The 144,179-nt window shown below is 41.4% G+C and overlaps 2 protein-coding genes across 2 annotated transcripts; one reads left to right on the forward strand and one right to left on the reverse strand.

The window, feature by feature from the left end:
* Window positions 1–32,866: 32,866 nt before the first annotated feature.
* LOC147610441 (stress response NST1-like protein) lies at window positions 32,867–78,337 on the reverse strand. Its single transcript, XM_086786412.1, has 2 exons — window positions 77,737–78,337; window positions 32,867–33,205 (listed from the first exon to the last, which is right to left on the reverse strand). The coding sequence occupies exons 1-2, from the start codon at window positions 78,292–78,294 to the stop codon at window positions 33,035–33,037; spliced, it is 729 nt and encodes a 242-aa protein (XP_086642538.1). The 5' UTR covers window positions 78,295–78,337; the 3' UTR covers window positions 32,867–33,034.
* Window positions 78,338–129,772: 51,435 nt separating this feature from the next.
* On the forward strand, window positions 129,773–135,256 carry LOC147610442 (pentatricopeptide repeat-containing protein At2g03380, mitochondrial-like). Its single transcript, XM_086786525.1, has one exon. It carries the CDS (start codon window positions 130,458–130,460, stop codon window positions 133,323–133,325), a length of 2,868 nt encoding a protein of 955 aa, XP_086642651.1. The 5' UTR covers window positions 129,773–130,457; the 3' UTR covers window positions 133,326–135,256.
* Window positions 135,257–144,179: the final 8,923 nt, after the last annotated feature.

Genomic DNA, 144,179 nt, shown 5'->3' on the forward strand with positions numbered 1-144,179 from the left:
GAATGAGGAATAAGACCTATTGGTAGTATCTGATGGATTTTGTCCAAGAGCTGGCTGACCAATAGTTGGCCAATTCACTTGGTCTTATCAAGAGCTGGCTGACCAGTATAGTCGGCCAATTCACTTGGTCTTATGAAGGCGTATAGGTAATATCTAATGGATTTTGTCAAGGAGTTGGCCAACCAACAGTCGACCATTTCACTTGGTCATATCAAGGCCTATAAATAGCATTATTTGCTCATTGTTTGACCATTCAGTCTAACTAGGATTGGGTCATAGATTAACGCATAGACTAGGTTACACACCTTTTCATGAAGGCAGCCTATGGCTATAAAGATTGTACACATTTTTGTACTATATGAATATATTGAATACTCAACTATCTCTCTCTATCTTCTTTATCATCTACTTCATTTTGCATCATCATGTTTCCAAAAGGTGTTTAGGGCTGAAAGAAGACTCCCAAAGCTTCTGCATGTAACATGCTATGGATGATTCTGATGCTCTAAATAATTCTCCTAGACTAATGACTGACTTAACTCATAATTAGTAAGGGATTAAGCTTGTTCATGTAGATGATTAGACATGGCATGAGCATTCATGTGACGTGAAAGAAGACTCCTAGATCTTCCACATGTGACATTGGTGTCAGAGCATCAGGCCCAGTAAGGCTAAATATAGGATTTACAAAAATCAATTGTACCCATATTTCCCAATAAAAATAATGATACTCAAAATTTCACTTTTGATAAATACTCAAAATTTGAATTATGCCAAAAATTTCTCTTTTACCATTTAATTTCTTTGATCTCAATTATCATGGGAACTCCTCTTTTTGCATAAAAATAAATTTACCAAAAAATCCTCTTTTACCATTTAATTTATTGGGTTTCAATTATCATGGAAATTCCTCTTTTTGTATAAAAATAAATTTACCAAAAATTTCTCTTTTACCATTTAATTTCTTGGATCTCAATTAATCATGAAAATTCCTCTTTTTACATAAAAATAAATTTACCAAAAATTACTCTTTTCTCATAATGCATAATTATAAAAATTTATTTCTCATGAATATAATGAAAATTATTCTTTTTGCATAGGATGTCCAATACTAGAATATGGTAGGAAGTCCTCTTTTAGCATTATACATAAAAATAAGATATGTATTATTTTTTAAAAATTTTGCCATAGCTTCGCTGCTGCTATTACTGATAATTCTCAATTTTTTTCTAAAGAATAAAAGCTTGTAATAAAAATATAATAGTAGTTCCTCTCTTATACTTAAAATCAAACTATGAATTTAAATCATAATTTTAATCATAGTCATAAACTTAATTATGATTATCTCACTAGATTAAGCTAATTCCATTATTTCTCTTTTCCCAAATTGATAGGATAATCTATTTCTCATTTAGAATCAATCAAAGTAGTTTTTAACTACTTATAAATAATCTAAAAGAAATAACCATTATTTTGTTAACACAAAATCATAAAAATATCATTTTCTTAATCTCTAGCTTATCAAGCCTAGAGTATAGCTTTGAATTAAGAGACTATCATTGAGAAGCATCCTTTTTCAAGGAATTTAGCCATAAGGATGGCTATTCTTTTAGAGAGAGAGAGAGAGATTTACTTAAAGAAAACATTACAAATAAGCATAAAGATTAACTTTCTCTTAATTAAGCATTAAGACTTTAAGGGAAAGCTTGATTTGAATTAAAACAATTATTTAGAAAGCTTCTCAAGCTTGAGAGAGATTGAGAAGAAGAAAGTCATTGAGATAAATTGAAAAAAACCATAAAAATTGATTTTACCTCCAAGTTTGGCTTGATTCTCAATTGGTCCACCAAGAGGAGAAGAGCAACTCCAAGAGTTGTTGTAGAGAGAGAGAGAGAGAGCTCCAAGCTCCCAAGAGAGAAAAATTTAAGGGATAATAAAAAAATATGATTATTTTAATATAATACAGGCATAGTATAGCTCCAATATTCAATTATAAATGACTAAGGGTCTATTTATAGGCAAGGGAGTCCACTAACCAAGTCCAACTGGGTTCCAAAATTTTTCAGGTTCAATTTGACTCAATTTGGACAAGATTTGGACCAGTTTGACTCCCTTTTTTATTTGGTTTGATCCAAGAGAGAGGAGAGATAAAAATATTACAATTTTTTTTAATTAAAAGCCCTTCCACACATGTGAAAGAGGCGCCTACCTCAAGAGTCCCCCTTTCCTTACAAGGTGTCAAAAATGCATTATTATTCTAAAATATCTCATTTTTTAGTAATATCTCATAATTTTTAACTAATAAACCTTGTACTCAATCAACTCTTCATCTTATATGAGCATTTACTTATTTTTGGGTATTTTCTTTTATTCTTTGGATTTATCTCATTCCAGCACTTGGATTAATCCAATTGGTCCATTGGAACCTTAATTGGACCATAGTCCAAAAATTTCTAAAAATGTAGACCCTTAGGCTAAGGTCTCTTATACATATTTTCAATTAATTTCTAATGCACATTGAAAAGTTCATTTTGAACTTCTGTTTCAGGGGAATCCATTTTAGACACTAAGAGGATTTTTATATCCAAAGATATCTCAATTTAAGATTATCTCTCTCTAGATATTTTCTCTCTCTAGGCCATAACAGGGTAAAACAAGATCTTTCTTCTATTTCAGAGAGGGGAATAATTTCAAGAACAAAAGGGGAGGTTCTTATACCTTTACTCCTCAAAAGCTAGAGGGAGGAATCTTACATCTTGTGCCTCATCATGTTCACCTTCAATGTAGTCCCAGTAACCTTTTCCCAATAGGAAATTTGTCAATATAAACCTCCATGCATGGAAGTTGTTCTTGTCAAGATTCTTTGTAACAATCTAATTTATTCCATCATTTGACATCTTGACAACACAAATTTACCAAAAAAACACTCTTGTGTTTGACCTCAAGAAACTGTTGTATTCTTTGTGTAGCGGTACTATACTGCACACAAACTATCACAACCAGTGACCTCAATTTGTATACATACACCCAATGAAAAACTTAAGACCTTTTTTTAGTATGCACAGTGTCTGCACAACCAATCACCCTTCATGTGGTTCCAAACACAGAGTTCTGTAGAGAATCAAAACTTACTCGTAGTACCGGCGGTGAACGCCTTCAAACTGAAAAACAAAGATCCAAATGCGCCTGAAACCCATTTTCAGCCCGAAAATATTTTCCTATAGTTTCCCTATAGCTCTGCTCTCGTGAAGAAAACTCCTCAATCGGAGTTTGTTTGGAGGTGCCTCCCAAAGAGCTCATGAGACAAGGGTGTAGTAGCTAACACAAAAGGGAAAGAGTAGATGAAGCTCTTACCCTTGTACCGCTTCCTGTGCTTCTTTTGCTTGCCACTCAACCCCCTTAGCATGAATGAGGCTCTGATACCATGAAAAGATGCAGTGTAGAAGAGAGCTTGAGCTCTTACAAGCACACACACACTCACACAAACCCTAGAAGAGAACACACAAGATGAGAGGATGAAAATTCTTCTTCATCTTCACACAACAAAAGAGGTCTACAAAGAAGATAAAGTGACTAACACACATAATAGAGTATATACAAGCGGTCCATAATGTGAACATGCTAAGTGGGGTAGGTAGGTGTGGACTAGTCGCTGTAGTCCAGCTGTAGAATCTCTGGCAAAGATATGTTGGTGCTAGCTACCAAACTCGAGCCTAGTGATGTAAATGTCAAACGGTCATGTAGGTGCCTCATGAGTGTCAGCTCATGTTGATCTTGACATCTCAAGACCCCCCAGCATGTCGTCTGACCACCAAGAGAATCCGTTTGCGCATCCTTGCTCCAAAGCCAACATTGGCACCATTTGAAGGGCATAAAAGATTTTCGCAAGTCGTCTAGATAGGGAGGTAGAACATACCAAGGACTACTCGCGTGCAAAGCATTGGCCACATCAGACCTTTCCTCCGTGGTTTCTCGACAACCCGAAAATGGATATAGGCCACTTTTTTCAACTTGTCGCCCAACAGCAATGGATAATGGTCGAGCATCGTAAACGATGTCAGACTACTCCATCCATCCAAAAAGGTAAAGTGCTCAGTTTCTCTCGAGGATTGCATTCGTGCAGTCCCATCTAGCATATGAACATGGCGAGCAACCACCTGGCAAGTCAACATTAACAAAAACATCAAGATCAAATTTGCAGTGTTGTCCTCAAGCGACCCTTCAAGTTACATTTGGCTACATTTGAAAATCATGAATACTTAATTGTGAAACAACTCAGATCGCTCAGCTCCTCCCCGCACATATGACTGTGAGATGAGTGTTCTACCTACTGGGAGTCTTTCATTTCCCTTCAAGTTATGTGGAAACAACTTCATATTTATAGCTTGTCTTGTTTCTCTATTAATCTTTGGAGGGGAACAATATTTCCTATATTAAACACCCCTATGGTCAAGTCATGAACCTACACTCATATGAAAACCATAGATAGAAATACATGGTAAGTGATTGTGAAGCACCATAAAATACTTACTAGAAAAAATCAAATGCCAAGAATGCAAAATAAATTTGCTTACGCATGGAGATACACCAAAGACCAATGCTTCACTAGCCCACATGTCACAAACCATACTTCATCAGCTCTACGAAGGATGATGCAAACTTTGTGGTGTTCCAAGATAGCTCTTGTGTGAACACATTCCACTCAAGGAACTCAATGGAATCCAGTAGCTCTACAGCCAATCCTGTGGGAAAGTCAGCTAAATTTCTCAAACACATCTGAGAGGATCTCAACTCGAATCTCTTTGCCAAGTATCCAAGGATGAGACGATTGTTTTTCCTTCTGTGCTTTCTCTTGTTCATTCTCTTCTTTGTCTTCCTCTTTTTGTGTCACATATTCTTGTGCGACATCTTGTCCTTGGCCTTGGGAGACCCCTGGAACATTCTCTCCTTTTATGTTCTCTCCTTCTTTGGTCACCTCAAGTTGTATTGTAACGCTCATAAATCCTGACGTCTGTGAGAATAACACTAAGTATATATACCACAACAACTCAATGTTGAAATAAATGCTTCAAAAGCTATAAATTCAGGAAGGTACATACCTCTTGGAGTTGATATTTTCTTTCCCTTTGGTGCCATCCCTTGATAAAACCTTGATCAATCTTTATGAAAAGAAACATGTGTCAATAAATTTAGCAAAAATCATATAAATGGACACTTGGATTAAAAGCGTTATGCATGTATGCAAGATAGACATTATGCATGTATGTAAGATGCTAGCTCATGGCCTACAATGATTGCGCAAAAAATGGGGGCCATGGAGGTTATTTGCAAGCAATGTAGATTAAAGAAAGGGGGGGCCCAAACCCACAAAGTCTGTGCTAGAGTATGTGGGGGCTCTTGGCCCCCCTGTCTTTAATCTACAACTGCAAGCTACAAGTGACTAGTGCTTCCTCATCATGCAACCATGGAAAAAAAAAGGGGGCCCACAAACTCTACGCGTAAGAGAAAGTAAGCAATAATATATGCATGAAGGGAAGTGCTACAAATGTGGAAGAAAAGACCACATATCTTCTCAGTTCTTGGATAAAGGTCAAGTGTAAGAAGGATAGATCCCTATGAAGGTGTTTCTCAATGCATTTGTAAATAAGGCATTATAATGCTAGAGTTACCATAAGAGACCATATGCATAATGTAGATGGCGTATTTCATGGCATACTATTCCAGTGTTGTAAGAGTCATTCAAGCCTAATGAAATCATGAATACAGTCTTCCTTCGCGGTGTTATGTACTTGGCTAAGAAGTTTTAAGTTTTGATCAGAACCGTCTGTTCAAAACCATAAAGTCCTTCCTCATCACGTAGCCATGGCAAAAAAAAAGGGGGGGGGGGGGGGGGGGAGAGCCCCCATAGACTCTACACTAGTCTATAGGGGATCTCGGGCCCCCCTTTTTTTTCCATGGCTGCACCACCATAGCCATGGATCATACATTGCAAGGATCATATCCTAGCATGTGTTGCATGAGCTTCATGGCCTTCAAGGTCATGCATGAATCTTACACCAAGTGCTTTCTCTGCGCATGCAGTCATGGAAAAAAAAAAGGGGGGGCTCTGGCCCTCCCCCTTTTTTTTCCCATGGCTGGAAGCGTAGAGAAAAGCCAGAACCTCATTATGCCAATGGTGGCTGCAAGCGCAGAGAGAAGGCAGAAGCTGCATCTGTTCAAAACAAGGCAAAAGGATCATATCCTCATTATGCAACCATAGCAAAAAAAAGGGGGGCCCAAGAGCCCCCATAGACTCTCCGATTGTCCCCCTTTTTTTTCCATGTGGCTGCACCACCATAGCCATGGATTACAAAAAGCTTCACAGATGAGAGATCTACCTTTTTTGGGACTTTGCTACACTCATCTTCACAAAACTTGCCTTCACAAACCTGTCTTCACAGTAGAGAGAGAGAGAGAGAGAGAGAGAGAGAGAGAGAGAGAGGGGAATCTCTTAGAGATTACTAATTTTGATAAAAGGAAATTAAAACAAATAGATAAAATAAAAACAAAGGAAAAAAGGAAGAATAAAGAGACGTAATTTTTTTAAATTTAAATTTAAACTAAGAACAAAAGGAAAGGAAAAGGCAAACAAAAGGGTGAGGAGGAGTGATTTTTATTTAGTATTTTCTCACTTCATTTCACTTTTTAACGTAGCAGAACAAATAATTTTTTTAATTCTAAAACAAAAAAAATGAGATCATTTTTAAAACAAAAAGTTAAAGAAAATAGAGAAAAAATAGAATTTTCCACAATGAAAATATTAAAAGAAGAAAAGGGGGGTCCCTACTAAATAATCTAAGAGAAGGGTAGGCACTCACACACATTATACATTATATACATTAAAAATTATAAACACACACACACACATATATTTTAAATATAAATAAATATGTATCCACTAAGTTCCTACCGTTATTATTAGATATAGCTGGGGTGATAAAGTGATTTTAATGCATAGGATTTGGTAAAATTCCAACAAACAAATTGTCAAGTTGATTATGGATTCATCCTCACATTCTTTATTCTATGTTTCCTCCCCTTCCACGCTCACTGTGCAAAATTCATAGTAAGTCATTCTCTTCTTAGAATGGAAGGAGACTTGATTGAGTGGCAAACTGATAAGCTAATTCTCTCAGGGACAGTTATCTTAGACAATGGCAAACTCATTGTAGGAAAAATATATTTAGCTAATCCTCTTCCAACTAGTGCTCACATGTCAAGTTTCAATGTAGTTTTGGATGGGGAAGATGGAACATCTATGCTTGTTCCCATGCAGAGTCAAACAAACATAGAAAGAAATATTCACTATGTTTTGGATGCAAGCTTATCCAAGACATATATTTTCCAAGAAACTTTCAATAATCCAACACAAATAGGTAGCACCTCGTATGTTGTGGATTTAGAAAGCCCATCAAATCGACCACATTTCTCATTTGTTAGTGATGCTATTATCAATCTTGATAAGGAAAGTGATGACTACATCCTTAAAGATATTAAATCACTCTGCTCTATGGGGAATGACAAAAAGGGCAAGGAGATTCCACGGAATAGGAGTGCAGTGCCCATGACATTGAATAAATACATGGAAGTTCCACAAAATAGAAGTGCAATATCTGAAATATTGAATCACAGTGGAACCAACATTCTTAAAGCACATTTGTCCAACATAGACAAGCACTTCAATGTAACAGAGTTGCCACGATAGTATAATGGGAATCTGGTTTTTGAGTTTCCACCTACTACAGATGGAAATGTTAAATCTACAGATGTTATGGAGCAAAAGTATGATGGGCACCTATGGACTAGGCCTTCAACATCAAACATGGCCATTAGCTGCACAGTGAGAATAAGTTAGTGCATTGGAACTCTTCAATGTCATCGAATAACATGCCCTTATTTTATCAATAACAAACAATACAACACTTGTTTTAGAGGATCAATCCAGAGGAAGCCAACATTGGGACTACAAACTGAGGATAGCAATAATCGCATTGCTTGTCATTGTAAAAAGCCAGCATATTGTGTGGGTACATGCAATTGCTTTGTTTATTATGTTATGCCCCATGATGTATCTTTAATAAGGTTGATGATACACATTAATAATCACAAACATCCACTGCAACCAGGGACTTCAAGGAGAAAGATGGATAAGACAAGAGAGCTGCTTGCAAATGTCTTGAGTGTAGATAAGAGTGCCCATCCAAGGAAGATTCAGATGATTGTAGCCAAGGAGTTAATAATGACTTCTTTGATTAAGGACTTCGAGGAAGACAATACAAAATAATTAGGCCATCTTGGAGATGCAAAACTCATAAATTTTCTAGAGGAATTAATACCATTGAGAGGTATATTTTTTGGATCATGGTTTTATTGTGTTAAGTGTATTTTTGGCTTGAAGTTTGATTGTGTTAAATGCACTTTTGTTAGATTCCGAAGACTAGTTTCACAAGAGAAAGTAGTATGGGGTCATCGCATATACGACAAATATTCCTTTAAAAAAATATTTCTTTTATACAAATATTGCACTGATGATCATACCAGTGTGTTGCTATGTACCCCAATGTAGGATGCACATGACATTCCCTCCTTAGCTTGGCAGAAGTAGCAAGTTCAGAGCTTCCAAGTAGTCCACCAATAACTGGGGGTACTCTTGAAAGAACTCTTGCTTCATGGGTTCCTTGATCCTTAAACTTTCATATAAAATTGTCTTATTCTTTGACAAGAACCATGCTTCCATCTGTGAAGAGAATTTTTTCTAGCTCTATGGCTTCTGCATCATCAATCATATGTGGTTGTAGCTCTTTTGATACATCCTACAATGCTGGACCTACATATTGCTTCAACTAAGAAACATGAAAGAAATTGTGCATAGTCCACTTTCCGACAACTTTAACTTTAAGAGACATGACTTAACTTTTGAATAACGAGAAACAGGTTGAAAGTACAAAATGAAACATTGGGAAAATGCTTGCCCACTTTCTTCAGCCATTGCTTCATAATGTTCATATATACCCAATCCCCTTCCTTAGAGTTGACATCTCACCTGGATTTGTTGGCTTCCATTGTGAATAAGCTTCGAGAGCTTTGACAAGGTGCTCCTTAACTGACTCAGTGATTTCAAGAATGTTTAGTAGTCTTGTTGGCCTCTGGAGATCGTGATACCTATCTCAAAAGAGATGAGAACTGGCAAACAAATGCTACCTCATATGGCATCCTGATACTCGATGAGTGAGTATCATTTAGGATTGTCTATACCAATGGAAGATATTGCTCCTGTTTCCACTCCTGGTCATGGTAGTGTGATTTGAGAACGTCAAAGGTCAATTGATTATATATTTCTATTTGGCCATCTGTTTGAGGATGGAATACATTGGTGGATAGTTGTAACTTAGTCCCAAAGTTGTCAAACAACACTCTTCGAAAATGGGACATGAATTTTGGATCCCTATCCGCCAATGTGATTGTCCATGGCAAACCACCAATGGGGTACCAAGGAAGCTATGTCCTCAGTTGTGGCTATCTGCTTGCATGGAATGAGCATAACTTTACTGAATCTATCCATAATAGTCATACATTGTGTGTTTCTAGATCTATCTGAGGTTGAAAGAGGGCCTATGAAGTCCATACTAATGTCATAAAAAGGTCCCTCTAGAATAGGCAAAGGCTAAAGTAACCATGTCTTTTTTGAATGCAAACCTTAGTCTTTCAGCGGCGGATGGAATGCTATAACTTAGTCTCAAAATTGTCAAACAATGCTCTCCAAAAATGGCACATGAATTTTGGATCTCTATTCGATGTGATTGTCTATTGGCAAACCACCAATGGGGTACCAAAACCGAATGAACAAGTGAGCTATATCCTTAGTTGTGTGGATGTGTGCTTGCATGGAATAAGCATCCAAAACTTAGTGCACTTGTCCACAATAGTCATTTAATATGTGTTTCTAGATCCAAATAAGGTGGAAAAGGGGTCTACGAAGTCCTTACGGATGTTGTGAAAAGGTACCTCTAGAGAATAGGCAAAGTCTAATGTAACCCTATCTTTTTCGTATGTGGAACTCACTTTTTGACATATCTAACATGCTTGGACGTGTTGGTAGACATCCTGTTGCATTTTGGGTCAATAGAATGACCTCTCTAACTTTTCTAGGGTACGGTTGATACCCCTATGACCTTCAACAAGAGAATCATGGGCATCATAGAGGAGAAGGACTTGACGCTTTTCTTTGAGTACATAAAGGCAGTTCTTGAAAAACAACCAACCATCTTGTATACTGTAGTGGCCTGCTTATGAACTGAGCGCCAATCGATACTTTACCCAAATTCTTCTGAATCTAGATATTATGCCTTCATGCTTTCCATGTCTTTGCCTTGAATTTCCAACATAGTGGACACTTGCAATGTTTGAATTGTGCATGTCGTATTCTTGCATTCAACCACACCATTCTATTGAGGAGTGTGAGGAGTGAAAATTTAACGGCTTATACCTTTATGTGAGCAAAAATTATGGAAGGCTTTGGAGATTAATTCTCCTCGTTGACTTGTCAAACCCTTTGTGTGGTCGCAGTCGACCAAAGTCACCCACTCTTGGAAGCAGGAGAAAGCTTGAGATTTTTCTACCAAGAGATAAACCCAAACTTTGTGTGAGTAATCATCAATAATTAGCATAAAGTACTTGACTCTTTCTAGGGTAGTAGTCTGCATGGAGCAGCATAGGTCCATATGAATGAGCTCTAGAACATGAGAAGCCCAATGAGTAGCCTCATGAGAGGAAAGGCATCTTGGTGTTTCTTGCCCATGAAGACAAGCCACACAAGTAGAGTGGTAGGGTTTCAATGGTGACACTCGACCATCTGCTCTAAGAACACTACATATGGTGCAGATATGTATAATTTACCAAAGATAGCAAATGGTTCAGATGGTGCAGATATGTATAATTTAACAAAGATAGCAGATAGTTCAGATGGTGCAAAGAAGTATAATTTAACAAAGATAGCAGATAGTTCAGATGGTGCAAAGAAGTATAATTTACTTGCCCAAAGAGAGGATGCCACAAATCCATATCCACATGAGCTACCAAGGCATGATAGCTATGAAGAAGTTGTTGTAGATGAGATTGGGACTTAGTCAGTAAATAGAGTAAAATTATGCTCAAAATGCATCTTAAAATAACATTTACTCAACTTAAAATAATAATAAAATAATACTACCGAATCTTTGCATGTATCCTAAAAGATAGTGGTAGTTAATGATAGAGAAACTCGAAGTTTTCCCCCAAAACTAGCTCTGATCTTCTTCGTCTCCAACATAGTCGTTCTTTCTTTTTCTAAGTTTTCTCCAAATTAAGCTCTCATCTTCTTCTTTCGTGTGTCTTTTGCTATACAAAATGGCAGCCTGTAGAATGCCTCGTACTAGCATTTCAGCTATTACTGTATTCAATAGTTATAATACGAATGATGGGACATGGATACCGTCTACAATTACAATCGGGAGCTGGGTACTTTTACAAAGAAGGAAGCGGAAGAGGGAGAAATGCTAATAAATTTGTGGAGCCATTCAAGGGACAGGTTAAAGAGTTCAAGGTATGTGAATCGAGCAAGCATGTGACAGAGGTACTAATACAACATGTTTTCCAGCATGTAGAATTGAGGGTGAAAAAATTTCCTCCTGGTCTTCCATGATATCGTCCAATTGTGAGTAGTATCTTAGTCAAAGCTTATTTTGTTTTAAAAGTGTTTAATTGTTGTTATTATGCAATTTTTTATCCATTCAATCATGTCTCCTTATTGTTTTGAAAGTGTCTAATTGTTGTTTTAAAAATGTCTAATCATTTGGTTTTATGCAGATGTTTATCCATCGAATAGGATAGACTAGCAACCAATGGAGAGTATAAGTGGGATTTTTTACGTTTTCCATGCATATGTAGGAGAACAATATTACAAAGGAAGAACTCATAGAGATCTTGCAGACCACATCATATTTTTCTATGATATGTAGTAGTTAGAACCAAACACGTCTTCTGAATGGGGTCGCTTGACTCCATTACCCCTCCCATTATTTGGAAGCAAAGATTGGCCATTGCCAACTTCACAAACTAGTGAAAGTTATAGGATCAGGTTGTATCACAATATACAGAAGTCTCTTAAGGCATCTGTTCAACAAAGAATGTCAAGCTTACTATTTTTATGCCTATCGAAGTGTTTGTTGACTTCTTATTTGTTGATGAAGAAATAAGAAATACTTCAACAATGTTTATTTGCAAGTCAAGTAAGGCACTAGACTTTTTGGACAATGGTTGGGACATGAGAAGAACAGAAGGCATCATTTCTGTTTTGGAGAAGTCAATAGTTTGCAAGTACATTATTGGCTCTCAAAACTTCATTGCAACTTTTCACTACACTAGATATCATTATGTTAATGGCAACCTTGTTCCATTAGATCAAGATTGGGAATCAGATCCTGAGAATATGCCTCTAGTAATGGAGATATATTTGGAAGGGCAATTGCTTACAATGCTAAACATACTATCTAAAACATCTTTTTCTCAAATTAGAGAAGACCTTACCATACGAGGAGATTGAACAATTGCCAAAAGATTATACATTTACAATGGATACTAAAAAGGTAAACCATTTATATTTACATTCACCATTTAGTATGCTGTGCATAACATTATGTAATATAACACTAACAAAACCCCTTTTTTATAGGTGCCAAGGTGAAAAGAGAAAACGACTTTCTACAAAGAATCTATCTCTCATACTATTCACTTGATTAATCGTTGAATGATGACAGTATTGAGACATTGTAACTCCAAAAGCAATTGTATATATGAAAGATTTTTTTCTTACAAAACAATGTCAGGTCTCTTACAAAATTAATGTTAATGTTACAAATGTAAATATAAGTCTAATGATGGTGACATCGATCAGAAGAGTCAGGGGCACGGGAGCGACATCGTGATTGAGAGGTCGACTATGCTTGGGGCTGAGGGGGCAGTCGATTTTTCTCCTCTTGTAGCCTTTCCATTTCTTCCCATAGTGTTTCTTCTCTTTCCCTCTCTGCCTACAACTCGATCTACCTCCTGGAGTCCCCACTCATCCACCTCCGCTTGCAGCCTATCATACTCACTCAGGATAGCCACATGTTCTTCGACTTGTCTTTGTCGCTCCTTGTCTCGCTGACGTATTCTCTCTACAGCTTCCCTTGCAAATTTGTCCACCCTCCTGATCTCTTCTTCTGCGGCACGATCATGGACAGCCAAAATAATTCTTTGTACAGATTTTGTCCTGAATTGTTTTATGTGCAAGGGAGCATATTTGTTTAGACTTATTTCCTGTACATAGAGAAAAGCTTTGTTAGGAACATTATAGCTATGTTTGATTATGCAAGTCTATGTTACAAACATCACTTACATCAGGAATATCAAAAATTTTCTTTGTTAAAAGATAGGCATTTAGGGCCATCCTCCATCCATAGCTGACATCATTTGGCTGGTCTGGCACCCTTATCCTACAATATGTCATGTGTTGAACAAGGTTCGGCTCCATTAGGAGATGTTCCAATGCATATACAAACTTTTGAGCACATCTGAGAGGTCCAAAAACCCGCATCAGCTTATCTTGCTTAAATAAATATACATGCTTGTGGAAGAGGGAAATGTCAATAGGGACTTACTCTCTAACACGGCCATGATATTGCTGAATAGAATTAGCAAAATAGCATGTGTTTTGCTCAATATCGTACAACAACAAACTCCAGTGTCAGCTGAAAAAAACAAAGAGGACATAGGTGTTATTAAAGAAAACACATATAGATTACCAAATATTTGATGTCAATTTTAAACTTAACATGAGACTCACTCATCATGGTAAGCCATGAAAACAAGTCTTGCCAAGTCGAGGTTCACTGGTTGAAACCAAGACATAAGGTTCAAAAATGTTGAGCTTTCATTTTGTAATGCCATGGAAATGAGAGGATCCACAGTATATGTACAATTTTGGACTTCTTCTGGTAGTAGTAATATACAATACCTAAAGGCAACAATTTTGGACCTCTTCTGGTAGTAGTAATATACAATACCTAAAGGCAACAATGAAAAGAACAAAGAATTAGTCCACTAGTACTTACAGCTCAGTCATGCATCATACTATATACATCATGCATTGTATATACTATACATACCATAGTAAAATATTGACAATAATGTTATCTGTGATTTCGAATGTGTCATTCCTCAAAACATTTAAATCGTATGCATCCAAACACCTGACAACTCTTTGGCCCTGAAGTGAAAAATCCGCTCTAACCGGTGCAGCAGCCTCCAAAACTCTCAATTCTCTGATATTTTCTACTTCAATCAAACTTAATTCCCTCTCTATCATGTCTGCATCTTCTTCTTCTACAACCATTTCAACTTCAGTGGAGGGTTGTGGCTGTGCTGCAGTAGCCTCCGGTTGTGGTTGTGCCTCCGGTTCTAGTTCTTGAGGGGCATCATCTCACTGAAGTGTTCAAGTCTCAACCTACTCTGAGAACAGGTGTCCCTGTCGTGAGGAGCACGGGAGCTCTCAGATGGCCTTGTACGAGGATGGAGAGGGGGAACTCTAAGGATACGCTGCATTCGAGGATCGCTTACAAAAATAGGAACAAGCATCTAGTCGTATCTGTGCCCGCAATCGACGAAGGGTATCAAAATCCCTCGGCATTATTGTCAGAGTAGTGTGGGCATGAGCAGTCGCGAGAAAGTAAGCATCTTCAAAAAACTCAATGATCCAGTCCTCAATGATTTCTTGAAGACACAATAATGCAGATGATTTGCCACCGCATGCCAATACTCCATTGCTCACAAATTTTGCTCACAATCCTCTAGAAAGGGAGCCTGGATATTACAGGCTGCATGTGTTGCTCAATGCAACGAAGCTCATGCAAAGCTGCCCTCCTATGAGCTTGATGCCTCCTTGTTCTGCCTTGCGCCTTGCAGGCAGTGACTCAATAGGTCTTTCAAGCCTCCAAGCAAAACAAAGGACTCTAGGATCCTATCTCCTTTATATCGCTTGTTGGTACCGACCCCACTGTGAGTCATGGGGTCAGTACCAAGCAAAACAAAGTCCTCTGGGATTCTATTTGCTTTATATCGCTTAGTACCGACCCCACTGTGAGTCATGGGGTCAGTACCAAGCAAAACAAAAGCCTCCGGGATCCTATCTGCTTTATATCGCTTGGTACCGACCCCACTATGAGTCATGGGGTCAGTACCAAGCAAAACAAAGGCCTCCGAGATCCTGTCTGTGCTTTATATTGCTTGGTACCGACCCCACTGTGAGTCATGAGGTCAATACCAAGTGATTCAAAGGCCTCCGAGATCCTGTTTGCTTTATATTGCTTCGTACCGAGCCCACTATTGATAACGTTCACAGTGGGGTCAGTACCAAGCGATTCAAAGGCCTCCGGAATCCTATCTGCTTTATATCACTTGGTATCGACCACTGTGAGTCATGGGGTCAGTACACCAAGCAATTCCAAGGCCTCTGGAATCATGTCTTCTTTTTTTTGCTTGGTACCGACCCCAATGTGATAACATTGGTCATGGGGTCAGTACCAAGTGATACAAAGGCCTTGGAAATCTTGTCTACTTTATATCACTTGGTACCCGACCCCATTGTGATAACATTGGTCATGGGGTCAGTACCAAGCGCGATACAAAGGCCTTGGGAATCTTGTCTACTTTATATCACTTGGTATCGACCCCATTGTGAGTCATGGGGTCATGGAGTCAGTACCAAGTGATACAATGTACTCTGGAATCCTATTTCTGTTATATCTCTTGGTATTGACTTTTTTAAATGCGTTTCTCTCATAATGCTTTGTTTATTTGTTTAGATGGCTCGTACCAAGATAACTACTCGGTACTGACCCCGTGTCTTACAGTGGGGTCGGTACCAAACAAGCGATATAAAGGAGACAAGATCCCAAAGGCCTTTGCTTCACTTGGTACTGACCCCATGACTCAAAGTGGGGTCCGTACCAAGCGATATGACCTTTGTTTCACTTGGTACTGACCCCATGACTCACAGTGGGGTCGGTATCAAGTGATATAAAGTAGACAGGATCCCAGAGGCCTTTGTATCGCTTGGTACTGACCCCATGTCCAACGTCATTAAAGTGGGGTCGATACCAAGCGATATGAAACAAATAGGAGTCCAGGAGTCCAGAGGTACCAATATTGCTTGGTACTAGACCCGTGGGCAACGTGAGCCAAGGGGGTCAGTATTATGCGATATGGGACCAGAAGGACCCCGATAAAACCTAAGCACTTTGTATAGACACTATTATCAACATTCACAAATCAGACAGCAAAACGTTATCAGAGAGCCTGAAAGAACTCTAAAATACCTCTAATGGATGTAGAGGCCAATGGTGTTTGGCTCAGTTTGGGGGGCGTTGAGGAGGCTGATGCAGTAGTCGGAAACTTGGAGGACGATAGCAGCGATGGCATTTGGCTCTTGCTATTTTGTTGGAGACTCAAGTGAAAAAAATCAACACATGCAAGAAAGTCGATGAGTGAGCACATAATACATACCATATTCACGCGTCGTTAATGCAGACAACCTTTTAAATGTCCACACGAGTCCCAAAACTCCTCGTGTGGTACTAGTTTTTTAAGTCCCAAATCTCCCTTGTTGGGAGCACTGTTCGGGGAGGATATTTTTGAGAAACGTACCCAAATTCCCATTGGACTCCTCTCAAACCAGTAAATCAAGCAATTTGGGACATACATTTTTAGAAATTTTGTACTATTTCATAAAGTTTCTTTGCATGCTAAATTTCCTTCTAGGTTTAAGTCTTATAGGAAATCCTCAAAGCTAACCGCCTCTGTGCTGAGACACCCAATTGCATTGAGTTACCTACGTTTCTGTCCCTCTGCATCGCCGTCGCCATCGCCAACGCTATCCCTTTGCATCGCCAATGCCATCACCCAAAGCTTTCAATATTTTTTGCAGGTATGCCCATCTCTCCCTCCCTCTCTCCCTCCCTAAGGTTTCAATTGAAATCAAATTTTCTAGAGTAGTAGTGGGTTGCAAATGTGTAAACATGAAGGCCAAGTAAGTTTATAGGCCTTTAAGTCAAAGCTTAGGGCAGGCCTTAAATTTTCAGGCCTGGAAGACAGACTACTTCAGCTTACAAAATACAACTAAAATGCAAAATATGCCGCTTGTATGTTTTTTATTTAATATATATAAAGGCTTCATCTAAAAAATAATAATAAAACTTATTGACCCCTTTAAGTCTTTAAATTTAGGGGTCAGTACCAAGCGGTGATGGGCTCGTGAATTTCGCATGAGCCCTCTACCACTTGGTCTTTATTAATCAATTGTATTGCATGTGTCAATGATGAGGACTTGAATGTGTCTTTTTGTTTTGCTTTGTGAATCAATTTCCTGTAAGTTCATTGATGTAACTCTAAAAGACTATTAGCTCGATTCTTGCCTCCACCATGTCTAGTGTGCTTAAAAAACATGTTCTTGCCATGTAATGTGACTTCTCCATGCCTTGAGTTGACCATATTGACAATGAACCGTATGTCTTTGTGAAATATGGTGTATGATTATAGAGTATATGCTGCAATCAATGACAATAGAAAAAAATCAGATGTATGTATTAGTTGGTCTCATAGGATTCAGATTGCAGCAGTTTCAAAAGTTCTTACCATGTAATGAGTTACATGTTGATCACTCCATCCTGCACAATGAATGCCTTGCTCCAAGTCTCTAATATGTTTTCAAATAATTTTATCTCACTATTGCTCTAGCTCTTTTTCTCCATGAATGCAAAGATCTTGTCAAGTGAAATCCACACATCTGCCTTCCGATTTTGGATTGAACCTTCATTTCCAATGTCCTTGACTGATTATGTAGATCTTTCCATCGATTAAACATCTTTTTCTTGTTTTTATCTCGACAGTCTTTGAGGCAGTATGAGAAAAATCTTTTAGCTTTCACACCACCTATTGATGGTTTTCTTGGTACTTTGCTGCCCCCTTGTGAGACTACTTGTCGTCCTCCTCAATTTTAACATGCCCCCATGCAAGCCAATGTCTAATAGCACTTTTTCTATTGCTTTGATTGCTTTTAGAGATTCTTTTTTAGGCTTTAATGTCCATGCAAAGCATATGTACAAATACACTAGCTTCTCTACAATTCTACATAGTGCATGCAATGTGCATATGTGCACTCTGGATAGAGGAATATCAAGCACTGCTTTGAAATCTTTATCTTTTAAATGCCTATCAAGAGCTTTTTTCCATAGTACACGATCTAAATTCTTGGCACTTGACATGCAATATAAACATGGACTCTTTGCATTTATACCTTTGCCTATGTTATACATGCATTTTAGAGTCTTCAAATCACCTGCCATGTGCCATTCCACTTTATAGTCACTGAACTCAGGCACATGAAGGGCCCTTCCATTTCTTTGCTCACTAATCAGTGATGGAATTATAGTTCGATGAAACACCCAATGCAAAATTTCAAAGTCTTCTTTATCCACCTATGTCATAAGGAAGCTCATGTTTAATACAAGTTTCGTGTTTAAATTATTTCAACGTAATACACAGTCATATTCAATGATAAAGAAGATACCTCAAAATATCCAAGCGGCAATATGTTATTCTCCAATTGAACACAAAAATATCTTGCATCATCTTTTGTAATAGATGTGTCTAAGGTCTAAGGCCCTGTTCATTAGAGAGCTCGTAACCCTCTCCATTTTTCTGTTCTTTAAAATCTCACACTCATCCAGTTTCAAAACAAATTTTAGAACTCCTTCACATTCTTCTTGACTAATCTCAAAGAACTGAACTCCGTACCTAAGCAAAGCTTCAAGATCAAAGAAAATATTATTGTGCTGGTTAAAGAGTACCTCTCTGTCTTTAGCAATGAATGTTGCTTCAATATGTACTAGTGAACCAAGCTTCTCAAACACCTCTGAGTTCACATGTTGGCGTGCAGACTTTACTTGCATTGGTTTTGGAAGTAACAAACCTTTATGTTTTGTAAGATTCCTCCCAGCCTCTCAATATGTCCAGTATCTTTCCCTGTAATCAAATCCCTCTTCAGAAATTAAAAAAAAAATTGGTTTCTACCTATTTTGGCTTAGAAAGAGAGAAAATATTCTAGAGAGAGGTTATTCAGATTTTAGATATTTTTGGATGGAAAAATATCTCTTCTTATTAAAATAAATTCCCCCGAAATATAAGTTCAAAAAGATTTTCAGAAGGTGCATTAGAAATCAATTATAATCTGTTCAAAAGGCCTTATCCTAGGGGTCCAGATTTTTTAAAAATTTTAAATTAAGGTTTTGAGGAGCCAATCAGATTCATCCAAATGTATGGAGGAGATAAATAGAAGAAATAAAGAAAATCTCCCCAAAAAAGAGTAAATACTCACATAAGATGAAGAGTGGACTAAGGATCCAAAGGAAATACTTAAAAAATGAATTTTTGACACCTCAGAGTAGGGATTCCCCCTCATGAAGGAGGCGCCTATTTCACATGCATAGTGGAGTTTTAAATTCTCAAATATTGAGATATTTCATCTCTCCTCTCTCCTAATTCAAGTCTAGTTCCAAAAAGTAAGCTAAACTGACCCAAAATTGGTCAGAAATTGACCAAACTGATCTGGAAAATTCTAGAATCAGTTTGCTTGGTTAGAAGCTCACTTTTTCCTATAAATAGAAGCCTCCCCCTTTGTTGAAGCTTAATAGTGTTTTATGCACTGTTACTCTACTCCTCCCCAGAGCCAAAAATTATGAATTTATTAATAATTCATTAGTTTTTGACCATTCCCTCTTCTAAAGAATTGGTGGCCACTCTTGTTGCAAACAAAAGTAGATCCTTCAAACTATCAAGCCAAAGGAAAGCTCCTAGAAATTCATGTAAGTTAGAAATCCTACTTTTTCTTTATTCTTTTAATGGTTTTCTAATTTTTGTTATCTCTAAAATGATAAATTGATGCTATGCCTTGTTGGGAAGGGATTTTCCCCTCTCTTCATTCTTAAAATCAACATTTCTTTATCCTAGTTAAGTAATCAAATTGTTAGAATTAAACTTTTCATATTATTTCTCTTTTAAAAGTGGAATTTGATTAGTTTAGAATGCTTTAAACCATTTGGGGATAATTTTTAAGTAATTTAAGGTTAGGAAAATTTAAAAAATGGTCAGCCATACAAAGGAGGTTATGGCAAAATTTTCTTAAATTTTGTGAAATAAGTTTTATCTTTTATTATTCAAAAAGAGTGATCCCCATCGTTTGTGTATTCTAAAAGTGTTATTTTCATTCTAGGCATAGAAAAATGCATAGTAGAAATATTTTTATTATAAAAGTGTTATTTCCATTAAAATATTTTTTATTATAAAAGTGTTATTTTCATTAAAATTAAATTCTATGCATAGAAAGATGCATATTGATAATTTTTTATATTTATAAAAAATTAAAACTAAATTCTATGCATATTTATAAAAGAGTGATTTTCATTAGATTTAAATTCTATGCATAGAAAGATGCATATTGGTTATTTTTTTATTATAAAAGAGTGATTTTCATTAGATTTAAATTCTATGCATAGAAAGATTGATTATTTTTTTTAGATTTAAATTCTATGCATAGAAAGATTGATTTTTTTTATAAAAGAGTGATTTTAATTAGATTTAAATTCTATACATAGAAAGATGTATATTGGATAATTTTTTTATTATAAAAGTGTTACTTTCATCAAATTGATTTTTTATGCATAAAATGATGCATAAAAGAATTTTCTTATTGCAAAAGTGTTACTTTCACCAAAATTGATTTTTATGCATAAATAGATGCATAAAAGATTTTTTTTATTATAAAAGTGTTACTTTCATCAAAGTTGATTTTTTTGCATAAAAGGATTTTTCTTTTATAAAAAAGTGTTATTTCCATAGAAGTTGGATTTTATGCATAAATAGATGCATACAGAATTTTTTATATCAAAATAAGAGTTCTCTTTAATCCTATGTCTAAATCCCATGAATATTGGAACATGAATGAGTAAATACTCTGTGAAGGAAAATTCTACCGTTTCATATTCTCTAGGATGGTAGTGAGAAAATTCAAAAAAAAACTATCGAAGTCAGAATTTTAGATAAATGATTAATTTATTCCTCATAAGAATTCGTGATTAGTTTTAAATTCAGTTAAGCAAAATACTCAATGAATGAAATTCAGTAAAGTAGTAATTGAAATATTACTCTTCGAGAAAGATAGTTCAGGGAGAGGAGAACCTTTCCAGACTCAAACCCTGAATCAAGACGTAACTCCTTCGTCAGTTTCAAGAAAAGACGATGTGACTAGTTCAGTAATCTACACTCAAATCACCCACCGAATAATCTGAAACTAAGTTGAGACCTTTGATTTTGATCTGAGGATCAAGAATTCAAAATTCGAGGAATTCTGCTTGGGAATCCAGACTTGTGATCTAGAAGTCTTGGGATACGAAATTAAGATATACTCATTGTATTCAAAAGAAAATCAAAACTGAAAACTTGCATAGAAACCCTATTTTCTGAAAGGACTATCTTACGCCAGAATGCTGGAGGGAGCATTTGGTATATGTATTTTCTAGGGAAGTTCGGTTGCAATAGCTGGCATGGGGAGTGTTCAAAGGATGGCTCACGCGGCAAAAACCTACCGAGGTCTTGACCAGCCTGGATATGGTGTAAAATGGTGTGCTTCCGGTACGATGGGCGAGGGGGCCGACAAAGCAGTCCTCCGTGAGTGAAGTGCCACGACACATAAGGAGGATTTTGGAGGGTTCTATGACGACCAGGCAATGCACGGGCTTGCGGTGCTTTTAGGACACCCATGCGTATGTCGTGGAAGATATATATATGTATGATGACGAGAAAATTATTGTAATCTGTTATTGGATCTCGTTGTTGCTGACCTACTGGTCTCAATGGAGAGTCCAAAGTGATACTGTTTTGTGAGAAACAAGGATTGAATGGAAATTTTGAGTTATGACATCCGTAACCAATAATTGTTTGTCTATGGATTGTTTTATAAGTTAAAGTTTAAAGAGGAGTGTGTGCGTATCTGTATTCTAAAGCAAAAGTTAAGAAAGGCATTCAATTATGGGTGGGTGAGTACTTGTCTCGTTCTACCAATTCCAGTGGTTGGGCGGTGGCTAACCCCGGATAGGCTGGAATCTGTAGAGTTTTAATAATAAAATTGATTAATAGGAATACGCTTAGAACTCGAGTAGTTAAATAAAAGCCTGAAGACTTCTCTAATGAATAGATCAACGGTTGTGCCTAATTCAATTAGGAAAAAAGCGTTGATTCCTTCAAGATAAGTCTGTAATAGTTTTCCTTCTATCTGGTTTAATCAGATGAAGGTTAGTTCAGTATCTTGACCTCGCTAGAAAAATTCGTTTAAGAAAATAAAAATGGTGGAATCGTTCCCGTTTTTCGAGCATGGGAAATTTTCCCGGTTTCGGTTTTCGGAATGACCACGAGCTTAGTCTCGTGCCCGGACATTCGAGGGCGAGGCCCCAAATGTCCGGGGCCCTGAGTGAGAAACCCTACCCCGCGCAAGAGGAAGCTACTTCCGCTGCTACCATCCAGGGATCCGGTGCGCAAAGGGGGCAGTGGGATCTCACATGCTTCTTACTTTGACATTTTTCTGCTAGTGTCTTAAACAGTATTCTATATGCTTTCTGAGAGATGCCAGTCTCATCTAGCATTGCTTGCACCTGAGTTGCATCAAGCTGGTTCTTGTTCATAAAAGAAGACACATGCTTCTCATTGATTTTTTGAAACTTCTTTTGATACAGCATCTCTTCCACTATTCCTTTTGGTACCAAATAACTGTAACGCACTCTAGCTTTGGAATGTACCTTGGACTCTGGATGAAGTAAAAATCTAAAAATATAATAACATCAAATCTGATTACTCATGTCTAGTTTCAAACAAAGAACCTAATCTAAAAAGAGAAATATATATGAAACAAGAGTTAACATTACCTTACAGCCTATACTCACTTCTTCATCCCTCCACTTCCAACGTTCATTTTCTCTATGTTGCAAAGTTGCCTTCTTCTTTTACGTGGCCCTAGTGCTGTGTCCTTTCTCCTTAAAGCATCAGTCTTTTTCTCCAAGTCTTGAATTGTTTCTTTGTTTGCCATAAGTTTCTCTGCATACAACCCATTTAGTTTTTTTATTTCAGTATTCTCTATCTGTAGAAAATCCCTCTCTTGTTCTACAACCATCGCTTTTGTTTCCAAGTGTTGGGCATAGCCCAGCAAACCTTGTCTACCATCACCCTTGAAATGTAGTGGGTTTGTAATGTTGTAAAATGGAGGTGGTGCATTTGTAAATGGATCCTTGGGATACATTGACCCATCAGTCCACAAGTCTAAATGACGCTCTCCATTATTCCTCCTTTGCTCTTTTTGCTCATGACATTAAAAAAATCTCTTATTTCGTTTCTTCAAAGGTTGGTACTCAGATTGTATGTTCACATGAAGATGGTATCATATGTTCTTTTACATGCACCATTTCTACTATTGTTATACCAAGAATTTGAGTGTCTCCATGTGTTGTTGAAGGTGGATTAATTGGAATCCCCAAATTTGGATTAATGTTCTCATTTGCAATGCTAGTATTTTCTATCATCATAAAACATATTAAAGAATTGAAATAAGAATTAACCCAATTAGTTAAGGACTTTTTTTTTTAGTTTTAGTAGGAAAATCCCCACGGTCGAGATGATGATTAAAGCTTTCCTTGAATCTATTAAATGCATAACTACCTCAAATCTGTGAAATCTTAGTTCTGGACAAGTTTTACGTGCATCTAACAAAGAATGCCGCCTCATGATGAAACCTCATTAAAAGAATATGTATATTTAAATATATTTGAACCTACTATTATAATAATAAAAAATGAGCCGAATTACAAATTTAGATATGTTTTAAACCTTTTTTATTTTCTCTCTGTAAGCTGAGTTGGCACTTCTTAACAGGGCCCAAAATTGAGTCCACATTTCTCCTAATGCTTCTTATGTAGTGCCCAATCAAGATAATTGGTTTCATCTAAGATGGATTCCTTAGGAATTTGAGGAATGGATGAAGAGATAATATTTGGTGTAGAAGCCATGGAACGCTCCCTTTCAACCGGTAGCAAAAAGCTATAAATAAGAAATCGAAGGTTTCCTACTCTCCCTAAAAGCTAGGCGAGGGATAGGAAAGAGGTATAAGGGTGTAAAAACTAAGAAAGAATGGATGAAATGGGTCTCTTTTGAAGGGGGTAAGGTTTATGGAGAAGAAATTGCTGCACAAAGGGATGATGTATGTTAGCTCAACTAGTGCTATACGGACATTAATGACCCGCCGACTGGGTGTTAGCTTTCGTACTTATGCCACTAGCATGGTTGGTGAGATTATGGCTATGTGATAGCCACTTTGGAGCACTAGAGTTATGGCATAGTTATAGTACCAGCTTATATAGTTGAGTTCACACTATGGACTGACCATTGTATGTTATTGTAGTAGAGTAATTTCCCTTATATATGTACTCTTATCTTTTAGTTATATGGTTATAGAGAAGAGAATAAGAAAGAAGAAAATTCAGCCATCCATCTATCTATTGTGTCTTGCTCTCTTTTATGTGTGAGTGTGTGTTTGCTTACAAGGAACTCAAGCTCTCCCTCTCCCCTACATTCTCTTTGGTATCAAAGCTCCTGTTTATGTGAGAGCTAAGGAGGCAACCAAGAGGAAACAATAACGCAAGGAAGGAAGTGGTACACAAGTAAGATCATTATCATCTCTTCCCCTTCTTTAGGTTACGACACCCTTGGGTAGCTCCAAGAGCTACACATCTCCGATTGAGGGATTTTGGGACTATGTAGAAGGAGACCATGAGGAGCCTCCAGAGTTGTCTAAAGAGAATATCACTCATGTAAATGTAAAGGCATTCAAGGATTGGAACCAAGGTGCAAGAAAAGACATGTATTGGATTTCAATTAGTATCATAGACATAATGATAGGACACATACAAGATGCCAATACTCCATCAGTTACATGGTAGAACTTGGCTCAGATGTTTTGGACCCACATAAAGGTAAGGAAATTGTAGCTAAAACACAAGTTCCATACTGTGGAGAAGAAAATCATGTCTATCAATGAGTATGCTTTAAATATCAAGGGCATTATTAAATCCCTTGGGTCTATCAATTTATCGAAGGAAGATGATGATTTAGTGAGCATTGTTTGAATGCGCTCTGCACAGAGTACAAGCCATTCAAGACCTCCATTGCAACTAGAGAGAATGTTCCCAACTTTGGGACTCAGTGTCTATGCTGATTATAGTAAAAAAGTCTATGGGGTGAGGACTCTTCCTCACAAATCAAGAATATATCAAAACACGACTTCTACTCCAATTCAGGTAGAGGAAGAGGTAGAGGTCATGGTCGAGGCCAAGGTGATGGGGGCAACATAAAAACTAGAATTATGGACAACAGCAATCCAATGATTTGCATCAACAACAGCAATCATATACAGGTGGAAGAGGCAAGTCTAAAGGCAGGCGGAGCCAGACAGGCCGAGGTGGTTGGAAAAGAAATCAGAGTGCAAATAGCATAGAGTGCTAATATTGTAGGAAACCAAGGCACATGGCAAAGGGTTGCTTTAAAAAGCAGAATGACTTTAAAAGTGGAAAGTGCAGAAGCAAGGCAACTATGCATCATCTAGTAAATAGGGTGGGGTGACAATAGAAGTGAGTAGTTGTTTGTGCTTCTGCACACACTCAATTCCACAACAGCAGATGTGTGAGGATCTAAAGATATATGGTATGTGGATTTTGGTGCCTCTAACCACATGACCAGTCATGGTGAGTGGTTTAGAGACGTGTAAAAATTTTAAAAACTAGGTTATGTAGAAACAAGTGATGATACTGCGCATCCCATTGCGCATGTTGGTAAAGTGCCATTGTCTATGCAAGATGACAAAATGAAGTACTTGGTAGATGTACTTCATATTCCAAATATTACAAAGAACCTGGTTTCTATTGGACAGATGGTTGAGCAGGGTCTACAAGTGAGGTATAATCCTCAAGGATGTTTTGTGGAAGACTTCAAAAATCAAGATCATTTGGTTGCAAAGGGTAACAGAAATGGCATGATGTTTTCTTTGGATATGGACGTGCTTGAGGTAAAGGCAGGACATGCTTGAGGTAAAGGCAGCCATGTTTGTGCATAGGAATGGATGTCATTGCAGATACTGACATATAGCACAAGCGCATTGGTCATGTGAATATATAGTGGCTGAAGTCTATGCAGGCCTAAAATATTATTGCAGGTTTGCCAAATTTAAGGTTGATGGTATGTAAAACATGCCAGCTTGGTTAGAAGGCCAAACATACTTTCCCACATGAAAAGCATGTCAGTAAAAGGCCATTAGACGTTACACATTCAAATGTGTGGGGACCGACCAAGACTGCAACAATTGCAGGCTGCTGCTGTAGGTATTATGTTACATTCATTAATCACACTAGGAAAGTGTGGGTTTATTTCATGAAAGAGAAAAGTGAGGTGTTTTCTCACTTTCAAAGATTTAAAGTCTTGGTCAAGAAGGAAAAAATCATACAAATAAAATGCCTAAGATCATATGGTGGGAGAGAGTATTTCTCCAATGAGTTTAGTGATTTCTTGAGAAACAAGGGAATCGAAAGACAGTTTACATGCAGGTACACTCCGCAAATAAAATGCCTAAGATCATATGGTGGGGGAGAGTATTTCTCCAATGAGTTTAGTGATTTATTTAGAAATAAGGGAATCAAGAGACAGTTTACGTGCAGGTACACTCTGCAACAACAGAATGGTGTTGCATAACAGAAAGGAAAAGTAGGCACATTGTAGAAGTGGCATGTGCCTTGATGTCTGAAAATAATATGCCACATTATTTTTGGGGGAAAAAGAAGTAGCAACTGTTGTGTACATTATGAAAAGGACCCCCACTACAGTTCTTCATGGTATGATGCCTGAACAGAAGTTTACAGACATAAAATTGAATGTGTCTTACTTAAAAGTGTTTGGGTACATTGTATATGTGCATGTTCCCGAGATAAAGTAAGAAAAAATTTAGACCCAAAGATAGAGAAATGCATCTTCATTAGTTATGCTTTGGAGCAGAAAGGTTATAAATGTTATAACCCTACCACTCGTGAGATTCAAGTACGCAGCGATATTGCCTTTAATGAGAGAAATAGCTCGTATGCACCAACAATGAATGCAATAGAAGATGTAGATGTAAGGAGTACTGATGTTGCACCACATGTAGAGCAGCAATCACAGGTGCTTAGTGGACCTCGAGAGTCCTCTAGTAGAGGATCCAGTGTTAGTCCAAGCAGGTTGAGGACAGATGTAGGCACACATGTATCATGCAAAGGGAAGAAAAAGGTAAATCGACCTTTTGTGCCTGATTTGTAGTAAGTTATTCATATATGGATGGTGACTCGAGTGGCTCTGAGCAAAGCGGCCTTGATGAGGAGCTTGGCATTTTGTCTATGGGGTTACTCCTGGTGTAAGGAGAAGCAGGGCTACTTTAAGGACACCTGGTAGTGATCCAGGTGTACATAGGTCTACGAGGGTTAGGTACCCTGTTGACAGGTTAAGATATGATGGATATATAGCTCATCATTATGCTTATATGGTTAAAGCAATGTAGGATTTGAAGCCCACTTGTTTTGACTAGACACGTGGAAATAAAAAATAGGAGAATGAGAAGATGGCAACATTAAAAAATGGGAAGATGCCATGAATGAGAAGATGGCAACATTAAATGCAAATACATGGGAGTTAGTGCCTTTACCTAAGAAAAAGAAGGAAATTAGATGTAGGTGGGTGTATAAGGTCAAGCATAACACAAATGGTTCAATGAGCAGGTATAAGGCGAGATTGGTTGCCGATTTCTATGCGCAAAACTATGGCATTGACTATGAGGAGTCATTTAGCCTAGTTGCAAGAATGGCAATCATGAGAGCTATCATTGCTATGGTTGTAGTAGCAAAGGGTTGGTAATTACATCAAATGGATGTAACGAATTCCTTCTTGCAAGAAGAAGTATAATGATGTAGCCATCAGGTTATGAGAGTGATGAACACCCATATTTTTGTGTGCAGGTTACGCAAAGCCTTGTATGGCTTAAAGCAGGTACCCAGAGCATGGTCGAACAAGATTAGGGAGTATCTTGTTACCATTGGATTTCAAATATCGAATTTAGATTTTTCACTTTTATGTTAAAAAGATAGAGGGATCATGCTATTAGTCATTTATGTGGATGACTTGATTATCAGTAGTGATAGTGATGCTGATATACATGATGTCAGGAGGCTTTATAAGCAAAATTTTGAGACCAAGGATTTGGGTGAGCTACGGTATTTCTTAGGCATAGAGGTGGTGAGATTACCTCATGGCATTGGGTTATTATAAAGGCAGTATGGCTTAGACATGCTCTCCAAGTATGGTATAACAAGCTGTAAGCCTATTTCAGAGCCATTGGAGAAGAGCACAAAGCTTTCCACAGATATAGGTGAGCTTTTGGAGGACCCCACTATGTACAGGTGCATAGTGGGTAACTTGATCTACATGACCATCACTAGGCCAGACTTGAGCTATGGTGTTGGACTTGTGAGTCAGTTTATGCAGGCCCCTAGGAAGCCACACTTGGATGTGGCTAGACAGAATTTCAAGTACATAAAGTCCACAATTGATTATGGACTTTTCTATTAGGTTGGTACAAAGATACAGCTACATGGGTACACAGATGCTGATTAGGTTGGTAGTGTCACATACACGAGGTCTACGAGTGGCTTTATGTTTTCATTTAGCAATGTTGTTGTGAGTTGGAGCAGTAAGAAACAACCAACACTTGCTTTGTTGAGTATTGAGGCAGAGTACAGGGGTCCTGCTATGGCAGTTTGTGAGATAGCTTAGTTTTAGAAGCTACTTTTGCTAATATGGGTGAGCTCGTGGGTTGGGCAGTTGTCATTTATTGTGACAACATGAGTAGAATGCAATTGGCCACCAATAATCCAATATACCATGCTAGAATGAAGCACATTGAGGTAAATTATAACTTTTTGAGGGAGAAGGTTCTTAGGTGATGTAGATCTGGTATATGTCAGCAGTTATTTATCTAATGTAATTTGGTATTTTATCCCACATATTTTAGGCTATTTTAGATATTTTTATCAATCGTGGACATTTTTCCTCTAGCCCTATAAGCCGACCTGGTCTTTTGTGATATATATAAGAAATGGGCATGTTTGCCATCTAATTCATTAATCATTTGCTCGAGTGTTTCATAACTCTTGGTTGATTACCTTGTCTTTCTTGTTCTATATTGCTTCTGCTTTCACTTCAACTATTCTCACATCATACATGGTATCAGAGCTTCGGTGCTTTTGCTAATCGACAGGAAGACTTTTCAGCTTGTGTTTGTTTTCTCCTTTGCTCCCTTGGTGGTTGCGTTTTGGAGATCTACATTGAGCACAAATCAACATTTTTTTGGCACTAATTTGAGGCTATTTTTTGCCTCCTACCTAGATCACACTTCTTTGCTGCATTTTTCTCCTATCGCAGTACCTTGTTGTGTTTTTCTTTATATTAAAGATAATGCGAGGGAGAGAGAGAGCTTAAGTTCCTTGCAAGTAAACACACACACACACACACACACACATACTCACACAAGAGAGAGAAAGACACAAGAGAGATGGATAGATGAATTTTCTTCTTTCTTCTTCTCTTTATAGTTACCATATAACTACAAGAAAAGAGTACATACTGTAAGAGAAAGTACTCTCCTACAATAACATAAAATGGTTGGTCCATAGTGTGAGCTCGACTATATGAGCTAGCGCTATAACTATGTCATAACTCTAGTACTCAAAAGTGGTTGTCACATAGCTTGTCATCCATTGGGACATATCAACCATAATCTTACCAAACATGCAAGTGGCATTAGTGCAGAAGCTATCACCCCCAGGTGGGTCATCAATGTCCACAACACTCCAAATACGCCGAAAGAAGCTGTCTGTAATCTTTGCAGTAGTCTTAATCAACCCATTTTGCATCGATAGACAGAACTTCACAAGGTATCTCCTCGAAAGCTTACCGATAGGTAGATTTCTTTCCTTGTGACACACAATCTATTCTAGTTAAAGAACTTCCTTGAGCTCATCAACCTCTCGCGGCTCTTTTGTGAGACAGACTCTTCTGGCTCTGGGCCCCACCTGCTTGCGCAATATACTTACATGAAGGCATTGTGAATCCTTCAATGATCAAGCAATGCAAGCCAGAAAGTAACCTCGTTGATTTGCTTCATCACCTTAAAAGGTCCGTAATACATGGTAGAGAACATAAGGCATGCTCTCTCCTTTCTTGGCCTTTTACAGAGTCTTGCTTTCTCAAATTTCAACAATACCCAATCATTCTCTTTGTTGTCCACCTCTTTTCTATGCTTGTCGACAGCCCTCTTATGCGTATCCTGTGAACGAGCAATGGCCACACTTGTACAAAGGTAACATCAAGATCTCTGACAGACTCTTTAGTTGAAAATATCTCATCCTTAGTGTGTAGGATAGGTGGCAATATCACTTTGCCATAAACAATCTCAAACGGGGCCTTTTCCATGGAGGCATGCACTATTTAACTCTACCAACAGTAGATACTTTTTCCAAGTTGTTTTCTGATCTGCAACATAGCATTTGAGAAGATCCAACACACCTGAATTTGCAGCCTCACTTTGCCCATTCAATTGGGAGTGAAAAGTTGACGAGAAGTCTAGCTTAGTGTCCATATTGTCAAATAGAGCTCTCCAAAAGAGGCTTGTGGTCCTGGGATCTCTATCCCCCCTGAACACTTGTGCCACAAATATCTTGACCATATGCTCAAGCTTAATGGACTTCATGACCGGCAAGAAGTGTGGTTCCTTCCTAAACCTGTCAACAATGTCCTAAATAGCATCATTGCCTTGCTAAGTACAAGGCAAATCCATGATAAAATCCGTTGCAATACTTTTCCATGGCTATGAGGAAATAGGCAAAGGCTGAAGCAAACCAGGAGCCTTTTGCCTATCAAACTTGACTTTCTTGCAAGTGATACATGCACATACATATGCCTCTATATCTTTGTATATTCCTGGCCAAAAGAAGTAACGCTCAATCATATTCATAGTCGGCATTATACCTTTGTATCTTGCATACGAAGGAGCATTGCACTCATCAATGACCTTTTACCTCATGTTTGACACAACGCATAGGAAGCTATCCTTCATGAGATACCCTCTTTGATCACACAAGAGGCATATGCATGTCCAGCCATTCAATCAGTCCATATATGCCCAAAATCAGCATCCGTATGATACAATTCACGCATGGCAAACAAGTCCCCATGTGAGGCAATTGACACTACAGCCACATATGGCTTTCTAGACAATGCGTCTACTACCATATTCTTCTTTCTTGAAAAATGAAAGATATATGCTTCTCCAAAAGCTTTGTTTGCGTCAAGAAGTACCTTAGACTTTGATGATCTGTCTTCACCCATAAAATCAACCCCAAGAAGGTATTGTTTCCAAATAGTCAAGGCATGAATCACAACCAACAACTCGTTCTCATAAATGCCCAAAGAAAGCTCTACGTCATGCAAACCACGGCTTGCATAAGCTGGCATGTCCTTGATTTAGGACAAGCCCAATGCAACTTTCGGATGCATGACACTCCACACAGAAAGGTTTTTGCAAATCAAGAATAACTAACATAGGTCTACTCATAAATGCATCCTTTAGACGAACGAAAGCCTCTTTCTCATCAACTTTCCATTTGAAGACTGCCTTCTTCTTAGTGAGCTCATGCAATGGTGAAGCAATCCATGCAACGTGTCTGATAAAATGCCTATAATATGAGATATGTCGTGTATGAAAGATAGCTCACGCCAATTCCAAATGGCTTTAACCTTTGCAAGATCCATTCTGACACTATCCTGTGCCCCAAATAGTGAACCTCAAAAAGAAAAAATTCAGCCTTTTCACATTAATGAAAAGCTTGTGGTTACAAAACTCTTCAAACACAATGGCCAAATGCTAGCAATGTTCCTACTCATTCTTGAAAAATACCAAGATATCATCAAAAAACACACGTGAATTTCATATGCTCACGGAAAATGCGATCCAACATTCTATTGAACGTGGCCGGTGCATTCGTTATCCATTCGTGGCCGGGCAAGACATTGTCCGTTTAGTGTAATTTGTATTTTTTATCCTCTCATAGATCAATGTAAGATTTTCCTGATAGATAGTTCATGATATTTTTAGTATTTTTCTACATAAGAGAACACCACGTGATGTTTCTTACATGTGCATGGAGTCACAGCTTTTACCACAATAAACCTGCAGTTTGAAAGCCTCATTTGCAGTTTTCTTCCTTCAGCGTATGCATGTATGATTAAGACTGCTGGACTCTACAAAACATGCCTATTTTACCACAAAATGTTGTATTATTAGACACACAAAACAGCCATCCAGAATGTAGTATGCTCTCGATTAGTGTAGACAACCAACAGAATAACACTTCACCTCATTCCAACTGTTTTTTGTGTTAGCATTTCTGTCCCCCAACTGTTTAGCTTAAGAATCCAAAGATCGTACTGTGGGGAGCTTACATGATTCAACAAGAAGCAAAAGAGAGAGAGAGAGAGAGAGAGAGAGAGAGAGAGAGAGAGGCAATGAGCAAAACATTTGAAGTTGATAAATCAAATCGACTTTGCCAATTCTATTTATTTCAAGAACATCCGCATGCTTTTAAAGACTGTATATGCCCCAAAGCTTATGGCCAAAACAAAGTTACTGTATCTATTTGCAGGTATTGCCTGTCTACCCCAAACTTGAAGCCTAACAAAACTTGCTTGAACATGCCATTCATAGGTCAATAGGATTTGCTAAAGCTTCTACTATTTTGAGTTCCAAATCTTTCTCCTTTATCCATGTCCCACTTTGCTGCCTGATGATATCCCTTTCCTTCTGACGCCTGTCTTCCACTTTCAAATCCATTTGCTTTCGATGTGATTGTCTCTCTGCTCTTTCCCTTGCCTGCATCACACAGATTTTCAGTAAAAGCAAATAATGGCATCCACAACTCCCTCCACCTACCTAAGATATTTGTAAAAATATTGACTTCCAATTCATGAAGCAATAAGGACTTTCCAAGTGACTGATTTAGCAGCCTGTGCATTAATGGATTGATAAGGAATACCACAGAAGTCACCACATCCAAAATCAGTCTTCAAATGGATTTGCCAGGACATCCTAATGACATGTACAAGGTAGAATAGGACAATTAGAGTTTAGCAGACCATTAAGAACCCTCACAGAAAGAACATGACTGTGAGGTTAGGTTAGGGTTTGCACAAGGTAGATTTAGGTGCATGCATATGGGGGATCAATCAACGCCCAGAGGCACATGCTTATGAGAACGAGTGTTGAATGCCTTTATTGACAGGATTCCCCGAAGGCGAGGTGCATAATTAGGGAAGCTAAAGGGCCAGCTATACCAATGTTTGAGGTAACGGCCCAGAGAATGCCCTAGCACAACATCAAAACGTGCTAGTCAAGTAATATCAAAGTTGAGCTCCTCAAAGTAGGATTGAATGGTGAGACCAAGGCCTACAACCTATTGATACCAAACCTCTGTTCCTTTGCCATCTGCTAGCTCAATTGTATACTGATATGGCGAGGGTTTAGTTTTCAACTTTAACTTCTTGATAAATTGAGAACTAACCACATTATGACTAGAGCCCGTATCGAAGAGTACCTTCACTAGTTACCCTTCAACCGAGCCCTTCATTACAATAAGTTTTGTAACCGGAAATTGGTAACCGCGACTCGCCTCTGAAGATAAGACTGTAACTATAGCTGTGGGTACCCGTTTCTCAATGGACACTGAAAGTATCCTAGTAGAATGCTGGGGTGTCTGCCCTGGAGTATCATCTAATAAATCCTCCTCAAGATCATCCCCATGATCTGAATCTACAGGCTCAGTGGTCATATTTGCAGCTATGCGCTGCTTCTTTAATGGACAATCACATCTTTGATGCTTGTCCATACAAGCATAGCATAAGCCTTCATTCTTTGCTTTCTCTTTTGCAAGTGAGAGAAGATCCGTGGTCATCTCCCGACTTCAAAAGAAGCTTATGAGATGCCAGATAAGCTCTTTCGAGCACAAGAAAGAACTCTGAAGTCTCTCTACAAAGAGTTCTATGGTCTGATGATTAAGTCATTAGACGCTCATGTGAACAAGATGAAGTCCCTGATGAACCAGCTTGTTGCTCTCAAAGCCAAGGTTGAGGAAGATGTGGCCATAGCCGTGCTAATCAAATCTATGTCAGTTGAGCTTTAGAGGAACCTCATCACCACCTTGAAGAAACTGCCCAATCTTACATTAGAAGGGGTCATAACCTCCTTCAAGGAACAGGAGAAGAAGATGAAAAACAAATAAGCAAGGGAGGACAGCTCCATCACCAAGAAGAGCTACAAAGGTATTAAGCGTTCCCTTAAGAAATCAAAGTGCAAATAGCATAGAGTGCTATTATTGTGGTAAAACCAAGACATAAGACAAAAGGACTGCTTTAAAAAGAAGAATGACATTAAAAGTGAAAAGTTGCAATCAGACAACTATGTATAATCTAGTAAACAGGGTAGTGATAACAGAAGTGAGCAGCAGCTGTTTGTGATGCAGCACATGCTCAGTTCCACAATAGCATATGTGTCAAGATCCAAAGATATATAGTATGTGAATTTTGGCGTCTCTAACCACATGACCAATCATGGTGAGTGGTTTAGAGACATGCAAAAAATGAAAAAACCAAGTTATGTTGAAACAGGTGATGATACTGCGCATGTTGGTAAAGTGTCATTGTCTATGCAAGATGACAAAATGAATTACTTGGCAGATGTACTTCATGTTCCAAATATTACAAAGAACCTGGTTTCTATTGGACATATGGTTGAGTAGGGTCTGCAAGTGAGGTTTAATCCTTAAGGATGTTTTGTGGAAGACTTCAAAAATCAAAAATCAATGTCACTTGGTTGCAAAGAGTAACAGAAATGACAGGATGTTTACTTTGGATGTGAGCATCCCTGAGATAAAGACAGCCATGTTTGTACATGAAACATGTGTCATTACGAATATTGACATATGGCACAAGCGCATTGGTTGTGTGAATATACAGCAACTGAAGTCTATGCAAGCTCAAAATATTGTTGCGGGTTTGCTAAATTTAAGGTTAATGGTATGCATAAAGTATGTGAAGCATGCCAGCTTGGTAAGCAAGCCAAACAGACTTTCCCACGTGAAAAGCATGTCAATTAAAGGCCATTAGATGTTATATATTCCAATATATAAGGACCGACTAAGACTACAACAGGTGCAGGTAACAGATTTTATGTTACACTCATTGATGATCACACTAGGAAAGTGTGGGTTTATTTCATGAAGGAGAGAGTGAGATGTTTGCTCACTTTCAGAGATTTTAAGTCTTGGTCGACAAGAAAAAAGACATATAAATAAAATGTCTAAGATCAGATGGTGGGAGAGTATTTCTTGAGAAACAAGGGAATCAAGAGACAGTTTACATATAGGTATCCTTCACAAGATGAAAAGAAAAAAGAAAAAAGATCAAATGGTAGGAGAAAGCATTTCTTGAGATTTCTTGAGAAACAAGGGAATCAAGAGACAGTTTACATACAAGTATCCTTCGCAAACAGAATGGTGTTGCAGAAGAAAAAGTAGACTCATAGCAGAAGTGGCACGTGCAGAAAATAATATGCCACATTATTTTTGGGCAAAAGCAGTAGCAATTGATGTGTATATTATGAACAGGACCCCCACTGCAGCAACTCTTCATGGTATGACGCCTGAACAGAAGTTTATAGGCATAAACCCGGATGTCTCTCACTTGAAAGTGTTTGGGTGTATTGTAAATGTGCATGTTCCCGATGAAGGAGAACGAAGTTAGATCCAAAGATAGAGAAATGCATCTTCATTGGTTACACTTAGGAGCAGACAGGTTATAGATGTTAAAATCCTGCCACTTGTAACATGCGGAAGCTTCGAGAGAAATCGGTAACTTCAACGCTCAGAAATCAGCACACTTTTCACGACGGAACTAACGCACAAACTGAATGAAGATGTGCAGAAAATACAGAGAGAGAGAGGGAGAGAGGAGAGGACACAGTATTGGGTCCCAAATGCCCTCTGTAGGGCCCCCACCACGAATGGTGTATTTGCTTTATTAGAATGATGTAAATCTGAAAAGAAAATACAAAAATCTTGACCTTTCTTGGCTGAGAAAATATCTACCCTTGACCTGCAGTCCTTCACCCCTTTGCGTTAACAAGCCCTTGGCTATCCTAGCCCTTTGGTTGCTAGAGCACTTGGTGAATTATGAGATAACACAAATGGGATTGTGGCTCTCCTATTTATACCTCTACCATAAAGCAATCGGCCAGCACTATATCTAGGCGGCCAGTATATTTATTGTCCCACGACTGTAAAATCAGCATTAAATGCTGAATAATTCACATAAAAAGCTGCGCTTTTCTTCATGGCTGGCTGGGCATCATGCACCTGATTCTCTAGGGCTGGGCACTGAATTCCCTCTGTTTTGAGGGTTGGGCAGCCTGTGTGGGCTGCCCCACACTTGCCCTACAGCCATCAAACACTAGATGTGCTGTCGGCTGCCCCTGGCATGCCCCTAGGGCTGTCCTACAGCCCTTCCATGGCTGGTGGGTTCAGCCAGGGCCTTCCTGGCCCTCATGGGGGTGTTTTCAAACTATCCCCATGCCCACACAAGACTTGGGGTAGCCCTATGGGCTGCCCCCCTTTTCCTAAAAGCAAACCCTAACTACCTACACAATGATCTGGCATCCAGTACCATACCAGATACACAGAATCACTGACATCATTCCACAAAGAGACTCACAGCACGGACTGGCACTGTTTCATGTGCACGACAGTGCACACCTGACCTTGGACTCATGTGCAGGACAATGCACACCTCACCTCCGACGACTGCGATGGAACCCTGGCTGACTCGTCCCGGACTGAGCTCACATGGGACCAGTTTACCATCCCAGGTCCTGCACCTTCTGTACAGATATGTCTACGCGCCATCCAAGTGCGGGATGCACGTGACATCCCCTTCTGCTTAACTTGACGGAAGCTACATAGCCTCCAAATAATCCGTCAATAACGTCGGATAGTCTTCAAAAAACTCTTTGTCAAGCCATACCGCTTCGTGAATCCCTCGATCCTGAAACTTCCTGAGGAACTGTCTGTGTCTTCGGCTGAGCCATGATTGAAACGGTACAAAAGGATTTGTTCTGGAACCATAACCTCTGCTTCATCAATAATATCTGGTTCCGCCTCGTCTTTAACTTCTGAAGGGATCGGACCTACATATGGCTTTAACCAACTGACGTGAAACACATCGTGCATAGTCCAACTCGCAGGTAGCTTTAACTGCATGGAAACCTCATTGATCTTTTTCTGAATGGGAAAGGGTCTGAAGCTCCTGAAAGACAGCTTTGGGCATCGCTTGCCCACCTGCTTCAACCTTTGCTTCATAATCCAAAGATAAACCCAATCCCCTTCCAAAAACTTCATATCCCTTCTGTCTTTATTGGCCTGTCGAGTGTAGGCCTCTTGCGCTTTAGCCAATCTGTCTTTTACTGACTCTAATATCTCCTGGTAAGACTCCGTCACTCTGTTCGCTTCAGGTACTGAAGACGAAGTCCTGGTCAACAGCGACTGGAAAGGTCTTCCAAATGCTGCCTCCTGCCAATAGTTGAAGAAAAAGAATCATTCAAAACAGCTTGAACTAAAGGCAAATAAGATTCCCACTTACCTTGCTGATCATGGACATAACACTTCAGCACATCCCAAAGTTATCAAACAATGCCCTCCAAAAATGACTGGTAAACTTCGCATTCCGGTCTGACACTATGGTCCTAGGAATCCCGCCAATCGGGTACCAATGCCGAATGAACAACTGGGCAACATCCCGGCGGTCACATTGGCCCTGCAAGGAATAAGCATAACAAATTTGCTAAATCTATCAACAATAGTTAAGCACTGCGTATTACGCTTACTCAACTGGGAGGCACATTCGTGTCAAAGTCCATTGAGATATCTTGGAAAGGTCCCTCGAGAATTGGCAAGGGCTGTAACAACCCTATCTTCTTCCCACGAGGAGCTTTCACCTTTTGACAAATATCACAGCATTGTACATATGTAAACACATCTCGCCTCATCTTTGGCCAATAATATTGCTGTTCCAATTTCTCCAGAGTCGAATTCATGCCCCTATGACCACCAGTAATGGCGTCATGGGCATCATGGAGAAGAGCTGCCCTAAACGACTTCAGGACACACAAGCGGCCTTTGTAGAAAATCCAACCATCGCGTATCAGAAGTGGCATGGACCTGTGGCATCCAACGCCTGTTCCCACTGTGTACCGAATTCCTCGAAATCCACGTACGTATGCTTCATATCATCTAGTCCTGTACCAACAAGATCGAGTCTGGTGGTCTGAATCGAAGTCACTTGTCCCTTCCTGCTCAAAGCATCCACCACTGGATTGGCCTTTCCTGGAAGGTACTCAATCATACCACCGAATTGCTAGAATATATGACTCCAACGGTGTTGTCGATCACTCCACTGTGCACTTGGCATTGTCTGAATCCAGCGTAATGCCTGATGGTCAGTGCGAACCTCAAAGTCACGGCCATACAAAAAATGTTTCCAATGTTTCAAGGCTTGTATAACTGCTAGGAGTTCACGATCGTAGACTGAGTAGTTTTTCTCTGCGGGTAGTAACTTACGAGACATGTAAGCTACTGGATGACCATTCTGTTGTAACACACCGCCAATTGCAATATTACTCGCATCAGTGATCACCTAAAATGGCTCGTCCCACAAGGCAAGTGCTAAACAAGGCGCTTCTAATAAAGCCACCTTGTCCAATGCTCGTGGAGTCATTCGAATCCGTTGCCTTCTTGTCTTCACTCCCTTTAGCAGATCGGTGAGATCTGCCGAGAGGTCTGAAAACTTGTCTTTGTGGGTGGAGTATGCCTGGCATATACCCACAAAGAATCTGATGTCATAGGCTGTCTGAGGTATTTCCCAGTTGACAATCTCGACCACTTTAGCCGGATCAAGTCGAATGCCTTCGGCACTAATTATGTATCCCAAGTAATGCACCTGGAACAGATAAAATTCCGACTTCTTTTCATTGACGTAGAGCTCGGTTCTTTCCAACAACTTAAGGACTTTCTCCACATCAATGTCATGCTGCTCAACCGTAGCTGAAAATACCAATATGTCGTCCAGAAATATAAACACACTTTTCAATCAAATCCCGGAAAACACGCATCATCATGCGGTTAAATGTAGCTGGGGCATTCGTCAAGCCAAATGGCATGACCACAAATTCATAGTGGACCCGTTCCGTACGGAAGGCTGTCTTGGGGATGTCCCCCTCCACAATCCTCACCTAGTGGTACCCACTCTTTAAATCAAGTTTCGAAAACACCTTTGCTCCATTCAGCCTCTCGAGAATATAATCAATTCGAGGCATCGAGAATCGACTCTTGATAGTCAGCTTGTTGAGTGCACGATAATCGACACACAAACGGGAAGACCCATCTTTCTTCTTGACAAATAAGATCGGTGCTGCAAATGGCGACACGCTAGGGCGGATGAAGCCAGATTGCAACAATTCTTGGAGTTGGCGGTCCAACTCCGATTCCATTGCCTTGGAAAGGCGATACGAAAACTTGCTCGGGGGTTCCGAGCCTGGGAGGAGGTTAATCTTGTGGTTCTCCGGTCTGGACGAAGGGAGCTGGGGAGGGAGACTGTCCTGAAGAAAAATCTTCTGGAACTTTTCATGGAGAGCCGAGTACTTCTCGGAAGCACTGGCCACCGTCTGGGCTGTCTAGATGTATATCATCGCACAATGTGCGACTTTCCAGACTGCTTGCTTAGCCTGCAAGTGGCTTATGAGCGAAAACTTTGGAATTCCTGGCTCACACTTAATGGTCACTGGGACGTTCGACACATTCCGATTGATCTGGAACGTGTGCTTGTCCCACTTGACAACAGGAAGGAACTTGTGAAACCACTGAATGCCCAAAATTATGTCTGCTCTTACAAGAGGGGCAACCATAAAATCACGCACAAATTCTATGCCCTGAATAACTAACTTAGCACTTAGAGCTTCATACTTGACGCTCGTTGTCATGCCTGTGCTAAAACCTGTTTGTCCACCGAAGTCAAGACGAGACGGAAAACACCTAGCGGCCTGTTCCATGACCACATCCTCCGTGCTGCCGCTGTCAAACAAGACAACGACTCTCTGGCCACCTATCTAGCCAAAGGACTTGAGCAATTCGTTGCGCTCATACTCCTGGTCATGGGCGCCTTTCTGCTTATCTTCGAGCTCCCGGCTTGCTCTGACTGAAGCACCGGGGTTTGAAGAACTAGGGACAGCCAGTGGGGTCTGTGTGGGAGCTGTGCTCACCACGGACGCTGTGGAGGCAGCGACGGCGGGCTTTGGAGGCTTCTTAGGACACTCCCGATAAGTATGTCCTTTTGTATGACAAAAGAAACAACTACCCTCCTCCTTGTACTGAGAAAGCTCCTCGACACTCAACTTGCCAACTGTCTTGCCTGCCTCTGCTTTTTGGTCTGGAGTAAGCTTAGAGGCATTGTTCGAGTTCTTGGAGCCAGAGGCTTCCGTGCTCTGTCCTCGGGAAGACCCTGTCTGGTTCTGGCCTTTGCCCCCCGAGGCAGTAGCCTTGGAAGAAGTCTTGGGCTTGCCACCATTATGCTTCATTTCTGCACTCTGCACAAGCGAGAGTGCGTCTTCAAAGGTGGCTGGCCTAAACATACGCACCTCCCACTGGATTTGCGTGTCAAGGCCATACAAAAACTGCCCTTTCTTGTCCGCATCAGATAAGCCTAGTTGCAGACATAAAGTCGAAATTCTATTGGCAAACTGAAGGACTGGTTACACGTTTTGACGCGCTCCCCTGAATTCATCTTTGAGTCGCTCAAGGTAGTGGGGCCGTAGAAACCGCTGCTTAAGGTCGCGGACAAACTCGTCCCACACATAAGCTGCCATACCTAATTTGGTGTGGGCATGAGCCCACTGAGTCCACCAAGCAATGGCCTCACCTTCCAAGTACCAACTAGCTAAGATCACTCTGTCAGTATCTGTCTTTCTAACTGCGGCAAAGTAAGCTTCAAACAGATGCAACCATGAATAGAGAGTTGTGGGGTCGAGTTTACCATTATACTTACTGAAGTTCATTTTCTCGAGAAAATGATTCGAGGGCGCCGCCGGTGTCAATCTGGCGTCTAAAGCTGCTAGGTAACGCTCGTGTTCCACGCGTCGCATGGCTTCGTCGTCACGTTGTCGGATCTCCAATGCACGCATCTGCAACTCAAGCAAAGAGCTCGGTTGTGGTCATGACCCCGCGAGAGGGTCCCTGTGTCAAGGATCTGATTCGGGGATACGGAAGGAGAGGGAGGAGGAGATGAAAAATGAGACGCTGGAGAACGGGTGCGTTCTTCCAAAGCCTCAATCTGCGCCTTCTGCTCTTCCAACTTGGTCATCTGGTCTGCGATTGCTCGCATCATCTACTGGAACATCTCTGCAACACTCAAGCTTGGTGTCCTAGCTGGGCTGCCTGGTGCACTCTGGTCCCATGGTTCTTGGTCTGTCTCGTCGTGGAAGCTCGCCATAGCAGGAAAACGCACTTCCTTTCCGGAGCGCAATCTGACCATCCACTGTGTGTGTGGGAGACGTCTGGAGGCTTCCAGAGGCTGAAAACCAACCGTCCTTCGAGGGACAGGAGTCACTCCGAAAGGGGTAGTCCACCGGCGTCTGAAAACCAACCACACGAGCTAGAAAAAATTATCGTTTCTTTGCTGAATCTTTGCACTTGAAGTAGGCTCTGATACCAATGTAACTTGCGGAAGCTTCGGGGGAGATCGGTAACTTCAATGCTCAAAAATCAGCACACTTTTCACGACGGAATTAACGCACAAACTGAATGAAGACGTGCAGAAAATAGAGAGAGAGAGAGAGGGAGAGAGGAGAGGACACAGTATTGGGTCCCAAATGCCCTCTGTAGGACGCTCACCACGAATGGTGTATTTGCTTTATTAGAATGATGTAAATCTGAAAAGAAAATACAAAAATCTTGACCTTTCTTGGCTGAGAAAATCTCTGCTCTTTACCTACAGTCCTTCACCCCTTTGCGTTAGCAAGCCCTTGGCTATCCTGGCCCTTTGGTTGCTGGAGCACTTGGTGAATTATGAGATAACACAAATGGGATTGTGGCTCCCCTATTTATACCTCTACCATAAAGTAGTCGGCCAGCGCTATATCCAGGCAACCAGTATAGTTTTTGTCCCACGACTGTAAAATCAGCATTAAATGCTGAATAATTCACATAAAAAGCTGCGCTTTTCTTCATGGCTGGCTGGGCATCATGCGCCTGATTCTCTAGGGACTGGGCACTGAATTCCCTCTATTTTGAGGGTTGGGCAGCTTGTGTGGGCTGCCCCACACTTGCCCTACAGCCATCAAACACTAGATGTGCTGTCGGCTGCCCCTGGCATGCCCCTAGGGCTGTCCTACAGCCCTTCCATGGCTGGTGGGTTCAGCCAAGGCCTTCCTGGCCCTCATGGGGGTGTTTTCACACTATCCCCATGCCCACACAAGACTTGGGGTAGCCCTATGGGCTGCCCCCCTTTTCCTAAAAGCAAACCCTAACTACCTACACAATGATCTGGCATCCAGTACCATACCAGATACACAGAATCACTGACATCATTCTAGAGGGAGAGTCACAGCGCGGACTGGCACAGTTTCATGTGCACGACAGTGCACACATGACCTTGGACTCATGTGCAGGACAATGCACACTTGACCTCGGACAACTGGGATGGATCCCTGGCTGACTCGTCCCGGACTGGGCTCACATGGGACCAGTTTACCATCCCAGGTCTTGCACCTTCTGTACAGATATGTCTACGTGGCATCCAAGTGCGGGATGCACGTGACACCACTCGTGAGATGCACGGAAGCAGAAATGTTGTCTTTGATGAGATAAGTAGCTGATATGCACCAGCAGTGAAGGCAATAGAAGATGCAAATGTAAGAAGTATTGATGTTGCACCACATGTAGAGCAGCAATCACAGGTGCTTAGTGGGCCTGGAGAGTCCTCTAGTAGAGGATCCAATGTTAGTCCATGGTCAGGCAGGTTGAGGACAGATATAGGCATACATATATCATGCAAAGGGAAAGAAAAGATAGATCAATCTTTTGTACCTGATCTGCAGAGCAGATCACTCATACGTGGATGGTGACTCTAGTGGCTCTGAGCAGACCGCCTTGCTGAGGAGCTTGGCATTCCATCTATGGTTACTCCTGGCTGTTTTAAGAACACCTGGCAGTGATCCAAGTATACACAAGTCTATGAGGGTTAGGTATCCTGTTGACAGGTTGACATATGATACATATACAACTCATCGTTATGCTTACATGGTTAAAGCAATACAAGATTTGGAGCCCACCTGTTTTGAGCAGATACTTGAAAATAAAAAATGGAAAGATACCATGAATGAGGAGATGGCAGTATTGGATGCATACCTTTGCCTAAGGAAAAGACGGCAACTGGATGTAAGTGGATGTATAAGGTCAAGCATAAGACAAATGGTTTAGTGAGCAGGTATAAGACTAAATTAGTTAGCAAGGGCTATGCACAAACCTATGGCATTGACTATGAGGGGACATTCAGTCCAATTGCGAGAATGGCAACCGTGAGAGCTGTCATTGCTATGGCTGAGCAGTAAAGGGTTGGTCTTTACATCAGATGGATGTAAAGAATGCCTTCTTACATGGTGATTTGCGAGAAGAAGTATACATGATGCAGCCACCACGTTATGACAGTAACGCACACTCAGACTTTGTGTGCAAGTTACGCAAAGCCCTGTATGGCTTGAACCAAGCACCCAGAGCATGGTCAAACAAGATCGGGGAGTATCTTGTTACCATTGGATTTCAGATATCCAATGCAGATTTTTCACTTTATGTGAAAAAGATAGATAGAGAGAACATGCTATTAGTCATTTATGTGGATGACTTGATTTTTATTGGTGATCACTGATAGTGATGCTAACATACATAATGTCAGGAAAGTTTGAAATGAAGGATTTGGGTGAGCTGCGGTATTTCTTAGACATAGAGGTGGTGAGATCACCTCATAGCATTTTGTTATTACAAAATAGTATGGTTTGAACATGTTGTCCAAGTATGGTATGACACGCTGTAAGCCTATTTCAATGCCATTGGAACACAACACAAAGCTTTCCACAGATAAAGGTGAGCTTTTGGAGCACCCCACTACATACAAGCACATAGTGGATAGCTTGATCTACATGACCATTACTAGGCCACACTTGAGCTACGTTGTTGGACTTATGAGTCAATTTATGCAGGTCCCTAGGAAGCCACACTTGGATGTGGCTTGATTGGACTGGTAGTATCACGGACAGGAGATCTACCAGTGGCTTTATGTTTTTGTTTGGGAGTGCTCCTGTGAGTTGTAGGAGTAAGAAATAGCCAACAGTTGCTTTGTCGAGTACAAAGACAAAGTACAAGGATACTGCTATGGCAGCTTGTGAGATAGCTTGGTTTCAGAAGCTACTTGGTGATATGGTTGAGCTCGTGGATTGAAAAGTTGTTATTTATTGTGACAACATGAGTAGTATATAGTTGGCCAGTAACCAAGTATACCATGCTAGAACGAAGTACATTGAGGTGCATTATCACTTTGTAAGAGAGAAGGTTCTAGGAGGCGACACAGATCTAGTATGTATCAGCACGGAGGATCAGGTGGTTGGCATCTTCACGAAGGCATTGGGCATAGAGAAGCTCCACAGGTTTGGGAGGTTACTTGGAGTGCAGTGTGTGGAGTTAAGCTCGAGGGGGAGTGTTGAGATATTGAGCTCAACTAGTGCTGCGGACATTGATGACCCCCCTGGGTGATAGCTTCCACACTTATGCTACTAGCATGGTTGGTGACATTATGGTTGATATACCATCAGTGGATGATAGGATGTGTGAAAACCACTTTGGAGTACTAGAGTTAAGGCATAGTTATAGCACTAGCTCATATAGTCGAGTTCACACTATGAACCGACCATTGTATGTTACTGTAGAAGAGTACTTTCCCTTATAGTATGTACTCTTTATCTTTTAGTTATATGGTTAGTACCATATTAGCGAATTTGGAAAAATCCCAATTCCCATTTCGCAAGATTGTAAAAACGGGATCATGGTGAACCTTTTTAAGCTTTTGTCAAAACCCCCTCATGTGAGATATCATTGGAAAAAGCTTGAAGTGTAGGTTCAAAATACACATTCTCCGACAACTTTCGAGTTTATATACTTAAGACGTACCAAAAAGTAGATTGAAAAGAAAATTTCCAGAGTCTTAGGATTTTTCCAAATTCTCCAATGGTCTTGGTTGTAGAGAAGAGAAGAAGAAAGAAGAAAACATCTCTCTTGTTCTTGCGCTCTCTTGTGTGTGTATTTGATTGGAAGAAACTCAAGCTCTCCCTCTGCCCCGCATTCTCTTTAATATAGGAAAAAACGCAGCAAATAAGTGTTGTTCAAGAGGCAGAAAACAACCCCGAATCAGTGCCAGAAAAACGTTGATTTGTGCTCGAAGTAGATCTCCAAAACGCAGCCACCAAGGGACGGAAGAAAAATTCTTCTTGTCGATTAGCAAAAGCATAGAAGCTCTGACACCATGTATGATGTGAGAATAGTTGAAGAGAAAGCGGAAGCAATATAGAACAAGAAAGACAGAGTAATCAGCCAAGAGAGATCAAACACTTGAGCAAATTATTAATGAATTATATGGCAAACATGCCGAGTTCTTATATACATCACAAAAGACCAAGTCGGCATGTAGGGCTAGAGGACAAATGTCCACGACTAATAAAAATGCCTAAAATATGTTGTGATATGCAGCGGAAGTCTTCGTATTGGTTGATCCTGTCACACAATATGCTCACACCGTCTTCTGTATCCTGAGTTTCGTGAGTTTAGCAATCCATTTCATTACTTCAAACTTTAAAGAGATGAGAGAGAGAGATATGAGAACTGTACACCAGATTGGGTCCCGAATTACCCACTGAAGGGCCCCCTATCCCGATAACGAGATAGTATTTGCTTTATTACTTTAGAGAGAATGACTTTGGACTGTAGATAAGCCGAACGCAAGATCTCGGAGGATCGGAGAGCGGCTGATCTGTACACTGCTGTAGAAACACCTCAATGACTTGATCTCGAGCCTATGCACTCTTCCCAAGGGCATGAGGAAGGGCTGCACACCTGAGGCTCAAAGAAGAAGAAGGTGGACTGTTCTACACACTGTTAGAATGCTGAAAACACATATGAATGCTGTGTTACCTTCACCAGATGACTGCTGAATGTGTGGATGATGCACAGAAGGCTGGACACTGATGCAAACAACAGTTTCAGGGCTGGAAACTGCTGTAGACTGAACCTTCAAGGCTGGAATCTGCTGTGGACAGAAACGCTGAGCTGTAGAGAGGCTGTCGACTGAAACGCATGAGAATCAGGGACTGCAGGAGCTGCTGCTCTACGGCTGGATCAGAAACGCAGCCTACTGTACTGCTGGATCAGAAACGCAGCCTGCTGTACTGCTGATTGCTGGCGTAGAACTATGCTAATCTGTGGGCTGAACTGTGGGCTGAACTGATGCTGAATTCAGGGCTGAAAGAGGCTGAAGGCAGGCACCTAGGGCTGAATGAAGCTAGGGTTTCTCAAGGGGCTGGAGAAGAAAGCTTATGGGCACTAGGGCTGGATTAGTCTTGGGCTGAAAGGAGAGCTCTTAGCACAATGAAGACTGAATGACAAAAGAGGCTCTAGGCAAGCCTATTTATACTAACTGGAGGTTGGTCATTTAATAAAGTTAATATTTATAAATGCCCAATAATGCAAATAATGCTAAATAAATACTAATAAATATGGGAAAAATACCAGATAAATCCCAGTAAATTCCCTAAGGCTTTGGGGATGTTCTAAATGATGCACAGGCATATGTATGCATATTATGCAAGATGCAGAGTGCTTTCTGATGCAAACCCTAAGGCTTCTACTGACTCTACATGCATGAATGATTCTCTCCAAGTGGGTTAAGGGACTTGACTGACTGGCTGACCCACTAAGGCTGAGGAATGACCTACGTAGCTCGTGCCTGACTTATCCTGGACTGAGGATGTACAATGGGGTCACGGCGTACGACAAATATCATCCTATTGGGTTCTAAAACTGTACAACTGATGCACTTCTGATGATGAGCCATCTTGTCACCATGCACTGAGTGCAGAGTGCATGTGACATTCCCTCCTGATTAGCTTGGCGGCAGGTTCATGGCTTCCAAGTAGTCCGCCAATAACTGGGGGTACTCCTGGAAGAACTCCTCGTCGAGCCATACGGCTTCGTGGGTGCCTCGATCTCGGAACTTCGTATAGAACTGACGAATCCGTCGACCGGAACCATGCTTCCATCGATGAAGAAGAATCTGCTCAGGCTCAATAACTTCTGCCTCGTCTACCACATCTGGCTGCTATTCATCTGAAACATCAAACACTTCTGGACCAACATATGGTTTTAGCCAAGAAACATGGAAAACATCATGCATTGTCCAACTGGCAGGCAACTTTAACTTCATTGAGACATCACTTATCTTCTTAACTATTGGAAAAGGGCCAAAACTACGGAATGAAAGCTTGGGACAACTTTTGCCCACTTGTTTCAATCTCTGCTTCATGATACGCAAATAGACCCAATCCCCTTCCTTGAAGTGGACATCTCGTCTAGACTTATTTGCCTGTCTGCTATATGCTTCCTGAGCTTTGGTCAAGCGGTCCTTGACTGACTCAATGATCTCGGAAAATGCTTCCGTGGTTTTATTAGCCTCTAAAGATGGAGACACCATTCTCGTCAAAAGAGAAGAAAAACGGCGACCAAAGGCTGCTTCATATGGAGTCCGTCCGACACTGGATGAATGAGTGTCGTTCAAGATAGCTTGGACCAACGGAAGATAGTGCTCCCATTTGGACTGCTGGTCATGACAGTATGACTTGAGGACATCAAAGGCCAACTGATTATAAATTTCTGTCTGGCCATCTGTCTGGGGATGGAATGCACTAGACAACTGCAACTTAGTTCCAAAGTTTTCAAATAATGCCCTCCAGAAATGCGAGGTAAACTTGGAATCTCTATCTGATGTTATGGTGCTAGGCAAACCACAAATTGGATACCAATGCTTGAGAAACAGACGGGCTACGTCCTCGGCTGTGGCCGTATGCTTGCATGGGATGAGCATGCAGAACTTACTAAAGCGATCCACAATGGTAAAACACTGAGTGTTACGGGATCCAGTGGATGCTGGTAGAGGCCCTACAAAGTCCATAGATATGTCGATAAAAGGTCCGTCGGGGATAGGCAAAGGTTGAAGTAAACCTGCCTTCTTTGTATGGGGAACCTTGACTTTTTGACAAATCTTACAGGCTTGTACATGTGCATAGACATCACGCCTCATCTTTGGCCAATAAAAGGACCGTTCTAATTTCTTGAGGGTACTGTTGATACCCTTATGTCCTCCAACTAAGGAGTCATGGGCATCGTGGAGAAGAGCGGAACGCTTTTCCCGAGTAACACAGAGACGGTTCTTGTAGAACAACCAACCGTTCTGTACTGAATAGTGGCCAGGCTCAGAAGTGAGGGCCAAACTATACTGAGTACCAAACTCAGGGGAGTCGACATATTGGTCTTTCATACTATCCAAGTCCTTCTCTGTGATTTCGAGAATGGTAGCTTCTTGGACTGCATGGATGCTGGACTTTCGACTGAGAGCATCTGCTACTGGGTTATGCTTACCAGGGATGTATTCAATCATACCTCCAAACTGTTGGAAGATTTGACTCCACCTGGCCTGTCGATCACTCCACTGGGCACTTGGCATAGTCTGAAGCCACTTAAGTGCTTGGTGGTCTGTTTTCACTGTGAAAGCCTGTCCATAAAGAAAAGGCTTCCAATGTTTGAGCGCTGTGATCACACCCAAAAGCTCTTTGTCATATACCGAATAATTCTTTTCAGCGACATCCAACTTTCTGCTGTAATATGCCACGGGTCTATTGTCCTGCTGAAGGACTGCACCTACGGCTACATTGCTGGCATCGGTGATGACCTCGAAAGGTTCGTCCCATGATGCTAACTTTAATACAGGTGCTTCTGAGGCAGCTTTCTGGAGTGCACGGAATGCATCAAGTGCCTTACCTGTAACTCAGACTTTCTGCTTGCGAGTCTTCACCCCCTTGAGCAAGTCAGTAATAAGAGGTGCTGCAAGGTTGGAAAACTGATGGACATGGGTACTATAGGCCTGACAAAGACCTACAAATGAACGGATTTCTTGGGCGGTCTTAGGAATGTCCCAATCTAAGATCTCCTGAACCTTTGATGGGTCCAGTCTAATCCCATCGGAACCGATGATGTAGCCCAAATACTGAACTTCCTTAACACCAAAGATAGACTTTTTGGCGTTTATGTAGAGCTGATTATCTCGCAAAAGTTGCAAGACTTTCTCCACATCTTTCTCATGTTGCTCTGCAGTGGCTGAGAAGACTAGTATGTCATCAAGGAATATGAAAACACACCTCCCAATATGGACTGCGAAAATCCTAGACATCATCTTATTGAACGTTGCGGGTGCATTTGTAAGCCCAAAAGGCATGACTACGAACTCGTAGTGACCACGCTCTGTCCTGAAAGCTGTTTTTGGAATGTCAGCTTCAAAAATGCGGACCTGATGGTAACCACTCTTGAGGTCGATCTTAGTGAAAAACTTAGCACCGTCTAAACGCTCCAAAATGTACTCTATCCTGGGCATAGGAAACTTATTCTTGATAGTGAGTTTGTTTAATGCCCTGTAGTCTACACAAAGGCATGCAGACTTGTCCTTCTTTTGAACAAATAGGATAGGTGCAGCAAATGGGGAGGAAGAAGGCCGAATGAATCCGGCTCGGAGAAGCTCAGATAACTGCTTTTCCAACTCGCCCTCTAAAGTCTTGGAAAGACGATAGGGAAACCTGCTAGGAGGATCTGATCCAAGGACCAAATCAATGTGATGGTCCTCAAGGCGAGAGGGTGGGAGACTGGGTGGGAGATCGTCCCTAAGCATAATGTCCTAGTGTCTGGATAGGAGGTCTGCTAACCGAGGGACTGAAGATGTAATGGATGCTACTAATGAGGGAGGGTCATACCACGGATGGCATAGGATGCATGGAAGGTAAAAGTTGAACTGCATTTGAGGTAGTAGGCGGGGCTGGAGGAGCTGGGGAGGCTGTGGCAAATGTGGCAGAAGGAGCTTTGGCAGCTTGTGCCGCTTGCCATTTGTGGCAATCCTTCTTACCATGCCCTATAATATGACAGAAAAAACATCTATTTTCTGTCTGGTACTTCTTTTGCTCCTCTGGAGGAAGATAACCTCCAGTAATGCCTGCTTTAGCCTTTTCATCAGGGGTTTTCTTAGGTTCTTTATCCTTCTTACCCCCTGAACTGGAGCTATTACTGCTGTCCTTCTTAGCATCTTTAGAAGATGCGTTACCTTTCCCTGTCTGTGCAGCTGATTGCTGCTACTGGGGTTTGGTACTGGACTGAGATGTCTGCTTGGGCTTGCCCCCGTTGAGCTTCATTTCTTCATTCTGAGCGAGAGTCAGAGCCCGGTCATATGTACTTGGTTCAAAGTTACGAACTGTGAACCGAATGTTGGAGTCCAATCCACGAATGAATTGCTCCATCTTGGCCTGCTCAGATAACCCTAACTGCTGTGCTAAAGTAATAACCTTACCGGAAAACTGAAGCACTAGGGAACCGTTCTGTCTGAGTCCATAGAACTCGTCTTTCAGACCGGTCATGTACTGGGGCGGGAGAAATCTGGTCTTCAGGTCATGGACAAAGATGTCCCAGTCAAAGGCTGTGACACCCGTGGCCTGGTCAGTATGAATACTAGACCAATGCTGCCACCAAGTGACTGCCTCACCAGTGAGATGGGGAGCCGCTAAGTGGACTTTGTCTTGTGGGTCTGTGATCTTAGCTAATGGAAAATGAGCATTAAACTGATGAATAAATTGATTAACTGAAGAATGATCACACTTACCATCATACTTGCTGAAATTCGGTTGACTGCGAATGATGGTGGTTGATGCTGCTGCGGGATGCTGGCTGGTGACACCTATGACTGGGGAGACTGAGGAGAGCTGCTGATACCTCAAGTGTATGGCCTCCTTTTCCCGTCGGTGTTCGAGTAACATACGTTCTCGATCAAGCTCACGTTGGTGTTCCCGAGCGGCGAGTTCAGCCTGACGCCGGTGTTCGTCGATCCTGCGTTGGGCTTCCTCGTAGTCCCGTCTTTCTTCTTTTTCTCTTCTCCTTCGAGCCTCGTCCTCTCTCCTTTGTTGTTCCATCTGAAAGAAGAGGGAGATGTAGTCGGGTGCTGCTGGAGGTGTAGAAGGACGTGCTGCTGCTGCCTCCAAGAGTTGGAGACGCTCCATGAGTAGATGGTTCTGAGCTCTAAGAAGAGCTATGGTGTCTGCTGTAGGCGGAAGAACAAGGTCTCCTTCGGGGGAGACGTCTTCCGGCTGATGAGTACTCTCTCCTGTAGACATGATGCTGAAGTCGGTGGTCGTGCCGGAACGCAATCTAACCATCCGAGGATGCCCCCACGCTAGGATACGGTGTGTGTGGACTATCTGAATCTGATACCAATGTGATATGCAGCGGAAGTCTTTGTATTGGTTGATCCTGTCACACAATATGCTCACACCGTCTTCTGTATCCTGAGTTTCGTGAGTTTAGCAATCCATTTCATTACTTCAAACTTTAAAGAGATGAGAGAGAGAGATATGAGAACTGTACACCAGATTGGGTCCCGAATTACCCACTGAAGGGCCCCCTATCCCGATAACGAGATAGTATTTGCTTTATTACTTTAGAGAGAATGACTTTGGACTGTAGATAAGCCGAACGCAAGATCTCGGAGGATCGGAGAGCGGCTGATCTGTACACTGCTGTAGAAACACCTCAATGACTTGATCTCGAGCCTATGCACTCTTCCCAAGGGCATGAGGAAGGGCTGCACACCTGAGGCTCAAAGAAGAAGAAGGTGGACTGTTCTACACACTGTTAGAATGCTGAAAACACATATGAATGCTGTGTTACCTTCACCAGATGACTGCTGAATGTGTGGATGATGCACAGAAGGCTGGACACTGATGCAAACAACAGTTTCAGGGCTGGAAACTGCTGTAGACTGAACCTTCAAGGCTGGAATCTGCTGTGGACAGAAACGCTGAGCTGTAGAGAGGCTGTCGACTGAAACGCATGAGAATCAGGGACTGCAGGAGCTGCTGCTCTACGGCTGGATCAGAAACGCAGCCTACTGTACTGCTGGATCAGAAACGCAGCCTGCTGTACTGCTGATTGCTGGCGTAGAACTATGCTAATCTGTGGGCTGAACTGTGGGCTGAACTGATGCTGAATTCAGGGCTGAAAGAGGCTGAAGGCAGGCACCTAGGGCTGAATGAAGCTAGGGTTTCTCAAGGGGCTGGAGAAGAAAGCTTATGGGCACTAGGGCTGGATTAGTCTTGGGCTGAAAGGAGAGCTCTTAGCACAATGAAGACTGAATGACAAAAGAGGCTCTAGGCAAGCCTATTTATACTAACTGGAGGTTGGTCATTTAATAAAGTTAATATTTATAAATGCCCAATAATGCAAATAATGCTAAATAAATACTAATAAATATGGGAAAAATACCAGATAAATCCCAGTAAATTCCCTAAGGCTTTGGGGATGTTCTAAATGATGCACAGGCATATGTATGCATATTATGCAAGATGCAGAGTGCTTTCTGATGCAAACCCTAAGGCTTCTACTGACTCTACATGCATGAATGATTCTCTCCAAGTGGGTTAAGGGACTTGACTGACTGGCTGACCCACTAAGGCTGAGGAATGACCTACGTAGCTCGTGCCTGACTTATCCTGGACTGAGGATGTACAATGGGGTCACGGCGTACGACAAATATCATCCTATTGGGTTCTAAAACTGTACAACTGATGCACTTCTGATGATGAGCCATCTTGTCACCATGCACTGAGTGCAGAGTGCATGTGACATATGTGGAATAAAATACCCAATTACATCAGATAAATAACTGCATAAAACAGGGAATAAAATAGGACAAAAAGAAGATTAAATGCTGGAGATGAGCACTGTCCAAACGCCTCCCTCGTGTGAGTACTCAAACAAGTACTTGCACCATAGTTAGTGGGGAACACCGTTCCCCCTCTAGGGACGGGGGAATGCCATTCCCCACTACTGGAAGTTTCGAAACGTCGGGGAACGTTCTGTTAGCAGTCATCTCCTATCTGTACATATTACTCAGTAGGGAGTGAGGGCCCATGTTGTGGGTGTGCCCATCCGGTTTGGATTAGTCTCCACTTTTCCCATTTTTTGTCCTTTCCCAGTTTTGCACTACATGGGGGGTGTCCTTTTCTGCTGTCGGCTGTAGTAGTACTGGCTGACCAGGTGTGGTCCACATTTTTGTGCTGGCCGACCAGGAAATCTCCGTTTTTGCTGGCCAACCAGGTGTGGTGCTGGCCAACTGGATTTTCCCAGTCGTGGACACCTTTTGTGGGCTGTCGGCCTGTTTTCCACTGGCCGACCTGCTGCCCAAGGTGGTATATATAGCACCTTGTCCCCCCACACTTCTTTGTATCATTCTGTACAGGATCTTCAGTGTATATAGCAGAGTTTATACAGCTTCTCTCTCTCTACACTTCTGCGTTTTCTTTCTCATAGCAGTTGTCTCATTTCCACTGTGCATTCCGACATGGTATCAGAGCCCCATGTGGCTTGAAGCTTGGAGACAGTGAGTGCTTGAGGGTTTGCTGTTTTTTGGTGCTGATTGGACAGTTTTTGGGCTGTTCGGGACGTGGAGAAACAGGTAGAAGGCGGCCATCATTGCTGGACAGCCACCTTGCATAGTGTTTGCAGCCTCTTCTTCAATTTTTTTCCCACCCACCCTCCCTTCACAAGACCTTGTGAACCCTTGAGATGGCAGATTTGTTTGAGATGGCTGAGAAGCATGTGAAGATCCCCACCCTCCCAACATTCCCGGTGGACTGGCAGTTGGACGGGACCAATTATGGCATCGGGAAGGTAATGATGGAGTCTGTCCTAGAGTCTTATGATTTGGCTGATTTCATTGTGGTTGGAGTTCCATGGCCAGAGTTGGAGGAGGGTGAGCTTTTACCTTCTACTAGGAAAAAGCAGGAGGCTCAAGCACAGTTGTGGGATCGTGTCAATGCCCGTATGCATTCTTTCATCTTCCTTAATTGCACACCCCAAGTGGTCAAACACATGACGTTGGCCCGAGGGATTTGGCAACATTACGAGTGAATCCTGCAAAGTCTTCAACAATGCGGGAGCACATCAACAAACTCCACGCTCTTCAGCAGGAGGTTCTTCAAGCTGGGAAGGAGATATGCAGTTGGTGATGCCTCATGGTCACTTTTGCTTGTTGACCCTTAAGACGCTTTCTCTTATGTGATGTCTACTGGAGATGCCTTTTATGCCGCTTTCCCTTGCAGCGGGATTGTTTCTACAGTGTTGACATCAAGAGTGAACCCAGCTTACTCAGGAGCACTTTTTCCCTGTGGCTGGACACGAGTTTTTTCCCCGTGTGAACACACTCTTGTGTGTTGGGCACTTAGGCTTTTTAGTACTCATTTGTACTTTCATTTTATTATTATTGAGTACATCTTTTCCAGCACTCTCACGTTTCTCTGTGCTTGAGCTTGTTTGTTGGTCATGCCCACCCGGCCACTCCCGGCTAGTTCAAGTGTGAACCCACCGTACTCATGGGCACTTTTTCCCTGTGGCTGGACACATGTTTTTTCTCCGTGTGAACACACTCTTGTGTGTTGGGCACTTAACCCTAGGCTTTTTAGTACTCATTTGTACTTTCATTTTATTTTTATTGAGTACATCTTTTCCAACACTCACGTTTCTCTGTGCTTGAGCTTGTGTGTGTGTGTGTGTGTGTGTGTGTGTGTGTGTGTGTGTGTGCACGCTGGCTGCCCTCCTACCCAACAGGCCTTGTATGGTCTTAAGCAGGCTCCCAGGACTTGGAATCAGAAGATTGATTCCTTTTTTCTACGGAAGGGATTCCACAGATCAGTTGCAGATCCGAACTTGTATCACTTTCGGGAACACGATATGGTCACCTTGATTATCCTTTATGTGGATATCTTATTCTCACTGGCGGTCATGTGGAGCACATAGCTGTGATGAAGGCTGCATTGTCAAAGGAGTTTGAGATGACAGATTTAGGCTTACTCCATTTCTTTTTGCGATTGCGATTTTGTCAAAGGGGGTTCTTTGTTTCTCAGCAGCGGTATGTTCATGAGTTGCTAGAGGCCTTTGGGATGAAGAACTGCAAGCCTATTTCATCTCTGATGGACCCGAATACCAAACGTACAGTTAATGATCCTTGTGAGCAGGTTGATGCTTCCTTGTATCAGAAGCTTGTTGGTTCATTGATTTGGTTGTTGAACACCAGATTGGACTTGAGTTTTCTAGTGGGGCTGTTGAGCTCATTTATGCAGCCACCTTTGAAGACTCATTGGGACGCAGGATTGCGGATCTTGTCTGCAGGGTACGAAGGATCTTGGACTCTTCTATGTTACTAGAGGGGAAACAAAGGACCAAGTCAGGCTCCGAGTTTGGAGTGACTCAGATCTAGACACAAGGAGATCTACATCAGGCTACGGATTTACCCTTGGCTCAGAAGCTATTTCTTGGAGCAGCAAGAGGCAGCCAACTATTGTCTTGTCTTCTACTGAGGCAGAGTACGGGGCTACTTGTGGTGCTGCTTGCGAGGTGGTGTGGTTGTGGAGGTTACTTGGCGAGATTGGGTTTCCACAAGAGGAACCCATAGTCAACCACAGAGTCACTTTGAGTTTTGTTCGAAGGAGGACAATGCAACGGACCTCTTCACGAAGTCTCTACGTCAAGCGATTCTCCATCAACACTCCAGCTCACTAGGGTTGGTTCCACATCCGGGAGTTGAGAGAGGGTGTTAGCAGTCATCTCCTATCTGTACCATATTACTCAGTAGGAAGTGAGGGCCTCTGTTGTGGATGTGCCCGCCCAGCTAGGAGTCGTCTCCATTTTTTCTGTCCTTTCCCAGTTTTGCACCACGTGGAGGGTGTTCTTTTCTACTGTCGGCTGTAGTAGTACTGGCTAACCAGGTGTGGTCCACATTTTTGTGCTGGCCGACCAAGAGATTTCCGTTTTTGCTGGCCGATCAGGGGTGGTGCTGGCCGACTGGATTTTCCCAGTCGTGGACACCTTTTGTGGGCTGTCAACCTGTTTTCCACTGGCCGACGTGCTGCCCAAGGTGGTATATATAGCACCTTGTCCCCCCACACTTCTTTGTACCATTCTGTACCGGATCTTCAGTGTATATAGCAAAGTTTATACAGCTTCTCTCTCCCTACACTTCTGCGTTTTCTTTCTCACAGCAGTAGTCTCATTTCTGCTGTGCATTCCGACACGTTCCACCACAAGGAACGGCGAGGGGGGAACGTTCCCCCACGTTCCAAAACGTTCCCCCTGGTATCAGGCCCAAAAACCCTTAAAAAAAGGGACAAATTTTTTTTTTTAAGTGTGTTCTCATGTGAAAAAAACCCCTGTCTAGTCAGGGTAAAAAGTGCCCGAGATAGAGAGGGTTCACACCATAAACGGCCAGGCGGACATGGACTAACATGACCAACAAACCCCCTCAACTGAACGGTGTGAACGGGTAGCAAGGTGATAAAGCCGCAAATGCTGCCATGCACTATGCTCCACAATAAGAGTGATCAAGAGAGATCACGATGGCAAAGATGAACTGTAGTGCCAATGGGAAAAGCAAGCACTATATGACGGGGAAGATGAGAAATCCCAATGTCATAGTGCTAGAGCTAGAGCATAGTACATAAATGCATCACCTAAAATGCATGTCAAGGATCATGTGTACATCAACTGCATCAAGTCAAGAGGCATTGCATAAGTTGTATTAGGAGGAGGTGTGTTATAATATCCTCCAGTAAGGGAAGTAAATATAATACCCCCCTCAAGGTAAAGCATCCAAATGCCAAACTGAACTGCATGTAATCCACATCAATGAAAACAAGAGAGCAAAGCATAGCTCTCTAACACCACCAGTGATAAGCATAGGAAGATGGAGCAGATATACGCATGTGTAAAGGCAACAAGATCCAAAAGTCATGCCTCTGAGAAATGCAATGTAAGCTACAAGAGGTAAACTCATCAATGGATGGTCTGATGAGGAAAAATCAGCAATGGTAGGGCTGATAAAAGTAAAAATTCAGCAATGGGGAAAGCGGAAAATCAGGAGAAAATTTGGGGGCTTGGGGCGGGCATCAGCCAATGCTATGAGACAATGGATAAACTCTCAGCAATGCCATGATCAGTGGCATGTATGGTAAGTGTAAAGATGCATAATCCCACAATGAATAATATACATGTGACATGTCAGTACCATGAGGGCAAGCCAACACTGGCCAAGTGTGTAGAACGCACTCCTGGTAAACATCACACGTGAGAAAGTGACAATGTCAACACTGTAGAAACAATTCCGCTACAAGGGAAAGCAGCATAAAAGGCATCGTCAGTAAACATCACATAAGAGAAAGCGTCTAGCATAGACAAGCATAAGGGTTAACAAGCGTAAGTGACCATGAGGCATCACCAACTGCATAAGGGCAAGTAAAATCCCCCCCTTGAAATGCATCTGCCAAACAATGATACCAAAATGTACAGACTATAGAGCATTGTTTGGCATCACATAAGAGAAAGCGTCTAGCATAGACAAGCATAAGGGTTAACAAGCGTAAGTGACCATGAGGCATCACCAACTGCATAAGGGCAAGTAAAATCCCCCCCTTGAAATGCATCTGCCAAACAATGATACCAAAATGTACAGACTATAGAGCATAGTCATCAAAAGCAACGGCATCAAAAGACATCTCTGTAGGTGATGAAGATGTAATGGTCAAGGCTGATACATGGGTAGCCAAATTGGCCTGATCTCCACCTGTTGAAGAAGATGCCAGCTGCTTCTTTTTTTTACTCTCAATACGCTTCCTGCATCCCTCTATGGTGTGCCCTGTTTTCCTGCAATAGTTGCAGCGCTTTTTATTTTCAGACTTGTCCTCTATCTTGGGAGGATCCGATGGGCTAGGTTTAGGCCCAGATCGATTCCCGCAAAAGGGAGCAGTCATTGGTGACTCAGCAGACATCATGTTGTTCTTGTTGAAAAGGGATTGCTCTTCACGAGAGTCACAAGGTTGTCAAAAGTGACCGCATTAGGTGCATTGCCAGCCAACAACCGCAAAGTGGTGCCAAATGTCTGATAAGAGTCAAGCAAATCACACAAGACTATCTGAACAAGATAGCCATCTATCAAGACCTCATCAATCTTAATGAGCTGCTCTTGAAGGTCTTTCACATGCGTAAGTTACTGATCAATAGTCACCTTCAAGCATGCGGTCAGTCTCAAGCTTACCCCGAAGATAAGCTACACGAGCCTCATTGCAACCTGAATACAACTCTGCCAAGGTATCCCAAGCACCCTTTGCAGTGGTGCAGGAACGAATGTGCGGAATGATGTGTCTGCGGCACGAGAGAGCAATCAACGCATGGGCCGGAGCATCCCTAGCATTCCAAGTACATTGTTGCTGGGTAGGAGAAGGACAAGAAGGTTGACTTGCAGGAGGGTGAGCGGGAATCACTTCACCTTCCGCTGGAGTGGGTGCGAGAAGACGCTCCTCAGTGCCATCCACATATAGCCATACATTCTTGGCAACCAAACCCCTAGCTTGCTAGATCATTCATGGTCAGCAGAAAACAGTGTCGTGAGACTCAATGCATCTGATATTGCCATGTTCTCAAAGACACTGTTTTACACTACTTCAATCCTTTCATCCTTGTCTACCATCATCAGTCGTGCATGATATAGCTTGAGACGCAAACCATTCACCCTTGATACATGTGGGGTCCCATCAAGGTCAGCCAATTGATATGTGCCATTAGCAAAGCAATTCATCACTCTGAAGGGCCCCTCCCATTTCACTTGGAACTTCTTTTGAAAGGTTTTATCCAGCTTACTATTATAGCGTAGCACCAAATCACCTTCCTCAATACCCTTCTTCTTAATCTTCTCATTTATCTTTGTCAATGCCTTATTTTGCATCTTCTCATAATGTTCCAAGGCACTCATCCTGTCCAGCTGAACCTCTTGTAACTGTAAGAGTCTCTCTTTAAATGTGTTGCTAGAAGGCCCTAGCAGCTTTTCTAACATTTTTACTGCAGGCAACTCAACTTCCACAGGTAACAAGGCTTCTTTGCCATACACTAAGTGAAAAGGTGTAAAACCTGTGCTTGTCTTTACTGATGTACGATAAGCCCATAAAGCACTGAACAGCTCCAGATCCCAATTCTTGCCCTGATGTTCTGTCACCTTTGCAAGAATGTGTACAAGTTCACCATTGAATCTTTCATTCAAACCGTTGCACTGCGGGTAATAAGGAGTAGTAAAATTATGCTTAATCCGCATTTTGGTACACAAGTATTCTAGCAAGTCAGCTCTAAAACCAGGCCCTTGATCAGAAAGAAGCTCCAAGGGCACCCCAAATTTACAGCAGATGTCTTCATAAACAAACTTTGCAACATCTCTTGCAGTAATTTGCTTCACTGCTCTAGCTTCTGCCCACCTGGAAAGATAATCCACAGCTGTCAAAATATAACTCTTCCCCCTGCTGGTAATGGGTAAGGGTCCTACTGCATCAATTCCCCACTTCTCAAAAATGTCAAAGGCCAAAATTGTCTTGCGCAACTCTGGTTTTAAAACTCGTTTCCCAAATGCCTGGCACCTTTTGCATGAGCTACACCAGTGATGCACATCTTTTTGTATACTTGGCCATATGTAACCTTCCTGTAAGATCTTGTGCAATGTGATTTTAAATGCAAAGTGGCCACCGCATGCTCCTTCATGATTCTCCTCAAGCACTCTGTACAGCTCTTCCTTCCATGGTACACGCCTTAACACCAAGTCAGCCCCTTGCATGTATAAGGTGTCACCAATGAGCTTGTATTTGCAAGCTCTGCGTACAAACCCATATTTCTTTGCCTTCTCAATGTCCTTGGGAATGACTCCTATCAACAAAAACTCTTCTTCCAGTGTCAGACTTTCACGACCCCGATAAAGTGGCAGATCTGCTTTTAACACATATAGCTCGCCAATCATTCCCTGTGCTGCTTCATGTGCTTCTGTATTAAGAGAGCGCTCCACATGCCGAATGCCCCATGCTTCAAACTCCTTCAACAAGCTCTTGATCTTGAAACACTTGTTCCTCAATGCAGGGTTTTTGCTCTTCCATACTCCTAGTATTTGCTTTACCACCAGTAGAGAATCACCTCTTATGCATAGTCTCTTTACACCATGCTTAATGCAAATGTTTAGCCCTGCTTCCAATGTAGAATACTCTGCTTCATTGTTAGTATGAGCATCAACTTTGAATCCCTTTTTACAAATCAGCTTACCTTGCTGGTCATAAAGAGCTATACCACCAGAAGCTGCATCATGGCTCTTCCTGTATGAACCATCAAAGAACAAAACATGAGCATTGCTTACTTCTGCCACATTTTCTACCTTTCTAACACTTTCCTCTTTGACAAGCAGAGGGTTTTCCTTATAAGTTAACAAGTCTGCCAAAGTAGCTCTGTTGCTTTCTTCCACCAAGAAAGAGAACTCGAACTCCTGTAATTCAATCACCCACTTTTTCACTGCCTTAGACATGTTTACACCATTGATGAGCTGAGGCAAGAATGTGTAGCTTGTTAGGAATACAAATGGCTTTGTCAAAAGATATTGGCGAAACCGTCGGCAAGCAAACACCACACTTACCATTACCAATTCTATTTCTGACAGTCCCCTCTCTGCTACTGACTTTACCCTACTAGCACAATAGACGGGGTGCATATATTGGCTCCCCTTCCCTTTTTGCAGCAACATGGCACCAATAGCATCCTCTCCTACTGAAGGATTCACATAAAAAACCTGTTCCCAATTTGGAGCGTGCACCGCTGTCATTTCCCCTAAAACTTCTTTGACTCTCCGAAACTCCTCTTCACACTTGTCATCCCATTGCAAAGGATCATGCTTTGCCACCTGTTGTAATGGATATAAAAGCTGTGAGGACAATGAAATGAATCTTGCCATGTACTTTACCTTCTGAATGAATGTTGCCAACTGTTTTGTAGACTCTGGGAAAGGAAGAAGCATGATTGCCTTGACCTTGTCTGGATCAGCCTCAATGCCATTTTCTGACACCATATGACCCAACAATTTTACCCTTGGTTTTGCAAAGAAACACTTCTTGGGATTGAGTTGGCCACCACAATCATTATATCGTTCCAGCACCATTTCCAGCTTTTCACAGTGATCCATTCGTGTGCTATAGACACAAAAATCATCAATGAAATCCTGTACACATTTTCCAATGAATGGCAGAAGCGCCCAATTTGCTCTCTTTTGATAGTGAGCTGGACCATTTGTTAGCCCAAATGGTAGTACTGTATAGCAAAAGCAGCCCCATGGCGTAATGAAAGTAGTTTTCTTCTGATCCTCTGGAGCAATCTTCAACTGGAAATAGCCTGAAAACCCATCACACACACTGTATCTTTCATGACCCGCCACTGAATCCAGGATTTGATCAATGAAAGGTAGTGGGTATGGATCCTTCTTTGTGGCTGCATTCAAAGGTTTGAAATCCACACAAACCCTCCATTTTCCGTCCTTTTTTGGAGTGACCACGACTGGGCTCACCCACTCTGTTGTCTCCACAGGGCATATAAAACCAGCCTTTAGTAGTTTGTCCACCTCTTCTCGCAAAGCCTTCATCTGTTCTGGACCCATTCTCCTTAATCTTTGACGTACTGGCTTGGCTCCTTCCTTTAGCTCTATGTGCAAATCTTCCCCTTTGAAGCCCCGAACTTCTTCATAAGATGTGATGAATAAATCTGGATATGTTGACAACATCTTTAAATACTTCTCCTTCTCCACGACTGAGAGATCTGTGCTAATCATCCTGGCCATCAATTCGTGTTTCTCGTGCGGCTTCACCTGGGGTTGCATTAGCTCTTCAATCACCTCATATGGGCCCTTAGACTCATCTTCAATCCTCTTCATCGATGCGACTATGCTGGTCTGTTCAAAGACCCTGTCCACCATCAGAAATGCCACATTTACCTCCCTCACTACTAGTGGTGGTGCCACTGTCCCCATCTGACATAGTGGAAGACTCTTCACCACTTGAATTATCCCCTTCTTCATAATCTTCATCTAGTGGCTTCCTGCTACTCATGTCAAATAATCTTTTGCCCCCTGTCTCCCCATATAAGCTGATTGTACCGTGTCTCCAATCTTGAACGGCCCGCACGGCGCATAGCCATGGTCTTCCAAGGATGATAGGATAAGCCCCTAATCCTGCTGGCATTACATGGAAATCTACTACCGTTTTGACTGCATAAGCTTCGATTTCCAAGCTCTTCACTACCCCTAGACACTTGATCTTTTGATGGTTTGCCAGTCGTATGCGGAATCCTGAAACTCCTTCTACTGTCAGGCCCATCTTTTCTACACATGTTTGAGTGATTACACAAATTTGTGCACCACCATCCACGTATCCCTGCCCAAGATTCTTCCTCTTGTGCCAAACATCCACTATGGGACAAATGTCTGAAGACTCATCAATGGCCAACACTCTCACTAACCCTCTGTTGGGTTCCTTCCCCAGCGGGCTGACTAGTTTCTTCCATTGGCGCTTCAGCTTCGGTATCATTTCCACTAGTTGTCCAAAGGTCACGTCTGCCTTCCTACTGATCAGGTCCTGTTTCAAGTCGTAGCTATCCTGCCCTTCCCCTAGTGGAAAATCTGAGACGTGAAATTTTCGGCGGGCTCTCCTTTTCCTTTTAGCTTTCACATCTTCACCCTCATGACTCTTCCCTTTCTTCCTACTGGGACCTGCTTCATTTCTTCCTTCTTTATCCTCTGTGGTTCTCTTCCCAATAGGCATTACTAATGTATCTTCCAACATTGCTGCCTTCTCCAAGGTGACCACACTTAACACTTTTGTCTTTCCCTTGTCCTCCTTGGTCAGTCCACTAGGTCCTGCCTCACCCTTAATCTCAATGCCATAATCATTTGACCGGTTCGGCAACTGTGCGGGCAATGGATACATATCTCCACCCATTCTTGGTGGTTTATCACATTGTGGGCTGATGTGGCCCAGCTCTCCACAGTTATAGCATGTGGGCAACTGCCTCCAACCCCTGTCGTTGTTCTGTCCACCAAAACCATTCTTTGATTGTCCTTCACCTCCTGGCTGATTTGCAAGTCTCACACGACCTCGATTATTTCCCACATTACCTAACATATTTAGGCTGAGATTCTTCATCAAATCAACCACTTGCCTCAAGTCCTGCCTCAGTTCATCATCTTGTGCTGCAGTAGTGACCATTGCTGGCATAACTTGAGTGGCTACTGAAACCGCATCTGCCGGATGAACCTCCTCTGGAACCCGACTTTGCATGGAATCCATTTGCTTCATCTCTGACACCATAGGTAGCGAGCTCACTCCCAATTGAGTTAATCTATTCAACTTCCACTCTTTGTTCCTTGCCACCTCCAATGCATCCTCGTATGTTCTTGGCTTCTTCAGTTCTACCCTCCAACGCAGGTTTTCCTTGAGGCCAACCAAGAACCGATCCTTCTTCATCATATCTGGTGGGGGCACTTGTGGCTGCAAGACTTGACACAAGCTCTCCCATAATATGGAAAACTTTTTGATGTAATCATCAATGGGCTCCGCTTTTCTTTGTCTCAATTCCTGTATTTCATGCCAAACTTTGTCTGGATCTTTCACCTTCACAAACTGTGCTGTTAAAGCCTGTCGGACATTATCCCATGTCAATGGCATAGGTGGATCAGCCCTCTGCAACTCCTCCTCGTAACCCTTACACCAGCTCCGTGCATCACCCTTCAAACAGATTTGCAAAAGGCGTAACATTTGAGCGGGTATCTGGATATGGTTGCTTATGCACGCAACTTCCATGTTTTCTAAGAACTCTTCCACATTCTCATCACTTTTTCCATGAAACTCTGGATAAGGGAAAGCCATTGCTACCCAATCTATGATAAAAAAACCCTTTTGACACAGATGCAAAAACAAAACCCTCTACTAACTCAATTCTCAGAAAAAAACTTCAAAACGCTTCAGGTTTAGAAGAGGATGAACACATGCACATCAAACGAATTTGCATAGTTAATCATCGGGATTACCACAGGCAAAGGAGACTCCAATATTTCCCTCAGTCTTTCTGGCCCAAACATATATGCCATACGCTGTTGAAAGAAAATTTTTCTGTCCACATGAACATTTATCTGGATTCTTTGAGTAAAATGGAAAGGAGTAAATTGAGGTCCATTGTGATTATCCATTGAGAGTGGCCATCCAACTCCCAAGAGGCACGACTGGCTAATTTCCCAGTTCTACCAGAATTTTTAGGCAACACATCAACTGTGAAACGGCACCAATCCCAAGAATTTCAGCCTGTAAACCATACTTCAGTTGGCTGTCAAATCAAGCTAATATAGCACAAATTTAGAAGGCATCTGTCACACAACTGTCCTGGCACAGCAATCATTCACTGAGATTAATCACATGCACATGTTTTCAGTCTTGTAAACTGAAGGTTCTTGGAATGCTCCTCAGTGGGGGCACCAAAAACTGTGAAGGAAGGCGGAGAGACACGGAACACCTCTATAGCAATGCCTTTCCACAGTTCGGATCACACACCAACATCAAGAAAAAGGGGCACCAGTCAACTACTCAGTGAGCTGACACAACATTTAACATCTCAAGCATGAAACTTTGTCTCTACCCTCATTCAATTTTCCAAGCAACTGGGGGAAGCCTACATACATTTGATCAAGACATGCAAGGGGAGATGGGCACATCAACATCTGCCACCCTTTACTCAATTGATTCATATGCATATAGAGGTACACCCTTATTATGAAATAGGCTCACAGCCATAAGCAAAATGATCACCATAGAGAAATGGTGAGGGAACCACTTGACATAAACAAGGTTACATTCCATCAAGTATGAGCTTTCTGCAAAACTTCAATTCTCCCAACCTGGCAAGCAGTGTGAGACTTGGAGACACAATCACTTTATGGTCTTCACTCTGTCTGTTGAAGAAGCGTACCACCATACATACATATTTTCTCAAGCAAAACCAGAGGGCTGTCTTTCTCATACACATGAGCTTTCCACAAAATCAGAGAGTTGGTTATCATATACATGGGTTTTCCAGAGCCACAAATTGGTGATTCCTCATATATATATATGAGTTATTTCACAAAAAAGAGAACAAAAAAAAGCTGGCCAGCCGTCACTTACATTGCATGGGCTGTCATCATGGCACCTTCTCTTCATTCATACAAGTGGCGTTCCAGCTTCTCCTCCCCTCCTACACACAACCATACAAAGTACATGCGCAGCTTCTCTGGTACACATGTCTGCGCTTCTCCCCTTACTCACATTGGCTACGCAGGCTCTCTGAAAGCATTAGAGCTGCGAGCTCTCCCTACCACACTTATACATATGGGCTGCGCACCTTCTCTTAGAGTATTAGAGCAATGAGCTCTACCTATCACACTTGCTGCGCAGCTCTCTGAGAGCCTCAAAATACGCAGCTTTCCCACACCCACTGTATACTACAGCTTCGCAGCTCTCCCACACACTCTCTGAACACTACAGCTATGCTTCCTCCTCATCTACACACATGGGCTGCGCAGCTCATTGAGAGCATTAGAGCTGCGAGTTCTCCTTCTCACACACTGGCTTCGCTCCCCTCCTCTTATACACATGGGCTGCGCTGCCCGTTCAACCCAAAAAAAGAAACATTATACTATTAATAATACTCCAAGGATGTCAGGTCGCCAGAGAGCTCACCCCCACCTCCACGCGGCGCTCCTTTGAAAATTGAGGCAAGTGGAAGAATCTTTTGAAGCAATCCAAGGCCACCTTCTATTTTTAGCAAGCCTTGTATTAAATCCCAAGGTGACTCTTTCTTTCAAGGAAGACTTTGCACCACACATACCTTTGTTTCCCATGAAATGCCAAGGACCGGTACTGTAGCTGACCTCCTCTAACGGGTCCCTGTCCAGCTTTTTTTTTAAAAAAATAGTGCTCTGCATGCTCACATTATTTGTCAACAACCTTGTCCACATATGATAGTGCTAAAACCTACCTTGTGAAACTGATTCTCATCTCACACCCCTTTCATTTCCCATTTATCAAGGTAAACCAACAACTGACTGTACACATTGCATATTTTTGTTAGATCCGTCCACATGTGGCCTTATACCCCTTTTAGCCCTTGGAGATGGACACCCTTTATTTGTAAATGCCATGCATGAGTGTGTACACATGCCAAGAAAATATTACCAAAAAATACCTAACAACGTCTTCCAAAAGACCGAACTCGGCCTATGAGACAAATCAGTGTACCTGTGTGGGATATCCTCTGTCATCCCAACAAAATGAAAAAGTACTAAACTAAAAAAAAGCTGAATCTGGGTGTGCAATAAGTACAATGAGTGGGGGGGAGGGGATGGAGCTCTACTACTAGGAGAATGCAAAGCTATATGCATGGAGTATACAATCATGATATGCAACCTAGCTAAGCGCCATCCTGTACCATACTGGGGGTATAAAATGGTATACATCAATGAAGGGGGTGTCCCATAGTCACAGGGGACGGCGGGGACGGAGCCTAGGAACGCTAGGACGCCGAAACGGGACGGCGCAGGGACGGGGGCGGACGGGGACGGATGGACGTCCCCCGACGGGCGTTTCAAACAGGGGACGGCGCAGGGACGGGGGACGGCTGTCGGGGACGGCTTGTGCGGGGGACGGCAGAGAGCCGTTGCGCCTGCCGTTGCTCCTGCCGTTTTTGGCCGTTGCGCCTGCCTGCCCGCCCGTTTCTAGCCATTTATGGCTGTTACTTCTTGTTGCTATTTTTCTTGAATTATTTTGTGCATAATAGGATGTTTTGCTGCCGACCATTGAAAAAATCATCACGATTTTGAGTTCGTTTCAAGCTTCGGGGGCGCTGCCCCCGAACTCCCCCGCCGGCCCCCCTTGGATCCCCCCGGCGGCAAAAATTTAGAGAGAGTAGTGTAAGAACATGCTATCTATATATGGTGCTGTCTCAAACACATTGCATAGACTGTCTCTCTAGCGGCTAGCCTCTAGTCTTCAGCACTTTTTTTGTCATTGACTCATTTGAGTCCGTCCATGTAAATTTGTGCTCATTTTGATGTACTTCCAAAGTAGAATAAGTGTAGAGTAGAAAAATTAAAAAAAAAGTATTTTTTGAGTGCCGTTCCCTCCCCCGTCCCCGTTCCCTACTTATGGCCGTCCCCCGTCCCGTCCCCGTCCCCGTCCCCCGTCACCGTCCCCTGTCCCTTGTGACTATGGGGTGTCCACAGCTCCCTGAAGAACATGCCTGGGTCTGCTCTGAAGAAGCGAGCCAGTCGCTCCGCACCCTCTCTGTGAAACTCAGCTCTGATCTCTGTCATCTCTCTCTCTGGTATAGGCGTGGTGTCCAAAAGCCAGGTGTCCTCTGTCTCCTGCGGGCTCTGAGTGACTCTGCTCTCTGGAGAGTAATTCCCTGCTGTGTAGGGGCTGGGAGTGGGATGGATCTCTAAAAAAATGTAGTAATCTATGTCTGTCGTCCCCCCTCTGGAGCTGTATGAGCCTGTAATGATGTCTCTTTGTGACGTTGTATGTCTAGAATGAATCTCCCCAGTATGCGCTGGTCTGCTGCCTCAAAGATCTGGCGTAGGGAATGTGGCTCTCTGAATAAAATGGGATATCTCTCTGATGGTTGTATATGCTCTGCATCTGCATACATAATGCTCCTCACTCTCCACCTCCTCTCTGCACAATCTGCATACCCTCTCCTCTCGGGCTCTGCCAGTCTCGATCTCCAATCGATGTGATGAAACTCTAAGCTGACCAATAGCCACTCGGGAGCCGTGTGGTAAAAAGCCCTCCATGTATCTAGGCCTCTCTATAAATCCATCATAAGTGATACTCATGAAGTGATCTCTGTAGTATAGCATCTTCGGTGGAAGAGGCTGTGTAGGCGATATCCATGTCTCTCGTGTATAGAGCTGCCATAGGTCCTGTCTCAATACTCTGTTCCTCTCACTATGAGAGAGACGGATATGTGGTGCATCCCTGTCATACTGGAATGGTGGTAGATGATCCATGTCTAGGCCATGCTGTGAGAACCAATGTGTGACCTGTGCATACCATGATCCTCTGTCTCCTGCCTCAGCCAGCTGTCTAGATGCCTCAAAAGCTCTGTATGACAATCTGTCCTGTGGCATCTCTCTGAATCTGTCTAGCAGGCATATAGTCTGGAATATGGCCTCTACCATCATAGGAGGCGCAGCAAACTCTGAATCTGCCTAGCAGGCATATAGTCTGGAATATGGCCTCTACCATCATAGGAGGCGCAGCAAACTCTGCTCGGATATAATGTCACGAGGTACTGACGATTTGCTGCGTATCATGCGTGCCATCATGAGGGCCTGTGGTCTCTCTATCTGTGTCTACCAATGGGTAGCAAGGCCTGGCGCCCATACCGCTGCTCCATACATCATTGCCGGTGTGACTAATGTGTCAAATAGCCACCCCTTCGTCCGGGGCTCCTGAAAATGCGCCTGATGGCACTGTCTCTCTAGCATAGCCAATGCTGCATTATTAGCATATCCCCGTGTCAATCTAGCTCTGGCTGCTGAACTCATGGTGAAGCGCGTGGCTGCTGCAGAGAAGGTAACCCCTAGGTACACGTATGATGTCACCACCTCCACCTGGCGTCCTGCGAGAGTGAATGTCAGCTAACTCCTGCCCCCTGTCTCGATGTATGAAAGACCATAACCTTGGTTTTCCCAAGGTTCACAATAAGACCCCTCTGTGTGCAGAAATCATCGAGTGCATGTAGATGCTGCTGTAGACCTCTTGGAGACTCAGACACTAATACAATATCATCAGCATACAGCATAATATGTACTGAGGTACCTGCTAGATCAACTCCATCTCCGCCTCCCCGTGTAATGAAGTCAGCCACCTCATCAATGTATAACCCAAATAGCGTGGGGGAAAGTGGGCATCCTTGTTTCACACCAATGGTGCTAGCAATAGTCTCGAACATACCTCCTGGGCATCTCACTCACCCAAAAACCTGCTCATATAATGCATAGATGTCCCATGTCATATCTGCTGGTATGCCAAGAGACTGCGCTGAAAGAGCCTCTCTCGTGGTACTGTGTCAAATGCCTTGCGGAAATCCACAAAGCAGCAATAGAGCTTTCTCTTCCTCACTCTGGCCTGATCAATCATACATCTCAAAGTGAATGCATGGTCAGTGGTAGAGAAAGCTCTCCTGAAGCCTGCCTGCCCTGATGAGCGTAAACCTACTCGCTCAGCATATAAGCTAAGCTCTTGCTCCAACACTGCACCATAGAGTTTGGCCAACACGTGGCCAACCATAACCGTCCTGTAGTTGCTCGGATCGAGCATATCCCCTGTTTTGTGGATCGGCACAATCATGTGCATCGTCCACTCCGCAGGCAAACCCTCTGTTAGTGCCCTGTTAAACAGGTGTGCAAGAAAAGGAGCCAAGGAATCTACTGCATATATGAGATGCTCACCCTATAGGCCCATATGGTCGGCGGCCCGTCCATGCTGTAGGCGGCGGATAGCTTCCTTTACCATCGAGTGGGTAAAGATAGTCCCAGATCTCACAGGCTCTCCTGAGTGGACACGATGTGGGAAGCTCTGTAATAAGCCGTGTGTAGGAGTGATGCCAACTGGGCTGTAATGGTATCCATAGGTGCCAGGGGATCCATGAGTAGGAGCCCATCCTCTACTCTGCCAGTGTATATGTCTGCCATGTCGTGTGTGAAGTAGATGGTAGTGTGTGGCGTCGGTATGTGGGGGGCTGGTGATACCGGTGATCCGGCTAGTGAAAATGCCAAGTATGCTGCCCCAATAGGACGAGGTGGGATGGAGAATGAGGTGACAAGTTGTGATGCCTCCAAAGACCCCATAATGTAGTCTACCACTGTGCCTCCGGTCCGTGTATGACCCCCATGTGGGAAGCATGTCAGCCCTCCTGATCCTGGCCACTGTAGCATCCCGTTATAAATAACGAGACGATGCCTGGCTCCCAACTCTAGTAAGTGGTCCCCATAATGTCCTCTGTCTGGTCCAGTGTCCTCTGATGCCCGACTAGCCCCTACCTCCCGAATACCCTCTGTAGGGCCCCCACCACGAATGGTGTATTTGCTTTATTAGAATGATGCAAATCTGAAAAGAAAATACAGAAAACTTGACCTTTCTTGGCTGAGATAACTCTGCCCTTGACCTGCAGTCCTTCACCCCTTCTGCGTTAGCAAATCCTTGGCTGTCCTGGCCCTTTGATTAGCCTTAGCTCTTGGTGAATTATGAGATGATAGAATGGATTGTGGGCTCAAGTATTTATACTACTCTAGGATACCAGTCGGCTGTCCAATAAATCAGCCCACGACTGTTAATTCAGCATTAAATACTAAATAAAATCTAGAAAATGCTGCGCATCTTTTCCTTGTTGACTGGGCATTAGGCGCATGGAGAACAGGCTGCTGGGCACTGTGCGCATGACATAAGGAATGCTGGGCAGCCTGTATGGGCTGCCCCACACATGCCCTACAGTCCCCTAGGGCTGGATAACCAGTTGGTTACCCTTGCAAGAGCCCTGCGACTGTCCTAAAGCCCTTCTATGGCCCTCCCATGGCTGGTGGGTACAGCCACGGCCTTCCTGGCCCTTATGGGGACTGTCTGGTACTTTCCCCATGCCCACACAAGTACTTGGGGTAACCCTATGGGCTGGCCCCTTTTCCTATAAGCAAACCCTATCTTGTCTACACAATGATCTCGCATCCAGTACCATACCAGATACATAGAATCACTGACATCATTCCAGAGGGAGACTCACAGCGTCGACTAGCACCGTTTCAAGTGCAGGACGATGCACACTTGACCTTGGACTCATGTGCAGGACAATGCACACCTAACCTCGCACGACTGGGATGGAACCCTAGCTGACTTGTCCCGGACTGGGCTCACATGGGACCAGTTTACCATCCCAGGTCCTGCACCTTCTGTACAGATATGTCTATGTGGCATCCAAGTGCGGGATGCACGTGACATTGTTGTCAACAGGGATGTGGTTTTTGATGAGCATGTTCCGGTTTCCATTGTTGATAAGCCGCCACTTCTTGGAGACCCAGAAGATTCTGATGATGATTCCCAGTCGATTGTTCCAATTGGACAACCTCGGTCAGTTGAGGAGGTTGAGCCTGCAGCTGGAGATGAGCCCCCGCAGCAGCAGAAGGCTGCGCGTTCTGTTCGAGTACCCAGGTGGTTGGTGGACACCCTTCAGGAGTCGGGTGTCACGGAGCTTCCCTCCAAATGGACCACAAAGGACGGACCTCGAAGATCGCACAAAGTCTGTGATAAAAGTCATTCAGCTAAGCTTTTACAGGTAAACTATGCTTTTATGTCTCGTATCATGCGGGACAAAGAGCCCACTTCCGTCAAGGAAGCCCTTGCACAGGATACTTGGAGGAAAGCCATGCAGGTGGGACTGGATGCCATTGAGAAGAATAACACTTGGGAGTTGGTACCGAGGCGGTCAAAACGGTCTATCATTGGTGTCAAGTGGGTCTTTAAGACCAAGTATACGTCAAATGGGTCGGTGGACAAACACAAAGCCAAACTTCTGGCTAAGGGTTATGCTCAGCGGCCTGGCATCGACTATGAGGATACCTTTGCACCGACAGCGAGGATGACCACGATTCGGACCGTTCTTGCCCTTGCTTCTTCTCAATGGTGGCCCGTATATCAGATGGATGTTAAATCTACGTTCCTTAATGGTGACCTGCAAGAGGAGGTGTATGTTGAGCAACCTCCAGGCTTTGAGGTTCCAGGATCAAAGGGGATGGTTTACAGGTTACGGAAGGCCTTGTATGATCTTAAACAGGCTCCCAGGGCTTGGAATCATGTCATGTGCATGATTGCCCATGGACATATTCTGAAGCTAATCCAGAAGAGGCTGCCACAAAAAGATAACTAGAACTAGAGAATTGGAGCATGTGCTGTTGTTTTGGGCATGGAATTGACTGATTGGAGGACATGGAGTGCTATTGGCCAACATATGCAGGGATGATATCCAGTCAACTGAAGCAAATAATATATTGTGTCCAAAAAGCTGGCCGACCAACAGTCGGCCAGATCTGGTTGTCATTTTCAGCCTATAAATAGGCAGACTTGCTCATTGTTATGATCATTCACTCCCTTATGGAGTGGGTCCTTAGAGTAGGACTGTATTGGTGTATTCCACCTTTATGAAAGGCAGCCTATGGCTGTAGATGTAGGGTACTTTTTTGTACCATATGAATATACTGAATTTCTAGCTCGCTCGCTCTCTCTCTCTACTCTCCCTTCTGTCTGCGTTTTTGCATCAGCATGTTCTAAGTGGTGTTTAGGGCTGAAAGAAGACTCTCAGAGCTTCCGCGTGTTACATTGGTATCAGAGCATCAGGCTCAGCAAAGCTAAACACTGATTCAGTCCCATATGATGGTGTAAAGGTCCAAGGTACAGGAAAGTGCACAGGTACGAAGCCCAAGGCAAGGAACACAAGATCGGGAAGAGCTCCCAGGAGGTTTGTTGGTGGTGTTCCACAAAGCCAAAGGGGATGACAGTCCTGTGAGCCAGATAGGTTTTCGGGCAACGGTCCCAAGGGAGGATTATCCTCCAAGGGGTGGAGTGAGAGTGCTAGACTCATTTCTCAGGAATGAACATTGAAGACCAAGACAGTGTTCAGAGTCAGGGCAGGAACGGATTGGGGACTGGATGGAACAGATGCATAGATATTATTCAAAGTCAGAGTGGTTTTGGGACCGGGCCGGGTTTTCAGAGAAAAGGGTTGCCAAGAGATGGATGGATGATAGAGGGACTTCGGGAATAGAATGGGATGATGATAGTCATCCAAGAACGAGTTGGAATTCCATCATCAAGTTTAGCAGAGGGGGATGTCATGTGCATGATTGCCCATGGACATATTCTGAAGCTAATCCAAAAGAGGCTGCCACAAAAAGATGACTAGAACCAGGGAATTGGAGCATGTGCTGCTGTTTTGGGCATGGAATTGACTGATTGGAGGACATGGAGTGCTGTCGGCCAGCATATGCAGGGATGATATCCAGTCAGCTGAAGCAAATAATATATTGTGTCCAGAAAGCTGGCCAGCAGTCAGCCAGATCTGGTTGTCATTTTCAGCCTATAAATAGGCAGAGTTGCTCATTGTTATGATCATTCACTCCCTTATGGAGTGGGTCCTTAGAGTAGGACTGTTTTGGTGTATTCCACCTTTTATGAAAGGCAGCCTATGGCTGTAGATGTAGGGTACCTTTTTGTACCATATGAATATACTGAATTTCCAGCTATCTCTCTCTCTCTCTACTCTCCCTTCTGTCTGCGTTTTTGCATCAGCATGTTCTAAGTGGTGTTCAGGGCTGAAAGAAGACTCTCAAAGCTTCCGCGTGATACATCTACAGCCATAGGCTGCCTTTCATAAAAGGTGGAATACACCAAAACAGTCGTACTCTAAGGACCCACTCCATAAGGGAGTGAATGATCATAACAATGAGCAACTCCGCCTATTTATAGGCTGAAAATGACAACCAGATCTGGCCGACTGCTGGTCGGCTAGCTTTCTGGACACAATATATTATTTGCTTCAGCCGACTGGATATCATCCCTGCATATGCTGGCCGACAGCACTCCATGTCCTCCAATCAATCAATTCCATGCCCAAAACAGCAGCACATGCTCCAATTCCCTAGTTCTAGTCATCTTTTTATGGCTGCCTCTTCTGGATTAGCTTCAGAATATGTCCATGGGCAATCATGCACATGACAAATCAGAAGATTGATTCCTTCTTTCTACGGGCTGGATTTCAGAGATCGGTTGCAGATCCCAACCTCTCTCTCTTTCGGAAACGCGGTATGGTCACGTTGATCATCCTTTATGTGGATGACCTCATTCTCATCGACGGTCATATGGAGCACATTGCAGTAACGAAGGCTGCCTTGTCAAAGGAGTTTGAGATGACTAATTTAGGCTTACACCATTTCTTCTTGGGATTGGAGATCTGGTAGACCTCGAGGGGGTTTTTGTCTCTCAGCAACGGTATGTTCATGAGTTGCTTGAGGCCTTTGGGATGGAGAACTGCAAGCCTATCACGTCGCCGATGGACCCGAACACGAAGCTTACAGTGAATGATCCTTGTGAGCCAGTTGATGCCTCTCTGTACCGGAAGCTGGTTGGTTCATTGATCTGGTTGCTGAACACCAGATTGAACTTGAGCTTTCTTGTGGGGCTGTTGAGCTCATTCATGCAGACGTCATTGAAGTCTCATTGGGACGCAAGATTGCGGATCTTACGGTATCTGCAGGCTACGAAGGATCTTGGACTCTACACTGCTGGAGGTGACACGAAGGAACGAGTTCGACTCCAAGGCTAGAGTGACTCAGATTGGGGAGGAGATCCACATCAGACTACATTTTTTCCCTTGGCTCGGGAGCGGTTTCATGGAGCAGCAAGAGGCAACCAACTATTGCCTTGTCGTCGACAAAGGCAGAGTATCGGGCTGCTTGTGGTGCTGCTTGCGAGGTTGTGTGGCTTCGGAGGTTGCTTGGCGAGATTGGGTTTCCAAAGAAGGAACCCACGTGCAATAACCAGAGCTGTATCGCTATTGCTCGGAACCCGGTCTTCCATGCCCAGACCAAGCACATAGAGATACAACAATATCACTTTGTTCGTGAGAAGATCTTGGCTGGTGACATCTTGCTTCTTTATTGTTCGACGGAGGACAATGCGGTGGACCTCTTCATGAAGTCTCTACCTCAGGCTATGCTCCGGCGGCACTCTAGCTCACTGGGGTTGGTTCCACATCCAGGAGCTGAGGGGGTGTTAGCAGTCATCTCTTGTCTGTACACTATGTCAGGGCCTCTGTTGTGGGTGTGCCCGCCCAGTTTTGGTGTGTCCCCATTTTTCCTCACTTCCATGTGTTTTTCCCATTTCTTTCTGGGTGTGGAAGGGCTGTCGGCTACCTCTATTTACTAGCCGACTGATGGTCTATGACCCGACTAGTTGCTCTGCCTTGGCCGACTGAAGACATGCTGGCCGACTGCCCATTTGCTAGCCGACTGGTAGTAGCAAGGCGTGGGCTGCTGTCGGCTATGTTTGTGCTAGCCGACCAGCAGCCTGGGGCCATATATAATGGCCCCTTGCCCCCCACACTGTTCATTGTATATTCCGGGATTTCTTTGGTGTATATAGCAGAGTTATACTAGCTTCTCTCTCTCTTGCATCTGTGTATTGCTCTCTACAGCAGTTGTCTTCATTTCCATTGTGCATTCTGACAAATCCTTCTATTAGTTAATGAAAAAAATAGCCACAAAGGGCTAGATACAACCACAAAGGGCTAAATACAAACTCGCCTCATTAGGGGCAAGAATCAAATGATCAAAAGGGGAAGAGACACTTCTCCTCCGGCTGGCCGCTCTGTGAGGAGAAGGCCATCTCATACAGGGGGAGGGGGTGGGGAACAACCACATAGGTGGTATGTAATGCCAAGTGGGGTTACCACCTCTATCTGTGAGAGATGGGCCAAGTCTCCAAAGCCTCAAGAAAGGTTCACGCTACTTCCGCATGCGGTCAAAACCTCCCTGTAACTTCCCTCACTGACCGCGGAGGGTGTGAATGATATCGAACCATATGCTCCTGATGGACTCAGTCGGCTGAGTGTGTGTACCCTCGATCGCCTCACTGCATCTAGCTCGCCAAATGTGTCAGGCTGCTATGCTACTACAAATCTCCCATCTCTAGCATGAGCATGGCCGAGTGTCGTCAATAGGTAGGGCTATGACAGGAACTGTTAAATACGATAGTGAGAGACCTGAAGGGCTAGCCCTCCCCCATCCTCCTCATACGCCCTGACCAATCCAGCCTCTATGGCCCAAGCAACAGTGCCCCATGTAATGATCCGGGTCAATGCCCTGTCCATAGTGAAGATGCGAAGAATCCGTTGCCAAATCTACCGAGCCTTCAGACAATCCCAAAGGCAAAGTCTCTGAGACTCTTGAGGGTAGCCGCACTGCGGGCAAGCTACTAGCCGACCTCCAACTGCCAGCCAAGTACCGACAACCAAACTCAAGACAATGTGGCGGATCTTTTCAGCAAGGCGCTTCCTCCAGAAAAGGTCGAAGCTTTTCACAAAGCTTTGGGCTTACTACCATTTGGGGATTGATCTAATCTATACATTTGTATACAGAAAGCACTTTATCACTACAAGGGGGGCTTTGTACGAGATTACACACTTTGGGTAGTGAAAAAGTGTATAGGTGTTAGGGGAATAAACTGTCTAGGCCCTAGGGACATTAGACGTTTAGCATTTTATGTTATATGCTTATAACCTTAGTGTGGGCACTTTTAGAAGTTATGATACTTCGCTAAGGTTCGTACACCTACTCTTGCATGGTGTGGTTTATTGTAAGGAACACAAAAAATGACAAGTTGAAGGTTAATATACAGTTTTCGAAAGTTTCTCATCAACCTGCTCATGATTGTGTTCATTTCCATACAGTTCTTGTGTGCTTCACTTGTGTGTATGTCTTTGCTTTAACCATTTCAACCACTACACTTATCACGTGTGATGCAGTACAAAGATCAGATATGGTTAAGATTATACTTGCTAGCTTTGCTAATAAAGGTGACTGTACTTGATGCTTGGCATCGCTAGATTAGTAGGATGTTTTCTTAAATGTTTTCTTTTGCTAGACCACAGATATAGCTAAAGACCAGCATTGTCTTTATGTTATGTATTTGGTCTCGTAGGTCATTTTGGTCTTCTACAGACGTTACATAACACTCTCTCTCTCTCTCTCTCTCTCTCTCTCTCTCTCTCTCACAGCCTGCCAACAGCTCCCCCAATGTATACAATGCCAACAGAAGGGTGCTGGTTGATTTCGCTTCCCTGGATGCCTAGGTCTAACATGGTTGCTTGTCACAGTCTTATAAGCATAATGCACAAAGTCTGTAATTCTTTTTTAAAAAAACAGGGAAATGCAGATTACCAGCTGGTCCTGCAAGAGCTGTCTTTCTGCCTGCACTTCTAGGGCACGTTGGGCCGACTTCTCCTTCTTTAACCTAAGCCGTTCCTCTTTGGCAAGGAGAATCTCCTCTCTCTGCTTCTTGTCATGTGTGGCCTTGGCCGCTTTCTTCTTCTCCACCTCGCCAGCATATTTTTTCCTGATCGCAGAGAGGCGATGGTCATACTGGACCCTCAGTTCCTGCAGGGTAAGTTTGTCCGAGGGCTTCTTGCAGAAGGAGTGCGGTTTTGCGATAGGCTGATTGGAGAGGTACTTGGCTGCCATGATTTCCCGGAGCTCTTCTGCATATGGCCGTGTGTTGGACGGGCGAGCTTTGCCCTCTTCTGTTTCCACAAGTGCAGAAGACTCAGCCCCTGCATCATCCTGCTCTTGACCTAGCCCTAAGCCTGCATCAGTGTTGTCCTTCGACTCTTCGGAAAGGGGCGTGTAATGGCCAATGTGGCGAAATTGAGCAGCCAAGCCAAGGCAAAATGGTGGCGAACAGAGTGCCTTCTTCAGAGAGGAAAGACCGGCTACAGCCATGAGCCCAACCGAGCGTTTCTTTCCTAAAGTTTACGAGCATTAGCAGATATTTAGCACATATATATATTTCACACAATTCCTTCCAACCAATATCTCATCGAAAACCTAGTACAACTCCACTATTTAACAGTCCACAAATCTGGTCCCACCTCTCATCCTCACACACAAGATATGATTGATCCCAATTGATGTGGTAACCCAGTGCAAGCCAACCACGAGCAAAGTCTCAATTGGCGAACCCCTTAGGAGTCTGCTCCTCCATAGCCCATATTCACACAATTCTTGGTAGTAGGTACCCTATTCTTTCTTTCTTTTTTGGGAACAATAAAGAATATATATTAACTATTGAAAGTCAGACCAACAACATATACCACACCCATACCCGACTTTCTCACAACTTCTACTATCCCACATCCACACTACTCTACTCCTTTTTGATCTCGTTCAAAATTTTACAAAGGAAATCCCATCTATCATCTTCACATAAAAAACTGGATTGATCCCAAGAAATCTAATATCCCAGCAGTAAACAAACCTCCATCATAGCCTTAGTAGTGCAGCCCGAGGTGATTGTTTCTCCAGCAGTCCTCCGTGTGTGTTTTGACCACACCTTAACAGTAGGTCTTGTGCCAACCGGGTTCTCAATAAAAGCCACAAATGTGTGATCCACTTGCTTTTTCCTTACGATACCATCTCTGTGTTTTGGGCCCAAATCTGGGGGAGACTTTTCTTCTCAATCCATCATTAACCTGCAGGCCAACAAGTCCACATTAGGGAGTAACCCCAAGTATGCAAGAAGCTCAGCCAATATAAAGGGGGCATCATTATGATATATTCCTCTGTAAGTTTTGAATCAGCACATCCAATTCCACAGACCAGATTTTATTTACATTACAAAAGGAACAACACATGGAAATACATTTATACATCAACTCGAAATCCTGCGGTCCTGTGCAAGTAGACGTTTAAAAAACAATGTCATTTCTACTGGTCCAAAATTCCCATAAGATGCAAGCTCTAATAATGTTAAAAACCAGTCCACTGCATTCATCATTAATTGCCCATTTCCCAAGAAGCCAATCCTCCCAAAAAATTTGTATGTTTAAACCCTTTTGTATCCACCTCATCATTTTGCCCCAAGTGCTTCTTAGGGCAGGGCAGTCCCAAAATAGATGCTTACCACTCTCCAGAGAAGACCTCGATCTAGGGCATACACCACTGGTTGGCCATGTTTCTTCTCTACATCTTATACCCAATAGGAAGTGCCCACATACAGACCTTCCACAAAAAAACCTAAAATTTTATAGGCATCTGAGAATTCCATAGCACATGCCATCTCTTTTTCCAACTTGCCACACTCCACTTTACATTCCATATTTTGTTACAGTACATATAGCATTAGCATCTCCCTTCCTCATGAGAGCATAAATGTCTTTAGTTTTTCCATCCTTTAGTTTAACACCATTAGACCATGCCCAATCCTTGATCCAGACTGAAATATCTGGCTGTGGAACATAGCTCACTCTGCAGCAGCAGCAGCTCTAACACCTACATCATCAAGACTCTCTCTTTTCTGGTTAACTCAAACTCCAGGGATAATGCATTTAACTCTTTCCATCCAGCAGTATTCATGTCCCAACAATCAGCTAGGTGTCTAATACCTTTGTTATTAAGGCACGTAGCCACCTCAATATCCAATGATGCAAGAGGAGGGTCGAACTTGTGATGAGTCCACCATAACCTAAGTGACAACATAGAGTTCCCAGATGCTCTCCCTCCACCATCCCAGACCAAAAGGCACAGATTCTCTTTCCAACTGTTGCAAAGCATTTTACAGAAATCAGAGCATGTAATTTTCAAAGGAGCAGTTGAAAACACTTTGTCTATCCAAGTTAAGTTCCCCCATTTCCCTCTGGCCAAGACCTTAGTCAGTTCCACCAACTCCCTTATCATCAAGGACCAAGTGGATGATTGAGAAAGCATCCTAGGTAGCATCAAGCTCCTTCTAGCTACACAATGGGTGGGCAGATGTATGATACCAATGCCTCCTTCATTTTTGGGCACATCCAATTTCTCCCAAGCCAACCATGTATAGGAACTCTTTTCTTACCTACATCATTTCTCCATAGGAAATCCCTAATAGGACCAATAATCTCCTTCTAATGGCATTTCCCAAATTTAAGCATTGGGCTTAGAAACATAACATAGGCGTTCAACACTAAGTTGCATAAATTAATTCTGATATGAAAGGGTACTCTCATACCTTCCCACTTCTTTAATTTCTATGCAAACTTGTTTATGGCCCACATGACCAGTTGTTCATTGGTAAGACCCACCCCAAAGGGGACTCCAAGAAGCCTCACTATTTGGCCCTTTTATACTACCTCACAACCTAACCTCTGGAGATCAAAATCATTATCCTCTATCAAACTTATGATCCTAGATTTTAGGATATTGCATTCAGACCCTGAGGCATCAGCAAACAATATTCAAGGCCATTCTCACATTGCTGTTCTCAGCTTTTAAAAATAAAAGAGAATCATCAGCAAAGCATTGAATGACCAGCTGCTCACTATGTTTGAGTTTTAAGCCAGTAATCTTGCCTTCCCTACAGGCCAGCTCAAGTGATAGGATCGAAGGATGAGAAGCAATATCAAACAATAGAGGGGCTAGAGGGCATCCCTCTCTGACTGACCTATAGATTTCAAAGCCTCCTACTATTCTTCCATTAAGAATTACATTAGAAAAACCACCCTGGGAAAGAGAATAGATGCAAGTTGCCATTATGATACCAAACCCCATTCTTTCCATCACTCTTGCAATGCAAGACCACTGTATCCTATCATATGCTTTCTCAAGATCTAGTTGCATCATGATACATTTCTGCTGGGTTTTAATGGCCACATCTCTACCCAATAAAGTAGCAAAAATGTTGTCATATATGGATCTGCCTTTAATAAAGCCATCCATGTTGTTTTTTTGAGATGATCGCTTGCAAGACAGGGGTAATTCTGATAGCAAGCACCTTAGATAAGATTTTACACATCACAGTCAATAAGGTGATAGGCCTCCAATGCCCAAACCTGTTTGCAAGCAATCTGTTTGGGGATAAGTTTACCAATCCTTCTTTGAATACTTTGTCCCAATAACCAAATTTGAAGGCTTTCTTACAAATGTCAGTCACCATCTCTTTTAAAGAGGGCCAAAAGGTAATAAAGAATTCAGTTGAGAGACCATCCCACCCAGGTGTTTTTTCACTACCCAACTTCAATAGAGCACACCAACACTCATCCATCTCAATATCCCTTTCTAACCATTTAGCTTTATTAGAGTCCATTTTCTGATTAAGAAGACCAAGCAGCCTGTTTTCAACTTGAAACCTCCGGAAAGAGGAATCTTCTTTTAAGCTCAAAGTAGACCCCAAATATTCGACCCATTTCAAAGCAAGCAGTTTGGGGTCATTTAAAGGAGTGCCATCCTCATCTAAAATGCACCCCCCCATCACACTGTCACTTTTCTTCTTAGAAAGTTTTAAAAACTTATTGTCAAGTTTCTTTTTATTGCTGAAGAGGCTCTTTTTGGTCCAATATTCATGTTCTCTAAAGCATTTATCTTCCACCATTTGGATATTAGCTTGACACTTAAAATACAGCTCAGTGTCACCAGAATCTAGCCCAACGGTTTGTCTTTTCAACAACAACTCTTCTAGAAGAGTAGACCATTTTTTTTCTCGGTTCTCCTTTCCTCCACTCTTAGTTTTCTCACAGCCCTAATGACACCTTGCATCTCATTGGAAAATTGTTCCCAATAGCCCTCAGCTCCCTTTCTCCTTTTCAAGTTATCAATAGCTGCTTCAGTATATTCCACAAAGAGAGGGTCTTTCAACAGTAAATTATTAACTCTCAATTTCCTAGTGGGGTAATGAGATAACTCCAAACCAGATCCATCACAGTGAGACCAACCCCACATTAAAGGGAGATGGTCAGATAAAGTAGAGTTGTAATCCACAATCACCCTCAAAGTGTGAGGCACCCAGGCAGCTTGTTGACTAAAAGAAAACTCTATCAATTCTTGATGAGGAAGAAAGATATTGCAAACTAAAATATGTGTGCCCTAGCTTATCTCTCCAGTCCCCAAGATACCATCTATCTTTAAGTCCCAGGCCCCTTCTAAGATCTTCCCACTTCCCTTTTTCCTTCCCTATTAAAATAGTGCTACCACCACATCTGTCCACCACCACTCATTCTACCATGTTGAAGTCTCCTAACAAAACACAAGGTACTTGGACATTTACACAAGTAATCCAATGCCACGTGCAACTCCTAACCTTGTGATTATGAGCCCCATAAATATTAATGATCCATATTCTCTGACCATTAAAAGTGATCTCTACTTTCAAAATCCTTCCCTCAGGATGGTTAGCTATAATACTAGGGCTGAGATCCCTCTTAACTATGGTCATAACCCCACTAAAACCTGACTTGATGCCACCATTAAATATATCTTATTCCCCAAAACAGTTCATCCTCAAAATGTTACCAGAAAGATTATGTTCGTGGACAGCTAGAAAAGATAAGTCCCAGGACTTCACTAGATCCCAAAAAATGCTATACTGCTTTCTGTCTTTAATCCCTTTCACATTCCAGGTGCCTCCTTTTAGCTCTTTATGGTTCATCATGATAATGGAGTTTCCAATACCATTTCCACTTCCACACAGTCCCTCTGACTACTCTGAGCCAAATCAAGCTCCTTTGTAGCTTCACTATTAGCTTTATTAGGGCATTGATCAATCAACAAGGAATCTCTCTCAAGAAGTGGACTAAAGGGGTTAGAAAAATTCATGGAATTCTGATTCTTCCCCTTCCCATGCCTCCTATTCTCATAACTTCTACTATTCATAGCTTTCCTAGCTTCAGCTTTACACAGCCTCACATTGGCTCTAGACTTGACTTTATCCCACCCTCTTTCCTTCTCTTTATCCTCCGGAATCTAACATCACTTCCTTCCCCTTAGGATCATCTTTTTGAGACTCCAACATATCCTTCTCCTTGTCAATTCCTCCCCTATACTCCTCTTTAAGATACTCTCTAGAGATCACCATAGTCAAACAATCTTTGGCAATATGCCCAAAAGCCTCACACTTGAAGCAAGCTCCAGGGAATGCACCAAATTTGAGAATCAGTTCTAGTTTCCCTAATTGCCCTAAGTCAACTTCAACAGATTTCGGAGTTTCAATAGAAGGATTCCATGTAATACATACACTATTCCCTTGTTTTCCTCCTACCTCATCACCAGGGACAAACAACACTGGACCCAGAGATTGAGCAATATCACACAAAGCAGGTCTCAACCAAGGGGGTAACCCTATCACCTCAACCCAAACAGGCCCAGGCATTTTGCAGACTTTTATTAACATCAAAAAGAGGGTCGAAGGGAAAGACATGAATTAGCCTCTAACCAAAGAACAAAGGGCCCTTGGCAAACAGTTCAGTCACATATTGCCCTTTGATAAACAAAACATTGAAAAAACCCTTACCAAGATAGAAAATCTTAGAAACAGCACAATCATGCAAGATGGATTCCTGGCAGCCATCTACCTAGTTCTCCCTTCGACGGAGGTTTTCCTGGACAGAACAAGAACACACTACACATAGAGAATAAACCTACTTGGCTTCTGATGAATTCCTGGCTCAGCTTCAGGCATACCTTCTCTTTGACTTGATTACACAGACGTTCATTAAGCCAATTAGGGACACACTTTCTTTTGACGCAGACCGCCTCAGCCTCCTCACCTCTTCGCTTCATTTCCTCCTCAGCCTCAGGGTCCCAATCTCCCCAACCTGTTGCCCCTTCATCCTCACAAAGGAGCCAACTACTAGAGGTGACTGCCATGCAAGACGCGATACACCGACAACCCGACAGCATACACACTGCATGCACTCCCACGAGCTGATTAATATCACCACTCGCCCACTCCTCCCTCGCATGCATGACACGTAGCGAATCGGATCGCACTCAAGCCAAGTAGCCAATCAAAAGAGTCTTGTTTCCAGTAGGTACCCTATTCTATCCCGATTCACTTTATTAGTAGACTTTAGACTTTCAAAGGTATGGGCTAAGGTTTCAAAATATCATCTTCGAGATTTACAAAAGGAACACATGCCTCCTGCCCCCTCATGTCTCCACACACACACACATCTCTATATCTTTTCTCTATATCTCTATATTATATAAAGAAAGAGTTTCACAAAGTTGACATGTGGCACAATTGGAGGTTTGGGAAGAGAGGAGGAGGTTTGAGGAGGTTAGTGTAGAATTTGAATTTGTAGGTTTGAAAAGACATGTGAAGCACAAGTGACCCACTAGTAGAGAGAGAGAGAGAGGCGTATTAGCATACTCAAGTGTAAAGATTTATAGCCTTGAATTTGGTGTGATGTTTATGTAGGCTATTTTCATAGCAAAGCTCTTTGTTAAAGCTTAACTAATATTATATCCTATAAAATCCAGATTTTGTGAGAGCCATTAGGATAGAAATCCCTCTTCTCATGGAATGCTCACATTAGACACCCCCCTTGATTCCACGCGCTTGAGGCCAGTATGGTGATGTGGACCAAGGGCTCCTCATACTCTTTCGTGCACAAAACTTCACTGATACCACGATAACTTTTGAATGTTTGACATGGATGTGGCCCCCATCGACAAACAAAAAGATACCCCTATCGTGGGTGGAATTGACGTCCTTGCCTTTGGTTGTAGTGTCCTGCCTAAGCAGAGTTGCTTTCCACCTCTACCATTACAGCAAGACTATGTGTGTGTGCGTGTGTGTGTGTGTGAAGAAAGAGAGAGAAAGAAATGAGGACGAGATAAATAATCCATGCACTACATATTGCATGTACAAGTGCAGTTTAAGAGATATTTCAAAGTTTGGTTACAAAAAAGGAGCCTTTCTAAGGTTTTTTTGCATTATATTATGAGCAGATTCCACTTAAATTAATTAATCGTTCCATGCCTTACATAGTTCTTATAACATGTTTTTTTAAATTGTAAAAGTTTTTTCCAAAAAGGATGTGCACAACATTTTGAACCAAAGACCTGCAGAGGCAGCTACAAGTGCATAAACGAAGCTGGGGCTTGAATGTAAGCATTTGGAAGAGGCTTTTGCAAAAATCATCAAGATCTTGCAAAGAATCAAGGGATGGGCCTTCATGTTTCTTCCACAAAGAGAGGCTTCTACTTGCATATGAGGCTCTCTGTTGATGAGGCTCTCTTGAAGCTATTTGGACACTCTGCATGCTTTCTTGAAGGCTTTGCAAGCATTTCTTACTTCATTGAATCATTTGTGAACCCACTAGTAGAGAGAGAGAGAGAGAGAGAGAGAGAGAGAGAGAGAGAGAGAGGCGTATCAGCATACTCAAGTGTAAATATTTATAGCCTTGAATTTGGTGTGATTATAGGAGATTATATTAGTTAAGCTTTAACAAAGAGCTTTGCTTATGAAAATAGCCTAGCAATTAGTGATGATTACATGCATGGAGTGTTGTCTAATTTTGCAATAATTGGTGGCAATCGCACATGAGAATCAAGTGATTTCATACTATAATTGGAATCTCAATGCATTCTTGCAAAATTGATCATTCTATAATTGGAATCTCAATGCATTCTTGCAAAATTGATGGCATTGGCATATTTCTTGCAAACATTGGAAGAAGATGGATCCTCCCATGTCTCGGGAGGTCACCCATCCCAATTGTGTTCCAGTGCAAGCACGCTTAACTAAGGTGTGCCACAAATTACCATCTAGACCCGAAAACCTTAAGGTGTTAGATGACCTCCAGTTATCCAATTTGTAGAAACCTCAACTTGCCAGAATCAAACCCAATCTCACCACGTGAGCTAGTTCTCTCTAGAAGTGTGGATTGCATCTCCAACACCCCCCCTCAAGCCACAGTTTGGTTGAGTTGTTAGCTTCCAACATCACAACAACTTGGGCTCTAATACCATGTTGAAAACATGGATCCTCCCACTTCTCGGGAGGTCACCCATCCCAATTGTGTTCCAGTGCAAGCACGCTTAACTAAGGTGTGCCACAAATTGGTCTAGCCATCTAGACCCGAAAACCTTAAGGTGTTAGATGACCTCTAGTTATCCAATTTGTAGAAACCTCAACTTGCCAAGATTCAAACCCAATCTCACCACGTGAGCTAGTTCTCTCTAGAAGTGTGGATTGCATCTCCAACACCCCCCCTCAAGCCACAGTTTGGTTGAGTTGTTAGCTTCCAACATCACAACAACTTGGGCTCTAATACCATGTTGAAAACATGGATCCTCCCACTTCTCGGGAGGTCACCCATTCCAGTTATATTCATGCGCAAGCGCGCTTAACTGGGGTGTTCCACAAATTGGTCTAGCCATCCAAACCCCAAAACCTTAAGGTGTTAGGTGACCTCTGAGTATCCAATTTGTAGACACCTCAACTTGCCAAGATTCAAACCTAGTCTCACCATGTGAGCTAGTTCTCTCTAGAAGTGTGGATTACATCTCCAACAGAAGAATAATGTAACTTGGAGGTATCTTTGCTTTCTTGGTAGCCTTGGTAATAGGCACATGAGATTTTATTAGTGAAAGAGGTAAAGCTTTAGAGCTATTTGTAGGATTAATGATGCAATGGTGATTGGAATGATATAGCATGAGTCCATGGCTAGTTTTGGGAATGTATGAGAACTTGTAAGTGGCTTTAACCTTTTATCAATTACATTTCAATCTCACTATTGTAACCTTTTATAAATTACATTTCAAGTTCTTAGAATCTAACTTGTTGTGAGGAATACCCTTAGCAAGAGGAGGAAGAAGGGGCCAAGGGAAAGAGTCTTCATGAATTCCACTGCTCGGGGGCTATATGTAATCGAGGAATGGGAGGATTAGGTACCATGCGATGTGGATTGGAGAATGTATGAGAACTTGTAAGTGGCTTCAATATCACTATTGCAACCTTTTATCAATTACATTTCAAGTTCTTAGAATCTAGCTTGTTGTGAGGAGTACCCTTGGGAAAGAGGAGGAAGAAGGGGCCAAGGGAGAGAGTCTTCATGAATTCCACTACCTTAGGGCTATTGGGAGTGGGAGGATTTGGTAAATGCGGTGAAGAATTGATCACATATATTGGTCTACATTGAAACACATGGCAATGAACTCTAAGGATCACATGTATGGCTAATGGTTGCCAATGGCATGATTTATATGAGGTTATCCTTTATAAGATGTATGTGTAGACAAATGGACCATATGTATTCAAGTGATTTTGATTCTCTATAGTGGAAACACAAGCATTTGAATCATTGCTTTTGATGTTCTATAGTGGAAACACAAACATTTGAATCATTGTTGACAAAGATGGTTTATGCAACACTTTGGGGTCAGTTTGGGCAAATCTAAGAAGTTGGCCCATAAATGATGTGGACTGAACCTAATTTAAATCACATATTTGGAAAGGCTATGTTGAGGGATTTCTAACAACCACCCGATTTCGATATCTCTTTCGTGGTCAAATTGCCAAAATTTTGTCACATAGGGGTACTAAAGAGAGTAAAAGGGGTGGATTGAACCTAATTTATTATATACATTGTGTTCCCCATTGCATTATAACGTCTCAAGTTGGAGTGTTGTCAAGTATAAAAAAACAGAGAACAGATGGGGCTTCATTTGTGAATGATCTTTGCATCTTTGTGAAGCTTATCTCAAGAGCTTCGTGAGAGCTTTTGGGCAAAACAATCGGAGGTCAATTTATTAGGGAAATTGCATGATCCCCATGCCAAAAGTTATAAGAAAAGTCCCTCTTTTTCCATCACTTGGGAAAGAGCCAATGATAAATGTGGAATATGCGTATGTAAATGATGCATGATTGGACAATACACAAGGGGACAATGGCATATTGACGGCTCAAAGTGAATTGGCACAGGTGGAACAAGGTTTAGTGAATGTTATGGATGCCAATGAGGGTGTTGCAAATGTGCCGAATGTTCAATTGAGCAATGAAAATGCAATACGTTGCTCTTTTTGATTAAGTTGGAAACTCTCCATCATAGTCTTCTGAGAGAAATTGTCCATCATTGACCTAAACATTATTGCAACTTTGGGAGATTAAGGGTGAATTCTCTTCACTTGGGGACAAGATTGAGAGGAGTAATCATGTGAAATTACACATTGTTGGGTCTTCAAAACATCCAAATTGAAAACTTGAAATCAACCAATACCAGCGTGCTCATGGACATGCTTATGGGTGCTTATGGTTGATGATGAGGATGACTATGACACTGAAGATGGTCATGACATTGTTAATAAGGAGAATCAACCTCCTTAATGGAGATTTTAATCTTCATCTAGAGATTTTGGAAGAGGTAATATTATTATATTTGATGACATGCATGTAAATGGAAGGTTTGATAAACCTATACCAAGAGGGCATAGTTAGCAATGCTCATGAAAACATTAGTGGGTTAAGGTCACATTTCTAATACATCATTGCTAACTATGCCCTCTAGGTATAGGTTTATCAACATTAGTGGGTTAAGGTCACATATCCTCATTTAAGATGATTTAGTCTTTAGGCTAAGGTACTATGGTCTAGAGCTAAACCATAGTTGATGTATGGTTACCCTAGCATTCGAGGCATCTCCTCATTTAAGATGATTTAGTCTTTAGGCTGAGGTACTATGGTCTAACTAAACCATAGTTGATGGATGTATGGTTACCCTAGCATTCAAGGCACCTTCTCTAGTGGGTGGAGGGGCATCTTGGTACATGGCTAGTGGGCTATGCAAGTGGAGAGGGGTGCCTTCTTCAAGAGAGCCTATATAACTCACCCGAAGTGGAGAGGGGTGCCTTCTTCAAGAGAGCCTATGTAACTCAACTCACCCAAAGTGGATGTACACTACTTTATTGTAACCTTGGTGGTTTATGGTCCTTAGTGGAATATAATTGTGGTGGTACTTTGTGGAACATACTCTTGCATTGTTTCATTCTTTCATCTTGTTGCTTGAGTGAGATGTTGGGTCTTATGTTCTTAGTGGAATACAATTGTGGTGGTACTTTGTGGAACATACTCTTGCATTGTTTCATTCTTTCATCTTGTCGCTTGAGTGAGATGTTGGGTCTTATGTTCAAGCTCTCTAGCTTAGCTTATAAGCTTGTTTAAGCTTTACTAATCATTAGTTGATTAAGGTTGAGTTTTTCTTTGAGTTTAACTCTTAAATCTATGCTAGCTCTACATAGTGTTTAAGTGAAGTTGTTTTTTAGGTATTTAAGGGCTGAGTGTCCACTCCTCTCAACCCATGAGTGGCACATTGAGTTGAGAGAGAGAAACATCAATGTTGCTTGAACTAACCATTGGCATTAACCATTGGGATTAGAAGAGAGAGAGGGTGTCACTAACCTTGCCATTGAGTGGATTTCTTTAAGGCATTCATTCATTAGAGAGGAGAGGGAGCTTGACACTTCAATCTTGAGAGAGAATCTTGTTAGGCATTCACACTTGAGAGGTGAGAGAGGACTAATAGATAAGATTATTAATGCTTAAGGGACAACAGCTACTTGCAAAAAAACCCCTTTCTATCACAGAGAAGGTAGAAGAGTCTAAAGTGTATCATTTGGGGAGATTTCTTGATCAAAAGAAATATCTTTCAAAGGGCTTAATCCTTGACTTGATGGGCGATGTCAATGGTGTAAGAACAGTGGCCAAAGGAGCTGATTAAAAGAAGCATCTGTGTTCATGATAGAGTACCACAAAACAAGCTCAAAGACCAGCCTCAAACAATAACTTCTCTACATTTTCTCCATCAAATTTCACTTGGGGGAAATGTGTCCATGAGTCAGCTTTCTTTTGAGTAAGAAAATGCCTCATTTGGTGTAATACACTACTTGCACCACTCTATGTAGTGAACAGAGGTCTCAATAGAGACTAATCTATGTTATAGCTCACCATTGAGCTCAAATTTGGCAATAATTAATCTCTGTGCAGGTGCTCCCAGCTCTGATCTTCAGAAAACGATGAAGCTCTTAGGTGATTTACTGCAAAATTGATCTTGTCCTCTGTTGATTTGTAGCTGGTGGGTGCCCTTTTTGACTTCACAACTTTGATGAAGGTACTATTTTTGCAAAGGCATAAGTGCATCCTTTTACTTAGTGTAAAAGGACTTTAAGCATTATTTTTTACACTCTTTATGAGTAAATTCCAAGCTTTGTAATGTCCTAAGTGTATAAAGGACTCAACCTCATTCATTTGCACACATACCTTAGTGCTTAGTATAATCTTTTGGGTTTATTTTCTCATGTGGTGGGAGAAGCACCACATGGCTTCCTCATGTGAATCAAGCATAAGAAATCCTAAGGACATTTAACCTAAGGCTAAAAAGCTTAAGAGAACCAAAACAAAAAGGGTTAAGGTTCCTTCATATTACAATGAAGCAAGAGCTTGGGATCTTGGACATTTTCTTAGTAAAAATCTAGATCTCTATGGTGAGGGAGATTTCTTTGTGAAGAAGGAACACTAAGTGTGTTTGGTGACACTTCTCTTTGTACAAACCTAAGATATATAGAGGGTTTTTGTTGTCATTCAAAGGTTGTTCTAGGCATTATGTTTATGCTCCATCATGGGATACTTTAATAAATCTGATAGGTTTGATGGAGCAAAGTACTCTACTTGGTCCATCAAAATGTAAATGGCTTTAGTGGACAAAGAGCTATGAGGGATTATAATAGGCTTTGAGAGAAAACCTACCACTAGGAACTTAGAGTTGGTCTTTATGCGAATGTAAATGGCTTTAGTGGACAAAGAGCTATGGTGGACTGTAATAGGCTATGAGAGAAAACCTATTTCTAGGAACCCATAGTTGGTCTTAAAGTGGGAAAATGGTGATGCTAAAGCTAAGGCTTTCATCATTGAGCTCGCTCAACTTGGCTCAGGCTTAAGTCTATCTTTGGGCAAGTGATTGTGCAGTAGCTTGACTTTTCTTAGGAAGAAGTTGAGAAGACCTCAGTAGCTTCTCATGATATAATGTGTCGCATTGATCATCTTTGTGGAGCTCGAGTCAACATATCAGAAGAGGAATATGTATTTGTCTTACTTGCAAGTACATATCCTCATTTTAAGATGGTTTATTCTTTAGGATAAGGTACTATGGTCTAGCTAAACCATAGCTGATGTACTAGCATTCAAGGCACCTCCTCATTAAAGATGATTTAGTATTTAGGCTAAGGTAATAAGGTCTAGCTAAACCATAGTTGATGTATGGTTACCTTAGTATTCAAGGCACCTCCTCTAGTGGGGGGCATCTTTTCACATGGCTAGTGGACTATGCAAGTGGAGAGGGGCACCTTATTCAAGAGTCTATATAACTCATCTTACACAAAGTGGTTCTATGGTCCTTAGTGGAATACACTTGTGGTGGTCCTTTGTGGAACATACTCTTACATTGTCTCATTCTTTCATCTTGTTGCTTGAGTGAGATGTTGGGTCTTATGGTGGCAAGCTCTCTAGCTAAGATCACAAGATTATTTAAGCTCTCTAGCTAAGCTCACAAGATTATTTAAGCTTTACTAATAATTAATTGATTAGGGTTGAGTTTTGCTTTGTGTTTGACTCCTTAACTTGAATCTATGTTAGCTTCTACTTAGTGTTTATGTTAATCTAGATTCCAATAGTATCAAGGATGAAGTGGTGTTTACAAATTTTAAGGGATCAAAAACAACACCAACACTAAGGAGTTTGAAGAATGGACAAATAAACTTGACTTTTACTTTGAGCTTAATCTTAGAAGTGAGTGTGCTAAGGTGTATTTTGCTACTTTGCAATGGGTGACGATGAAGATGACCATGACATTGAAGATGGCCGTGACATTGTTAAGGAGATTTGGATCTTCATCTAGAATTTTTGGAAGAGGCAAACAAGTGGTATTTGATGACATGAGTGTAAATGGAAGGTTTTTCCAAACCTTCCATTTACACTCATGTCATCAAATACCAAACCTTCCATTTACACTCATGTCATCAAATACCACTTGTTTGCCTCTTCCAAAAATTCTAGATGAAGATCCAAATCTCCTTTCCAAACCTTCCATTTACATTCATGTCATTAAATACCACTTGTTTGCCTCTTCCAAAAATTCTAGATGAAGATCCAAATCTCCTTAACAAAACCTTCCATTTACAATCAAATGGAAGGTTGGATCTTCATCTAAAGATTTTTATTTTGGAAGAGGTAAACAAGTGGTATTTGATGACATGCATGTAAATGGAAGGTTGGATCTTCATCTAAAGATTTTTATTTTGGAAGAGGTAAACAAGTGGTATTTGATGACATGCATGTAAATGGAAGGTTTGATAAACCTATACCAAGAGGGCATGTTGGCAATTCTCATGAAATAATGATGAGTAAACCTATACCAAGAGGGCATGCTGACAATGCTCATGAAAACAATGATGAGTTCATTAAGGGTATCAAGGATAAAGTGGTGTTTACACAATTCAAGGGAGCGAACAACACTGTAAATAATGGGTAAATAAACTTGACTTGTACTTTGAACTCAATCCTAGAAGTGAGCATGCTAAGATGTATTTTTCCACTTTTCAATTGGAAGGTTATGCACACGTGGTGGTGGCATGTAGAAGAGGATGGCTATGTCATCACCACTTGGTTTGGAATCCAATGCATTTGTTTCCAAATTGCATGGCGCTCACAAGATTAGTGAGTGGGATGTTTTGACACAAATAGGAAGTGCAAGCGATTATAATCACAAATTCCTCAAGCTCATGCTCTATGTGAAAGGCCTTATTTTGATGATTTCAAGGCAATCAAGTACATCAAAGGACATAAGGGCGCTCATGTCAATGCTCAAAGGCCAACAATTCTTGAAGAGGCTCTAATATTGGTAGATATATATGAAGAAAAATATGCCTTGAAGGGTGGTTATGTTACATAATGTCGACCCTTTAGTTGTACGGGGATGCCCGGATGCTAGTGTGACATCCTAGTGAATTGGTATCATAGGTGACTCCACATTAAATACTGGTTACCTAGTGTTATTGGCATAGCTTGAGACCATGTTTGACGGGTGTATGTTGTTGAGGTGTAACAAGTAGTGCCATGCTTGACAACTATATTGTGGTCAAGTGAAACAAGTGGACTATGCTAGACAACTGCACATGGTCGAAGTGTAACAAGTGGTTTATGCAATTGATGTGCCATGCTCATTGAAGTGTAACAAGTGGTAACTCACACTATGCTAGATGATGTGTATCGTAGTGAAACAAGTGGTAAGTATATGTTGTGTTTGTGTCTAACCATTCAGCATGTTTCTCTCTACCTGATGAATTCTCAAATCGTGCCTTTCTAACCTCACATATGATTATGTGTATTTCCTGTGATCCATTGGACATAGGTTTCTTCTCCTCTAACCTTATTACTATCTTTCTATACCCCCATAGAAGTAATTGTTTCATTGGATTAACATCATAGATTCCACCTCCATGAGCAGTTATCTATTGGAAAGCACATCGTGCTTACCAATGAGATCTCTCCACCATGACCTGTGTAGAACATATCGCTAAACTTCCTTCATTTGCAAAGTAAGGACCATGACCATGCAATATATGCTACATTAATAAACAACATAATCATAGTTAGTCTCTAAAACCATATAAATGAATTGTAATGTCACACTTATGTGTTATACTACTTGAAGTCCAGGCTTCAACACAACTGATGCATAGAATATACTAATCACCTCCTTAAACTCCTTGAATAATCATCTAGTCCAAATGGCATCTTTTGCAAAAGCACTGCCAATTTGTCAAGAGCAATCCACACATTTGCTTTTGCTACTCTAGTCTTTCCTCCATTTCTTCAATCAGGAATGGCCATATGTAACTTTTTCCTTGCTTCATATTTCTCTGTTTGTTGTACTAATAGTTCTCCATTTTCATTTCGTGGTGCAGAGAGGAATTTCCTTGGTTTTGAGCCGCCAAAGCAAGGCTTGCATGGTACTTTGCCGCTTGCTCCGGACTTTTTTCATCCTTCTTTATTTCTACCTGGCCTTGATGTAAACCCATCCCAGATAATACTTCTTCCACCCTTTTACATGTTTCTTGGGCATCAGAAGCTGGCTGCATTTTATAAGCAAAACACACAAACTCATAAACCAATTTGTCTATGATCCTCACTAGTGCATGTAAAGTGCAAAAGTGTACTCTTGTCAAGCGGATGTCAAGAATAGGATCCCACTTAGGATCTACTCGTACCATTTGGCCCCCACGGCAAACAAATTGATCACATGGACACCCTTCTCTTCCTGTTTCTTCCCATTCTTACCTTTCTTTCTAGACCACATACAATATATATGCAAGGAAACTTTGCATTTGCTGCATTTGACACACTAAACATGCACTTAAAAGTTTTGAGATCCCCAGTAAGGTGCCATTCCACTTGATACTCACCATAACCTTCCACGTACAAACTTTCACCATGATTTTGACATTGCGCTGTATTAGGTATCTCTGTCAAAGAAAATCTTCAAAATCTTATGATCTTCCTTTGGTACTTCAAATGCAGCAAGCCACCAAATGTCATTCTCAGACTGTACACTAAAGTAATCAGGATGACCACACAAGATGTTAGGATCTAGTGCTCTCTATTCATGAGAGTTAGACTAACACATTCTAACTTCTGACCTTTGATAACCTCACTTTCATCAAGCTTCAAAATAAATTTTAGCTTGCCTCCACATTCTGCAGCAACAGATATACTGTAAAATTTTACCATTAGAGATTGTAACTTGCATACATCTAATACAAAATTGTTATTTGTGTGCAAGACAAACGACACTTCCTTTGACCCATACTTGCATCATACATGTCTGTGACATAAGTGCATTGGCTCACCAATTAATTGTTCCACCTTACTGTTTAATGATTGTCGTGCTAACACCACATGAAATGGTTTAGGAAGAGGCAATACCCTTTTCTTTTGCAAGACTTTTTTAAACCTTGTATCTAAATGTTTGTATATCATGCCATAAGACTGAGAACTTATTCCTACCTTATCACATATTCCCTGCATATCATTTGATGTGAAGGAATCACTTACCTCTTGTAAGCATTGTATGATAACTTCATCCACCACAACTGACTTAAATTTTGGGCATTGAAGCGCGGACTTCACCATACCTTTAGTGAGTACCTTTTCAATTCCTTGATTCACTTCATTTTCTAGATTGTTAAACATCTTTTGCATGTTATCACGTTATGCATAGATCCTTTCCCTGTATTGTCCACCTGTCTTTACCAACATGTGCATAGGCTTATATGACCTTTGGCGTTCACGTACCTCCCGTGTCGTTGTGTGCGCCCATAAGTGACAGTCTTCTCTAGCATTGTCTTCATCTTCTTATTGCTAGCCTGTAAATCATTAACCTGGTTAATCAAACTAGCATTTTGCATTACCATGTCATACATAGCATCTTGCAAAACATTCTTCTCTTCTTGTTTTGCCAACAAAGATCTATTAAGTTTCATGATCTGTTGTGCAGAAACATGGGCTTGGGTTGCAAGTCTCCAAGTATAACCCTATTACCCTGCATTACATTCACAAACATACTTGATAAATGATGTTAGTCCTAAGAATTGTAGAGATTGTTGTGTAATAGGATTAGGTGGATATATAGACCCATCAACCCAAAGATCTATATGTTTTTTCCCTGCTATTTGGTGTAATTACATAATCGATGGATTCATCATTGAAACCTCAATTCTCTTGTACAATGGGACATACTCTTCATATACTTCTCTTCTTATAGCTTCTTGCTTCCTAAAACATCAAAAAACTAGAAACACTTAGATACATCACTATCTCATGATTATTTACACATATGTGTAACTTAACACCAACTTTAACACATATTATTATTATTAACCAACAGTAATGCACATATTATTATTATTAACTAATAGTAAAATATATCTTACTATTAACTTTATTATTTATGAATAGTAATGCACATAACCAATAGGAAAACATAACTTATAGAACTCAATTGAACATAACCAACATCAAAACATTGTTAACCTCCATTTTTGTTCTATGTTGCTTCTCTGTGTTGGCTCTGTGTTGTCTCTTTGTTACTTCTTCCCTTGATAACAAGATTAATAAAGAGGGAAATAGTTTGTTGGCTCCAAGAAAATGGCACCAAAAAATCAAATCACTCTTCGTTCTCTAGCTTTGTAGTGAACAAGTGCAATAGAACAGGAGGGAAATACAAACTGTTTGGAGATGGAGGGAAATACAAACTATTTGGAGATGGAAGAAAATACAAACTGTTTGGAGATGGAAGAAAATACAAACTGTTTGGAGATGCAAATTTGAAAGTAGAAGAAGAAATGAGCGAAAGAGAAGAAGAAGCTCTATCACAAAAAATTAAAAATTTGTAATGCACTATTCTCTAAAATAATAAATCTAAACACTTTCCTAAAATCTTAAAAAAATGTCTATTCTCTCCAAATCTCTATAAAAAAACATAAAAACGCACCAGAATGTAGATAAAGCACGGATCTACATACTTGTAAAAAGAAATTATGAAATACAAAGTACAAATCAAGATATTCCATTTTTAAGATAAAATCCTTCTAGAAGCATGAAATGATTGTTTCTTCAGTCATAAATGAATCTGGACATTTAAGAATGTTATATCTTTTGAGATATTCGAAACCAGCTCAAATAAAAAAATTATTTTTGAGATATTCAAGTTCTGAGCAGGTCTGGTACAATTCTTGGACAATCAATAAAATAATGAGTAAATCTATTATAAAACGAATATTTTGAGATGTACAAGATTCAAAAAGAGAAGAGAGAGGAGCAATATTATAATATTATTTTTGCACTTTTCCTTGATTCATGGAAGAGAGACAAAGCCCTTAAAGGGTCAGTTTGTGAGCCCAAATTTTTCCTAATGACAATATTCACACTATCCCCAAGATCTGCTAATCTTTGTAAATTTCTAATATCTCGAAGGGCAGTCTCTTGAGCCAGAGTATCATCTTCAAGATCTCTTTTTTTCTTGATAGTAAATTCTTCATAAGTGTTTTTCCCCTTGTGTTTTTATCATGTGTCACTTCTTCCACCTTCACTTCTTTACCTTCCTTTGACTTTCTTGATGTTAGTACTAGGATAATATTTCTCATCTTGATTTCCACCCATTCCACAAGATGAAGAAGCTTGTTATATCTCCAACGTACCCTCTTCAATCATGTCCTTATGCATGATTGTCAACCTATGTGCATGTGCAGCTACTAACATAGTGTCTTGAAAGAATTCTATAAGGAAATCCTATGTTGCTTCCTGGAGGGTATAGACTATGCTTCTCTGCCACCTCAATCCAAGTGACCATTGATCACAAATCTCTCTTAGAAGTCTCTGAAATGGTGCCTTAGGGATTGCAAACCCTATGACCTTTTGAGCTTGTCTTATTTGCCTTATGTTTTAACTCAATCTTCTTTTCTTTTCTTGCTTCAATATGTGTATTGACTTTCCCTTCCTTGGATGTGAAACTCTAGTTGTAGCAACTTTTGCAATAGCAAGACCCTCTCCACTCTGCTTGGAAGTTTCTTGCCATGACTAAACTCTAGAAATAACTAGAGGAAAAAATGACTCTAAAATCTAATAGCCCTCAAAAGCGATAAGGGGGGAGGGAAACACTGGAGAGGCACTGAAACTGCATTTCAAGGCTACTTACTTCAAACAAAGGCTTAATTCTAACAATAGCCATCTAAAGCGATAAGGGCATGTCAATGGTGTCCTAAAACACACTAATCGCATTTGGAGGCTACTGGTTTGTCCAAGAATCTAGAAGAAAACAAATGACAAAGAGAAGTCTGGTTACCTATTTTCTGTTGAGTTAAACCTTAGCTTCAAAGGGTAAGCTAGCACAAGGAGCTAGTTAAAGATGGAGAGCCTAGTGAAGAAGGGAAGCCTGTTGAAGAAGGAGCACATGGAGCCAACAGTGTTTGTCTAGTGTCAAAAAGTATCATACTATGTGTATAATAGTCCAACCCCAATGGCTATCTCGAAAATTGTACCTAAAAGGTACGTATGTGTCTAGGAAACCGCGATGACATGTCCTAAAACATGCAATGAGAATTGTAGAAAAAACGTACCATGCAAGTGACATTAAATTATTTTTTTGAATGTTTTTTGCATCTCCAAGATTAGAGCCCCATCCCTCCGCGTCTTCTTCTTCATATGTTACTAGCCCCATGGATTTCTCTAGAATCCTATGTGCTACTAGCCCCACACCTTCTTAATGCCTTCTATAGAAAAATGTGCCAAACCCAAATCATGGAAAGACGGTAAAACTTCAGTGGAAAGTTACCGTTGGCTTCTAGGTTACGCTAGCTCCTTCCTTTATATAAGTCGTAACTTTTACTTGTCGCTCACAGTAATCTTACTTCCATCGATCTCCCTTCTTCTTAATCTCCTTCATGGCTTGGCAACAGGAATTAGTTTTATCCATGATGATTTCTCACCTTCAAGACGCAAGCGAGTCTGTGAAGAAAGATTTTATAGAACAGTATGAGCGCTCACTTTTTCCTCACTTGGGAACTTCTGTAGCTCAGACCAAATGGCGGACCTATCAAAACATAACTAGGGTAACACCTTGGGGTCAGCAGCACTTTCGTAACAATGTCCGCTTGGCCATGGTTATTGAAGCTTTGGGTTTGGGTCCCCGATACTACTGCGTCATGAGATCAAGGCATCTTGGGTTTTCTGAGCGGGTCTTCTTACTGGCGTGTTTTCTTCCTCATGAGAAGATATGCCTTTACCCAATTTTTGGCTTGCCTCTCAGAGGTCCTTTTGTTAGATCACCTCATACCACTGAGATAGGTGCGGCAATAACCAACAGAATTATTCCCATAGATGAGTTACCTTATACTTGTGCAGCTTGTGAGTGCTGTTTTTGTGACCATATGATGGACGGGCTTATGGAAGTGTAAAGAGTTCTTCTATATTTACTGTATAAGTTCCGAGAATGAATAAAGTTTAAATCTTGTTCTTATCTTGCTCTCTTTGAGACTTTTCTTGGTGGTTAATCTTGATTAAAATTTTTCTCTAAGTCTCATATTCGTGCATCTTGCGAAATTACCCTAGTTTGCGAGATGAGGACATCTCACGTTTTTTAAGTGGGGTAGAATGTAAGATTCCTCCCCCACCCCCTTTTTGATGTCTAGTATCTTTCCCTGTAATCAATCCCTCTTCAGAAATATAAAGACCTTGTTTCTAACTATTTTAACCTAGAGAGAGAAAATATTCTAGAGAGAGAATATTCAGATTTTGAATATTTTTGGATAGAAAAATATCTCTTATAATTAAGATGAATTCCCCTGAAACGAAAATTCAAAAAGAATTTTCCAATGTGCAATTGGAATTAATTGGAAATGTGTATAAAGGACCTTAGCCTAAGGGTCTAGATTTTCAGAAATTTTTGGATTATGGTCCAATTAAGGTTCCTATGGACCAATAGCATCAATCCATGTGTAGTGAGGAGATAAATCCAATTTGTAAAAGAAGATACCCAAAAATGAGTAAATGCTCACATAAGATAAAGAGTTGAAAATGTACAAGGTTTATTAGTAAAAAAATATGAGCAATATTAAAAATATGAGATATTTTGGGTATCCAAAAATGAGTAAATGCTCACATAAGATGAAGAGTTGAAATGTACAAGGTTTATTAGTAAAAAACTATGAGCAATATTAAAAATATGAGATATTTTGGGTATAATGATTCCATTTTGACACATATGTAAGGAAGGGGAGTTCTTTAAAGGAGGTGCATATTTCACATAAGATGAAGAGTTGAAAATGTACAAGGTTTATTAGTAAAAAAACTATGACACATATGTAAGGAAGAGGAGTTCTTTAAAGAGGTGTGCATATTTCACATAAGATGAAGAGTTGAAAATGTACAAGGTTTATTAGTAAAAAAACTATGACACATATGTAAGGAAGAGGAGTTCTTTAAAGGAGGTGCATATTTCACATAAGATGAAGAGTTGAAAATGTACAAGGTTTATTAGTAAAAAAAACTATGAGCAATATTAAAAATATGAGATATTTGGGTATAATGATTCCATTTTGACACATATGTAAGGAAGGGGAGTTCTTTAAAGGAGGTGCATATTTCACATGCTTGAATCAGTTTTAAACTCATAAAAATTGAGATATTTCATCTGTCCTCTCTCCTCATTGAAGTCTAGTTCCAAAAAGTTAGCTTAACTGACCTAAAAATGGTCAAAAATTGACCAAACTGATTTGGAAAATTCTAGAAGCAGTTTGTTTGGTTAGGAGCTCAATTTTTCCTATAAATAGAAGCGTACCCCTTGTTGAAAAATATATAGTGTTTATGCATCGTTACTCTACTCCACCTAAGCCAAGAACTGTGAATTCATTAATAATTCACTAGTTTTTGGAGCTTCCCTCTTTCTTCAATCCCCATTGGTGGCTCCATCAAATACTTAACCAATTGATTGGTTGGGGGCCTCTACCGTGAACAAAGAATCAAGCAATTTGTAAGGTAATTAGTGAATTTTGATCATTTTCTATAATTTCTCAATGTTTCTCTCTTCTCAACCCCTCTCAAGCTTGAGAAGCTTAATTAGAATGGTTTTTGAATATTATTGAAGTTAATTGATAAATGGTAGTGAAAAGTTACATAATTTGATGAATGCTATTGAAGTTAATTGATTAATGATAGTTAAGAATTACATAAATTTCTATTTATGCTTAATTCAAATGGTTTTTATGAAATTTCTCTCTCTCACTCAAGAAATGGTCATACTCATGACCCATTCTCAATCCAAATGAAGCTTTTCATAAAGCTTTTCCTTAATCCAAGATTAATCTATACTTGAGGTCAAATTAATGGCTTTTTTCTATGCTTTTAGTTTATGTATTTCATGAATATTAATGATTCAATCCATTATGGATTATTGATCCAATTAGGGATCATTCTAATTAATTCTTAATGATAAGCTTTATCCCTTAGAAAAAATTGAGATTTATCAATCATAACAGCGGAGCTATGGTAAAATTTTTATAAAAATTATGTATAAAATAATTTCATTCAAAGCATGACAAGAGGACTTCCTACCATATTCTAAGAATTATCATCCTAGATTAATTGAAGATATTCATAGAGAAATTGATTTTTATATTATGCATAATTGATTTTCATGCATAGAGGTTTATAGATTATTATTTTAACATAAAAGTGTTACTTTTATCATAATTAGATTTCATGCATAGAGGTATGCATAAAAGATTATTATTTTAATGTAAAAGTGTTACTTTTAGCACAATTGAATTTCATGCATAGAAGTATGCATAAGAGTTGATTATTTTATTATAAAAGTGTTACTTTTATCACAATTGAATTTCATGCATAGAAGTGTGCATAAGAGTTGATTATTTTATTATAAAAGTGTTACTTTTATCATATTTGAATTTCATTCATAAAAGTATGCATAAGAGTTGATTATTTTATTATAAAAGTGTTACTTTTATCATATTTGAATTTCATGCATAAAAGTATGCGTAAAAGTTGATTATTTTATTATAAAAGTGTTACTTTTATCATATTTGGATTTCATGCATAGATGTATGCATAAAAGATGATTATTTTATTGTAAAAGTGTTACTTTTATCATAATTGGATTTCATGCATAGAGGTATGCATAAAAGTTGATTATTTTATTATAAAAGTGTGACTTTTATTATATTTGAATTTCATGCATAAAGGTATGCATAAAAGTTGATTATTTTATTTTAAAAGTGTGACTTTTATTATATTTGGATTTCATGCATAGAGGTATGCATAAAAGATATTCTTTTATACTAAAAGTGTGATTTTCATCATAAATGGATTTTATGCATAACTTAGATGCATAAGAGAAATTCTTTTATTCTAAAAGTGTAATTCCTACCAAATTGAATTTATGCATAAGAAGATGCATAAAAGATTGATTTTTACTTCGAAAGTATTAATCTCCTTAAATAGAATTTATGCATAAATAAATGTGTAAAGAAATCTTATATCAAATATAAGAATTCTCTTGTATTCTATAAATAGATATGAGATGTGATAGAATGTGATAAGAGGTGTATAAGATATGACAAGAGGTGATAAGATGCTTATGAAATAAGTTATGAGGTGATAAGATGAATTAAGATTTGATAAGAAGTGTATGGGATGAGGTAAGAAGTGTATGTGATAGGATAAGATGTATATGGGTTGTGATAGGGCGAGAATGGATGTGATGTAAAAGATTAGATGTGAAGGCATATGGGGTTATATGAATGGGAATGTGGAAATGGATGTATGTATGTGGATGTGTGGATGTGGAGATGGGAGTGTGGATGCGTGGATGTGGAGATGGGAGTGTGGATGTATGAATGTGGAAAGGGATGTATGCATGAAGATGTTTATGCATAGATGTGAATGTGGATGTAGATGTGGCTGTATAGATGTGAATGTGGAATGTGGATGTGGATGTATGTATGTATGTGGATGTAGATGTGGATGTATAGATGTGAATGGGAAGGTGGATGTGGATGTATGTGAATGTGGATGTAGATGTGGATGTATAGATGTGAATGTGGATGTAGATGTGGCTGTATAGATGTGAATGTGGAATGTGGATGTGGATGTATGTATGTATGTGGATGTAGATGTGGATGTATAGATGTGAATGGGAATGTGGATGTGGATGTATGTATGTATGTGGATGTGGATGTATGAATGAGGACGTGATAGTAGATGTATGCATGTGGATGTGGATGTATGGATGTGGATATGGATGTGTATGTATGAATGTGGATGTATAAATGAGGATGTGAAAATGGAGGTAAGCATGTAGATGTGGATGTATAAATGAGGATGTGAAAATGGAGGTAAGCATGTAGATGTGGATGTATGGATGTGAATGTGGATATGGATGTGTATGTATGAATGTGGATATGGGATGTGGATGTATAAATGAGGATGTGAAAATGGAGGTAAGCATGTAGATGTGGATGTATGGATGTGAATGTGGATGTGGATGTATGGATGTATGGATGTGGATATGGATGTATGGATGTGAATGTGGATGTATGGATGTGGATATGGATGTGAATATATGATATGTGATGTGAAGGAATCTGAAGTGAAGAGATGAAAAATGATGTGATTGGATGAGTACACATATAAATGGAATGTGGAATAAGTAATGTGGATTAATGAGGGATAATGTGGAAAAATGAGAGTTAATATAGAGATTGTATTTATAAACTGTTTGTAAATGTTGTTTGTAAATGGCTGTTTTATGTCAAGAATGTTGGGGAAGCATTTTGACCGTCTTGTGATTAAGGTCGTGGAGACCTAACTGATAAAGTTACAACTGCTGACGGAGAGTCAATGGAGGACATCTCGCGTAGCAAGATCGACCGAGGTCTTGACCAGCCTCGGTTCGATTAAAATGGTGAGCTTCCGGTATGGTGGATGAGGGACCAAGGAAGCGGCCTATGAGTGAAGCGCTAGGTCACCTGCGAAGGATCCTAGAGGGTGTTGACCATACGGTGCTCGGGCTCTGGGTCACCTAGGATACCCACACGTGCGTCGAGGAAGATATTGGAACAAGGAGTAAGAGTTATTTTCTGAAACCGGGCATGGAAGAGTTATTTTCTGAAACCGGGCATGGATCTGGTTGATTGACCTTGCTGGTCTTCAATGGATGAGTCCATGGCTCTTTTTATGGATCTGTTGGTTGATCTTGCTGATCTTCAACGAGAGTCCATCTTGATTTTTATAAGTGATTATATTGCCGAGTATTATGGGCTAGGAACTATTGAAAAGGCCCCTGAGTGGATAGGTGGTGAGCGTTCTAGTTGCCAATGATGCCATAGATACTCTGATGAAGGAATGATGGGAAATTATGAATCAACCGGATAAATTGGAAGATTGTGATCAGTGGTACTATGGTTTCATTAAAGGATTGTTTTAAAGTTAGCTGATGCTAAGAAAAAGGCAATTTCATATTGGGTGTGTAAGTGGTGTGGCTAGTTTTATGTCTGCATGAACTTCCGGCTAGGGGGCCTTGGAACTCTTTTCCTTGGTACCCGGGACAAAACCTAACCAAATTCCTAATTGGATCCCATCACTACAGTGGTTGGGCGGTTGGCTAACCCATGGGATTGGATGGGGTTAGGCTGGACTGATGGATCCATAAATCGAGACTCAACTTTTGTTATTACGATAGATAAAGTAAATCCCGGATAGTAATTGTTCTATGGATAGGAATCAACGGCTGTGCCTCTTGAATGGGGAAAAAAGCGTTGATCCCAATGATCCAAGTGCAAGTTTCTTCCTTGATCCGACCAAATATCTTATAGATGCAATTGGATCAGTTTGATCAGAAATGATCTTGACTACGTTAGAGTAAAAAAGTTATCCTGGTGGAATCGCCCGTGCTTTTCGCTAAAGGAAGTTTTTCCGGGTTCGGTTTTGGAACAATCGACGGACTAGTCTCTTATCCGGATATCCGTGGGTGAGGCCCCGAGTGTGGGACCCCTGTCCCGCGCGAAAAGTGCTACTTCCGCTGCTAGTACCCCGAATCCGTTGCTCGGTGGGAACAGGGATCTCACACCCTATCACAACCCATATACATCTTATCCTATCACATACACTTCTTACCTCATCCCATACACATCTTATCACATCTTAATTCATCTTATCACCTCTTATCACATCTTATACACCTCTTATCACATCCTATCTCATCTCATATCTATTTATAGAATACAAGAGAACTCTTATATTTGATATAAGATTTCTTTACACATTTATTTATGCATAAATTCCATTTAAGGAGATTAATACTTTCGAAGTAAAAATCAATCTTTTATGCATCTTCCTATGCATAAATTCATTTTAAATGAAAATGACACTTTTGAATTAAAATTCAATCTTTTATGCATCTTCCTATGCATTCTGCGCTTTTGCCACACAGGTCGTAGCTGGGGACTTGCCGAACACCGTATGCGAGCCACGAATGGCTGCAAGCATACAACCAGGGAAGGAAGCTCAAACAGAATGTCAAAGGGTGTGTCACTCACCGCTCAACCGCCGCCTTGAAGGATTCCGCCGTCGCCGCTCTACCGCCTCTCCGCCGCCGTGCCGCTACACAGTGCTCGATCGCTCTCTCACTCTCTCTCTCTCTCTCTCACACGCAGGAGAAGGAAACCAAAGAGATAAGGCAAGAGCACTCTTGTATTCACAACACATGAGAATGAGGATTTTAGGGTTACATTTGACTCTTATAGGTGACTTGGCCGTTCACACTTGGACGCCCATACATGGCCGGCCGACCCTAACCCTTATCCTACTGATATTCAAGGTGCGCCTCTCATCGGCGATCACCCAATCCCTTTATCCTTAACATATGGTGCGACAAGCCCGGCCCATGACTCAGAATATTTAAATTAATGACATAAAACATAGTACATCTCAATGTCCGTCATGGGTTAACATGCCCCCCTTCCTGATGTAGATTCCGTCCTCGGAAGTTATGGTATAGTATGCTCGAGAGGGTTGTTGTTGACCGTCTGTAAAACAGGGAAGTAGAGTGAAAGTATGCTGGAATTCAAAAGATATAAAGTGTATAAATTCAAGCATGTTAGACCACAATGGATGTTGTTATGAGAACTTAGTTTAAGGGTCACATGAATGAGCTAGTGTAGCAAATTAACATGAGTTTAAAATTATTGAAAATAAATCAAGAGTAAGCAAGGTGTCAAAGGTTAATCAAGGTTTATAACTAGCCTAAGTCAAGGAAAATAACCAAGCTGAATAAATAAACAGATGACCACACTGTGTCTACTCTAAGAACAAGTTAATACCATAAGCCTTGGGACACAAGAAACATCAGAGTTACAGGAGCTTTTTGCCTTCTTTAAAAAAAAAAAAAATGCACGTGACAATTTTTACACACAATGGCGACCTTCCTAAGGCAAAACTAACATCGATCCTGGTACCATGTTTAACACAAGGCATTATCCAGGAATCTATTAGCTTACTTTAGGCAAGGCTACCCCCTACCAACCAAGGCATCGGTCTGGAGTAGAATACTCCTCGCCTACCAAGTATCAATAAGGCGATAGGCCAACATTAAAGCACATCATAGACTTGTATTGCCATTTATTGTAGGCTTTTTTTTATATATAATCTATTTCTTTTGATCTTTGCTCCTGAACTATAATTTGTCTTGCATCCTTTCGACAAAGGGGTAATAGCTATGTCCTAGAGGTCAACACACACATGGCCAGGTGTCAAACATTAAGATGGTTTGACCCTAGACCTAAGACAATCGTATTCCAAGGTTAACTAAAGACGTCATGCTGCCTAGGAATATTTCCAATAAAGTTAAGCTCATTAATGATTTACACTAGCATGCAAGCAACTTCAAAAACTAAGTAGTACATTGACAATTTCCATGTGGTCATGCATTATAGTTTATGCAATTGATTGAACAGTAAAAACGAAAGAGAGTAGGTATGGAAGAATTACACCTGTAATTGGAAATTTCCTTGATTTGACGAGACAGCTTGCAATTTGATATAGATATATTTTGATGAACGTTGCGGCAGTCTCAAGACTTGAAAGCGAACCCACCTCAAACTTTTCAACCTGTACAATCAACTAACAAGTACTATACCTCGAGAGGCACATCAGTGTGAAAATTTCAAGACTTGTTTAAGGAATCTAAACTAGAAAAAACTTGGAAACGCTAACCTACCTACCAGTCACCACACTACTACTAAGGATACGGTAAGAGGATGTTGTAGAGTCCTGGCTCTAGCCCTAAGGCTAAGCCTCTATCCGCATCATCCAAACAAATAAAGTCAACCTCAGTAGTGCCATGAGTTTCATCCGTCCATTCATCATTGTCAGATATTTCCTTTTCATTTTCCCATCCACATAAACTCATAAAAAATGTAACCATGCGAGGATAGTCATCTTGTGGAAAAGGAAAGCATTGGGCTATCGGGGATATGTCCTCTACGGAGTAGGGATCAGTCATGGTCAATAGGCGAATTAGCCATTCTAATTCCTCAATATTTTCCTCTCTGGCTAGTACATCTATATGATCCCATTCAGTTTCAATTACAGGATAGCACATGTGGAATATCTGAGAAAGGTACAGATGATACCTCTCACCAAAGGTAGGAGTGGATGAAGTGTATGATGATCGGGCATCTGCCATATCTGCAAACACAGATATAGCATCAGTAGGTTTATGACAGGACAATCTAGTTCTTGATTGTATACGGATATTTCTCTTGTTTTTGTGCTCTTGCTCTTTTTACTATTTTTGTTTTTCTCTTTTCTTTTCTATGTATGAAGCTATATATATACATCCCCTTGAATTTGGCAATTACATGGTCAGGGGAGAAGGTTAAGGAGGAAGCAATAGAATTTCGAGCGTGAGTACATGCTCCCCCTTTCCTTGGGTAGATCATATTATTTGCAATGATGTTGCAGCCTCTTGGAACCAATTTGTCCAGCGGGTCATAGGTTGTGATGTGGGCAGATAGCTTTTTATGACCCTTGTGGCCACATCCAATTGCAGAGATGGTAGTGTACGCTCCCATTGACGAATGGAGGAAATGGTTTCCGACGATACTATTACAAGGGGAGACGTAGACTCATCGGTTTTTTGTTGGGTGTTGACAAGAGTAGGTGTAGAGCATGTAGAAACTTCTATATGAGTGTGTGCCTGGCATGAGGAGCTAGAAGCTTCATGTGGCTCCCCCCTTCCTGAGCTAGGTGGTAATGATCGATATCGTTTGGGAATCCAAACTAACTCTGGAAGAAGTGGTGCAGAGCACTCTATTACCTTTCCCTTACCACGGTCTTGAATTGTCATTGGGGTGGCAACAATTGGTTTGCAAGGTTTTACAGGTGATGTAGAGGGTTTCAACTTATGTTTAGGGACCCAAATCTGGTCATTTTCCTCGTAGTATCCTTGGGCTACTAATAATTTTTTAGGGATCCATCGCGATGTTACATTGCCCTTTCTCGGGTGGGTAGCTGCTTTCCTTTTACGAGGCTTCTTGGTGGCTAAACGAGATTGAGCAGGGGAAGTAGCTGTTAACGAAGCTTTGGGGACCCATTTGTATGTACTCTTTGGCATAGTAAGCAAAGCTTTAGGGACCACCTTGCCTGTTTCCACTCTTGGCGTTGAAGCGTTAGAGGGGTGGCCAACAATCGAAGATGGTTTTGCCACTGGACTTTGTGATTTTTCATTATCTAATATTTGAGTGGATGACTTAGGTGCGGGATTTTGAGCGGTCAGACCTAGTGTTGGTTCTTGCATTGTGACTTGTCTGGTTGCCCAATCGATATTGCACTTGGTGGCCATCATCCATTTGCGCCCTAAGATTACAGTCCCTTCCATGGTACCAGCAGGCATAACCAAAAAGCTTTGAATTATGGTTCCCTTGTCATAGGCAACCGGAGTGTGCAGAATTCTTGAGACAGGGGTTTTCTTCTTGTTGATTCCTTGAACTTGGATAGAACTCTTGGATAAAGGTGGTTTTCCCAGTTGACACCACACGCCATATGATAGCAAATTGTGTTGAGCTCCTGTATCCAATAATGCATTATACAGCACCTCCCCGTAAGGACTCTGTAACTCAATTGGGTATCTTAGAGGTGGGTCAGATTCCAGTGCATCCTCTTCTGCTTCCTCGAAAAATACTTACGTAATTCCCAAGTTGGCTTCTCGTTGTCTCCTAGCACGCTGTTGATGTTCTTTGGCTTCGACTCTCGCTTGTATCTTTTTAAGCTCAACTTGTTCTTTAGCTGCCTTCTTTTGATGGATTGCATGTAACTCCTCCTGGCTCAGGGGGTCATAGTATCGTTTGAATTTACTCCCATTAAGGAATCCAATGGTTTCAACTCCGTCGAAAGTCTCCACTCTGATGGTACCTTGCGGGGTGATTTCACATACTCTATATGGTCCCTTACCAGCATATTTGAGCTTCTTCTTTTTGTTTCGCACTCCATACATCAGGACTTTATCCCCAACCTTGATGTCCTTGTCCTTTAGATGGCGATCAAACCATTTTTTCCTTCTATCCTTCTCCACAAGGGCATTGTATACAGCCAATTGTCTTTCTTCGTTTAGCCGCTCAAGGATATACAGACGCTCTGCTAAAGGATTACCATCCCATCCCTCTTGAGTAGCAACACGAAGACTAGGAATGACAAATTCCCACGGCATGACTGCTTCTTGGCCATATACCATTTTGAATGGTGTGCAATTAATAGCCACTTTGTACGCAGTACGATAGGCCCATAAAGCTATCGTAAGCTTTAGATCCCAATCCGTGCGATGAGCTTCAACTGTCTTTGTCAAAATAGAGATTAAAGTCTTGTTGGTACTCTTGGCTTGGCCATTCACTTGCGGATAGTAAGGAGTAGTTTTGTGATGGGATATCATGAAATTTGTTGTGAGCTCCTTAATCACTTCATTTATAAAATGCGTACCATTGTCGCTCACAAGTTCAAAAGGACAACCGAATCGTGTGATTATATTTTCAAAGAGGAACTTGGCTGTTGTCCTCGCATCTGCCTTACGTGTCGCTTTCGCTTCAGCCCATTTGGTCATATAGTCAGTGGCCACAATAATATAGCGAGATTGTGTGTTTCGGGCCGCTGGACTAATTGGACCCACAAAGTCTAAACCCCACTTTTCAAATGGTTGGTTTACTTTGATTGGATGTAGGGGCATCTGATCTTTCCTCTCGGGTCGAGTCCAACGCTTTATGGGCCACGTTGGTTATTATCGAAGATTTATTCTATTCTTCGCCGAGATAGCTCGACCATTGTATAAGCTTCTCATCGAGTTTATTTGGACCGAAGAATGTGATCGTGCCTATGAGCTATTAAAGAAGGCCTTGGCGAGTGCTCCAATCTTGAGAATGCCTAACTGGGATTTACTCTTCCATGTGCATATTGATGCATCAAACTTTGCTATTGGGTGTGTTTTAACTCAACCTGGAGAACACAAGCTAGACTACCCCATTAGCTTTGCCAGTCGCCAGTTGAACGATGCTGAGATGAACTACACCACTACGGAGCGAGAAGGGTTGGCAATGATATATGCAGTAAGGAAATTTCGTTATTACCTCCTTGCCACCAAGTTTGTTTTCTATGTAGATCACCAAGCATTGTTGTATCTGGTAAACAAACCATGCTCCACAGGAAGAATCAAGGTCATTCTGGAATTGCCCCCACCCGAGTACCCATCTAAAAAGCTATATGCCTCCTTGTCTGCCACTCTTTCAAGCACATGTTCAGAATATGGCAAGGGGTAATGATCCCTTCTGGTGGCTGCATTAACCTTTTTGAGATCAACGCACACTCTGAGTTTCCCATTCTTCTTTGGCACAATGACTATCGGAGAAATCCATTCTGAGTGCTCAATTGGGTATATGAATCCACATTTTACCAGCTTTTCAATTTTCTCTTGTACAATCCTTGCGTACTTAGGATTCATTGGGTAGGGACGTTGCTGGACTGGTTTAACAGTGCTAATCATTGGAATCGTGTGTTGCACCATCGAGGGTGGAACACCCTTCATATCATGATATGTCCAGGCAAATATGTCCTTGAATTCCTTAAGAAGCTTCGTAAGTGCAGCTTCTTCTGCCTTGGTGAGGTCTTCAGCAATAAAAACTGGTTTAGACTCCTCACCCGGATCTGCTAAGTCTATCTCCTTGACTACCGCAGGGCCATCGTAGACACCGCTACTCCCATTGGTAGGCGTTCGTTGGGCTTTTGTGTAGACTACTTTACATTCCCTTGTGGTGAATGATTTGAAATGCTCGGGTGCGGGGTGTAAGTCTACTGGTTCTTGTTGTGCCAGGCTTTTTTCTTTCAATTTCGCTTCCTTTTGTTGTTGAGCCAACTCTTGGTTTTGCCGCCTTCTTGCAGTGCGACTTAGTTTCGGCTTCTCTTCGATTGGGTGACGTCATGAGGTTGCGGAATACACCACATGACACTTTGGAGGTATTGTCCCCAATTATCCGCTATCTTCCGATGAGCATCAATGGCTCCTACATAACTAAGCCATTCTGCAGTGGATCGCTCCTTGTTTATTGCAGTTCATACATTAGCTCGATAGCGTTGGCGCTTATGTCTCGTTTTCTTCTTACCAAGTTTTTGATTTTTGTTTCTATCAGATTCGAACTCACTTGGTCGATCTTCACTTGTGTCCCCCTCACTTTCGGATGAACTGTAGGAGGTTACCGTCCTAGGCCTTGAGCACATTGCTTCCACATTTGGGTGAATATTTGATTCATCCCCCCCATCAGGCTCACGGTCAGTTTGTTCTTGAGATTCATACTCAGAGTTACATTGGTCCGAGTCTTCGCTACTTTCAGTGTCGGTGGAGTTTGCCACGTTCTCGTCATCAGGAGTCAAGTGCATAACACCTATCATGTTTATTGGCACTAACAGTGGCATATCTTGCCCCTCAGGTGTTACCCAACTTGTGCCTCTATTTCCCCATGTGTCTATGGTTGCCGCTAGGTGCACCCAATCCACGTTATCCGACTCAATCATACCCGGTAGGACATCCATATAAGGAGAATCTTTCCCATCATCAGTCTCTTTTTTGCATGTATAGCAATACCTTAATGGGGCGGAGTGAATAGTAGTATCCGATCGATTATCAATGATAACCTTGCTTCCTAAAGGATGCGCACGACCATTCTCAAGATCAACTCGAATAATAGAGTCCTGGAATTGTAGGTAGACATGGTTTTTCGACCAGTCATGTACCATTTGTGCTTCCCTCATGAAAGGACGTCCTAAGATCATTTGATATGACATAGGATGCTTGGAGAAATCCATTACAATGAAGGTATGTTTTACCTTGTATCCCAGGACCTTGATCTTGAGGTCCCTTAACATTCCAATAGGTTTAGCTATGGTTCCGTTTGCCATCTTAACCACTATGTTTGTGACTTCGAGGTGAGGTCTCCCCATAGATTCCCAACAGTTTTTAGTCACAATGCTCACTCCAGCACCACCATCAAGGATTCCCTTTAGAGTTAATCCCTTGGTAGTAATGGGGAGGGTTGCATTAGATTCATCACCTTCAAAGTACTGTCCCAACTTGTTCACAGGTATTTCAACGACCGAGTCTTCATCTAGGTTGGGTTGTAGATCCCAATGTTCCTCTTCATCTTCAAGCATGTCAAGTCTATCCATATTTGCAAATTGTGGTAGCCCCGCCTTTAGTTCTCCATTGAGAAATGCCCGAAGAGCTAAGAATAGCTCAGGATCTCCATATAATTTGGATATGATCGTGGTTCTGATCTCAGAGGACATAAAAACCATTAGCTTAGACACATTCAACAGTACTTTTCGAGACATCGCCCCTTGACTAGGGATTGGTGAAGATGGAATCACTTCCTCTTCAATGGGGTCAGGCATTCCCTCACTAAACATCCTTTCCAGCAAGAAGGGTGTTTGCCCACTTCCAGATGTCCTATCCTCACTTTCTTCCCGAATGATACTAGGTATAGCTAACGGTTTATGGTTCCGGTGAGGCTGAACTTGCATAGGAAACACTGTGTCTGGAATTTTGATTTTTCTCGGGTTTGGCTCCAGTTCTCTTTGTGTTTCTTCCACCAAACCCCTTAAGTGTTGCAGTTGTTCAATCTCCTCAACTGGGTTTGGGTAAGTTCCAATCTTTTTCTTGAGGATTTTTGGCCCACGTGGCTTGTCTTGGGGAGTCTCAGTCAATTTGGGTGGTCGAGAGGGCATTAACTGACTTGGTTGTGGGCCGAGGAAGTTTCCTTTTGTTTCCCCTTATTTATGTACTCGCTTGACTCTCCTTCATTGAGCTCCCGAGTGGGTTCCTCCCTTAAGGTAGTGGCTTTGGTCCCCATGGTTTCTATTGAATCGGAATCATCTTCAGGATCATTCATATACACGGGGTCGTCTCCTATCCCTATGTTAGTCTTTGAACTGGGCTTGGAGCTCGTGGCATTAAGCGATCTCTTTCGTCGTGTTTTCTTTTTCTTTGCCTGAGCGATTGATGCAGTATCCCTCTCTTCAAGAATGTAGTTTTGATTTTGAAGCATTGATCGTGTAACTACATTCACGGGTACAATGGGTGTGGTTTCTCGTGCTTGGTTGGTGACCTCAACCAAATTCAATGGCGTAATCTTGGGTGCATTAGGATTATGTGGACATTGAGCGATCAAATGATCTATGCCACAACGATTACATGTAAGTACCGGCATTCCCGATGTGCTCCCTTGATTTGGTTGCATTTGAGTAGCGATCTTCTGTAGCCTATTAGGGCACTCCGCTACACGATGCGGTCCACCACAATCGTAGCATTGAAGAGGTGGTCTCCTCGCCAAGGTATTAAGGTTTTTCCCTCTTGTGGCGAGAGCAGCCGCTTGATATACAGGCTTGACTTGCCCGAAATGATCCTCCATGTAGTACTGGGGAATCATTTCAAACGTATCAATCCCGTATGGAGCAGTAGGGTCTATCTCCTCTTCATAATCCCCACATGCACTATGTGACTCACAACCCATCTGGTTTATTGGGGTAATCCTTGGATGTGGAGGTTGTGGTCCTAGCACTGGCGGTGGTAATGGCACAGACTGGACTACTTATCATTAATGAAATAATTAGAATGAACTCTAATTGGATCATTAATCCATAATGGATTGAATCATCAATATACATAAACCAAAAGCATAGAAAAAAGCCATTAATTTGGCCTCAAGCATAGATTAATCTTGGATTAAGGAAAAGCTTTATGAAAAGCTTCATTTGGATTGAGAATGGGTCATGAGTATGACCATTTCTTGAGTGAGAGAGAGCATTTACATAAAAACCATTTGAATTAAGCATAAATGGAAATTTATATAATTCTTAACTATCATTAATCAATTAACTTCAATAGTATTCATCAATTTTATGTAATTCCTAACTATCATTAATCAATTAACCTCAATAGCATTCAAAAACCATTCCAATTAAGCTTCTCAAGCTTGAGAGGGGTTGAGAAGAGAGAAGCATTGAGAAATTATAGAAAAGATTAAAATTCACCATTTACCTTCAATTTGCTTGATTCTTTGTTCACGGTAGAGGCCCTCAACCAATCAATTGGTTAAGTATGTTGATGGAGCCACTAATGGGGATTGAAGAAAGAGGGAAGCTCCAATTTCTTCAATTTGGAGAGAATTTTAGAAAATAGTAGAAATTAGCATTATTTCAGCATAACTCTAGTATAGTAAAATTCTTCTTTTACAAAATTGGATTTATCTCCTCCCTACACATGGATTGATGCTATTGGCCCATAGGAACCTTAATTGGACCATAATCCAAAAATTTGTGAAAATCTAGACCCTTAGACTAAGGTCCTTCATACTCATTTCCAATTAATTCCAATTGCACATTGGAAAGTTCTTTTTGAATTTCTGTTTCAGGGGAACTTATTTTAATAAGATGAGAAATTTTTCTATCTATAAATATTCAAAATCTGAATATTCTCTCTCTAGAATATTCTCTCTCTCTAAGTCAAAACAGTTAGAAACAAGGTCTTTTATATTTCTGAAGAGGGGATTGATTACAGGGAAAGATGCTGGATATTTTGAGAGGCTGGGGAGGAATCTTACAGTGTGTTTTTTTCCTGTGTGTATAGTGCTTTTATATTTTTTTTAAATGAAATGTTCATTGCACTGAGCATACAAAAAAAAATTGGACTCAACAAAGAATGTAACACAACTCAAAAAGCTTTCATTAATGTTTGAAAATGCTACAAAGGAATTTGGGAACATTACAAAAGTTTGTAGGGAGAATTACAAAGTGGGTTAGCCTATTGAGGTAGAAGACTACGCTCTAAACGTAGGCGTAGGGCTAGGGACATATCTACAGGCTTCAAAGTGACTCTCTTGGCATGTACCATAGCCAGCACTGAGTCTTCAAAAACAAAAACTACAATATCTTCAGCAGCTTCTTGAAGAGCTTCAAGAGCTGTGCTCTGTATGCGGTCAACCCTGTCAGAAAAATTTTCCATTATTTATCTCACCAGTCGAGAGAATGGTGCCTTGGGGATGAGAAGATCTGTGCTTTTCTGATATTTCCTAATCTCTCGTAGCGCGACTGTCTCTAGCCTCCATTTTCTCTTCTTCTTTGTAACCGATGGAGGCGGTGGTGGTCTTTGATTCTCCCACGGTGGTCGTTCAGACCTGAACTTCTTTTTCTTTTGTGCACGCTCTTCCTCTTCTTGTTGGTCTCGAAACTTGCCCTCCATTCTTTTGCCACACTTCTTGACTGGACGTCTCGATGTTGTGGCTGCTTGTGGCTGTGCTTGGCTTGCCCTCCTTGCGTCCTCTTTGGGCTGCTGTCTCTTTTGCATTTCTGTCTCTCCCAAGCTGCCCTCACAAGAGCAAACTCTTTGTCAATGGTATCTTTCATGATGCCATAGGACAAGAGCTCGACCTCCCTGTTCTGTAAGATAACCTCTAGCTGTTCTAGGGTGTCGGCCTCAATAACAATCTTCGGTGGTTGCCCTTGACCTTCCTCGGCTTCTTTTCGACGCCGCTCTTCTTTCGCTTCTCTACTAGGCTCTGCTTCTTCAGCTTCCTTCCTACGTTGCGCTTCTTCGGCCTCCTTCCTGCGCTCTTCTTCTCTCATCTCCTTTGCCTCTTGCTCTGTTACTACAGGTAGATTTGTCCTTTTTGCTGTAGCAGGTAGTGGGCCGAGTTGATCGAAAAACCGCAAGTCTTGCTCCTGTTCTTCTAGCATGGCCTAGGTATGTACGTGTGCGAGAGATAGTGGGAGGGCAAGAGAGAGTAGAGCACAAAGAAGAAATTGAAATGTGGTGGCTATAAATGAAAAATGACTTAAATATGTCTATAAATATAATTTTTTAAAACTTTTAGAAAATTTAAAAACACAAAAAGATTATAATCAGAGAGTTTAAGCCCATGAGGAACCACACCGACGCTTGCTTGCTACCCACTACCGTAGTCTCTCCCTAGCATTTGATCTGTTGTATCCTTCAGTTCTTCTTGCATTAACAGTTTTCATTGTTTGATGCCTAAGAGACAAATTACCGCGAGTTTTCTCCCTTTTTTTGCCAACCAGAACGCGATAGAACCAATTGAACATTTCATGGAGCGCATTACTCTTGACTTTGCCACCACCATGGTGGCGAGTGCCCTTAAAATACACGGCCTTTTCTTGGTAATGTGATTTCTCCATGCCTTGATTGCTCCAAAGTGCTAAAGAGCCATATCTATCGAGAAAGTATGGCCCATGTGCATACAATATATGCTGCATAGAAAATTACAAAAAGTCAACAAACAGTATGAAGAACATACTACAAGGACACAAGAAATATAACATTACCATGTAGTGAGTAATGTGTGTTTCTCCCCATGCCTCGACCATTTCTTCTGTAAATCTACAAGTGGCTTGTTTAAGTGCCTCAATACCATGGTCATCCAGGTGAGGTCACTCTAGAAGATCGACCATTACACGTGCACGTTTTAGGCCAAGCCTGGCATCATTTCCTCGATATGTTGTAACATCACATATCTTCTTCCAAATTTCAAAGTTAGTGTGGCTATGAGAACCCAAGTGGTTTGATAGCAAGTGTCTTGCCTTTGATCCACCCATGCAAATTTTATTAGGGTTGTCTTGTGTAGGGTTTGATTTTCTATCCTTTGTCAAGACCACTGCTCCAGCATGTAATCCAATAGAGAAAAGTACACCCTCTAGTGCATGTATTGACTCTTCTCGTCGATCTTCGAGCTCCATGTTCCAGACATAGTTTATGTGGAGCATCAATAGCTTATCCAAAATCCTGAGTCTTGCATGTAATGTGCACACATGCACTTGACATAGTGGAATGTCCAAGATTGGGTTCCAAGCATTGTCCTCCTGGTCACGACTAGGTGGCTTGCTCTGGTCACAACTTAATATGCCATTATGCCATACCTTTGATCCTTTCCTCTGTTCAGCATCAAAAACGATTGCTTTTTTTGCACCCACCTGTTTTTGACTTTTGCCTTTGCTAGGTTGTTTCCCTTTTACTCTTGAGTCTACTGCTGTCTTGGAATGACAACAGTAAACACATGAGAATATAGTATTCGTACCTGTTTTACAACCCAGCATACACTTTAAGGTTTTTAGATCGCCACCCAAGTGCCATTCAACGTTAAAGCAGCCTATTCCGGGAACATCAAGCTTTTGACCATTGACCTGACAGGAGATGACATGTTGAATGCCAGACCATTCAAAATACCACCTCAAGGTATCATGGTTCTCTTTTGGGAGGACCCATGCTGCTTGCCACCAGATGTTCTTCTCTGATTGAATGCCGTAGTAGTCTTGCTTATGCCCTTGACCCCTATTGTTGCTGTCTTCAGTTCCATCCAACTCTTGGGCCTCTAAAGGCTTTCCTCTAAGTGCTCGGCTCATCAAGGTTAAACTAATACGCTCCAGCCTTTGACCTTTAACCACTTGACATTCATCCAGCTTCAAGACAAACACGGCATTTCCACCTATCTCTTCAAGTGTGAGGCCATAGTACTGAATCATTGCTTTTTGTAGCACTTCCATGTCAATGTAGACATTGTTATATGCATTGTATTCAAAGGGTTTGATTGGCATTGGCATAATATCCTCAACCCACTTGTACCCACCATTAAACATGGATGCAATATCACCATTAGCACACTTCTTTGCCATCTGTAAGCTATAAAGTGTTGGAAGCAAGGATTGCGTAACTCCCTTTGCTCGCAACCCTAAAGTGATTGACCTGTACATTGCTCTATAACCTTTCTGGCTAATACCTGCTGAGTCACATATATCAAGCATCTCTTTGGGTGTGACAATTTCTTTGATTTCCTTCAAGAAATGTTGACGAAGGGTCTCCCGCAGCTTATCATTACCAGACCTGTTCATTTCCATGATATCCTTCTCCTGAAGGACATGCTGAAGAAGGGAGACATTAACATTGTCCGCAGCGTTGTTACATCCTAGTATAGCTGTTGCACATGCCCTACAATCGCAAGAGTCACCCATGAGAGATGCTTTATTCATTAATTGCTTCTCAAAGAAGTTGCTATAATTCCTACAAAAAATTTTACCTGGTTGTTTGTTTACGCCTCTTGCATGCGCCTGCTGTCTTAGAAAGTAACCCAACAGCTTTACGTTTTCTTTGCTTTGCGTGATATCCAATGGGAAGGTGAGTGAAATGGTGAACACGACGCCGAAGATTACGAGTGGAGTGTTGAAGACGAACATAATTATCGGTAAATTGATTTATTGTGCACACACGATTTATTGTGCACACACAATCTGCTAAATTATTCTTTTGCACCTCAAGCTCCTCTGAGAGCTCTTTAATCCTCTGCATCAAACTATTGATCTGCTTAGTCGATGCCGCTTGAAGCTGGTCGAAGGCAAATTGTGTTTGCCTCTTTTCAGCTACCTCATCTAGCCACAACATGTGTAATCTCCTACAATAGCCAAGAAGCCCATTGAAACCATCACCAACAAACTTAAAAAAACTTGTAATGCTTTTGAATGGTGGAGGGGCACCAGATATTGGATCTAGTGGATAAAGATTTTGATCAATCCAAAGATCAATGGCCTTTGCTCCTTGCATTCGAAGCTGATCGTATGAAATATTGGGTGCAACATGCCTACTGCTACGTAGGGTTGCGTATTCTGTCTCCAAATCAACCTGAAGGCCGATCTTAGAAGGCTTATTGGTGATGTCTTGTAGTGCCATCTACAAGAAAGTAGGCTTGTAAGCTTGGGTTGAATAGGAGTGGAAGGAGCAGGATATGGTATCAAAAAATAATGGGAAGAATGGAGATGAGGGTTGCTTCTCTAGAGCTGCATTGTGGATAGAGAAAGAAGCCAGAAAGGGAGCCAAAGAAACATAGAGAGGGTTGGCAATGGTGAGATGAAAATGCAAAGGAGACAATGCATCATGGGAAGCTTCTTTAGTGCAAGCTATGGCTGCTAAGCAATATAGAGAGAGAATACATCATGAAAAGGTTCTTCTGTGCAAGTCATGGCTACTACTGTGGGTTTGGAGAGAGAACCAAGTATTGTAGAGAGAATGCTCCTGGTAAGCTTCTTCCTTGCAAGCCATGGCTACTACTGTGGGTTTGGAGAGAGAAGGCTCATTTAGGAGTACAGACCTGCTAGCTATGGAGAGAGGACCAAGTATTGTAGAGAGAATGCTCATGGTAAGCTTCTTCCTTGCAAGCCATGGCTACTACTGTGGGTTTGGAGAGAGAAGGCTCATTTAGGAGTACAGATCTGCTAGCTATGGCTTTTGGAGTAGAGAAAGACGCTTTTTTCCATGGAGGAGTGCAGGGCATTTTAGAGAGAGGATTTAGAGAGAGAAAGAGATCTGGTGCACACACAAAAAAGGGGGGGAAGAAAGTGACAAATTTTTGGAATGTTTGGAGTACGAAAAGGTAGAGAAGGCTATGATAACTGACTGACAGCCCATTACAAAGCTTTAAAGTCACCTAGGTGGCCAGATCTAAGAATATGTCCTTTTTTTCTTTTTTTTTGTTTTTGTGAAAAATCAAATATATGCTTTTAGGACTAGGCCTCTAGGCTTGGTCAAAGATGGATTAGCATTTTAAGCATTTCACTAAACGTCCAAATTAAAGGGCCCAAGAAGACTCCATTGAGTTCCTAATGTAAGGGAGCCACCTAACCCTAGGCCACTAGCAAGCCTATTTAGAGGCACATGCCAAAGGCATTTGTATGAAGCATAGAGCAAGAAGCCTAGTTGTATTTGAGCAACTTAATAAGCAAGATATTTTCTTATATTTTGTGAGTCTCTCTCCTTCTCCACATAGTTGATCTAGCATGAGCACCACGAAATTTTATCAAGTGGAAATGTGGTTGCACAAAATGCAAGTCAGCAATCAGAGTCTTTGAGTGGACTAGGAGAGTCCTCGTCTAGTGGTTCAGTTGATAGACCATGGAGTGGCAGGCTGCGTCATAATATCAGTCCTGCAAATGTGATTTTAGTACATCACACAAAGGCAAAGAGAAAGTGGTTGAGCTCCTTAGTATGCTTGACATTTCTGCAGGGCATTCTCATGTTGATGGAGAGTCTAGTGGCTCAGAGATGAGCCTTGATGAGGAGCTTGGGATCCCAGCTGTGAAAACACCTGGTGTAAAGAAGGCTATGGAAGCCATGAATGCAAAGCTGCAAAGATCTGGGAGAGGTTTACCTATGATGGTTATGTGGCACATCACTATGCATACATGGCAAAAGTTGTGCAGGTTATAGAGCCCACATGCGCTGATGAGGCTATTGGAAATGTGTGTTGGGAGAAAGCTATGGATGAGGAGATGGATGCACTATATGGAAATGAGACTTGGGATTTAGCGCAATTGCTTGAAGGCAAGAAAGCCATTGGATGCAAGTGGGTGTACAAAGTAAAACATAACAGTGATGGAAGCATAAGCAGGTACAAGACTAGATTGGTAGCCAAAGGATATGCGCAGACATATGGCATTAATTATGAGGAAACTTTCAGCCCAGTTGCCAAGATGGCGACAGTGAGAGTTATGATAGCAGTGGCTGCATCAAAGCAATGGTCTTTACATCAGATGGATGTAAAGAATGCATTCTTGCATGGGGATTTGCAGGAAGAGGTGTATATGTTGCAGCCACCTAGTTATGAGGATGTGAGTCACCTGGTTTTTATGAGGATGTGAGTCACCCTGAGCATGTTTGTAGGTTGAAGAAAGCCTTGTATGGCTTAAAACAAGCACCAAGAGCATGGTCTGACAAGATTTTTGAATATCTTGTCACTATTGGTTTTCATGTAGCCAAGGCAAATTTCTCGCTGTATGTGAGACACAGTGATAGAGGAGTTGTGCTTGTTGTCATCTATGTAGATGACTTGATCATTACGAGGGACCATGATGCAGAGATCTTTGATGTAAAGATCTTGCTTAGACAGAAGTTTGAGATGAAGGATCTGGGGGAGCTCAGATATTTCTTGGGCATTGAGGTGATTAGGTCACCACATGGTATTGGATTACTGCAGAGACAGTATGGCTTGGACATGTTGTCCAAGTATGGTATGACAGGCTGTAAGCCTATCTCAGTGCCATTGGATTAGAATGGCAAGTTGAGTGCAGACTCAGGAGAGATTTTGGAGGATCCTACTATGTATAGGCGCATGGTAGGAAGCTTGATCTACATTACGATCACCAGGCCAGATTTGAGCTACGTTGTTGGGTTGGTGAGTCAGTTTATGCAGGTTCCTCAGAAGCCGCATTTGGATGCATTGAGACGCATACTGAGGTATGTGAGGTCTACTTTGCATTGTGGACTATTTTATGAAACTGGGATAGAGATATGTGTACATGGGTACACAGATGCTGATTGGGCTGGTAGTATCTCAGATATAAGATCTACTAGTGGCTTCATGTTTTCTTTGGGGAGTGCTGCTATGACTTGGAGCAGCAAGAAGCAGCCTACGGTTTCTCTATCCAATACAGAGGCCGAGTATAGAGGAGCTGCTATGGCAGCATGTGAGGTAGCTTGGTTGAGAAAGCTACTTGTTTGCAAATTTGGGTCTATCAGTTGATAGACAAGTTGTCATTTTTTGTGATAACATTAGTAGTATACAGTTGGCCAGGAACCCAGTACGAAGCATATAGAGGTCCACTACCATTTTGTCATAGAGAAGGTCTTGGCAGGAGACGTTGACCTTGTTTATGTCAGCAATACAGGATCAAGTAGCTGACATCTTCAGGAGATGGAGTTGAGCTCGAGGGGGAGTGTTGAGATATCGAGCTCATCTTGTGAGGCGGTGGACACTGGATGACCCAGCTGGGGGGTAGGCCCCACACTTACACCACTGGCATGGTTGGTGAGATCATGGGTGATATATGCGGCCAGTGGGATGACATGCTGTGTGACAGCGATTCTAGACTGGCATAGTTATAGCGCCAGCTCATTTAGTTGGGTTCACACTATAGAGAACCCTAGTATGTATTTGGTTGAGTACCTTTCATATGGAGTATACTCTTATCTTTGTATATGGTGTGTTGATGAGTGTTGAGTGAAGAAGAAGAAGATTTTCAGCCTCTCACCTTGTGTGTTCTCTATTGGGGTTTTTGAGTGTGTGTGCTTGCAAGAGCTCAAGCTCTTTTCTCCCCTGCATCTTTTCAAATATAAGATGGAAATTATGTGGAAAATCTGAGTGATGAGCACAGATCTCGCGAACGATGAGCAGATGAAGCTCCAGTGCTGCAGAAATCACACAAGAAAAAATGCACAAAAGAGGGAAGAAATCAATTTTATGAGGCAACCTCCGTTGGCTATCTTAATGAAGCAAGCCACGTGGCATCTTGTTGTGATTGGTATTTGACCGTTTCACTTTGATCGTTTCACGCCGTGAAGCACTAAGGCGGTTCACAATGTGAACTGTTTTTTATTAGTTCCTTACGTGAAAGCACTAAGCATTTCACAACGTGAACTATTTTTGACCATTTTTTCACGAAGGTTATTTCCTTCTCCAACTAGTCTCCTTTTCCCTATAGTCACCACACCAATCATGGAGTGTTTGTTGTTGAAGACGAGTGGGCATGAGATATCTACAAATAAATGAAGCCACACGAAGGTCATCATGGTGGGAGTTGTTTTTTCTCCATTTTTTTTCTCGAGTTGTGACTAACTCTCCTATAGCTAGAATCTTCCCTTTCTTCATAGCAGTATCCTTGCAATGGACCCATAACAAAAGGTACCCCAGTTTTGCATTAAAATTTTCAGGGATACTAATAGCCCCCAAACGCAATTTCGGGCCTTCATTTGCATTCCATGCCCCAAATTTTGTTTGCGGGCTATCAACATTCATGAAGCACATAATGTGTATGTATTGGGGGCTATCAACATCCCTTAAGCTCTAGATTTCTTTGACAAGGATTTGACAAGGAGGATGGGATTTTACCTTCTTGGTGAAGTTCTCCAGGATTGTAAATCTCCAAGTAGATTTTCTTTTCATCCATGTTATGATAAGTCTTGTGAGGGTTATTTTGTTGCATAGCATTTTACCTTCTGAATTTTTATTGGTAATAGAAAAAAGGAAAAAAGTTGGAAAAGAAATAAATGGAAGCCCTTGAAAACCCAAGTCCTATAAAAACAAAACAAGGTAACTAACATTTAGTAAAGCATTCCTTTGCATTTCTCTTCTTTCTTATGTACCTTAAGTTGAAAATGCATTGTTAATTTATAGATATGGAACCAAGAAAAGTTTTCAAAAGATCTCTTAATCTCCAAGGAACTAATTAAAACTTCATGAAGGTATAAACCAGCACTTATTTTTACTATTTTGCTTTAATTAGTGAATTGTATTATCTAATACACAGTGCATTTCCTTGTCCAAATAAAAAGTCGAGTGATATGCTATTCTTTGAGTTTTTGAAAAGAAGTAAAGCTGATCAAGAGTTCCATATTTTTTATGAGATGTTCAATAAGCCATCGGATTATGCAAAGATAAATTGTCAGCACAATGATTTTTTAGAGGAATATCTTCATGTTTTCTAGAACCATACATGTGAAGAAAGGATATGCATTGAAGATAGAGGCTATGTACATATCACAAATATCTATATGGTAGAGAAGGGAGAGAAAAACATGGTGAATAAGAAGTATGATATTTTTCCAAAGACAGTCAAAGCAAAATGTGGCATTCATCCAAGGAGGTGCAGGCTTTTAGAAGAAAACCTTGCTTTTGGAAAATTTCTTTGGTGCCGACAGGAGAATCATGAAGAGGAGCAGGAATCTAGTGTTGAAGCCCCCTCACATAAGAGATTGATGATATAGAAAAGGAATTCAATCATGAAGAAGAAGAGGAGTTTGTTGCTCTGGATCTAATTTGGCTTAAGTCGGAAACACTAAAGACAGCTGAGGACATTGGGTCATTGGATATTCAAAGTTGCAATCATGCTTTTCCTTTGCTTCCATCTTTCAAGATTGAAGATTCAGAGTATGTTCTTCTGAGTGATATACAAAGTATCTTCAACTTAAGAGAAGATTGTGCACTAGCAATAATTCTCAGTCATATACTCTAGACTCTGAGTTCATTGATGAAGATGATCCCTTCATTCCACAATTTCAATCCACAGGCATCTCTTGCACTCTATTTTTATGAGGCTTCCAAGTTTAAAGAGACAGAAGTGATGCAACGTTTCACCAAGTCCAACAACAATTCAGATTATACCAACTTGGCAAGAGCAAGGAAACAAAGGAAGAAAAGGAAGGTAAATATGATAATACCATCAACTTGTGGAGTAAAAAACAATTACAATTGGATTAAAATATGCAGGTAATGCTTTTGTAGTGATATTATCATTGGAATGCTATTTTCTTGTGAATCTGTATTTTCATAACTTTTTTTTATTTTAGTTGCTTGTTGAAGGAGGATGATTTCTTGCTTAGAGCATCTGGAAAATGAGAAAGAGAACATGGAAGAGATGCAGCTTTATTTCATTATATTAACAAATTATCAACTGCAAAGCTTTTGGTCTATCACAAGCTGCTGAGCAATGATGGGGAGACTCCTATTCTCTTATTCAAAACCTTATCTCGTTTCCTTGGAGGAAGTGTAATCCCTACTAACTATGACAAAGTAATTCTTATTGAGAAAATAAGTACTATGAATATTTTTGGCTACTATCCACGTAATCAATGCTCAAGGGTAGCATACTTTCTCACCTATTCTACCTATGCACTTGCAAATGGCATAATAAATCCTTGGAGGAAGTGTAATCTCTACTAACTATGACCAAGTAATTCTTATTGAGAAAATAAGAAATCCTTGGAGGAAGTGTAATCTCTACTAACTATGACAAAGTAATTCTTATTGAGAAAATAAGTACTATGAATATTTTTGGCTACTATCTCTAGGTAATCAATGCTCAAGGGTAGCATACTATCTCACCTATTCTACCTATGCACTTGCAAATGGCATAAGAAATCCTTCAGAGCTTGATGATTCTGGCAAGCACTATCTGATAAGGTTCGGGGAGGCAGCTCCAAAGCAAGAGACCTTGTAGGTTGAAGTCAAAGAATCAAAGAAAACCCAAGAAGAGCCCATTGTTGAAATTCCTAAAGAACAGGTTTTGTAAGAAAAAGCAAACACCAACTAAAATAGCAGAGAAGGCTCTTGCTCGGAAAGAGGTATAGAAAAGGTTACTTTATATTTGGATACTCTTTATCTACCCAACAATGGTTTACAAACTCTTTAGTTTGTCTCCACTCTGTATGCTTTTTTGTACCTATACAACTGTTGAATATTTCTCTTCTCTATTGTTTTTGAGCAATTCTGAATACCAATAATAAGTGTGAGCTTACAATAGTTTGTTTAGTATGCTTCTATAAAACCATTGAAAAACTTCTTTCATAATATTTGCCTTCTTTATTTCTCCGTAATGTTGTGCATGTCAAAAGAATGCATTATTGCATGTTGTATAATGGGACTTTTCCATGCCTTGCGTTGACCAAATTGCAAGGCATTCATACCTCTTCATAAAGTAAGGTAGATGACTGTGAATTATATGTTGGATTAATAAAATATAGGTTAAAACATTCATTATGTAATTAATATAATAGGACTAGGTTGATATTTTTACCATGTAATGTGTCATGTTGCAATATGTCCAAGCCTCCTTCATGCTCTTTCCAAAAATCTTCAATTGTTCTTCAAATGCCTTATGATTAGTTTTGTTCCAAGTTTGTTTGTCACAGAATATAAATAGTTGATCAAGAGATTGCCATACTTCAGACTTTACGTTCCTTGGGAGAGGCCATCCACTTCATGATCTTTCACAATACTATGCATTATCTTCCACAAGTTGATTGTAGACATATACTGTGCTCGTTAAACCTTCTTGCCTTAACGCTGTCAATGGATGGTTTGATTGGAACTTCCTTACCATCTGTCGACCTTTTCACGTCTTTAGTAATTTTAACATCACCACCATGAAGTGCAGTGTCTGGAAGTACTTTTTCCAATGCCTTGATTACCTGCATTCTTTGCTTTTTTAGACAAAGTTTCTAAGTAAATCCAATGTACATGAATACAAGTTTTTCAATGATTCAACATAAAGCATGCAATGTACATATATGTACATTAGATAAGGGATGTCAAGCATAGGCTTGTACTTTGGATCAACCTTATTTCTATTGGGGGCTTTCTTCCACCACTTTTGGCTCAACTTTGATGCTGGCTCGTTACAATATATGCATGGAGACTTTGAGTTACCTCCTTTGCTAATGTTGTACATACACTTCAGTGTTTTGAGGTCCTCGTCAGCAAGATGCCATTCAACTTGAAAATCACCTCTCCCTTCTATATGAAGAAGTTCACCCTGAACTTGACTTTTTATGATGGACGGTATTTTAGTTTGATGAAACACCCAATTTAGTGTCTCATGATTCTATGTCTTGACCTGCAAACATACAAATGACATAAGTAGATCTTCAATAGTGGTCCTAATACAAAGTGACATAAGTAGATATACGTCTCAAAAATTTACTTACCTCAAATGATTCTAACCACCATATATTTTTCTCTAATTATACATTGAAATACTTGGGCTATCTTCTGCACCACGGATGGATCAAGTGCTCTATTCACCAATGTGGCTGTCACACATTCCACCTTCTTTTCCTTTGCTATCTCACATCCATCCAATTTGATCACAAACTTAAGAAGACTTTTACATTCTTCAAACCTGATACCATAGAATTCCACCATTCTTTTTTGAAGTTGTTGTAAGTCAAGGAAAATATTATTCCATGCATTCCACATTGTACCGTCTTTTATACCTTTAAAAGAACCTTCGATATAGAAACATTGTCCAATATACTCATCTACCTGCTTATTTAAGAGGCTTCTTAGTTTGCATACTTCTGCAAGTGTTGGGAGAAGCACGCGTTTGATTCTTTGGTCATGCAGTTTTTTGGATACAATTTTGAAAATAGAACTATACCCTTTTTTGCTAACACTGCTCTCATCTAATGCTTCCTGAATTGCATAAACAACAACTTTGTTGCTATCAACAAATTGCTGCACAACATTCCTTTTCACCTTTTTATACTTTTTCTCTTCAATCGTGTACTTTGTAATACTAGAAGGCACCAATCATTTCATCTGTTTGATTGGAAGGTTATTAAGATTCACGTTTTCTTTGTTTGGCTCCAATATGTTCCTAAAGAATAAATTGTGTTCTCAATATCTAGCAAAATAGTATCTTACTAATCTATCACTCATTCAAAATTACAATTCATAACAATTGATTTTTTTAGTAATAGTTCTTACCTTGCATGTCGCACTCTATGCTTTGCCTGCTTTCAATTCTGCAAGATTGCAAGCTTTCTTCTTTCTTTATCTTTTGCCTAATAAAGTTTCTTTTCTTCTTGCTTTTTTAAGTTTCTCTTTTGCCTTTTGCAATTCTTCAGCCTCACTTGCAAAAGTTGTTCCTTCAACTTTGAACACTCAACAATCTTTTCTGATTTGTCTGGTGCATCTTGTTGCTATAAGTATTTGTACACATCTACAACTGCCAAGTGACCTAATATATATCCGAGTAGACCTTTGTAACCATCACAAATCTTAAGAGTGATGTTGGATTGAAAAAAGAGGGAGTGGAGTTTGTGATTAGGTGGTTGGGATAAACTAAGCCATCACACCACAATATGGTGCAATCTTGATGACCTCATGTTCTCTCCCTCCATAGCACCAATGCATGGACCCTTTCTCCTTTTTTGAACTAGAGCATAATCATCTTCAAGATCTATATGAAGATGATAAAGCCTCTTCCAGTTTGAATGTTCACCTCCTTCCATTTTTTTGGTTTTCTGATGCTATTACTGATACAAACAAGAACTTTTATCATACCAAAGTAGGACTAGTGGTGCAAAACTTGTTTGTTACCCTCCAAAATTTAAAAAATCAGTGAATTTAATGTTTGATATTAAACAGAAAATACCTTCAGTATGGTGTGTACAGTAGTTAGTGTTCGTTAATATGATGTATAGCATAGTTAGTGTCATATATTACATCTTAAATGCACAAGGATCGAAATAGATTTACCTTTTCAGTACATCTTAAATGCACAAGGATCGAAATAGATTCACCTTTTCAGTACGTGGGGATATTATAATGTTTCTTTTGGATCTTGTTTTTCACTTTTACACATTTCTGACATCAAATAAATGGGGAAATGAAAAAATTCTTAGAGGGCCCCAAAGTGAGCTCCGATTTTCCCTAATGAGAAGTTTGTTTTGAATGGTGTGTAACTGGAATTGCAGTGTGAGAGATAAAGCCCCATCTGAGGCGAGGGGGACATGTATGCAGAAAAGTATGAGAGCGTCCCTTGACTCTCGGAGTGGGTGGGCATAGAGTGATTGCTAGCAGAAGTTGGAGCACAAACGATGGCTGCAGGAGATGGAGACGGCCTTCTCTCGATGCTCGGGGGGTTCACTATAAGTAAACCGTTTGTATCATGTGCGTTCACGGCCTATTTTTAAAATCCCTTATCTGTGAATTTTTCATGAATAAAGCATACCCTTTTTCTATTCAACTTGTGAATACCCCCTTTAAATGATACCCTTCTGTATATATAAAATGTGTAAAAAAGGGATTTTAAAAATACCTTCCATTGAACCCACGTGCTATGCTTACATATTTATGAGTGACACCCCCCCCGCCCCGGAGTGACACCCCCCCGGCCCCGGAGTCTCGATGGATGAATGCCCCCCTTTGAAAGAGGCCATTTGTGCATGGAAGAGTGAGAGTCCATCATCAAGACCAGAAGAGAGCCCCCCCAAAGGTGGTGGGTTTTGTAGCAACAAGGGAGGGGGGCTACTTCTACAGAAAGAGGTGGCGGCTCTGAGTCGTTATCACAGAGAGGCTTTGCATAAATAGAGGTTGCCAGACGGGGTAGTTCCGGCATAGATGTTGGAGGTGGGGGCTGCTGCAACCAAACGAGGGAAGAAACCCACCTCGATCAAGGTCTTGGGAAGATTGAATAGAAGTCACGGCTTCATGGAGATGGAGTGGAGGAGTTGTGTTGGACAAGGCAACGGAAGGGTGAGGGCACCCATAGAAGCATAGGAGTTCTATGCTAGGGGACACTTGTGTAGCCATAAATGACAGATTACACAAGAACAAAGTCTAGCCAAGGTAGTTACAATGACAACATTGTATTATGTACGAGTTATGTGTAGTTGTTACATAAACCGTGTATGCATGTGTGCGGTGTGGATGTATATATGCATGCGTGTCTAGTGTAGATAGGTAGTGCCCATGGGAGAGGGAACAACCTTCCATGTGCATGCGATGTGGATGCGTATATGCATGCGTGTCTAGTGTAGCCTAGTGTAACAGATAGTGCCTATGGGACATCCTCCTCGGCTGTTGGAAAGAGTACTTGGACATCCCTCCCATCAGTGGAACAAGCGATAGGGTTAGTAAGTGATTGGCCTGCTTTTCTTGTTTCAAGTGATGATGCTCTCTGAACCAGTTAGACCGGGGCTCGGCGCCCCTTTCTCCTGTGTGCGTGTGTAGTAGACAAACCCTAGGATCCAAGATTTCAAGCGTAAACTTACAGACAAGCTAAGACTCAAACTGAGGAGCCTTGTGCGATTAAGGGAACAGAAAAATGAAGAAGAAGAAGAAGAAGAAGAAGAAAGAGGAAGAGGGCGAGCAGCAGCAGGTGTTCACTTCCGTCAGTCGATCAGTAGCTGACACATCAATGTTTTGCAGCTGAAGGTAACATGGGGGTTGCATTCTGCAGGTGAAAAAGATATGTCAGTTATTCAGGGGCAGACAACTCAGCTATTGAGAATTGAGAATGATGACGTTGATATGGGGAAGAAGGATCTGCAGATTATGTCCATTAATGCATGCTCATTTAACAGCCAGAGTTCATTTTTCCTGTGACCGACGAAGTTACGAACTGTACTGGCTGTGGTTGGGCGATGCTGAGCTTAGAGAAGGCATTGCCTGCCGTGGAAGAAGTGGTGGTTCGCCAGCCCTCTGTCGAGGGCTTTGCTCGCATCCTGCACAAGGGCAGGAAGAAGAGAGACCGACCACATGCGCTGCGCTTGCATGCCTACATGCGCAAAGCAGGGTTGGAAGCTCATAGATCACTGGGGAACTGGCTTATCCCAATGTTGGTGGAAGTTGGAAGCATGTGTGATGCCCAACGGATTTTTGACACGTTGGTGTATCGAAATGAGTGGTCTTATAATTCCCTCATCACAGGCTATCTCAAATGTGGGAAGCCACAGCATGCTCTCGCCCTGTACCCAAAAATGCAAAGAGATGATTCTATACATCCCAGTGGGCAAACTTTTTTGGCTTTACTTAAAGCTTGTGTTAAGGTGAAAGATCTGGAAAGGGGCCTCGAATTACATTCCGAGGTTGCCAGAATGGGACTGCTTGAAAGAGACCTTTTTGTTGGTAACACCTTGGTCGATATGTATGCCAAATGTGGCTCACTTGCCAAAGCACGTGAAGTGTTTGACAAGCTTCCAATTCAAGATGTAGTCTCCTGGACCGCACTTATTGCGGGATATGCTGAACACGGGCATGGTGAGGAAGCACTCCAGTGTTTTGAACAGATGCAACTCGAGGGTGTCTCCCCAGATGTTGTCACATTTGTTTGCAGCTTGAATGCTTGTGGCAGCATAGGAGCCACAAGCAAGGGCCAAGAAATACATGCTGAGATTGAAAGGAAGGGGTTGTTGGCAAGAAACCTTGTTGTTGGCAACACCTTGGTTAATATGTATGCCAAATGTGGCTCACTTGCCATTGCACGCCATGTGTTTGACAAGCTTCTAGTCCGAGATGTCGTCTCATGGACCACACTAATTACAGGATATGCTGAGCATGGGCATGGTGAGGAAGCACTCAAGTGTCTTGAACAAATGCAACTCGAGGGTCTCTCTCCAGATCCTGTGACATTTGTTTGCAGCTTGAATGCTTGCCGCAATATAGGAGACAAAGAAAAGGGCCGAGAAATACACGCTCAGATTGAACGAAAGGGCTTGTTGGAAAGAGACATGGTTGTTGGCAACACTTTGGTGGATATGTATGCCAAATTTGGCACACTTGAAAAAGCACAGGAAGTGTTTGACAAGCTTCTAGTTCGAGACATTGGTTCGTGGACAGCACTAATCATTGGATATGCTGAACATGGGCACAATGAGGAAGCACTCAAGTGTTTTGAAAAGATGCAACTGGATGGTGTCTCCCCAAATGCTCTCACCTTTGTTTGGAGCCTGAAAGCTTGTGGTAGCATCGGAGCCACAGACAAGGGCCGACAAATACATGGTGAGATTGAAAGAAAGGGCTTGTTGGAAAGAGATCCTGTCATTGGCACCACCTTGGTCGATATGTATGCCAAATGTGGCTTGCTTGCCAAAGCACAACAAGTGTTTGACAAACTTCCAGTTAAAAATGTTATCTCATGGACTGCACTAATTTCAGGATATGCTGAACATGGGCATGGTGAGGAAGCACTCGAGTGTTTCGAACAGATGCATCTTGGGGGAGTCTCCCCAAATGCTGTCACGTTTGTTTGCATCTTGAAAGCTTGTGGCAGCATAGGAGCCATAGAGAAGGGTCGAGAAATACATGCTGAGATTGAACAAAAGGGGTTGTTGGAAAGAGACCTTGTCGTTGGCAACACTTTAGTAGATATGTATGCCAAATGTGGCTGGCTTGCAAAAGCACAGCAAGTTTTTGACAAGCTCCCAATTCGAGACATAGTGTCATGGAATACACTAATCACAGGATATGCTGAACATGGGCATGGTGAAGAAGCGCTCAAGTGCTTTGTACAGATGCAACTTGAGGGTGTCTCCCCAAACGCTGTAACATTTGCTTGCAGCTTGAAAGCTTGTGGTAACATAGGAGCCACGGAGAAGGGACGAGAAATACATGGTGAGATTGAAAGAAAGGGCTTGTTGGAAAGAGATCTTGTGGTTGGCAACACATTGGTTGATATGTATGCAAAATGTGGCTTGCTTGCCAAAGCACAGCAAGTATTTGACAAGCTTCCAGTTCGAGATGTTGTCTCGTGGAATGCAATAATCACTGGATATGCTGAACATGGGCATAGTGAGGAAGCACTAAAGTGGTTTGAGCAGATGCAACTCGAGGGTGTCTCTCCAGATTCTGTCACATTTGTTTGCAGCTTGAGAGCTTGTGGCAGCATAGGAGCCACAGACAAGGGCCAAGAAATACATGCACAGATTGAAAGAAGGGGGTTGTTGGAAAGAGACCTTGTTGTTGGCAACATCTTGGTTGATATGTATGCCAAATGCAACTCACTTGCCATAGCACAGAAAGTGTTTGACAAGCTTCCAGTTCGAGATGTCGTCTCATGGAGTGCATTAATTGCAGGATATGCCCAGCTTGGAGAAAGCGAAAATGTTTTCCTTGTGTTTCAAAGAATGATAGGAGAAGGTATAAAGCCAGATCTGGTCACCTTTGTTCTTGTTCTAAATGCATGCAGTCGCACAGGTCTATATGAGAAGAGCCAGACTTACTTCGAGTCCATGAGCAAAGACTATGGTATTGTTCCAACTGTTCAGCACCACACTGGCATGGTTGATCTCCTTTGCCGTGTAGGGCAATTAGACAAGGCAGTAGCAATGATCAAGAAGATGCCATTCTGTCCTAATCTTGTGGTGTGGCATGCCGTGTTGGGTGCTTGTAAAAATTGTGGGAACGTGGAACTTGGAAAACAGGCCTTTGAACATGTAATGCGTTTGGATGAAAAGAATGCTGCAGCTTTCATCTTAATGTCTCACATCTACGCAGGTGACATGCGGGAGTAATGAGGCAATGAGAGTTGGGAAACAAGCATGTAGCAAGGCCAAGACATTGTTGGACTGGCTGACAAGGCAGTAGCAAGAATTAAGAAGATGCTGTTGTGTCCTAATATTTGGTGTGGCATACCCTGTTGGTAATCGTAAAAGTTGCATAAATGTGGAACTTGGAAAACATAATGCGCTTGGATGAAAAGAAAACAAGCAGGAAAGAGGCAAGGACATTGCTGGACTGACTTCCGGTGTGTTTTCTTGGAAAGCGAAAGTAATGATGCAAAGCTAGAAGATATTTTCCTCAAAATGAGAGACGAAGGATATGTTCCTAGTTTGCATTGGGTGTCACAATGATGCAGAGAAAGTCGTATTACACAGGCCCAGTGAGAAGTTGGGTATCATGTGTGACCTAATTAATACACCCAAGGGACGCCCTCACAATGTCTTAAGTCGGGGGGTTTTCAATGCCTGCCATTTGGCAACAGCAATTATATCCAAGATAGAGCAACAAAGTATTCTCATCAAAGATGCAGAATGTGTTCACGGTTTTTAGGAAGGAAAGTGTGTTTGTGGGGACGTGTGATAACAGTAGGTCAACTGCATATTCATCGCCCCTTTTACTTGAATGTTGAGTCCAGAATGATGCGAAGGGCAGGGAACCTGTGTCATGTGCCTGCACATGGACATGCTAATCCCTGGGCTAATCCCTGAAGGAGAACAGATAACGACAAGATTCAGGACTTGATTATGGAGCTACAGCAGCTGGCATAGGCAGGAAAGGCATTGGGAATGGACCAGGAGGCTGTCGGCCAGCAAATAAAGAGATGATCTGGTGTCAGCTGCAGCAAAGGTGTGTTTTGTGTCCAGGGAACTGGCTGACAGCAGGTCGGCCAGTTCATAATTCCTTCAAAGGTCTATCATTCAATCCTTTAGGGGCTAAGTCAGTAGACTAGGACTTTTGAAAGGTGTTTCCTCTTTCAGGGGCAGCCTATGGCGTGGCAAGAATGTACACCTTTTTGTACTATATTGAATATATTGAAACTCAGCTTCTCTCCATCTCTTGCTTGCAATCTGCATCTATGTGTTCCAGGAAAGGTGTTTAGGGCTGAAAGAAGACTCCCAAAGCTTTCGCACGTGACATTGGTATCAGAGCATTAGGCTTAATAAGGCTAAACAGTTATTCAATCCCAAATGAAGGTGCACAGTCCAAGGAGAGTAACACAAGACATGGAAGAAGTTCGGAGGGTTGGTTGGTAGTGTTACACAAGGCCCAAGGGAAATGACAGTCCTGTGAGTCAAATGCCAATTGGGGCATACCAAGAAAGGCTTTCAAGCAACGGTTCCAAGGGTGGATAATGCTCCAAGGGGTGGAGTGAGTGCCAAACTCATTACTCAGGAAAAGAAGAACAAAGAAAGTGTTCAAGGACAGAGCAAGAAGACAAGGGGACAATGTGGAACAGATGCATAGATCTTCATCAGGTTTGGAGAGAATTGGAGACCGTTGTAGGGTTTTCTGTGAAAAGGTTGCCAGGAAGGAAAGGATGACAAGTTGGGGCGTCCATGAGGAGACAAGGAGATGATGACAATCATCTAGGGTCAAAACTTGGAATCTTGTCATCAAGTTTAGCAAAAGGGGATGTCATGTGCATGCACATGGATATGCTAATCCCTAGGCTAATCCCTGAAAGGCAACAGATAAAGACAAGATTCAGGACTTGATTATGGAGCTACAATAGTTAGCATAGCAAGAGAAGGCATTGGGAATGGACAGGTTCTACCGTCCTCTGAGCGACTTCACCCAAGTGAACTGAAAAAACGAGCGGGGTGCGGCAGACGAGATACCAAAAAGAAGTACAATTTAGAAATGGGTCTTTGTTGTCCCCTTGAAGCTTCATTTAATTTCAATTTCAATATTAATTTGTTCATTGATTTATGGATACATACTATATGAAGAGGGTATGAACAAATAGAGTGCAATTCTAAGTGAATTTGCAAGAATATTGAGCTACATAAAAAATGACCTCAGAAGCTCATGAACAAACACATAAAACCTTTGAAGTACCGGTACAAACTATGGAAAGACAATGTCTAGAAGCTCAACCATAGATAGTCACGTAGAGTCACACTCACCATCAATAAACAAATGGCGGATGTGGTATTGTTTCTTATGTTCCATCTCAAATCGTGGGTCTTTAACCATGGTTCTTGCCATCGCCTCCACATATTAGGATAACTGACTTCGCATTGAAATCAAAACAGTTTTTAGGCATCACAAACAAATTTGCACATTCCAATCCCTATCTTACACAACCATGCCATCAAGTTGTATCAACCATACCTCATTAGAGATATGGCCAAACAGAAAGCGGAGTATCTTGAAGTCCTTGAGTAAGTACCATACTCTTTCACAATGACAGAGAAATTCAAAGCATCTCAAAATCAAGATAGAAAGCCTTTATGGCCAATGATGGCAACTAGAGTTTTTGCCAAAATAAGGCATTGATTTCATCAGTCCTATTAAGCCACTAGCTTGCTATATCCACTCGGAAGATATCATATTTGTAACATACTATCTTACAAAATGGGCAAATATATCATATTTGTAACATACTATCTTACAAAATGGGCAGAAGAAAAAGCAATGATAAAGAATGATGCTAGGACAATGGCAAAATTTCTTTACAAAAATATTTTCACGAGATATGGTTATCTAATAGAGCTCATCAGTTGATAAGGGCAGTCATTCAACCAACAAAGTGAGAGCCTTTTTATAGACAAATTCATGGTAATTCACAAGAAATCAATGCGCTATCACACACAAGTTACTGGTCAAGATGAAAGCACAAACAAAACCTTATAAATTGTTCTGACTAAGATTATTAAAGGGGCACAAGAGAACTAGGAACAAAAGCTATGCTCAATCATTTGGGTCTATCGCACAGCCTCAAAAACATCCATTTAAACAACATCCTTCAAATTATTATTATTTTTGGACTGGATGCCATCTTTCCTTCAAATTCCTAACTTCTACTCTATGAGTAGCAAAAGAACATGAATGGACAATACATGAGTTGTCAAATTGATTCAATGAACTTGAGAAGTTAGATGAGACATGTCTACTTGTTGCTGAACATAGTGAACATGTATGCTAGATAATGTCGCCGTAGGTTTGACACCAAATTACAAAAAAAATTACTTTCAAAAAGGTGATTTAATAATACTTTTGTATTCCCTTAAGAAGAAAAAATGCAAGTTGAAGCTTTGGGAAAATGGACCTTAATTCATTAATGCACTTTCCACAAGTGGAGGCATGCAATTAAACACCCTTAATAAAATTTCATGGGCTGGATTTATCAAAGGCAATCATATCAAACCTCTAAAACCATAATGTTGAGTTGCCTTGCAAAGGCAAAATCTCGCAAAGCCAAAGAGAAGAAACTCATTGAAGAAGCCCAAGACCACATCACTAAAGGTAAAGCTTCTAGGATATAGCGAAATTGAATAACCCTTGGCAATGCCAAGGATAGCAAAGATGAAGGCATTGTCAACCCTACTCTAATCAACATGAAATTGTAGCTTTTAGAGTCCATTATCACCAAACAAGCTTTCCTAGATTCTTGGAGTATTTATAATCTCATGTCATTTGAGCTCTGGAATGATCTAGGTAGGTGGTACACCCTTCATCTCTTTATAGTTCCAGGAAAGAAATCCTTAAATTCTTTGAGAAGAGCGATGAGTTCCTTTTCCTCAGCTGGAGTCAAGTTTTTAGCGATATAGATAGGTTTGGTTTCCTCCCCTGGTTATGCAATATCAATTTCTTTGACCTTTGTTAGACCATCCTATGATGTGCACATACCATCTTCCTTTACTCTTTTGGTTGTCAGTTACACCACTTTTCGTTCGTCAATCATGTATGTCTTGAAATGGTTTGGCACTGAGAGTAGGTATGGTTTATCTTCATCCTCTCTTTTTGTTTGAGCCATCACCTTCTTGGCTTTGTGCTAGAGCCTTGTTTCATTTTTGGTGCCCTGCTTTTGTGAGCTTTGGCTTTTCTGGCTCTCTCTTGAGGGATGACCTTCTCCTTATGTTTTCCTTCTAGGGATATCTTACTGAACTCTTCACCCCAATTCTTAGAAAAATCCTCATGCACTTTAGTGGCGTTGAGGTATCTCAGCCATTGGGCATCCGTGGGTTTACTTCGTAGTAAGAGGGCATTTCGTTGAGCAATATACCTCTTCTTTTTTTGCCATCTTCTAAGGTGCTGGGCACTGGTATGGCCTTGTGATCCAATCCCGTCTCTGTGTTTTGGAGGCTTCATCCTCTAAATCCTCTTCTCGTGTGGTTGCACATTGACCATACACACAGAGGTGGTGGGAACGTTCCTAGATTCGACATATTGGGTTCCTCGGGGCTACATAACATCTATCATGGCCAGTACATGCATCCAATTTTGACTGAAGTCTAGAGGGGGAAGATATGCATACATTTTAGCTTCTTTCTCCTGCTTTGAAAATTCCACCATTGGTTGGCAGACATGTAAGGACGTGGTTTGCTCAGTGGTGACTGAATCATCACCAAACAATTGCCCTTCCATTGGGAACACTTTCCACGTTCGTAGATCTATCTTTAGGATTTGTGAATCCCTTCGAACATACACATGATCTAATGCCCAATCATGCACCAATTTGGATTCCCTCATGAGAAAGGTCTCTCCAAGATTATGTCGTATGAGTCCAGTTGGGGTAGAAAGTCCATTACAACAAATGTATGATGGTATAGCGGAACGTAAAGAGTTTAAGTCGCACATTCTTTATACGTCTTGAAGATGTTCCGTTTGCCATTTTGATGATAGATCTACTCTTTCCTGTTCGGGTTTTTCCCAATTCTCCCAACATCGTTTTGTGATGATGCTGACTTTTCCCGCTCCTCCATCTAGGATAGCTAATGCTTGGTACCCGTTATGGTGAATTGGGATTGTCGCATTAGTGTCGTCACTCTCATAATATTGGCCCAATTGATTGACTAGTATCTTGATGAATCTGGGCGTTCTTATCCCCACATGTTTTAAGTTTCTTTATGCTAGAGGTGATTGGGTCTCTTATACAGTGGTCATTGCGTTTAATCCTCCCTCTACCCATTCTTTTCTATTTGCCCACAATGTCGAGATGAACTGTGTAACAATTGTCCCAATGGCATTTAAACGGTAGTGGACAGTATGGCTGCGAGATGACTGCCTATGTCTCTTGGTCCCCTGGCAAGTGAGCGCTCCTTCCACGTGTGTGTCTCATATTCACCCCTAGGGAATGAATGAATGGACACATCTTGCTTAGCCTCCTCAAACATTCTTGCCATAAGGTCGCTGTGAGTTCCTCCCAGGGACCCTTCCGAAATTGGGGTAGGTAGATCCAATTTCCTTTCCCTTATTGGCTTGTTTCTTGGATACATTATATCCCTTGCCATATTAGCCCTTAATTTGGCTTTGGCACTCTTCCACTAGGGCCCTAGATTCTTCAAGCTTTTTTATCTCTTCTTCAGCATTTGGGTATTCACCAATCCTCTTAAGGGTTGCTGCTATCTCTCTTTGTGCATCATGGGTAAGCTCATTTGATTTTGGCACTTGATCGCTCTCTTCCTTTGATTGGGTGGATCCGGTGTCAATGGTATCTTCTTCAGACCCATCCTAGATTGTGACCATGGTGTCACCTTTACCCACTTTTTTAACTCTCCTCCTTCTTCCAGTTCTAGAGGTTCTGGCACCTATTGCGTTCTTTTCTTTGTCCCCTTGTTTGGCTTGGGCTCATGTTAGGACATTTAGTGGAATGATGTTTCTAGGCCGCACACTTATGGTCCTAATAGTGGCATGGTTAGAAGTGGAGGCAGAACCACTAGTACGAGATGGGCAGTCTTTGATAAAATGATCAACCCCACACTTAGTACAAGTAAGTACTGGCATGTCATTAGGTGGTGCTGCCATTGGCTTAGTTTCATGCGCATGAACCACATTCTTGTTTAGGACAGTTTGCTATTCGATGAGGTCCACCACAACCAAAACATTGTAGTGGCCCCCTTCTCATATTTGAGTTTATGTCTTTACCTTTCCATTGTACCGTGGTTTGGAACACTGGTACTGGCGTGTTATTTTGTAAGACATAAAATTTTTACGCAGTCTCCGTGGCTTCCTCATAGTACTCACTATTGATTTCTACCTCACGCACCATTTCACCCTCATCGGATGACTCTTCACGGATGACTCTTCAATAATCAATACTTGGTTGATTTTAGCATGTGGTGGTTGTGGCGGTAGAACAGGTGGCGACAGAGCCGACATGTCCTGTATCTGGAACATCCCTCTAGGTAAATAGGATGGGTTTGGCTAGCCTGCAGCCACCACAGTGATTTGTACTGGTGGTGTTGGAAAGGCTAGTGGCATTCTGGGTGTGCTGGAAGTTGTGCTACAGTTTGGAATCTCGGATACCTACACATGGAAGTGTCATGGTTCCCTAATTTCACACAATGAGCACAAAAGAGTAACAATGTTACTATTAATTGAGGGCATTCGGTAGTGGTATGATTCATTCTGCATATAGAACACCATACCAAATCTCTCTGAGAGGGTAGAGATGAGCATGCCCATGTCTTGATGCTTCTCTTCCATCCTTGACTTTTATTTTGTCTAGTATAGCATTACTGAGTTCATTCACAATCACGTTCCCAACTTGTTTGCTTTGAGTTCCTAAGACCGTCTTTCATAGCTTTCTTCCTTTGTTGAGGTGTTAACATAAATATTTATATAGGCTCTCTCACCAAAAGAGACACCTTTCTTTTGGCCCCAGAGTAGATCTTAACCATGTATGTCTTTTGGGATTCCTTTCCCTTTGATTGATTTGATAGTTTGTTCAAAGAATAGGGATTGAGTGTCTTGGGAGGCTGCTCTAAGAAAATTTTTTGCCACCTGAATTTGGGTATCTTCTACCATCTGCTAAAACAAGACCCAACTCTATGGCCTCTGTTAAGCTTGCACATTTTTCTTTTTGTATCAGGGGCCTTCAGGATTCCTTCAACCCCAATGGAAATTTACGAACTATAAAAGGTCAGAAATATGCTCACAAACTCGAAAAATTGTCTCCCTATATTTGTTTGCATACTCTTGAGCAATGATTTGCTTTTACAATAATAAGAAAGACCATGCATTTAGAGTGCAACCATGCTTGTGAGGATGTACAAAATTAATATAAAACATAACTTGGAACTCCTCCCAACTAGTAGGTTGTAACTTTTCCTGCTAAATTTTGCACCCCCATCTACGTGCCGCAATAAGCAGATTATGGGTGGCTTGTTGTATCTTGGCTCCATCATCAACAATGTTGCACAAATGGAAACATTATTCCTATTTGAACAATCATGGTTTAATTGCATCTGCCATGTAGGTAGCAAGTGTGGTTACATATTGTAGAAGCTTGAGATCTTTCAACTATGACCGAGCTTTACTAGTGGCTAGACCCACTCGAGCATGCCTCTTGATTAGTAGGCAAAACATTGTTACGAGACACTGATTGCATACACATGCATAGTTGCACCTTTTATCTCAAACTGTTTCATCTTTTTGTTTTGTTTAGGGACCAAAATAGTATGCATAGGCTGCATAAATTATGCAAGTGAGGTTTTGAGAGTACTTATGCATGTTGCAAGGTCACTCTCATAGGATTAGTTTGTCATGCATCTTCTTGCACATCGTTTGCATCAAGACATTTATTATGGGATAACTTTGTTGAGCAATCTGTTCTTTTTTTTTTTCAAATTTTATGTTTTTTCTTTTTTTAAAACCAAAGTCACAAGAAGAAATGCATATTTGCAAACCAAACACACCAAAATACTATTTACAAAGTAGTTTAGGCCCAAACTTAAGTGTATAGACAACAAAGAACCATGTAGAGGGAAAAAAATATAAGGAGGCTAAAGTGTGAGCGCTATTCTCCCATTATAATGTATTCCCACAGTGAATACAAAAATGTGGGCAAGCCCTAAAGTCATGCATTCTGTTACATCTTGGCATTTCATGCAGCACTAATACGTTGTGTGGTTTTCGGGTGACGACCTCTATACACCACCAGTCGGCACACAAGGGAGAAAAGTAATGGGATCAAAACTGAGGAATGCTAGGATCCCTACCCCAAGGGAACTAACCAGACCTACACCTATCCTCTTAGCTCTTGTGGCTCACTTGACCCTTCAGAACCCTCCCAACCCCCTTTCAAGCTCTACTGCCTCCTTTGACTATCCTCCCAAGTCAGCACTGGCTCTTCCAGAAGCTCTAAACACACCCATATTATCCTCTCATGACCACAGCTGACATCCATCAAACCAAATCCATCTCTAGCTTACATAAAATTGCTGATTTCTGCCTCCGAAATCCTCCACTAGCTTCTAGACAGAATTTTGTCCTCCATGTCTCCAAAATGTCCTCTAATTGTCGCTGACCTTATATCCCCATCATCAAGATTTGTCTTAATCCCTTGCCGACCACGTTCTAACCCTTCTGCTGATTGAACCAAACTAGATTCTGCTTCAAAATTCTAATTCAGAGTCAACGACTGACTCCAAAGCTTTTACAGAAATAGAATCCTTCCACAAAGTTTTTGTAGACTCCTCTAAGCCCTCATACACCTTTAAGCTTGCAGGGATATCACCTTAGATCCTCTTTGCTGACTACAGTTGATCCACAACTGCTTTTGAAATGTCTATCCTCTTAAGGATTACAAAGCTGAATTATCTGGGGCATAATCTCTCTTCTTTGTGTCAGTTGGTAACACTAAACCCTTAAACCACTCAAACTTAACATAGATATGTCCTTATGAGCAACTTAGCTAACAAACAGATAGCTCATAGCTGCCAACAGAAGCCCATCAAACCACAAGGTCCTATGTTACATGACTAGTGGTAGACCATACATGACTGCTGGTGGTAGACCAAATTGTCAGCTCTGACCCATACACATTTCCCTCAAGCTCATGTAAGTCTGAACAAGATCCCTACACTAACAGGCTGACTGTTCTAGAGTCCAGGTGACACAAAAATGACCCTGCACCTCTTCAACCTATTCTGACTCCTCAGAAGGAGACTACCCAGTCGTTAGACTGACACATGCAAAAGATTCATCTCCATGAATTCACACAAACATCTTCACCACAACTGAAATATCAAAACAACAATAAATATACCAAACACTGCCTATTTGAGATATGCTAAACAACTATGTCCTAAAAAACCCTAGGACCTGGGCATAAACACATCATATGAGAACAAAGAAAAAAACTCAAGAATCTCCCTCAAGAAGATCTCAGAGATATCTCTTAAAGGTTCCATTTATAGAAGCTACAGTGGAAGAAGAATAGATTTGGACTAAGTCTCTAATAGTGACACCACACAAGGAACTTGAAGACACACCTCAAGGTAATTTCTCTGTACTTCATCTCTTTCCCCGATCTGACAAATACTTCTCCCTCACTGCATCTGACTCCTCTCTGTAGACCTAGAAATACGTGCAGACAACTCGAGCCTACTACACTGACATCTAAAAAAGCCCACACAACTACAGTTCTTTACTGGTAGTCTCTCCAACCTCCCTACTATCAACCACCCTCAATTAGTTGCCCTTCTCCCTCTTTAATCCCCCGTTGTTGCAGCCTTGAATTCTTCTAGAAGATATCACCACCCGGCTCTCAAGATCGCCTATGTTGTTTCTGACTCCTCTCTGTAGACCTAGAAATACGTGCAGACAACTCCAGCCTACTACACTGACATCTAAAAAAGCCCACACAACTGCAGTTATTTACTGGTAGTCTCTCCAACCTCACTACTATCAACCACCCTCAATTAGTTGCCCTTCTCCCTCTTTAATCCCCCGTTGTTGCAGCCTTGAATTCTTCTAGAAGATATCACCACCCTGCTCTCAAGATCGCCTATGTTGTTTCTATTTTTATTTAGTGCACTTGCTCAATCACATTCGGCTGCCATGTTGCTTTTGTTTTCTAGGATACACTACTCCTTTCCATCATATACACATTTTTTATATACATACATTGTATTTGGAGAGGGCTCTGAATTCCCCTTACAATGTTTAACACCACATTATTAAATCTGAGGAACTTCCTGCAAAACATGACAACCCTTACTTGCAAACATAAGATATATATTGTAACTCTAGTAGCCTTGTGCACAGTGTCCCTTTGAAGACAATCCTAAAGGCCTTTTGAGTATTTTTGGTCACTTCTAAGCTTTTTATAAGCTAACGGTACATTGCAATAGCCATACTCTTTGAAGCCCAATAGTCTCTAAAATTGTGAAACGCTCCATACTCTATGGGTGTGTGAAAGCCTTGCAATGATAGCTCTTCCAGTGTGTTGGGATCGAGATAGTGGTAAAAGGCCATAAGGATTTGGAAAAAAATTCATACCTCATATACATGTTCTCTTGAATGACTCTTGTCTCTACACATTTTGTTTTGGTACACATGTGAAATGCCATATGACTACTTGAAAGATATTCATCTCCCTCTAGGCTCTTATGTGCTACACCTTTTACCATTGCGTCCTTGTAATGCATAACTTTATTTATACCCAATGTACTTTCTTGCCTAAGGGCCTCCTATTGCATGGCATGATTAGGGACTATGATCCACAAACCCCACTAATGACTTTCTCTTCTCTTGACCATTATCTTCTATTCTTTACAAATGTTTGTAACTTTTGCATGCCTTGTGACATTCCTCTTCTAAGGTCAAGAATCATATGGATTATTTCTTCTTCTACATAAAAAGATCCCTTCACACATTGGATATTAAAGCTTTGAGATCTCTCCATGACCAAGGGT

The sequence above is a fragment of the Cibotium barometz genome, chromosome 49, assembly GCF_041138505.1.
Source record: "Cibotium barometz isolate CiBa-2024 chromosome 49, ASM4113850v1, whole genome shotgun sequence".
In the NCBI taxonomy this organism is placed as follows: domain Eukaryota; kingdom Viridiplantae; phylum Streptophyta; class Polypodiopsida; order Cyatheales; family Cibotiaceae; genus Cibotium; species Cibotium barometz.

Excerpts from the sequence above, each read along its gene's own strand:
- LOC147610441 (XM_086786412.1), bottom strand. The coding sequence starts at position 78,294 with ATGGCTGTAGCCGGTCTTTCCTCTCTGAAGAAGGCACTCTGTTCGCCA. Across the intron at positions 33,206-77,736 it reads AGCTCTTGCAGGACCAGCTG|GCAAGGGAAAGAGCAGAGAG; the intron begins GTAATCTGCATT and ends TGTGTGATGCAG.
- LOC147610442 (XM_086786525.1), top strand. The coding sequence starts at position 130,458 with ATGCTGAGCTTAGAGAAGGCATTGCCTGCCGTGGAAGAAGTGGTGGTT.